We start from the raw sequence: 144,179 nt of genomic DNA on the forward strand, positions 1-144,179 counted from the left end.
TTAACTACATGTACTGTGTTGTGGGAACCCTAAACCCTTACAGTTATCTAACACCAGAAATCAGACATCCTACAGCCAGCTAAAGAGCCCTCCCTGGGGAATAAATACCCCATGAGTGAAGCAAATGCTTGAAGAGGGTGCAACTCCACGCGTTTGTGGGTGGCGTTCCCAGAGTGTTCCATCCCATCTAAGAGTTTCCCGAAGCTAACATGTGCTCCTAGGAAAAGCTGCTGCACAGTGACTTGCAGAAGCTGCTTTTAAGGAGAAAGGGCTTGATCTAGCCGATGCTAAGACATAAGGAACATACACCCAATCAGCCCATACCACCTGCCCCCAAGCAGCTGCTGGAGAGCCTTGTCCTTCCCTACCACAGATGGGTGCCATGTCCATTTTAACCCTTTCAAGACACCTCTTTGCCTCCTTTATCCCTTCTGTGTTAATGGTATTTACCTGTGGAGAGGGGATCCCTGACAGTGAGGGTCATCTCAGAAAGATGAGGCTCCAGCAGTACCCTACGCTTATCACAGCTCACATCACGTGGTCTCTGGACCACCATTTTTAAACACCCAGACTTCTGAAAGTCTTTTTCACCAAAGAAAGACACATTTCCTCCTTTCTGTGCCAGAGAGAGGGCACATCTGGAAGTGTGACGAGTTGGAAAGGTAAGTTATAGCTTCAGTACAGCAAAAGCAGGAGAACAGGACAGAGGCACAAAAGGCTCCCTCTCTTGCATTCCTGAGCTGGTAGGACTCTCCCCACCACAGGGTCTAAGCCACCTTATTTGTCCCTTTCTTGTTGTATCAGCACCTATCTTTTACCAGAGTTTTATGTCTTACCTGCCATTGAGAGTAGTCAGTGTCTGATTTATCTTTCTATCCCCCACCATGTCAAAGAAATGAAAGAGAACACCTTTCTCTTTGGCTGTCTCTCCTTGGGGGATGTCTGGCGAAAAGAAGGCATTCAGCAGAGAGAACAGAAAAAATCAACTCTAGTCAACCATTGGTTATCTATATGAATAGAAGAGGGAAGAAAATGTCAATAAAAATTTTTTTTTACAACAGCCTCATCCCTTCAGTGTGGAATGACAGGAAAAACAAAGAGGCAAATTCATAGTTTGGTAGCTCTGGAGTTTGGTGTGTGAAGACGGGAAGGGCGGCGGTGGGAAATACGGCACGTGAGGAGGCAGGTTCCAGGTCACGGAAAGCCTTTCCTGCCTGTCCTCTATGCTGAATGCTACAGAAGCCACGTGGACACTTTCCCTTTTCGAGTAGCTTGGCAGGCTCGCCTCGGCAGCACAGATACTAAAACCGGAACGATACGGAGAAGATTAGCATGGCCCCTGCACAAGGATGACATGCAAATTCGGGAATAGCTTGGCAGCAAGGCGGAGAATGGGTTTGAGGGAGGCGGACCAGACAGAAGGAACCTGGGTAGAAGGCGGCAGCCCGGAAGCTAGGCGGAGCTGAGGAGGAGATGAATTCAAACTGGCTGCAGGAGGCAGAATCCGCAGGACTGGGTGACTCCAGGGGTCTTGCTTAGGCACTGAGAGGCTCAGAAACACAGGGGGAAAGAGGCTTGTCAGCTCACATCTGGACAGATGGAGAACGCACGGGCGGCATCCCGTGGGCATGTGTACAGGAGGGTCTGGGGGTAGGGGCGGGCAAGTGTGCAGCATCTGCTTCTAGATGGGGGCCAGCAGTGTGCACGGGGAGCTCCTCTGGGCAGCAGGCAGGAGCAACCCTAAGAGCCCTGCCCCTTAGGGTGTTTTCTCCTTCTTTTTCAGGCCTTCCCCCAGGAATTCCCTCTCTAAGGAGTCAAGGTGAATGAAGTGTGTGGCGCCAATGGCCATGACCACCAGAAGTGAAGTGAGTGAACCAGGGATGACCCACAACTCAGCCCCCACCAGAGAGCCAGGCTCTGCCTGAACACGGATCGAGGACCGGTGACAGGTCTGCGTGTGTTCTATAGGAAGCAAGGCCGCACGGCTGGCTGAGAATGATTCGGCAGAAGTTAACTAAGTCAAGGCATTTCGGCCTCAACACAAGCACCCTCCAGCCTCACAGCCTTCCCCTCAAGAGCTCGAGCCGTCTAGCAACGCGCCCACTAGACTGACGCAGAGCCGGCGGCGCACAGCAGGCTCAACGCTAGGCTCTTAAACCCCAGCTCTGCTGTTCCCTCGACGGAGACCCGGGACAAGTCAGTTCACCTCTCTTCGCCTCAGTTTCCTCATCTATACACTAGACATGGTGCTGACGGTGATGATGCTGAGGAAGGCGGTGGTGATGACGGTGGCAGCCGCGGTGACAGTGACAGTACCTGTCCCGCTGGGTCGTTGTGAAGATTAAACAAGTTAAGGGACGTGGGTTGCCAAGAACACCATGTGCAGCACAGAGTAAGTGATATGTAAATGTCAGCTGTCAGTAGCTGAGCGGGGCACGGAATTCCTCCTTCCGACACGATGCCAGTCCACAGAGCAGGAGGCGGACTCAGTGTTGATGGAGAAGTGGTGTCCAACCGTCGGGAATGAGGAAAGGAGGTTTGACCTGGAAGGTACCGAGAAGATCAATCCGCAAGACCCCTCGTTTTGTATATGAGGACACCAGGTGAACGGGCCAGGGAGTGACTGCGCCAGTGTCCTAAAGCGGTGAAACATCATACAAAGGCAGGTACTAAAGATGTATCATCTCTCTCCAGTCCATTTGCTTCCACGATTCTTTGGGGGCTGCAGCGTCCCTTTTCCCCCCTTCACAAGTTCCAGTCCGGCATCTCCTACCACTTCCTCATGTGTAGGGTGGCTAACCCCAAACACCACTTTTCCCCCACACCGGTCCCCTTCTCCACATTTCCTACACCTGGCAGCGGGAGTCCCCGGTCTCCCAGCATTACCTCCTCACCTTGGTCCTCTCCTTCCCCACATCCAGGAGTCAGCATTTCCTTGCGCTCTGTGGCTGGCGGCTCCCCCTCCCGGTTCCCCCTGCACCCCTGCCCCACTTCTCGCCTCTAACTTCACTGGGAGCCACTGAGACCCGGCCCAGCTGCTCTGCTGCCGCCTGTCTGACTCGCCCTGCAGCCAGGCTGTCATCAGACACATCTTATTTAAATACTCTCCTTGTGTTTGTCCCCTGCTCAGAAGCCCTCCTTACCTTCAGAGGGATGACTTCCAAACCCTGCCGCCCAGTCTTCCTCCCCACCTCCCCCCTTCTTATGCTTGGGCCACCAATGAATCTGGACTCTTTGACACCCCCGAGCAGCCCTAAAATGTCCATTCTTGGCCCTGGAATGCGCCGGCTAGCTGGAGGGAGGTCTGTGAGGGTGGAGAAGGAAGCAGCAGGGCTTCCATGCACTAAACACGGGACACAGGAGGGCTGGGGGAGGGGCCCGGGCTGCTCCCTGACACCTACAGCCTTTCCCTTCACTCTCCTCCTCCCTTTCAAGGCTGCCCGTGGCATTGTTTTAATCAGGGTTCACCTGGATGTCCACAAGTTGAGCATGCGTTACCTGGTGTGCTTGCCCAGGCCAAACACCCCCAGGTAGGTGAACCCTTCATCTAACAGGCCCGCAGCTGGAGATGACCCCCTAAGGCTTCACGAGGAGCGCACCACCACAAAAACAGACCAGGTACCTCATGGGCACACAGGACAGCAACACAGTCATTACTGTGAGGGAGGAAGCTGGTCCTCTTTCCTTTGTTTTCCAGAATTTTCTTTCATCCACCAGATCAGCTACTTTAACCTTGGTGGGTTTTAAAAGGAAAGCCTGTGGCTTATGGGAACCAACCCAACTGGCAAGTGTTTCATGGGTGCTGACAGTGGCATCGTGTACAAACAAAATAGACAGCCCCTGGGAGAGCAAGGACACCAACTGCTCTGCCTCTTCTCTAAGAGGAAAGAAGGACAAAATGATGAAAAATCAAGTCATGGGTTATTCAGTACAACCAACAGTAAGACACTTCTCTTAACACTTCTGAGAGCACAGTGCGTTGGAAAGGCAAACAAACCTCTTCCTTCTGATGCCTCTGAAAGCAAGGAGAGCAAGCTTCCCTAAGGGGACAGACACCAGGCTTGAGTCCAGGACTGCCACACAAGTTCTAGAAGGGTCTGGAGCTAACTTAAGTTGAAATAAATATAGATTTGTCCCAAGGCATTTTCAATTATGGGCCTATGTTAATAAGGGTCTACGTCAGTAAGCAGGGTTAACTAGTTGGGATTTATCAAGTCAAGAGAAAAAGGGGGTCTAAAAACCAAACTATTATCTCTAGAATGTGGGATTAGGGTATTCTCTCAATTTCTACTTAATAGGTATTCCCATGGTTTGGGAAGTTTTGGATTTTGGATGTTACCTTATTGCAATTTGCTCTAAATGCTGAGATGCTAATATGAGAATAACAGTTGGTCAAATTTCTAGATAGGATTTCAAATATCCTAAATGGCTCTCTCAATCCTGACATGCCCTGAGGCCCAGCTCTCTTTCATGGTCCCAGATGGAACACTTAGTAACACTTGTATTTCTAAAAACCTCACTGCGAATCTATGACTTAAGCACATCTTAGCCACTTTACCCTAATTTACCTCCCCAAATCTCCTTCCTCATCTACAAACTGGGAATCACAATTACTTTATTGAAGAGGTACAAAAACTAATTTAGACACTGTTAATAGAAGGGGAAATTGCTCTCTCATCAGGCCTAGTGCCCAGGGTGAAGGTCTTAACATGTGTCCCACTTTCACCCTCTCCTCTTCTTCTCTCTACTAGAGGACATCACTTCCCAAAAGCTCTGGGCAAGAACAGAAGGCAGGAGAGGGTAGGACTGCATATTCAGAGAACTGTTTTTCTACTTTAAAAATATTCATTTGAAATTCTGATCCAAAAGTTATATGCCTAAAAAATTCATTACCTCTGTTTTAATTATACAAGAGCCTTACAAGAAAGGAGCTTCCCAAGCATCTAAGAGACCACCACTTAACAGTAGGTTAGCTGCAAAAATTTCAGATTTTCCTCTTGAGTGTAAAATTTAAACGTTCAGATTTGCCAAGGAGAAGCCAATGGGAATAAAGACATTCACAGCAAGCTATTTCATAACCACTAGTTATCATTTACACATCAAATACATACAGCATTGAGACCGAATGTACAGAATTTCCACATTTCTATACAGTAATCAACATAGTGCACAATTCAAATCTATCTTACAATCAAGTGTACAAGTTTAAATATGGCTTTATAAACTACTAACAATAACTGTGCTAAAGTAACTCATAGGTCCAGAAATAAACCCTGGAATGCCACCTCCACATTGAGGCCCTTGTTCGGCAAGATGCTAGTCATTGTGTTTGCAGAACAGATGGTGCAGGTAAATGCTTCCAGGCCGTGTCCACCCATCAGCCCCCAAGCAGCTGAAATGTGGGTTCGAAGGATACCAACATCAGTCCTTCCTACCTCAGATAGCTGAAAATGAATCTGTGCATCTTCCACACATTTGGAGACGTGGGGTTATAAACAAATAGAAGAGACATATATAATCAGTGAGATGCTGGTTACCAGGAATAATCAGAACATGCTTTTCAGATGGGTACAGAAATTCTCAAGCAATACATCCTGTATTTGCGCTATTTGGTTTTTTCCCCCATCCTTTCTTTTCTTATTTTGCTTAAATCCGTGGACTGTGAAATCTTTCAGAAATTTTCAAAACATTCTAGATCAGGTGGTCCCAAAAACAGAATTCAAAATAGCTCTTGTAAAGGCGACATCTCTTTCTTTACTATTCTCTTCCCCAACCAAAAATGCCCATTTTAAGTAAAAATAAATGCACACATACATACATTCCTTGACCTATGATCATGCGCCCATGCCTATTTTACATCCACGTTGCCACAAATGTTACATACACATTCTTGAATCAATTGCAGCCTTCTAGGCGCTACCCCTACTTGCCCTGTTGCCTAAACACTATTGTGTACAGGAGAATAGTCTTTGAAAAGTTCTATGTTTGCCATGGTTTTTAATGTACATATCAGTACAGCAGTGTGAGCAGTGTGTGTGTGTGTTTACAAATAAATATACTGAAGGGCAAGCTCAGAAAGTTTTACTGTGGGGTGAATGAACACAAAGGTTTGGAGACCACTACCTAAATATGGATGATTTTGGGTGTCTCCCTTTAAAGGACATCTATAAAACAAATATACATTACTTTGTACATTTTATATTTATAAAATGGAAACCATATGCCACAAACCCTTTTGAGAAACTAGGAGGAAGTTCCAGAGTCAAAGGAACTGGGTGGGGGCCAGCGCTCTGCTCTCAGCTGCCCCCCCCCCCCACTTCCCGAGCTTGGCTTCGGTTGCGACAGCCCCAGAGCTTGAGCCTGTAAATGAAGGCAATGTGACTTCAGTGACTCCTGCACCCGTGTTTCCTATCAACAACCCTTCCCTACAAATTGCATGTGTTTTGGATTTATGAGCCTGGATTTTGTACGGTGGTACTAACGCCACCACTGAGACAACTTCTGATGTGCCTGACACGTTATAACACAGCCACACCACACGGCTGCCTGAAGCTGTCGCATCTGTCACCCCTTCCTCCTCTCCTCCCACTCTGTGAAATCCTACCGCCACCAAATGAGGGATCCAGACCCTCATCTTCCCAACCATCAGCACCGTGTGAGTTGTCAGACAGTCTGCACGATGCACATCCCTGGGGAAAACACATGTTTACAATAAGCATGATCCCGTGCAACTGATTACTGGAGGTAATCACTTTGACAGGAGGAACACAAACATATCGCCCCTCCTGAACCAGAGAGACCTCAAAAATTTGAGCACTGTTTTTAATCTTATTGCTGCGAGAAAATTCAGATACAATTTGTTTAAAGTAAAAATACGATCTTTTGGACATGGTTTGTGTTTGAATAAGCCAAATGGGATCTCTTATCGAGCAAGAGAGAAGCAAATAGGACACAACACTTCCAATTCTGAACAACTGTTAAAGGGAAAAGTCCACAGACTGCTGTTCTGTTTTATTTTTTAAGAGGAGGGAGATGGTAAATACCCAAAGCATTTCTCTTTCCTAGCCCTCCACTCAACAACTGTATTCTCTCTGCTATCTGTTTAGCCATGGCTAATTAACAGGGCAATTCAGGAGCTGAAACCTATTGTTTTTAAAGTTATAGGTAATTTTTAAAAATACTAAAGGAAGGAAAAGGTTTAACTATCATTGATAAATGAGTTACTCTATTCCAACCACAAAGTAAAAAAAAAAAAAAAAAAAGATGCTTGCCACACGTTAAGGTGAATTAGTTATATTTAGTAATATTACTTTTTATAAAATTAGCCATTATCAGAAATATATATCGCTCTACAATTGGGGGATTGTTTCAAAATATTTAAAGCTGCAATTAGGGACAACAACAATTTTTTTTAAATCCAAGAAGGCCATCAAGTTCATTGCTGACATAATTTAATTGTGTAAGACCACTAAAGTCTCTACCAATCTTTCATTCTAGGTAACTTGTTTCTCGCACTAAAATGATCACGAGTGTTGGTGCTGGCTAGACCACATTCATAAGTTAATTTATTATTGCAATGGGCCCCTCTATTTATCTATAAGTTTTACAGTTTAGGGCAATAATCTTCTTGAAATTTGCGCATCCCACTTTGTCATAATCTAGCCCACAACAGAAGTTTCAGAGAACCTTGTTCTGGGGACAAGTCCTGCCTTAGCAAGAGCCAGAAGGCTTGAGCAGGGTCACACTGTCAGCCCCAAAAGAGCTGAGTCACTTTCCTCTAAGCTATTTTTCAGTTTCCTTTGTAACCATCTCCAAAGACCAAGGCCAATATGTGACTCATTCTAGTTATCTTATCCTAAAGGTTAAGGAACCTTAAGTATCTTTCAGATATTCTTTAAAGTCAGGGGCTAAAAACCCAAGTTTCTGGTAAGGAATTCAAACGAAGAAAACATTCACGATGTGTTTGCATTTACTCCTGGCATTAGCAAGAGCGCTCCAGGCAAGAGGATCCTTTCAAACTTAGCCAAGTTTCATCTGGAAGCAACTGAAAAAAGGTCAAGCACTCCACAATCATACATAATTGATGGCTGGACCTATTAAAGATGGGTTGCCAGAGTTCAGCATTCAGACTTGGAAGTATTTGTCATCAAATGTACTTTCATCGGTTCTTGTTCAACTTAAACAGCACTGCACATAAAGGAGAGCAAAGGATCTTGGATCATAGTCAGGAGCAATAAAAATAACTTCACCCTGCAAGAAAAAAAAAAAAAAAAGACCACAACAACGACAAAGAAGAACCTGAGAAGTTACCTATCGACAAAGGCACCGTCCTTTTATTGAAAATACACTCAACAATTATCCTATGAATGAATAAATGAATAGATGAATACAGGAAAATGTGATCGTGCCGACATTTTTCCTATAAGGAAAAATCCGGCCTCTTCTCTCCTACCTGAAGCCCCCAGCCAGTCAGCCTACCCATGCAGAAGTGGTGGGTTCGAGAGCTAAAATGAAGCTCACCTGGCCCTGAATTGATTTTGATAAACCAACTTTTTGGATGGTTTAAAGATAACCAACGAAAACAATAACAATAAAACCTTGTCAGTTTCCAAAATGCCCAATCTGTTAAAACAAAGCTATTTTCTCAATTAATGTAAGACAGCTCTTCTTCCTTCCTTCTCTGTCACTCAACACACATTCGACATAGAAAATAAGACGCTGCTTTTGCAAGCAAGTCCCATACCAATTTTTCTCCTCTCTGAATAGGTCAAAGGCAAGAAAGAATGAACACTAACAATAGTAACTTTTAAAGACTCTTTATACAGAAGGCTTCTTCAACTGGGGTCCGTGAGCCCCCAAGGAATCCACGGATGATTTCAGGTCTCTAAATCTGAACTTATATGTGAAATTTTGTATATTTGCATACATATATTTTTCTGGTAATAAGGTAGAGGACTTTCATAGGATTATCAGTAGCGGCTCTGACACCAGTTTAAAACAACTACTTTTTAGTGCGTGGCCTGCTTTTGGGCATACCTTTCCTGTGCAGCCATCAGGGAAGGAAATGATGAATACTGTTTCTAGAGGAAAGGGAGATTATAATGAACAGGAACATCTTGCAGAACTGATAAAGCTGAGCCTTGAGAGGTGGGTATGAGTTGGGCCACTGGACAGGATGGGCAGCCATTTTGGGAGAGAGGCTAGCATAAGCAGAGGCAGAGTGGGGACATGAGGCTTGTTTAGGCAATAGTAAGCAGACCAATCTGGATGCACTGGATGGCTCACATGGAGGAGCCCTGGGAGACACCCCAGGAAACACGATGAAGGAAGAAGTGAGAATACCAGGCCCCAGGGAGTGGCCCTCACCCTGAGGCAATATGGCACCCCCTTAGGGCCAGAGCTTTTTAAAAAAAATTAATGGTTATGGGTAGAACAGATCAGGGACCTGAGCAAGCATTTACAACAGGCTATCACAGAGGTCTAGGCAAAAGAGGGTGCTCTAAAATCAGGGCGCCATGTCTGTTCTGTTCACCACTCTATATCCAGTGTGGATCCCGGGGCCAGGCACAGGGTAGGTGCTCAGTAAACATGCAATGAGTGAGCATATGGGCATGGATTCGTAAAAGATACATAACAAAGAATAAGGAGTCTTGGTGACTTGGTATCATTCACAGAGCCTACCAGTACCTTGTAGAGAGTAAATTCTAACGAAAGATCTCTTGAATTGGTCTGGGCCGGGCTGAATAGACATGGAGGACAAGAGTGGAAGACTCCAAGCACTCTTTAAGAGAGGCTGGGAACGTGCTGTTTCCACGAGCATGGAGTGATTTCTCAGGGGACGTGGAAAAGGAAACCAAGTCAAAGTGGTGTAATGGCAAGAACTATCTAAGGCAAGGTGAAAAGACTTCAGTTTGGGTCCTGCCCTGCCAATGAATGCGCGTGTGACACAGAGCCAATAACAACCTCTGAGGCTCTCTTGTAAGGAGCTTTCTACAACTAATTCATGGCCCAGCTACACATTGCTATGATTCTACACTTTCTCTCAAATAATCTAGGCAAGACCCATGAAGCTAAAATCCCTAGCTCTTCCTTTCCTTGAACTCTATTTCGGGAAAACATATCCTAATACCTAATATGACAGTATCCACAGGCAGGGCTCACTGGAGAGCCAGACTGTAGTTGAGGTTCAAGTCCAAGTTGTTCTAAGTCTATGATCAGTCACCTGGGTAGCCCATGGCCTCAGCAGCATCACCTGGGTAGTAGCCCATGGCCTCGGCAACAATTCATTATGTCACAACAACAAAATGGTAAACTCTGACAATATAGTTTACCTCTGCATAAATTTATATTGCCCTTATATCTACTCTGACATATGCAGATTAAATCATACTGCTGCTGTGCCTCAATCCTGATGAGTGGGGATGAGGCGCAAAGGGAGAGGGATAGAGGGGCACAATTTATTTTTACAATGACAGATAAAAAAGAACAGGTGGCTAGCAGGTCTTCTGCCCAACTGAGAACATCTGTTAACATTAAAGATCACACTTTCCCTAAGTTACTTTCCCTAGTAAAAAAGAACTACAACTTGAACAAGTAAGCCAGATAACCAAAATGTCCCCCAATTTCTTGTTATTTTTCTTACAAGTAGCACCTGTTCACCATATTGGAGAACACTTCAAATCTGGGGAGCTTAAGAATGAAAGATAAAATTAAAATTTAAAAAATAAAATCAAAGCCCTCCCAATAAAGACTACCCAGGACATCCACACATCGATTCTGTCTTGGCCATTTTGTTTCCATAACCCACGCTGGAAAGGTAAAACCTGGGGATATTATTCCAGGATTCCAAATCAAGTTACACCTACAAAATGTTGACTACCCAGTCATGAGCTGTCAGCCTAGTACCCAAGACTCCAAGTGGTAATGTCCATTCAAGCCCCTGTGAGAGGTACCTGGATAGAATGACTTACTTTACAATTTCACAATGAACACTGGCTCTCCATGTACTTGCCCTCCAGGCAATGCACAATAAAAAAACATGTGACTTTACACAGTCAAAACTTAATCATTCTTGAAGTAAAGATACAACCTGGTGCTATATAGGAAGAATAAATTGTAGACAAAATTTCAAACACAATTCTTTCCAGGTAAGCGTAGGGACAGGGCAACTCAGTCTTCATGTGGATAGGTCTACAGTCCATCCGTTTATTGCATTCACATTTTCAAGCCTGAAGTTTCCCTAGTCACACAGAACTACCACCAGCTGACCTTGGAACACGCTTATTTGTTAGAGTCAAAAGAGATGAACAGTCCTCCCAAGTGACACTGCAGATAAAACATGCTCATCCATTCATATGTTCTCCACCACATTTTCATTAGGCGCCAAACAGTCCTCTCAAAGATTAATGACAAGTGGGTTTCCTGTGCAGTAAGCATTCCTAACTCAGGGCATCTCCGCATTTCCTCCCAGTTACATATGTCCTACATGGTTGCTTCAATGGTAAACAGCCTCAGCAACTCTCCCCCTTTACCTCTCTGTTGAGTCCACAGCATTGTAGGATTGTTTTTGCAAAAGCCATATTCAAAGAGAGTCTTTTTCAAGCCAGGTGCGTGAACTTCTCAGCACACGTTGCCATCTTTGAAGCAGTGCCTCTTTAGCCCCGCAATGCATGACCATTACCCAGCGAGTCCGTTGTGATCAGAAGCCAGGCAGTTCTGGTCGCAGCTGTAAATCTTATCACTGACCCTCCTAACCCAAATCCACGGCCATCACCCCAGCATCTTCACCCCGTATTTCACTGGAAAATGTTCTAAGACAAGAAAAATGATGTCTTCAGAGACAGAGTGCCTTAGTAAATACAGAAACCCCAAGGGTCCATGTGCTCTACGGGGAAGGAGAGGGAGCACAGGGAGGCTACGGGAGATCCTTAAGGAACATTAAGATTCGTCCTCAGCATTGCCTTCCTCTCACGGGGCAATGGCTGAGAACACCGGAAAAGTTGCATTAGTAAAACTGCATAGAGTCTACACTGCACAAAGTGCTTTGATACCAGAAACGTGATCCTCTTCATACTTCATCTTTTCAATACATCTTGCAAGGTTTGTTTTCAAAAAGACATTACAAGCTGGCAAGCGTCTGCTTAGAAAAATCAGTCAGATCCTTTCCCCTTCACCGCTATGAAACCCATCATGTTCCTGAGCTTTATTCCCTTCAAATAAACCAAACACAGGCAACGTAACCCTCAGGAGTCAACAAAGGACACATTCCAGTGTGCGTTCAGGCAACGAAAGAAAGACTTCTGCAGATACACAGAATTGAAGACTGTTTGTAGCTGTTGATGATCTGTAAAAATATGTTCAAGGTTCTTTCAACAAAAGATTTCGATTCAAGTGAGATCACAGGGAAGAACGAGGACAGAGTCCTAGCTGTGCCTTTGCATGTGTTTCGTCTGCTCGGCTTTCGCGAGTGACCGTGGCTGCTGTTGGCTGGATATGGAATTCCTTTGCCTTCGGATCTTCATACGTAGGAAGCACAATCAAGAATAAAATGTTGTGTTCATGTCACAGCTCTTCCAAGAGGTTTAAAGCGCCGAATGTTACCACATGAATCCTCACAACACCCCTGTGAGGTAGGTAGGTGGAGAGTATTGTTATCCCCACCTGACAGGTGGGGGAAATGAGGCACACAAGAATTAAGGGACTTGCCCGAAATCACACAGCTAGTCACTGGCAGGACCGAGAAGAAAACTTATACTGATTAGCACCTAGCACAGTGCTTTGCACATAGTAGGTGTTCACTGAATATCTATGGATTTTATTTGAATTATCTCAACATATAATATACACACATAAAATACAAGCAGCCACCATAGAACATTTGTCTCCTACATTTCTCCTGATGACTTCTCTCACGACTTCGAACCCACGTGGATGAAGGATGCTCGAGAATCCGTCTCACAACTGAGCTCTCGGGCTGAAGAGGCTCTACGTAAACACGATCCACAGACAACCTATTCTTGCACCTGCTCTACCACACAATGTTAGTTTTCTAATGAAAACAAAAATGCATTTCAGGAACCATGCTGACATTTCTTCTCTTTTTTGCCTGTTTTAAATGGAGCCATCTGAATGGTTCTGTGTCCTGTTTGTACAAAAAGAAATAAGGCTGCTATAGTCCAGTTAGCTTGTGAGAAGTGTGCCAAGCACGAAGATCTCCTCCAGCCGAGATGGATTTCTCCCTGGGAAAGTGGACCAAGCCCAGGGAGTGGCAGCTCCGGCAGAAGAGGGTCAGCGAGGCTGAACATCACTTGCACTGTTCGTGGTCTGTGTAGTCATCCATGTCCACGTCAGAATCGAAGAGCGAGTGTCCAGTGAAATCTGTATCTGGGGTTCTGGAAAAACTGTTCTCTGCTCCCTCATCTTCAAAGGTCTCTGTCCTTGAGTAAAAGCTGAAATCCAGCAGAGGCGTGTGGGTTTTGCTGCCTTCGCTGCTCTCCTCAGACTCGTAGATGGTGTTGTCATCATCATGGTGCCACTCAGGCCAGAATTTCCTCCTTATCCTCTCACAGTACATGGCAAGGTTGATCAGCTCACCTGCGGGGTGGGGAGGGGGTAAGGAAAGCCAGGGTTACTTCTCAAAGGCAGCAGTCTACCAGCTAGCCACTTGGCTTTTTGGAGAATTGGAAAGAATGTGGTGGGGGACACGTTTACAATGTTTTTCCACAGAGGGACCATCAAATGTTTAGGTTTTCATGCACATAAGAAAGGTGAGTGGTTAAAGTTAAATTCGTGAGTGGGCTGAGTGAGATTTAGGAGAGAGTCTTATGGTGACAAGGGGGGTGGGTAGCTTATCGAAAATGGCAACTAAACTGCCATCACTTGGCTGTGTAAAGCATTTTATAATTTTATGTTTGCTTATCAAGAGAACTGGTGCTTCGACTGGTTCACATTTAAATTAATTTATAGCCCATGAAAATACACCAACTGTTAGTTGGGTTAAGTCAGCCAGAAGTAATTATTCGTTCCACAAATATTTGTAGTGTTATTAAGGACTGGGTACTATGCCAAGTAGTTGGAAAAAGTTATGTTAAGATGTAAATTTTGCCCTAAATAATCCTAAATAAAATGGATAACTCAGTATTGTCTATGGATGAGTGTGCCCACAGGCGCATTTAGAACAGGCATTTTTTTTTAATTTTTTTAAATAAAATTGAACAGCTACACCCATAATTACATTCCCACTCAGTCACTGGGTTATTTCTTTTTCATGTGAATCAAAGGAACACTTTTGTTAAGTTGCTAAAATTGTCCAGGCATTCGTCTGAAACATGACACAGAATTTGACATTTATTTCCTAATTCCCAGTGAAAAATGAAGAGCTTGAGTTTTTGCTTTTGATCCACCAGATGGCAACATTGCTTACAAATACATAATTTGTCACTATCCCTTACAGGATTTCATTGCCCTAAGAATATTCTTTGGATGTTTGTTTTTTAAAAGTTATATAAACATCTACTTATTACAGAGGTAATCCATGTCTTATGGCAGAAAATTAGAAAATAATACATATGCAAAAAATAAAAGAATTACCAATAATCACATCCACTGTAATAACATTTTTATGTTGTCCAGAAATGTATATACTCGTATGTACATTTCCATATATTTACACTTGCTATTTAGCATTTACTATATATTCTGTTTCTTATGCTACTTTTTCCCACTTAACAACCTATAATAAATGTCCAGTTTCACACCAGCACCTTGATAACTGCACAATAGTTCATTATTCAGATGTACCATAGTTTCATCTTGTTTTTACCACACCCCCTTTTATGGCCATATAGGTTGTTTCTATATTAATGGGTCTATTGATCATAGTCTTTAACTACTCTTGTTTTATTTTCTATCAAAGGAGATAATACATTCTCATTTTGGAAAATTAGAAGTCTGTATATAAAAATGGCATAAATAGATAAGGAAGAAAACAAAAGGCACCTATAAATCTCATCAACCCAAGGTCATCACAATTAACATTTTGGTGCAATTTATTTCAGCATATTTTCTATTTATTTATGGTCATTATTGCTACTTCCTGTTACTTTGCATAACATTATTATATACATTTTGCCATGAAAATTTTTCAAAACTTGACTGCTGCTCTGCTTCAATAAGCACATTCCCTATAAAACATAAAGAAGCAAATCCCCTACTCCATGGATCCCACAAACCGGTGGCCTAATATTGGTTCCAGGTGACCATTTTCGGTTGCCTCAGATCACAACAGTTCCACTCATACTAAGAGTCCATCCTGATGGCCCCCCACTCAAGGATTTTACATGCATGCCTGAGAGCCAGAAGCCAAGGCGCCAACATCAGTGCTCCTTGAAAAGATGCAGACTAAACCTTCACTTAGATTCTCCCTCAAGGAAGCAGTCAGCAAACACCTCACCAGGTATTGCTGCTGGTCCCAGGAAACCAAGACTTGGACAAAGCTGTGAGGCAGCCCCAAGGTGTGTGGGGAGAGGGAATATGGAAGGGGGTGATCGAAGATGGATTATGGTCACTTCACAGCAGGGTCTGAGGCAGCTGTGTTTGCCTCAATCAAGACCATTCACTGTGAGCTGGTTAGCGAGCAGCTAGATAAAGTCAGAATCTATTCACAGTATTCACAGGATCTACACCATATATGGTTCTAACTGCTTCTGTGGCTGTTTTTTCTACTGCCTGTTTCTTTGCTTTTCTTGCAGAAGAGCTGCCCTGCCTTCATCCTGTGTGACATGAATACCCCTTCAGTGTGCAATAGAAATTGATAATAATAATAATAATAATAATAATAATAGCAAACATGCATATAATCCTTACTGTGTACCAGGCACTGTTTGAAGTGCTTTATTCATCTGTTGAATTAGTCCTTGCAACAATCCTATGAGACAGGAACTATTATTATCCCCATCTGTCACGGGAACACTGAAGCAACAGAGAGGTTAATTAACTTGCCTAAGGTCACATAGCTAGAAAGTGGCAGAGCCAGGATTCAAACACCCACAGTCTCCAGACTCCATGCCCTCCACCACGAATCCATTCTCTCTCTCTCTCTCTCTCTACTGATGAGCTGACAGCCTGGCTTGGTAATTAATAGCTGCATACTCCCTGTCACAGAAGATTTTCTTTCTGGGGTCTCAAGAATTGTGAGGGGACAGGTGCTGCCCTTCAAAGATAATGAGCTGTCAGGAAGAAGTGATCATTCTATCATGTAGTCCAGAAAGGGACTGCTTTTGATAAGCAAAATCTGGGAGCCCACATACCCATCCTCATATCCTGCCACTGATAAAAATGGTGGAATGAAGAATGAAATTTTATGGTTGAGTTCTACCCCTGTCTGGCTTTGCCAATCCCTTCTGTGCCCAGATTCTCCATCAGCTGACCCACTCGGCACACTACCTGCCAAAAGAATAGAAATAAGTTGACAGTAGAAACAGGCTCTGTGTGTGTGTGCATGTGTGTGTGTGTGTGTGTGTGTGTGTGTGTGTGTGTGTGTGATATGCCTGTGTTAACATAAATGCCTATGTTGAATGTGTGAACTTTGTGAAATAATAGAAAAACAGCATTTTTTTTCAAAGTATACACAATAATCAGATAACAATTTCATATATCAAACTGGTAAAAATTAAAATCTGATAACATCCAATGTGGAGGGTCAGGCATTATAACTACATGTCTGGTGGAATTATAAATTGCTATAACATTTTTGGAAAGCAATCCAATATCATCTGTTGAAATTTTAAATGTACATATCTGTGGCCTAGAACTCCACTTTTATTTCTCTATTCTACTAAAATAAAAGCACCAGTATGTAAAGATATATGTATATGGATGTCAATAGCATTGTGTCAGTAAAAAATAAAAGAAAGATGAAAATGGCCTGAATGTCCATCAATAGGGATTATTGAATAAATTATGGTATATCAATTCTATATATTTTGCAGCTGTTACAAAGGCATGATATTCTATTAAGTGAAAAAAGCAAGTTATAAAGTAATGTGTATAATGCAATTCTATTGTTTAGTTTAAAAATAGTAAAAACAAACCAAAACTACTATATACACGTATGTAAATTTGCACAAGAAAGAAAGGCATAGAAAGAGTCATTCCAAATTCTTAATATTGGTTATTCCATGGGGGCAATATCAGACATGGATGAGGGGGAAGTCATAAGTCTTTTAAAATATTCCTATATAATTCAACTTATTATGATAATCATGTATTTTTAAATTTAAAGTTCCAATAAAGTACATTAGTGAAATACTAATGAGTGATTAGTGATATGCTCAGACAGCTTGAGAGGCTGTTTATCAGAAAGCCAAATGGTCCTCGACCCAGAGGTCACCCCCAAAAAGAATAAAGAGCTTTTCTCTTAGAGTTTCTCCAAATGGAAATATCCTCCACTGCTCTTTGAAAGAAAAAGTGACTCACTTCATTTTCCTGTATCACTGCAATTTCTCTAATATTCAAAAACATCTTGTACAATGTGACACTGAAAACGTTGTCAACCAGCCCCAGAACCCAGGAGTCTGTTTCTCCCAGCTGCCAATCGTGCAGAAGGAATGAGAGTGAGGGAGAAGCAAGGAGGGAGCTCGCCAGCATGGCCCAGACCACCTGCCCAGCCCTCGGTCATGAACCAGCCAGGTTTTGGAAAACGTGGGGTCGGCACCCACACACCCTCATCATCTACAGGCAGTTCTTCGGCACCTCCCTGCTGCAGGCCTGTGTGAGGTGCTAACCCCACAGAGAGCCCATGCTTGCTCTCTTCAGCATTCTGCCACACGGCAGGGAGGGCATGGAGCATGTCCTCTTCAGAGAAGGTAGAAACAAACTTGAATGGTGTGATGAGGACACCACCTTCCCTTCATCTCCTTGAAGCTATAGGGTACTCACTCACAGATCCCAAAATACAAATACCCACCAGAGTCACCTGAGCCAGCCCCTCCCCGAGCCCCGAATGACCCACAGCCACCTCTTCCCAAACATTCCAGATGGAGAACAGTAAGTGTGGGGGCGGGGATAGACTCAACGGTTTCTCAAAGATATCCAGCATTTTTTACACTTCTCAAACAATCAGATAATAAGCAAAAAAGACATCCAAGAGAAATAAATAACTGTTGGAATAAAGTTTTTCAGAAGCACACAGAAGGTGTGGTTCTCACAGCTTCCGAAAAAGAGCATCAGGTTGTGTGGCTCTGCCGTGGCACTACCAGGAGGGGGGACCCGCTGCACAACGCCTGCCCTCCTAGCACTTCTGTTCCACTTTTCTGGCCTCTGCCGTTCCCTGCGCCTGTTTCAAAGAGTGCCCGGATCCACACGCAATTCTCCAAGAAGGACACTCTCAACAAAATGTCAAATGAGACTCTACATGACGAACTTGCTGATAGTAACACTGAGATTTTTTTTTAACTGTAAAAATGGCAAAAATTTCAAAATAAATATTCAATCCTAATTGAGGAATAAAATTTGAGGGGCTTTCAGACACTGCTCATAAGCATACGCACTGCTACAAGTCTTTCTAGAAAGCAACTTAGCCATACAGACCAAGAGCTTAGACCTTTTGAGATAGAAATTCCCCAACTAGAAATTTGGCTTAAGGAAATAACCAGAGATAAGCAAGAATATATATTTATACAATATTCACTACAGAACAGTAGTTTAAAAAATTATGTGAAACAAGCCACAAGTCCAGAAAAAGAAGATTAATCATATCAATTACAATGTAGCCATAGGATAGGATATGACCCAACTGCTAAATATGTTGTTTTAAGGCATATTTAATGACAAGGGAAACGGCCATGACACATAGTTAATGAAAACTATACGTTTATAACTGTATCAACATCTTGATCCCAATTTTTGAAAATACACACATACATGTACTTGATGAAAGATGAGAACACAAACCACAATATTAACAGTAGTTCTCTGTGGGTGACAGGGGGCACAAGTATATTTTTTAATTTTTCTATCTTTTCTAAATTCTCTCCAGCAAGGAATAATATTTCATATATCTACATCTATAATACACAAACACCTAAGTATATTTTAAGAATTGCTGAATATTCGAAGTCTGTCATCTTACCTAAATTAAGGAAAATTTCTCACTAGCTCAGATGGCTCCAGTATACTATGTAGCTAGATATCGTACCTACTATCTAGGACCAAAAGCTAATATTATATACATATACACTCACACACTCACACGTGTGGCAAGGCCGACAGTGCTCTGGCTGTTCCAAAGCTAAGGCAGAAAACTGCCTGATCCAAGCATTCCCGCTCCTGGATTTGAGCCAGTTCTAAAGCATACAGGTGCTTTGTTTTTCTGCGTCTCCTTCCTCTTGTTACTTCTTGGGAAAGACTCTACCACAGAAAGAGCAAAGGCAGAGAAAGAAGTAGAGACCAAAGGAGTAGTCTGCCTGTCTATTAGCAGCTACAACCAGAAGGTTTGGAAGGGCATGGAACCAATGACCAAGATGAGATTAGAGACCCTCTGTGGACTCTAATGAATCATGCTACACCAGTCCCCAGGGAGAGCTGGAAGCTGCTAACTTGTTTAAGAACCAAAGTACATGCAACTGTGTGCCAAAGTCCCTCGCAGACGATGGTGTCAGATTCCCCCAAATGTGTGGGACTCAAAATCAATCCTCCAAAAAGGCTGACCCATTTCTTTAAAAAGAACACTAAATGTCTTGAGTCCTTCCAGGAAGTAAAAGTGAAAAGGGCCAAGTCATAAATAATTTAACAAAAGATGCCTCATTCCTGCAAGAAGGGATTCTATAGAACTTGATAGTTCTACTCATAATGGACACCTAAATGCTTCTGACGAATAACAGATGACATCAGCTGTGTGTGTGTGCGTGTGTGTGTTTGTGTGCACGCACACACACATGCTTGGGTACAAATATAAGTGTGTACAAATGAGTGTGTATGGGGTTTGTGTGTATAGAAGTAAGTGAGAAGATGTGGCAGTGTGTGTGCTCATAGGTGTGTAAGAGTGGTGTGCTAGGGAAAGGGAGGGAGGGAGTAGGAAGTAACAGGAATAGAGTGTAGATATAAAACACACTTCAAAATGAACTAAAGGGAACCAATACATTTTAGATGATTAAAATGAAGGGAAACTATTAATTTTAAATGCTACAAACATCACCAATAAGAACAATTTAGGTAATTTCCAACACATTGCAAGACAAGGAACATCTCTATGCTGATCATATAGGAAATTAAATATCAGTCCATACTGTCCCTAGCCTCACTCAGCTGAAGTTCTGGAAGACCTTCAGACAATGCCTGATCCATTCCAATGAAGTTTGGTAACGTGTCTGAAGCCCCATCCCCACCAACAGGAGATCCAGAGAATGATTCCTCCTGTCCTTAGCATGGTCTGAGCCTCTGGGCATGCACATGAATACACATACATACACACACAGTAATACAGCCTTCACCAACCTTCCTATCCACCCACCTGTGACCACCACACATCAGTGTTCACCTGCCTCAGTTTCCTGTATGATTCTGCCTTACTTGGTTCCAACCATCCATCCATCAACATTAAAAACATTCTATATGCTGTTCACTGGTGATCTCATCTACACCCCCAGCCTTCTCAGTTGGGGCTTAAATACCTTGGTCAACTCTGTCACTCCCCTTCCCAAACCCAAATCTTAGACTTTGATCCCAATATCCCCAGGCCCCGGGCACTTGCTTAGGTACTTCCTCAAATTGGAGATGACTCGGGGCACCTTGGTTAAATGTCTGCCTTCAGCTCAGGTCGTGATCCCAGGGTCCTGGGATCAAGCTTTGCATCAGGTTCCCTGCTTAGTGGGGAGTCTACTTCTCCCTCTCCCTCTGCCCCCATGCCCTCACTTCTGCACTCTCTCTGCTCTCTTTCTCTCAAATAAATAAAATCTTTAAAAAAAAAATTGGCGATGACTCTAAACAGTTCCCATTCACCAACACAGGGGAAGCCTCTCCCAGAGGCCAGCTTCCCTGTACATCCCACCCCTTCAGTCTGCCCCCCAACACATGCATACACCAAGATCTGGTCTCTTGACATCAACTCACGTTGAGCTTACCTTCCCCGCCCCCTTGCCAACATGACTTTTACTCTTGGCTTACCACCCCTACCTCCACCCCACACATATAGTCATTCATCCCCTAGGTCTGGTCCCATTCATCCCCACTTCAACCCCTCCAGTCCATAATGTAATTCTGACAGGCCTTACAGCCAAGACCGTACTACAAAGACACAAGATTGTGTTTCTTTGGCCAAAATATACAACAATTACTACTACTAATAGTAACAATACTAACATTGTACATAGTATCAGACTTATAAAACATTTGTTGACACTTCCCCCACTTTTCACAATCTTGAACTTACTAGCTCTACTACTCTCAGTGTATGATCTACAGATACCCACTGGAAAGGAGAAAAGAATGTTTTGAACTCAAATGATGTAGAAACATAGGTACTTATACCCACATGTGAAATATGTGAGACCAGTTCAGACTCAAAAACAGCATCAAGATGGGCAGTGAGGCCATCAGCCCCAGCCCACCCTGTTTGCTGCCGCACTAGATCAGAAAGTGGTGAGGTGTGGCACCAACATCCCAAGGAAATTAAGGAAGACCAGCAAAACAAGGGCATTAGGGGGAATTCAAGCCTTGTATCAACAAGTATTAGTCCACTATGTAAGGAGCTGGTGTAGTACACAGTACAATTTGTGTCAACTTTGTTGAGAACATAGTCTAGGCAAGAGCGCATGTGAGAAGCCTGGTCTCTCCTCAACCCCCACACATCCAGAGCATAATAAACTGACCCCAGCCCTGGCCACCACAGCCTGGTGTCTCCATAAAGCACACTCAAGTTCACAGGCATTGGCCTAGAATTCTCCATTGTGTTATCCCTACCCTTCACCCCACAGTAACTCCTAAGGCTTAAAGAGGTTTGTAGGGCTTGCCTTTGATCAGCCGCTCTGGTCTTGTCCCAGGTAAGGTCCACATTGCCTGTGCCAAGTGTCCAAAGACAGTGGCGTCGAGAGTAGAAAGCTTGGGCCCCATGATGTACTTCTTATCACCTGCAGCAGACAGAGCAGAGAGGTCATTGGGCTGGCCTGCACTGCCCCATGTGGTCACCATGGCATTCAGCACACTCAAATTATAGGTTCATTTAATTGTGTGTCAAAAGCTTTGCAAATTTAAAATGCATGCACCCCCTTTTTCTTAAAAAAAAAAAAAAGAAAAACAAAAGTAAAACAAATTAATTTGTGATGGATCAACCCATACAATAGCAAAACAGGGGAGAAACTGGGAACATATCAAGAAAAGCAGGTAAGGGAGGGTTCACGGGGCAAAAGGAGATCTGATCACCCACAGACTTCTGGGGGCACCTCCTTGTCTCGAATTAAAGTAATTAAAACTTGAGATGCTGAGAACACCTGGAAATTTGCTTAACCCGTCTCAAAAATAACCCACACCAAGCACACTAACCTCAGCACTTATTTTATTAAATTAATACACCACCTCAGGAAAAACTCAAGAAGCCTAAGCTACGTGGCAAGGTTTTCCATGCTGCACCATGGTCTTGGCGATATTCTCACCACTGAGCACCAGCTTCCACAGGAAGCACTATAGCAAGAGAAACTACGAAATTACAGGCCCAGCCCTGCGATCGGGCTCTCGCGCAACGACGTGTCACACTGCTGCTCCCATCTCTCCTTTCCCATCACTACTGAACTACTTCAGTCCTCATCACCTGGACCGTCCTATCTGACCTATTAAAATTGTCCCAAGTCATCTCCCGAGCCACTGTCAGGCGCTGCAGCAAACAGAGGCAACACAGGTGAACTGGATCCACCTCGTTCACGTCCTGGCGACAGCATTATTCACTGTGGGAGCCTGGTCAGTACTTAACCTCTCAGAGCCTCAGTTTGCCCATCTGAAAAATGGGGATGATAGTAACAGTGCTCATTTCTCAGGGCTATCGCGAGGATGAATGGCATCATGCACATGAAGCACTTGGCACCATGTGTCGGTACCTCAAGCATTGGCTTCCATAATAGCAGCCCCTCCGTTTCTCCAGCCCGTTCCATAGCCCACCCGACTTAAATCACTACAGTACTCCTCTCACCATGTCACTCCCCTTCACCAATACCGTCAATGGGCTATGAAATGGGTTATGAAAAAAAGTCCAAACTCGGAATTCAAGGCTCATTATGCTCTACCTCCGACCCATGTTCTGGCTTTCTCTGCCGCTCCTCCCTTACTCTAGCAAACTTGGGGAACACTTCCCATTCCCCTGCATACTTCATGCTTCCCAAGGTCACATCTTTGCCCAGGCTGTGCCCATCCCTTTCCCTGCCCCCCACAACCTGTATGTGCTCCCCACTACTCTCCACCTGGTAAATTCTATCCATCCTTCGAGGTCCAGCACGAGCCTCCTTCTAAAGCTTTCTCTGTCTATCTGGTGGTAATGGGACTCTTCAGTTCAAAGGCCTTGTGCTCAAATGTTGCCGTTACACATAGGACCTTGTAGGACTGTAAGGCCTTTTATGCCTACTAACCGCGATTTCTTGAACCATAAAATGAGAAGAACTGCTGGTTGTTTAGGAATTGCTGGTTGCTGGTTATTGCTGGTGAATAAGTGAGGTGACTCGAGGAGAGTACACGGCAGAGAGGTCTTGCCTCTTCTCGCCCAGTCTCGAGTGCATTTCTTCCATACTGTGCTATGTGCTGGTTGGTTTCTGTTTGTTTGTGCATTTTATCTTTCAATGAAATGGTAAGTTCTTCGAAAGTAAGAATAATTTCTTATTTTTATTAAACAAATTCTAATGCAATGTTTACTACATACATACCAGGCATGGTTCTAAATGCTGTATTCCACAAATATCTACCCATTTCACTGTTTTCAAATGGCAAGCTGACAAAATTAACTATCTGATGACTGCATATAAACAAGCTAAAGGAGAAATGGCTGGAGTTGGGAATGCCAGTTAACAGACCAACAGAGCACAATATGAGCCTATGGATATGTATCAAATCAACATTTTGTAGACCTTACACTTACATAATATTTTATGTCAATTATATTTCAATTTTAAAAATAAGTTGAAAACAACAACAACAACAAAAATGGAGCTGGAGATTATCTTTTAAAAAATCATTTCTACTCTATATTCCACAGGGACCAAGGAATACCCTACAATATGCTGAACCTAACCAAACTGTCTACTCTGGTGAGGACAAGCAAGTTGGCCATACCTGGACAAAAATAACAAAGCAAACCTGGGTAAATCATTTCTTCTCAAGAGGGTCAGTTATTTTCTTAGGGTGCCTATGTGGCTCAGTCGGTTAAGCATACGACTCCTGGTTTCAGCTCAGATCATGGTCTCAAGGTCGTGAGATCGAGCCCCATCTCCAGCGCTGTGCTGAGTGCAGAGTCTGCTCAAGATTCTCTCTTTCTGAGGTGCCTGGGTGGCTCAGTCCATTAAGCATCTGCCTTTGGCTCAGGTCATGATCCCAGGGTCCTGGGATGGACCCCTGCATTGGGCTCCTTGCTCAAAGGGGAGCCTGCTTCTCCCTCTGCCCCTCCCCCTGCTTGTGCTCTCTCTCTGACAAATAAATGTATAAAATCTTTAAAAAGTACATATATAATTATTTGAATCCATACATCAACTAGTGCATAGACTATTCAGCCTGAATTTCTTATTTGGTATCAGAACATTAACACTGAAAGCTCCTGGATTTAGTTAGTAATAGAACCCGACTAAGAAGGCTGGCTCCCAGGTCTTCAGCACTCTGGCCTCGGGCTCCTTACTCTGTAATAGAGCAGTTCATCATCTCAGAGATAAACACCCCCTGGAGGGTTGAGCTGTGATCATTTACCAAAAACAATGCTTTAGAGAGGAAGAAATATGGAATTTAGAAAAAAAGAAAAAAAAGAAGTCTAGGGCTTCTTAAAGGTGCTTCCAAAAAAAAAAAACTGATGGAACTTAGTATTTGTGGAAAATGTTGAATGGTAGATACAAAATCACAAGCGTATACACACACACACACACCAGTTATAAATTTAAAGAATATCAAAATATACTCTTATCAAAAAGTCCTCAAGTACCAAATGGCAGGAAGATTTTTAAAAACTTTTTATTTGAAATGATTTTAGACTTACAGAAAAGTTGCAAAAATAGCAGAGCTCCTGTATACCCCTCAACCGGCTTCTCCCAATATCAACATTTTATACAACCACAGTCCATGTAGCAAACTAAGAAATTAGCATGAATACAATACTATTAACTGCACTATAGACTCCATTCACATTTTATTCATTTTTCAACTAATGCCCTTTTGTGTTGCAGGATCCAATGTAGGATCCCACATTGCTTGTAGGTGTCACGTATCCTTATTCTCTCCTCCAATCTGTAAATTCCTCTGTCTTCCCTTGGCTTGCATAACCCTGACACTTTTAAATACTGGTCAGTTATTTTCTAGGGCGTTCATTAATTTGAGTTTGCCTAAGGTTTTTTATGCGTCCATGTGACTGGGCCCCGGAGTGCTAAGTTATTTGGCCAAACATAACTCCAGGTGTTTTTGTGAGGGTGTTTTGGATGAGGTTACATTTCAGTGGCAGACTGTGCATCACAGATTACCCTCTCTAATGTGGGTGGGCCTCATCCAATTTGTTGAAGGCCTTAATTTAAAAAAAAGTGGGGGGGCTGACTCTCCCCAGAGTAAGGGAGAATTCCTTCTGCCTTCAAAGGGGAATGTGGGCTTTTTCTGGTCTTTGGACTCTCAACGTGAAACATCAGCTCTTTCTGGGTATTGAGCCTGCTGACCATTGGACTGAACCACACCGTCAGCTCTCCCGGGTCTCCAGCCTGCGCACTCACCCTGCAGATCTTGGGACATGCCAGCCTCTATAACTGCAGGAGCCAATTCCTTATATTACATTTTCATACTAAATATATACATCCCGAATATATATGTATGTATTTACATAGATCTTATTGGTCTGTTTCTCTAAGGAAACCTGACTAATACACCTTCTCGGGGCATCCTATCAGAGGGTCCCTAATGTCCATGTGTCTTATCGCTGGGGATGTTAACCTTGAATATGTGGTAAAGGTGGTGCCCGTGAGGTTTCTTCACCGTAATGGCACTACTTTTCCTTTGCAACTAACAGATCTTTTGAAACTGTATGCATATCGTGTTTCTCTGCAAACTCTGGCCCACTGATTTCAGCACCCACTGGTGGATGTTTTCTGAGACAATTATTACTAAGATGTTTGCCTCATCAGGATTTTCTATTTTCCTTCTACATGTATTGATTAGAATTCTACTATTCCCTACATCCCCCATTTACTCATGTATTCAATTATTTATTTATGCAAGTATGTATTCATCAATACTGATTTTACTCTATGGCTTATAATCCAATACTTTCATTATATATTTTATCGCTCAAATTGTTCTAGCTTTGGCCTTTTGGGCATTGGCAGGAAGTAATTTTAAGAGGGAAATTGAATTAAGATTTGACTCTGCTTAGAGACAAAGAGGCCAGGCTAAGGTCTCAAGACTGCAGCACTCCCAGCTTTCACCAAGTAGTTCCAGATCTTGCAGCCAGACGTTGCAAAAGCAAAACACTAAGGGCACTTTTGAAGGGCACTGAAGGAAAAGGCTTGGGGGACAAGGCAAATCAAGCTTCATTTTCAGTAGGTAAACTATCCCCTCTGGCTTCTATAGGGAGGGACAGAAGCAGCTACAAGATACCTGAGCACCCATGACTCCCTGCCAGCCTCCAGGTTGGGAGTGGGGACCAGAACCACTGGTGAGGGCAAATGAAGGTTGCAAATACCAGAAACCCCAGGAGGGGAGGGAGAGCAGACTCCCTGAGGGATGCTCCACCAGAGACCAGTGTCCAAGTAGCCACAACAGCTCCGTGAGGGTGCGGAGCCCTCCTGACCATGAGGGCAAGCCCACAGCACAGGAGAGTGTGAAGTACATCCAGCCAATGAAGGCAGGCGGGCTTCAGGGGCCCAGGCTGATTTCACAGAACTCCATGTCTGAATCTTCAAGTGGCCATTAGGGAGCAGAGACCAGTGAGGAAATGCAAGGACAGTGACCAAACAGCCAGGGGAGAAGAAGAGCCCACGGCAGGGGCAGTAAGAGTTGGCTTCACGGAAAGCTAGGGAATACTAGCTGGTCCTGGGTGTTTCTAGAATCTGATCCTACCTCTCTTGGGTGGTTTGGGCAGCTCTTGTCCATGGCAAAAGTCATGATACAGATGCAGTAACCACTGGGACACCCAAGGAGGACCACAAATTGAGTGGGGAGTGCTAAGTCAAGAATAACAAAAACATTCCAGAGCCCTCAGACTTGAACTGTGATTGGATTTTACAAGATCACTGATCAAAATCTTAACTGACCACATTAATCCAAGGCTGCTTATCCTGATCTCCAAGCCTGATCCGGCTCTTGCCACGCTATCTGCTTCTCCTATCATGGACAGCAACACAGGGCTGACCAGGAGACACCAGGGCACAACACAGAGGAGAGTACATGGAAGAAGATGGAGCATGTCGGCCAGCTTCTTCACCCCCATTAAGGACTGACTGAGGTGATGGGTGGGAGAGGATGGCAAAGGGTGAATATGGAGAGCAAAGCCACATAGCAGTCCAGGGAGAACTAAATCAACATGGAGTCTTAGAAGAATGGTCAGAATCCAAGCCTGATGATTGAGGACAAACTGAGAGAACAAACTGTAAAGTTAGTTGAAGCAAGCCAGGTTTTGGTGAGCAGGGGAACCAAGGGAAGAGGAGAAAAGAAGAGAGCAATAATGGGTCTTAAAAGTCCCACTTAGAGGGTGGGACCATGTAACAGCACAACTAAGAAAGTACTCCCGATCCTAGGATGTTGGCCTTGTGCCTGGCTCTCAGCCTCCTCTCCTTGGGGAGGATGCGTGAGAGCTGACAGCTGCTAACTTTCCCCAATCCCAGGCAGGACGAGCCAAGGTCTAGCTGGCATGAATGCTCTACTTTAGTCAAACATGCTGGGTGTTCATCCCATCCCCCCTGGCCTCAAATAATATGTCCTCTTACCCAACCTAAACCTTCCCATCAGGCTCAGATCAAGTCCTCCTTCCTCCACTCTGCAACGACCAATACACGGTCAGTCCTGGTGTACAAGTTCCTCTCACTGCCACCTCCTCTGCTAAACCCCAAAGGCACAAGCGCTTAGAGCAAGGCTGCTCAGAGAACAGTCTGAGCCCATCAGCATCACAGATTCTCAGGTCCCATCTACTGAATTACAATGTCTGGGAGTGGGACTAGAAAATCTGTGTTTTAACAAGCTTTCAGGTCAGTAAAACTCACCTGCAGAGTCTGCAGTTCTTGGGCCATATTTCAAATAGCACTGTTTGAGGTGCAACTTTACCATCTTTGTTAACTAACTAAATTTAAATAAAAACTTGAAAAAAAAATTAAAAACAAATAGCACTGTTCCAGGTGACTCTTGTCATGCCAGAGTTGGGAAGTATTGGTCTGGACTAGATCAGTGGTCTTAAATTCAAGCACGCATCATAATCACCTGGAGGCCTTTTTAAAAACACTGATTGATGCCCCCACATCCCTGCAGGAATTTCTGATTCAGCAGGTATGGAGTGGGACTCAAGAGTGCATTTCTATGGGGCGCCTGGGTGACTCAGTCAGTAAAGCATCCAACTCTTGATCTCAACTCAGGTCTTGATCTCAGGGTCATGAGTTCAAGCCCTGCACTGGGCTCCATGCTGGGCATGGAGACTACTTAAAAAAAAAAATGCATTTCTAATAGATCCCAGATAATGCTGATGTTGCTGGTCCAGAGACCACCCTTTGAGAACCACCAATCTGGTGCACCATTAGGTTATTCACACGTGCTATCTCATAGTCTGATTTGTGTGTCTGCGCTATCTCCTCAAGTAGTTTTTCAGCTTCTTTGAAGGCAAATAACCCTCAGTTTTACTTTTCTGTCCATCGGGTACCTATCACAGTAGAAATTGTCAATTAGGTGATAATAGCTTTAATTATGTGTGATCTCTGTCCTTTCTTAAAATGGCAAGCTATTGTAAGTATTAGAAGATAGAATAATGTGGGAGTACTCCGCAAACCAGAAGTGCTATTTTAACATTAGAAATGCTCTTCTACTCATCACCAGTAATCAGAACAAGTACTGACCATGGACAGAACCAGTCCAACATCTCTCCCAGGGTAGAAATCCCTTCTCCCACTTCCCTCCACATACTTTCCAGCCCCAACCCTGCTAGAGACCTCTCTATCACTTCTTGAGCAGGACAGACTAGTCTATGGTTAAACAGTTCCTTACACGGAGACAAAATATGACTCCTTAGAACTCCCATCACTGATCCGGGTTCCCTCCTGCGGGATCACACAAAGAATTTATGGCCATATTTACTCTACCTGCTCCTAGGAAAGAAAATCTCCCCTAACATACTTCTAAGTAAAAGCTGACCATGTGCACATATATCACTATGGAATCGTGGGTAGAAAGTTTACTTCAGGGCTTTGGAAATAGCTGCAGAAATGAACCTCTGACTCACATCTGTTCCCTCCTTTACTAATTTTGTTCCTGTTTTCCACTGGTCACTGTCAACTCTGCTTCTGCCATTTCGCTAAATTTCCTGTACATGGCAGAAGAGAAAGGGCTTTGCTAGAAAAAGTAAGTTCAAGAGAGAAATTAAAGAAAACAGTCAAATTTTCAAGTACTCATTTTTCTATTAGTCTAAGAAATAAAGAGTAATTGTGTATTTCAACTATGGGGTTCCTTATACTTGAGCACTGATATGACTTATAAGCAGAGAATTCCAGTGAAGTCAAAGAGGGCATCACCCATGTTTCTAGTCTCCTTCTCTTACCTTTAATTAAATGGGAATTTGAGGAAAATTGGGAAACAAAGATTTTTCAGCACTTTCCCCAAGGATAGCACAAGTCACAGAATCTTACCAGCCAACCTTCAAAGAACACATGTTAAAGTCTTTTTCTGCGTATGAATCTCCAAGAGAGCAAAGCTAGGAAAAGGAAAAGGAAAAATAAAATCTACTTTCTGTTCTCTCTTACACCCCTCATCAGGCTCTTTGTCAGGCCACTTCCTTTACAGAGCTCTTGTTCCTATTCCCAGCATATTCTAAAAATTACTGTGTACGTGATTCTTTCAGTTATGGGGGAGAAAGGGGTTGCTATCTTATGTGAGGTTATTAACCATTGGAAGACACACCAGAAGAAGCACCTAAATTTAATCCTTCCTCAGACTTAATTTTTGGAAAGCAACCAGATACTCCTGCAATTAATTTTCTGTAAGATTTTCTGAAAGAACCCACGGAAAGAATTTTTCTCAGCTTGCATGAACTATCTTAACCTTGTCCCCACTGACCAAAACCAATCACCTCACCTCTTCCTCTTTGCTGATGTCCCAGCTCTTCAGATTCCCTAGGATGAGACAGGAAGTACATCCCTTCCCCACGACAAGGAGTTGCACTTGCTCTTCTATACTTCAGTCCTCTTAATGTGCCTGAGCACCTTCTGACCTCCACACACCCAAAGCCCCCAGAGGCATATACTATAACTTTAGAAAACGGGATGAAGCATTTGCACCTGTGGTGGACGAACTCCACACATGGGAAATCTAGATTAGGAAAGTATTCCTCAGGAGGAGGCAAATGTCTGCTCAGACTCACATTCTAATTTAATATCAACAGCAGCTCCTGGAAGTCGGCACGAACTACAACTAACATCTCTAACAGTGGCGTAATGTTACTGACTCACCAATGATCGGCCTGATTTCTCTCTCCTTGAAGTTGCTGCAATACTGTTGCTTCTGAGTCTGACTACACATTGGACTGAAATCTGTATAAAAGTCACATGGTTCTCCCCAGTCTCCCCTTCCAAAGTACACCTTCTGAGGGTAAAGAATACAGAGCCCTCAACTCAAATGACATCCCAGGAGAGGCTTTCCCCTTAATTTCATTTCAGTCTTGGCTGCCCTGTATTTGGGCAAAGGAACCAGTTGTCCTATCTCTTTATTCAATAAAGACTATCTGGTAGCTCCCACATTCCGGTTTGGTTGATGAGACAACATCTCAGGCAGAACTCAGTGTCACGTCGAAATTTAAGTTCAAATCCTTCTGTAAGGAACTCATCCTTCTAAGAAAGCAGACTAGTAATACAGTCCCATGGGAGGTTTTGTGTTTGGCCATCAGGGCCATGGAAGCAGACTCCATAATCCTGAAGAACTTTTGTTCATTTTATGGATCTCAGGTTTCACGTTAGTTGGGAACCCAGGATCCTCAATCATTTTCAAACATCGGAGCAACACCAAAAACGGGTAAAGATCTTTAACCACCAGAACTGTTTAAGGCCTGCCCAGTGACAGATCTTACTCAAATTCACTCAATAAGCACAGATCCCTTGGGGTGAAATCAAGTTACTACAGAATGGGAATCTTGGGGCGCCTGAGTGGCTCAGTTAAGCATCTGACCCTTGATTTCAGCTCAGGTCATGATCTCAGCGTTGTGAGATTGAGCCTCACACTGCGCTCCACACTGAGTGTGGAGCCTTCTTGAGGGTCTCTCTCTCCCTTTCCCTTTGCCCCTCCACTTCCCCTCTATAAATAAACAAACTAACTAACTAACAGAGGAATCCTATACATTCTCAAATGACATACCCATGACTATGCTAAACATCACATCAGAATTCTGTTGATGCTTAGCGCAGGACTGAGTCTTTATTCTACTTTATAGGAGACTTACCACTCCTAGACTGAATGCTTTTGTCCATGTCTCCTGACCATTAAATGGGTTAAAATGTGCCACATAGCTCTCTCCTCAGAGCAGACTGCTTTCTCAAAGATCACTGAATCCAGAGACAGAAACCTCCCATGTGCCAAGCTCTATTACTTTGGCATAGATACAAATTTCTTCAGAGCCAAGATGAAAATAAGCCTTTAAAAATCAGAATGGGCAATAATAATAGTATCTTGAGAGAGAAAAAGATAAGATTCTACTTCTAGAAGATGTAAAACCTTTCATTTAAATAACTTGAGGCAACTGAGATCCGATGCCTGCCACCCACCACTCTTTCCTCTGCTGACAACCTGGCCTCACTCTTCACAGCTCCGCAGCAGCTGAGTCTCCTACCGGGATTAATAGGATCGGAGCTCTGTAGGTGTGCTTATTATCGCCGAATACCAAATTACCCCCAAAATTTAGCAGCTTAAAACAACAAACATTTATTACGTCACAGTTTCTATGGGTCAAGAATCCTGGCAGCCGCAGCAGGGTGCCTTTGGCTCAGGGTCTCTCACAGGATTTAATCAAGAAGTTATCCAGGGTTGCAATTACCTCAAGGCTTGACTCAGCCAGAGTGTTTCCAAACTCACTCACATGGCTGTCAACAAGCCTCAGGTGCTCGCTGGCTCTTGATCAAAGATATCCATTCCCTGCCACATGGACCTCTCTATAGAGCAGCTCATAAAAGTGCTGGCTTCCATCAAAGCAGGCGAGTGAGAGCAAGAGCAGGAGAGGATGCCCAAGATGGAAGCCACAGTCTTTTTATAACCTCATCTTGGAAAGGATATCCCATTGCTTTTGCCATATTCTGTTTGTTGGAAACAAATCAATAAGTCCAGCTTACACTCAAAGGGAGGGGATTCCACAAGAGGATGAACACCAGGAGGCAGGGAACACTCGGGGCCATCTCAGAGGCTGCCTACTACAGAAGGAATTATTGGAGCTACATTCAAGTGTCTGGAGGGTAAATGTCATGATAACTGTAATTTACTCTAAAATGCACATCAAAAAAACAAAAACAGCTGAAGCAAATATGACAAAATATAAACAACTATGAAATCAAGGCGATGATTATAAAGTTATTCATTGGACTACTACTGTACTTTTCTGTGTGTTTGAAAAATTTCTTAATTAAAAAAATCAAAATTACTTGATCTTTTTCCCTAACAATGGATCAAGGGGGAAAATTGCATCAACTAGGCTAAATCTTATATTATGTTAAATTATAACATTTGGCAGATGTCCCTCGATGTTTAAATGGACAATACTAACCCCCTCATCCAACAGGTGTATGAACTCAGCTACCTGGGGGGGTTATGGGCACCTAGGGGCCCTGACAGTATCATTGGAATGGTTCCTTCAGAGAGGAAGGGGGTGGGGGAATGGGATAGACTGGTGATGGGTAGTAAGAAGGGCACGTATTGCATGGTGCACTGGGTGTTATATACAACTAATGAATCATCGAACCTTGCATCAGAAACCAGGGATGTACTGTATGGTGACTAACATAATGTAATAAAAAACATTTAAAAAAATGGAATGGTTCCTTGTGACTTTGTCTAGATTGTGAACTCAGTGAAGAACAAAATCATACTAGACAAAGAGCCCTGCTCAAGTGCTAACACAGTACCCCCAGTACCTAGCCCAGGGCCCTGCACATAGTAAATACCACTAAATGTATTTTTCAGTGAATAACAACTATTTTATAATACCTTGCCCTTAACTCTTTTGGACGAGAGTCATCCCTCCCATATTTGATGGCACAGAACTCTAGGATCTAGAGCTCTGGAGCTCAACCAAGGTGTTGTATCTGAGCTATTTTGGCCCTGTCCCAGACAGCTACAGCTCACTGCTCCATGGAGGCAAGAGGGCCTTCCAACCAGGCAGCCCAAAAAGTCAGGTCCTTAGGTTCTCATAAGAAAACATCCAAGCCTGGACCACCTGGTTTCTAATGGAGGGAGAACCCTCTTTAACCAACAACATGGGAGAGCTATAGTCAGCAGAGAATTAAATGTAAAATAGCTGACTCAGAACTAGCTGAAATTTGCCCTCAACTTCTCCCCCTAAACTAACTTACATTAAAAGGTGGGTCTCTGAGATGCCTGTGCTATGGTTGTAGGGTAAGTTATCAAAACCTCTAGGCTCTCAAAGCTCCATCCCTATAATAAGTTGTATCAGAAAAAAATATATAGGAACTAAAGTTGTCCCCAGAAAAATGCCTTTGGAACAGTAATTCAGTGCTAAATCTTGAGCTTTTATTAAGGAAAACTTACAAATGTTTACATTCAAAAACACTATAAGGGGCACCTGGCTGGCTCAGCCCATAGAGCATGCAACTCTTGATCTCAGGGTTGTGAGTTCAAGTTTCCCCTTTTATCTCGGTAGCCAAAAGAACTCAAAGATAAATCGTGCCCAATTCCAGGAAAAAACTCATTCCAAGAACGTGATTTTTTTCACTTGGTTTCTGGAAGTTTTATATTACAGTGGACTATGTCCTCTCTTATCTGTGGATTGCCTCAAATTCCTTTCGGAAGTTAGTATTCACTCAGCAGACAGTTATAGAGTGCCTACTATTTACCAGGCCTTCTGTTAGGTACCAGGGTCAGAGGGAAGCCAATTCCTTCAAAATAATAATGTTCCCAAGCAAAGAGGGGGGAAAGTTCAGGTGTCGGGGGGGGAGGGGGGCTTAGACAAGTTCAATATAGTATTTCCATGACGGAAGTCTGCACAAAATGAAACAGGAGAGAAGAGAAAGACCCCATGGGCCTGGAGGAGACTGAGGAGAACATTAAGAAAGTTTCTAAGTAGAAATAAAACTTGAGAATTTGTGGGATGAAGCAAGGCAAGGGAAACAGTCTATGCAAAGGCATGAAACTGCCAAACAGCAGCGTGTGCTTCAGCAATCCCACGGTCATTTGGCGTAGGAGAAATAAATGTGCATGAGAAGGAGACGTGGGAAATGAGGATAGAGATGTAAGCAGAATTCATTGTAAAGAAAAGGAGTTTGGGTTTTAGTCTACAAGATCGGGAGCCTACAGTTCTGATTTGCATTTTAGATTAAACACTAGTAGAATTAAAAACCAAACCTGTTCCATAGATGAGAGAAATCATATGATAATTGTCTTTCTCTGCTTGACTTACTTCACTTAGCATTATCTCCTCCATAAGAACTAGGAAGATCGATAGGGGAAGAAAGGGATAAAGAAAGGGGGGGTAATCAGAAGGGGGAATGAAGCATGAGAGACTATGGACTCTGAGATACAAACTGAGGGCTTCAGAGGGGAGGGGGTGGGGGAATGGGATGGGCTGGTGATGGGTAGTGAGGAGGGCACGTATTGCATGGTGCACTGGGTGTTATACGCAACTAAGGAATCACCGAACTTTACATCAAAAACCAGGAATGTACTGTATGGTGACTAACATAATAAAAAATAATAATAAAAAAATAAAATAAAATAATAAATAAAAACCAAACCTGGAGGTTGGGACATCAGCTAAGAAGCTATGGCAAAATCCAGGCAAGAGACATTGGGTGCCCCTCCTCCAGCTGTGGGGCAGAAAGGACGCAGGAGATGAAGGGACTTGGGGAGCACCCCAGTGATGAGGTATACCCAATCCTTCAGCGAGCACTGACAGAATCTCCAGCTCTAGAGCTGGACGCCTGGGTCCAAGCCCGACCCTGCTGCTTATTAGCTCTGTGATCTTAGGTCAATTAGTTAACCACTACGTACCTCACTTTCCTCACTGACAAACCAGGCACGATACTACTGATAGTAATACACCTATCCTCATCTACATTGGGTGAGAATTAATGAGAATAGTTCCTGCCTCATGTAATTCTTGTCAAAATCATAGGAGCATAGATATTATTACTGTGAGGATACACACACACACACACACATGCATACACATATGTACATGCCATATATTATATATCAGATATATATAATATGTATAATGTTAAATTATATAATCAATGTAGAATATACATTATGTATATTAAGAAAGTAGGGATTACCATATGAGGGTGTTATATATTGTGTTACTATTTGCTTAAGCACATTGGCAATGCTCCCTACATGTCAGCTCTTATCAATATTATTTTGATGATATGCAAGACAGCTCTCGATGCTTGGGATACAGGGACTAACAGAACAGACAAGGTCACTGTTCTCACAGAGTTTATATCACAGGGAGTGACGATAAACAAATCAATCAATAAGTGATAAGGGCATGCAGAGTTAAAGTAAGGTGCTGTGATAGCAGGTGACTGACAGCTACATTACACAGCTATGTTAGTCAGGGACGGCCTCTCTGTGGAGGTGATATTTACCCAGAGATACAAAGGTCAAGGAGGATCTAGCAATACAAAGATCTAGAGGACCTCCTGGAAAAGGAAAAATCTAGAAGGACTTTTTAACATCCAACCTGAATAACTGAATGGATGACGATGAGAGAGGTCATGGGAAGGCGTGTTGGTCTGGTGGGAGGGTGAGTTCTTTCAGGATGCTGAATTTGAGGCGGCTGTGGGACATCTCAGTGAAGACAGAGAAAGGCTGGACTCTGGAGGGTGGGGCATGGAATCCTAGGAACCCTTTCAGGGGCCAAGGGCAGGCTGCCCCAACATGTGCTGCTTTGGCATATTGATTATTTTGTATAAAAGTGACCTAGAGACAGCCTGTGCAAGCACACTCAGCCGCTCCTGTCCCCCTGAAGACAGGAAATAAATCTCCCTTGTGGAAGGTGTCCTCTCTGTACCACGAGCTAAACAGACGGGAAATTTAGAGCCGAGAAGGCTATATAAACAACCCGTGTTACTTTTTACTAATTTACTACCCCAGCCCAAATTCTGTTTAGAATTCCTTACTAACTGAAGCTTCCAAAGTTTTCTTTTTCCTATCAGTTCCTCATAGATGTATTGTCTCTTTGTCTAAAAAATAAAAAAAAACTGCCTGCTTTGAAGAAACAACAATTGTTGGAGAGGATGTGGAGAAAGGGGATCCCTCCTACATTGTTGGTGGGAATGCAAGTTGGTACAGCCACTCTGGAAAACAGTGTGGAGGTCCCTTAAAAAGTTAAAAATTGAGCTACCCTATGATCCAGCCATTGCACTACTGGGTATTTACCCCAAAGATACAGACGTAGTGAAGAGAAGGGCCATATGCACCCCAATGTTCATAGCAGCAATGTCCACAATAGCTAAATCGTGGAAGGAGCCGAGATGCCCTTCAACAGATGACTGGATTAAGAAGTTGTGGTCCGTATATACGATGGAATATTACTCAGCTATCAGAAAGAACGAGTTCTCAACATTTGCTACAACATGGACAGCACTGGAGGAGATAATGCTAAGTGAAATAAGTCAAGCAGAGAAAGACAACTATCATATGATTTCTCTCATCTATGGAACATAAGAACTAGGATGATCAGTAGGGGAAGAAAGGGATAAAGAAAGGGGGGGGTAATCAGAAGGGGGAATGAAACATGAGAGACTATGGACTATGAGAAACAAACTGAGGACTTCAGAGGGGAGGGGGGTGGGGGAATGGGATAGACCGGTGATGGGTAGTAAGGAGGGCACGTATTGCATGGTGCACTGGGTGTTATACACAACTAATGAATCATCGAGCCTTACATCGGAAACCGGGGATGTACTGTATGGTGACTAACATAATATAATAAAAAACCATTAAAAAAAAAAAAAAACTGCCTGCTTTGGTCATTTCTTTAGCTCTCAATTTCATTATTGGGCCTCTCTGCACATGTAATAAAACTTTTCCTTTTCTCCTGTTCATCTTAGCAAATTTAATTTTTAGTCCAGCTAGAAGACCTTAAAGGATAGCAAAGAATTTCTCATTCCCTTCACCATCAGTATTTAAGGAACCTGCAAAGGGTCACACAGATCCGGGAAGTAAGATAAAGGCTAAAAAAGTGTTCAGCAAAGGACTTCTGGCTTCTCCCAGACCACTTAGTTCAAATCTAAGCTCCACCATTTACTAGCTGGGTGTTTCTTGGGAAGGTACCTCTTTGTGTCTAAATTTCTTCATGGAAAAAAGATCTTTGTGAGCACTAATGAGTTGATAAAAACGAAGTGCCTGCATGTGTTGGTAGGTTACAGCCAAGAACAGGGGCACCACCTGAAACAGCAAGAGACTAATGCCTCCTCAGGGGACGCCTGGAAATCTGTGGAGTTGAAAATGGGGGATGAAGCCTCCAGAGAAAGAGAAAGCCTGAATCCTTTGTTCTTTTTTTAAAAGATTTTTTAATTGATTGATTGATTGATTGATTACTTGAGAGAGAGAAAGAGGAGTGCAAATATGAGCACAGGGGAAGAATAAAGGGGGAGAGAGAGAGAATCTCCAGCAGGCTGAGCACGGAGCCCAAGGTGGGGCTGGATCCCAGATCCCTGAGATCATGCCCTGAGCCAAAACCAAGAGTTGGCCACTTAACCAACTGCACCACCCAGGCACCCCAATCCTTTGTTATTCAACACACCCAAGAAACCTCATTTCCTTTAAGCCTCCAGCAGGCGAGAGAGTCTCCTCAGAGACTCTCCCTCAGGCAGACGTTTCCTACTTCCAAAAGATCAAAATAAAAAACGGACATAAAAATAAGGCTCTTAAGTAGATCTGGTGAACCGGCAGGTTGCTATTTACCCTTTCAAGAGCCATCGTGGGGCAGGGGCTGGGAGTCCACGTGCAGCGGCACAAGGAGCAAATGGGAGGTGATTGGGACTGTTGTTGCTTTTCAGATAAGCTGTGTGAAGGGAAGGCAAGACACAGGACAGAACTGGAGTAGTATTTTTAAAGGGAGAGACTTATATCGTAAGTAGGAGGAATCCGTAAAGAAATAAAGGTTGAAGAGAGGAAAGAATTTGAACTCAAACTCCTGAAAAGAGAAGGGAGTGGGCGGGACTCCACAGAGCGAGGCTGAGCAGGCCTCCCGGAGCACTGCTGGATGGGGAAGGTGAGCGAATGGGGGACACTAGGGATGAGAGTAGCTTCCATGACGGATGTCAGGCGAGGTGGAGTGACAGCGAAGTAAAAAGGGGAAGAGGGGCTAACGAAATGGCGGGGTGGGGAGAAGGCAAAGGAGAAAGGAGCCTGAGATTGAGAGGCAGTCAGTGATCAAGTGTGGGAGTGAGGTGGGCTACTCGGGGAGTGCCAGCCTACTGTGAGGTCCTGGTCAGAAGTCAACAGCCCCAGGTGCCCTGAGTCTGGAGCCAGCTTCTGGGAGAGAAAGCAACAGCGGTCCCTGCAGGGTTGGGTTCAAGGCTGGGAGGTCTTGGACAAACGCCCACACGAGCACTGTGGATGACTGCAGCGGGGTCAGGATGGCCGAGGATAACCATGAGTCAGACTGTCCATCTACATACATCTCTAAGATTTCACGTGAGACTGAGAAAATATTTGCCTCAGACAGCACTGAGAGTAGATCTGTGAGATATAAACAGATCAATTACATTTTAAAGGAAACCTCAAATTCAGGTGGAAAATGCACAAAGAATTGGAACAGCTGATTCACATAAACAATTAGGAAAAATAAAAAGGAAAAAATATTTCTTACAGGTGATTAAAGATTCAGAATGCAGACTAACCTGAAGATAAAAGTTTATAAGAATAAAGTGGTAAATGATTATTTATTTTGGTATTCAGAATGGTGACTGGTAGGACTTCAGTGAAACTGATACCTCAGTCTTCTACTGGTCACTTTGTAAATCTGTGCTTCTCTTTTGGGAAACACCATGGCAATGCCCAGGAACAGACCTAACAATGTTCAATCTTTCACCCAGTAATGTCACTCCTATGAGTCTATTTAAAGCAATTCCTCAAAAGCAAAGCACATTTAATTTTAGCATTTGCTTTTAAAAAATGAACAGAATACAAAGATGTGTCCATCAGAAATGATATTTCCTAAAAATATGCTTGTGGAAGATACAGGAAAATAGAAAATCGTGAGTTAGGTGACAGAATGATGAAAGATACCTACATTTTTCCTAATCTTTTAAATGTTGATTAGTCTTTTTAATACAAATTGAAGATTTCAAATAAAAATGTGGTTGGGTTCACAAAGGACTTAATGTATTACGATACATCAGGTCATTACTGTTCTAGAATTCCTCCCTGACTTAGGTAGTCTACTCAGCAAATTTTATCCAGGCAAAAATCAGCCCAAACAGAACACAAATGTGGAAGGGCTTCCGTATCTGGCAACACCAGGAAAGGACGTGTACTGGTGAAGATTTTAAAAGCCTGTTATCCACAGGGTGCTATCTTGAGAATTTTTCGTTCTTTTATTCTAATGACTCAGGAATTGGAACCCTGACATTTTAAACAGAGTCACAGACACTTCTACTTCTCTCAGAGGAAGAAACAGACAGAATGCCCCCAGGATAGAGATCAGGTTGCTTCCCTCAGAATTCAACCAACCAATTTGTTTTGCTAAATAAGTCATGGTGATTTCTAAAAACTCGGTACTCATTAGCATTTAATTTTATTGTGCTAAGAGTCCTTTTTTGTTGTTTTCATGAATAACCAACATATTTGTACCCACTGACATAGCAACAATGAGAATGGAAAAGGAACAAGCCACAGTCTGGGCCCCAACGGCCTCGTTCCAGTGCGGGGGCAAACCCCACATGCAGCCCCTGGCCGGCCATTCCTCCCTCCTCCCCCTGGAAATATAGACTGGGGAGGATGCCTGAAAAGAGGAGTGGATGCCCAGTCGTGGGCTGCAAGCAATGGAGAGTTACTGGATAATACGCATAGCCCTTGCAGAGTAAATTGCTTCCACTCCAGGAGGGGAGTATAGGACTCCAGGAGGAACTTGTAAAAAGCTTAGGCACTCCCTAGAACCTAATCAGTATAGGTAAAACTAGGATTTGTGCTTTCCAAGTCAAATTATTACTGTCCTTGCGTGTGATCTTAACAAGCCACCAATGCAAACATACAGAAGTCGTACTAGAGCCAAGGAGAAGTGTCGGGCTGAGCGGCCGGAGACCCACTCCCTCACCTCTCTGACCCTGGCTGGGCTTTCTCATCTGTAAAATAACTAGCCCTCGGGCATGTTGTCAGATATAACATCTCGAAGATGCTGTTAAAGATTTTAAATGTATCTAAGTGTCTGAAATTTATCCACATGAAAAATCAACCTACTAGGTTTTTGACATGGAAAGAAGGAAAGCCTGTGCTAAGCACGGTGCCCACGGACCCAACCAGCGTTACCCTCGAGACAAAAATCAAGTAGGCTTGGCTTGTTCTGAATTTTCTCCCTTTTGATAGCTGCCCAGACCAAGGCCCAGTGCCCTCTCGGGGCCCCTTCTATGGTCTTTACCCACCCCCTCACCCCACCAGTCTTTACCCACCCCGCCAGTCCCCCTCCAAGCACACAGGCCAGCCCTTCTGACCTACCCGGCTGCCTTATATTGGATTACAGACACATTTGAATCACCTGCTCAGTTTAAAAAATACCTTTCCCCAGACCCCACTCTCAGAGATCTGAATTATTTGGCTGGCATAGGGCCTGTGCAGCTGTGTTTTATAAGCCCCTGAAGTGACCTAATGAGCAATCAGGGCTGAGAACCACCATTATGCTAGGTAGTGCCGATAATTTGGAAAGGGCTTAGAGCCCCCATTAGGAAACACTGCCTTGAGTTTCCAAAACATTGCTCTTAGTGTCTATTATTTTCTTCTTTCATCTGTGTGTTTCTCTTTCTAGCTAGATTGACAGGCAAAATTCCTTCTATGTCTTTATTCCTCTGCCCTGTGTTCAGTTACTCAACACATGCTAAATGTGCTCATATGTAGTTGAAGAAACCTAACACTTCTCGTCATCTTCTAGTTCCTAGTCCTGAAGGCTTCCCCACCCCACCCAGTCACTTTCACTGGGAGGCACTGTGTGTGGCTGCTGTGTCCCCGGTGGCTCCCAGGCTAGGCCTAAACACATGTGAGACAGTGCTGTTTGCATAATACGATTACACAGGGTAGGAAGAGCAGCTATTAAAATAGCCTATTCCCAAGCTTGCTTAAAAACAAAACAAAATCCCCTGTCCAAAAGCCTTCAAGTAAAAATAACTTTAAAAAGAGTGGAACCAACTGTTGTTCATAAAGTAGATTCACTAACAGGAGATGGAAACACATCGGTGAAAGCACGGGGCCTGCAGAAGGCAGGAGTGGCAGCCTGACGTAACTCACGGCCCAAGAGACCAACCAGAACTCGAGTGATCTCTACTTGGGCCTCTGCCTTGTTTTGTAACTTGGAAAGCCATCTCTGCTCTCCTCTCTAGAGAATAAATATAAAACCATGAAACTAGGGGCACCTGGTGGCTCAGTCAGTTAAGTGTCTGCCTTCAGCTCAGGTCATGATCCCAGGTCCTGGGATACAGCCCCGCATCCGGCTCCCTGCTCCGCGGGGCATCTGCTTCTCCCTCTCCCTCTGCCCCTTCCCCCACTTGTGCTCTCTCTCTCACTGTGCCCTCTCTCTCAAATAAATAAATAAATTCTTAAAAAAAAAAAAATCATGAAACCACCATGAAATGGAACTGGAAGGACCCACCAGAGACCATTTCTACTTAAGGATCTCACCACCTGTGTTGATGGCTGATGATGGTTGATGGTGGTCATCAACCTGACCTTGGAGTAATTCCAAAGAACAACCACTCCTACCATATCACAAGACAAGCCCTTCCCATTTAGGACCAGTCTGTTTTAAAGTGCTGCCTTGCCCTGAGTTGTAATCTGTTGTCATTCTCCCACATATGCACTCCACCCTCTCCTCTGTTCCCCTACCTCTTCCCCAAATATGTCCATCATCTGCCACAACACCTAAGTCAGCACCCACTTCCAATACTGGAAAAACGCCAGTATATGACCCAAACATCTTCACTTCTGCAGACCATCCTCCCCCAGGGTCCTCAAATTCCTTGCACGAAATTATTTTGAGACTAACCACCTTCCTAACCACTGTTCTCTGGATACACCCTAGTTTGATGAAGTTCCTTTAAAAGATGGATCCCAGAACTTAACATTGAACTCCTTTGTTCAACAAACACTTGCTAGATGTGTGCCAGGCCCTCAGTCACGCCCTAGAGACAGAAATGAAAACACCTGGCCTGGTGCAGTTAAGCTGAGACAGTCAAACCAAATCATTCAAAGGTTCAAGGAGTGCTCTGAGGAAGCATACACCAAGTGCCGGGGGGCAAGGAACAGGTTTGCCTGACACACTGGGAGAAAGGTTTCCTTAAGAAAACAACTTTCAAGCTGAAACACTACACTGTATTAAACAGGTTAAGTACAGAATCCGACTTTTCTCCCTATTAGGTTGCTTCCTGTTAAGGTTCAAAGCTTTGATTCCTGATTTTCCCACCCAGTTTTTTAGCTATCCTTCCACCTAGGGTCATTCAAAAACCACTAAGCATGACTTTGAAGTTGTCAACTGGTCATTGAGAAAAGTCTAGAGCAGGGTCCCTGGAGTGCTCTCTTTAAGTGATATCAAGCCGTTGGTCAGCACTGTAAAGGTACAGTCACTCAATCAGCCACAAATCCACTAGTTAATCCAGGGGCTTTCAATTTTTTTTTTTTCCTTTGGTAGGGAAAGTTCTCTATCAAACCAAAATGCAACAGATTCCCAATATATAAACAGATAACAAGGGAGCTATTCTAGGTAAAAACAGGGGTGGAGAGAGTCCAACCTGCCAGGGCTCCCTCTCCTCCCCACCAGAGCACTCAAGGAACCCTGGCAACACCATATGCGCCCATGGAAGCCCCCTTTGAAAACCAGCCATCTTGCCCACAAGAATATCATGAGAGATGATATCCAATGATTTGAATAAATCAAGACATGGTCTATCCAATCAGTAAGTCCAACAAGTCAAGAAGACACAGTAGTCACTTTTTGGTATGATTTATTCACAATGAACCAAGATAGTTCTTTATGAAAACTAACCATCTATTTAATAATTCATTCTAGTATTTTATTTCATTATCAGAATCTACTTCTCCCTCCCCTTTTGGAAACAGGGACAATTTCCTATCTCTATCTTCTGATATGTTCCTATTCTTCCCATTTCTGAAGGATTACATTCAAAATTCCAAGATCACATGGAAAATTTTTCATACCCTAGGCCATTGTTTGGACCTAGAGACTTGAGCGCTACTGGTTTATAAGCTTCTTCAAGGTAGAGACCATTCTTATTCATCTTTGTTACCCAATAGCCTAACATTACACTTAGTGTGTGACTAATATGAAAATAATATTCAAATAATTCAGTTGCTTGTTAGTCTTATAGTTGTTTGAAAATACTGAAGTGCTCTCTTGTGACCTTCTCACCTAGTTTTGGATTTCAATTCTTACCTATATAGAAGCAACTTACGAGTCGAGTGTTTTGACCTTCCCCTTGTTGTCATTTAACTTTGTACCCTTAAAAAAACCCTTCAGTTGTCCCAAGCTGTTTTACAAACTAGGACACTCAGTCCACTGGACTCCCAACTCCTGATACCACAGCTCACTGCTTAGCCCTTTAGAACATCCTTTGAAGTAATAATAATTTCTTAAAGGTATGTCTGTGACCAAAGAGAACTGATGATATCATTCTAGAGAAAAATGCAAATTACTCACAAATGACCTACAAGTGGGCACCTAAAGGTATACTAATTTATATGTATTCTGCCTTGGTTAAACCTTCAGACCACCCTGCTGAAAGAAGTGAAAGTTGACAAAAGGAGGGAGAAGGTGGGAAAGACAGCAGCAAGTGCCTAATTTAACTTCCGTTTCCCATTACCATCACAAACAGAAACCAGGGACTCCAGATAGAAAACCCATACTATTAATAACTGTTAAGATTTCAATGTTTCAGTATTATAATCTTTTCTATAGATAAATCTATAGACACTATGCTGTGTTAAACAGGCTAAGTTTTTATTAGCTTCTTTGACAGCCCATCACACTGGTGACATCCAGAGAATGAAATCCACTAAAATCCTGAGTCTCTTTTTCACATGTCTCTCCCCGGACCTGTATTCATGCAATTCAATTTGGGGACCTAAGTACAGAATTTGACATTCCTCCCTATTTCTTCTTGTTAAGGTTCAAAGTTTTGATTCCTCATTATTTTTGAATTATTAAATTTTTTTAAAGATTTTATTTATTTGACAGAGAGAGAGACTGGGAGAGAGGCAACACAAGCAGGGGGAGTGGCAGGGGGAGAAGCAGGCTCCCAGCTGAGGAGGGTGCCCAACGCGGGGCTCGATCCCAGGACCCTGGGATCACAACTCAAGCTGAAGGCAGACACTTAACGACTAAGCCACACTTAACGACTGAGGCGCCCCATGATTTTCTGAATTATTTAATAAGTAAATATGTAAAATGTTATGACTTTTAAAACTGTAGAACTCAACTCCAGAAAGTATGTCCTAGTTTTTATTCCTTTCAGTAGAGTATGTCAGTGCCTCCTTCACACCCCACCAATATATCACATTAAAAAAACAAAACAAACAAACAAACTTTGCCTATCTGATTGACAGACTGGTGCCTCATTTGTTAACTTGCATTACTCTGATTACTAAAGAGGTTGAACATTTTTCATATATTCATCAATCGTGTCATTTTTGCAAATTCTCCTTTTATGTCTTTTGTCCAGTTTTCTCCTTCAAGTATTCACTTTTCTTAATGATTTGTAGAAGTTCTTCAAATAGTAACATTAATTCTTTTGTCACATGTTGCAAACATTTTTCCGGCTTTCCATTTCAATGTTAACTTTATTTATGGTGATTATTGACATCAGGTGGTCTTATTGGTCTCAAGAAATCTAGCAATCCAACTTTTCTTTTGTCACTTCTCCTTTTGGTACCATATTTAGAAAAACTTTCCCAAGTTCAAAAGTATATAAAAGTTTCCCATATTTTATCCTTACACCTTTATGGTTTTATTTTTTACATTTAAATGCTTAACCCATTTGGAATTTATTCAGTTGTATGACATAAAGTCAGGAGGACTGTGTTTTGTTCCAAATGGTTAGCCAGCTGTCCCAACACCATTTACTGAATTAATTTGTCTTTTTTGTACCGATTCAAAAAGGCGCCTTTCCTCCCCCAGAAGCTCATGCTCTCTCTCTCAAATAAATAAATAAAATCTTAAAATGGGGCAGCTGGGTGGCTCAGTTAAGCATCTGCCTTCGGCTCAGGTCATGATCTTGGGGTCCTGGGATTGAGCCCCACATCCAGCTCCCTGATCAAGGGGGACCCTACTTCTCCTTCTCCCTCTGCCCCTCCCCCTGCTCATGCTCACTCTCTCAAATAAAATCTTTAAAAAAAATTTTTTTAAATGAGTTAAAAGAAAGGGTAATTACCACATGCTTTGTCTCCACTCGTGTCTGTCTCACAGGGATCTGAGACTCCGCGTACCCGCACCTGAAATTCATGATCTTCCCCTCTACTCCAGCATTCTCCAACTCTGAATGGCTACTTTGTTTACTAAATGTTGATGTCAAGAACTTAGTTATTCCTTACCCCTGCCTCTCCATCACTGCCTCTCCACACACACATATATCAAGTCACCAAACTGTAGTCAATTCTGTCTCTAGAATATAGTTCTAAACCATCACCGTATGCCCAACTCCATCACTATGACTGTAATCCACGACACCATCTTACCTTTCCTGCACGGCAACAGCCTCCTCACTGGGCCCCCAAATCCACTCTTGGCCCCTCAAGTGCATGAAATATAAATAAGGTCATGCCGCTTCCCTACTTTCAACCTCTGACAGCTTCCACTGTTGTTAGAACAAAGGCCAAGATTACTTAAGTGATATAAAAGACCTGTGTGATCTAGCCCCCCCCCCCTTCTTCTATCTCGGTGCTCACACAGCTGCTAACACGCTAGCCGTCTTTCCATTCCTTGAAGGCTTCCAGCTGCTTTTCATATCAGAGTCTTCACATGTGATGTCCCTTCTATGTTCCAAGCTGGTCTCCCGTCCCACCCCGTTCCTCCTCCTCACACACATGCCGGCCTAACTCCAGCTTATCTTTCAGAGTCCGGAAGTGTCATGTCCTCAGAGAAGGCTTGTACAACCCCTCCGACCACACTAGTGTGTCCCGCAAACGTGCCTCCTTGCACCTAGTACTTCTCCGGGTGGCACTTCTCCCAAGTCTTGCCATTTCATAAATGTTTGCAACAGTATCTCCATCTGGTGGCAGCTCTAGCAGTTCAGGCCTGTGCCCAGCTTGTTCACCAACATCTCTTTTTACCGTTTGTGTAACTGCGGGCAAGTCTCAACCTTTCTGTGCCTCAGTTTCTTCATCTACCAAATGGGTGGTGTTACTTCAACTGAGTACCAGACTCCATCTTCTTTCTTTAATCTCCTATCAAATGATCACAGCTGGGGATCTCTGTGCCAATGCAGGACACAGCTATATTCTTATTTTCTCATATTCATTCTGCCTTATTTCCCTTCCACTTCGAGTTCATACCTGTAGACTCAGGATTTATGGTAGCACAGAAATGTAAAAGAGGCAGAAGGCTGATGAGTTTTATGTCAGTTTTTACGGTCTCAAGTGTGATATTAGGCACATGGCATTATATGGTATAGAAAACAATATTTCTTAAGTAAGGAAAAGACAGGTTGGAAAATTATGCGTATGTGTGCATTTACACAAATGCATCTATACAATTCAAAATTATGCATAAAAATATTGGAAAGATGTGTACCAAAAGGACAACTGTGGTTAGCAAACAGTAAGTTATTAGATTACCGTGACTTAGTTTCCTTCTCTGTGTGCTTCTTTTTTTTTTTTTTTAAGATTTTATTTATTTATTTGACAGAGAGAGAGACAGCCAGTGAGAGAGGGAACACAAGCAGGGGGAGTGGGAGAGGAAGAAGCAGGCTCCCAGTGGAGCAGGGAGCCCGATGCGGGGCTTGATCCCAGGACACTGGGATCATAACCTGAGCCAAAGGCAGATGCTTAATGACTGAGCCACCCAGGCACCCCCTTCTCTGTGTGCCTCTGAACCTCCCCAAGTTTTTACAATTGTCTAATACATTTAAAAATCAGAGAAAAGGTTTTTTTAGACTTTTTTCTCAGAAAACAGTGTTCTCGAAGGAGTTGTGTTACATACAAAACTTGTGACAGTGATAATGATAATAGCTAATACTTTTCAGCATTGTTTATGTGCCAAACGCTGTAGTAAGTACATTACAGAAATGCTCATGGAGTCCTCGCGCTCTATGACGGAGGCATTGTTCTCATCCGCATTTTGTAGATGAAAAAGTTCAGGTTGTTCATGGAAGTCACGCAGCTGCTAAGTGACGGAGCCCAAGAGGCAAACCCCGGGGATCTGACTCCAGAAATCCCTCTCTCATTGGCCACTAGACTTCCTGTCTCCAGCCACAAGGCCTCCCAAAAACCTAACCTTTCTGTTCTTGATTTTTATGTCTTCCAAGCTTTTCTGATTCTCACCATTTGGGGAGGAGATAGAAATAGTATTCGCACTTCTTGCATGAGGTGAAAGTCGGGCATCCACTACAAGTCGTATCTCTGCTTCCAACGCACACACCTGCCCCAAGGGACATGGGAACATACAGAATTGAATGGAGACTAACACTATCCACTGGGCAACCCTCCCCCCATGATCAGCTCTCACAGCACCACGAACCTCTGCTTCCCGCCCTCATCACAGCTGTGTTTCACACTTGCTTGTTACTTGATTGCTTACTACCTGCAGGCACTATTCTGAGCACTTTACAGGTGGTACTTTCCTTTTCACCATTATTGTCCCCATTTTACACATAAGGAAATTTTATTTCTGCAGGACCTGAATATTTCTAATACATCATATTTCTAATGTTTGATTTTTTTATTATTATAAGTGGAAATTTTAAATTATATTTTCTAATCGGTTGAGATATGAAGATTTACATGCCTGTAACTTTGTAAACTTTTCATCATTTTAATTTATCATGATGAATGTACTCTTTAATCCCCATCCCCTATTTCCTCCATCCCCCCACCCACCTTCTCTCTAGTAACCATGAGTTTGTTCCCTATAGTTAAGAGTCTATTTCTTGGTTTGTCTCTCTCTCTCTCTGTTTCCTTTGCTTGTTTGTTTTGTTTCTTAAATTTCACATATGAGTGAGATCCTATGGTATTTGTCTTTCTCTGACTGACTTATTTCACTTTCCATAATACTCTCTAGCTCTATCAATGGTGTTGCAAATGGCAAGATTTCATTCTTTTTTATGGCTGAACATTCCATTATATATATAGATATATATATCTTCTTTATCCATTCATCCATCAGTGGACACTTGGGCTGCTTCCATAATTTAGCTATTGTAAATAATGCTGCAATAAACATAAGGGTGCATGTATCCCTTTGAGTTAGCGTTTTTGTGTTTTTGGGGTAAATACCCAGTACTGCAATTCCTGGATCATAGGGTAGTTCTATTGTGGGATGCCTGGGTGGCTCAGTAGATTAAGCGGCTGCCTTCGGCCCAGGTCAGATCTCTGGGTCCTGAAATCAAGCCCTGCATCGGGCTTTCTACTCAGCAGGGAGTCTGCTTCTCTCTCTCTCCCTTTCCTTCTTAAAATCTTAAAAAGGGGGGGGGGCAGTTCCATTTTTAATTTTTTGAGGAACTTCCATACAGATTTCCACAATGGCTGCACCAATTTGTACTCCTTCCAACAGTACAAGAGGATTCCCCTTTCTCCACATCCTCACCAACATCTGTTGTTTCCTGTGTTGTTGATTTTAGCCATTCTGACAGGTGTGAGGTGATATCTCATTGTGGTTTTGATTTGCATTTCCCTGATGATGAGTGATGTTGAGCATCTTTTCATGTGTCTGTTGGCCATCTGGATGTCTGTAACTTTGCAAAATTACTGAACTCTCTCATTAACTGTAATTTTGATTCTTCATTATTTTAGCTCCATAATCTCCTTTGAGATTTTATTTACTTATTTGACAGAGAGAGAGAGAAAGAGCAAAGCACAGGGAGCAGCAGGCAGAGGGAGAGGGAGAAGCAGGCTCCCGGCAGAGCAGGGAACTCAGTGCAGGGCTTGATTCCAGGACCCTGGGATCATGACCTGAGCCAAAGGCAGACGCTTAACTGACTGAGCCACCCAGGAGTCCCCATTTTAGCTACATAAGCTCTTAATTTCTATAAATAATAATTTTGTCTCCTCCTTTCTAACATGAAGATATCATCTTTCTCCACTAATTTTTATTTTGTTTAAAGTTTTTAATTTGAATTTGAATTTAATCACAATTTTTTAAATTACATCCAAAGATATGTACTGCCTATCTTTAGTCTCTCTTTACCACCTACCCCCTCAGGCCCAAGCCATCCACCATGACACCAACAGAGCCACTTTTCTCAATCATGAATATGCCTCCTTCTCTCTGCTACTCAGAAGTCTGCACCACCTCCATGTTTTCTGTATGATGAAGTTATCTCAGCGTAATTGTTACCTTTTATAATATGGCCCCGAACTACCTTTTAACCTTCATTTCGACCATGATTCCAAAATGCCCCTCACTCCTGACTCCTTTTTTCATGATTTGCCCCGATAGTCCTTCCCTATTTTCTTCCTTGGAACAACTGTTTAATTTCTGGGGGCCTGCTGCCTCTTCTCTGGGCCTCCAGAGCTCTCCCTGCCATTTCACCCCTACACCTGCTGTGTCTCCAGGGCCCCAGCACAGACCTCTGTCATGGGACCTGTCACAACCCAACTTGAACATGGGTACCCAATTAGAGCAAAGGTCATCACACTTCTATGGAGCTTCAGATGGTAAATATTTTAGGCTTTCTGGGCCATATTTGATCTCTGTTGCATTTTTTTCCTTACATTTTAATAATGTAAAAATTATTCTTAGCTCATAGGCCATAAAAAAAAAAAAACAGGCCACCAGCTACAGGCCATAATTTGCCTATTCCTGGTTTATAAGTTGGTCTCTCCCACTGGATAGCAAGCTACCTGAGAGAGGGGACCATCTCTTATTCACTTTTGTATTCCCCAGCTCCTGCCCCGAAGAAGGTGTTCAATCCTTGAAGCCAGTTGAACTGAAACATCAATAATTAATTTATCCTGATGACTCAAATACATCCCTCAACAATTTCTCCAAATCCTGAACTACTTAACAAAAAGTCATTATGCATTTGAGTCTCTCAGGCATCTGGACCTTAAAAATAAGCTATATCTCCAGGTGAGAAAACCTCTGATGTTCAGCCAAAGAGCCTCTCCCTCCCCAAACGCAGCAAAAGTGCTTCTCTTATGAGAGCCTAGACTGTTCCCCAAGCTCACACATGGAATAGAACTCCAGTGAACTCCTGCTTTTCAAATAGCCAAATCAATTTCTCATCTCAGGAAATGATCTAGACTTGATGGTGTTTGGAATACTTGCCAGGTATCCAACCTAGCTGCCGACAATAGAGCTACCTCCCATCTCACCATGATTGAGGAAGAAGCATTCTGGTAAGTCATTAAGTACCAGAGAAATGTAGGCAGTTATTACTGTTCTTATCGCTGTCCCCCTGCTCCCTGGTTCTCCCAACCAGAAGTGCTCCAGAAAAGTGACGATCACCCCTTCCTGGTTAAGGAACCAACACTGTGAAGGTTTTTAGAGAAGAGCAGCACATTACTGCATAATCTCTGGCTTAACTCTGAGGGCTCAGTGCCTGGCTTGCTGGGGCTCCCACAGTGTAGCTGGAAAGGAGGCTGAGAGCAGGTAGTGCCATTACTAAGAAGGAAATGGCCCACGCCATGACTGCTCTGTGAGGCTGTGAGTCAGTACTGTATCCACGGGAACAAGGCAAACTTGAGGCCAATTCCACTCATACCTATGTCAGGCAGGCCCCTGTGGGCCTAGAAAGGCAAAGCACCAGCAAGTCTGACCAGCATCAACCCCCCCCCCCCCACACAAAACAAAGCTGGCTGAGAGCTAGATATGCTGTTGGGCTCTCCCAACAGGTCAGTGTTGGGGGTGGAGGGGGGCAGACTCTAGGTCCAGTAAGCATCTGGAGTACAGAAGAGGGAAGGAGCCAGTCAGAGCCAGTCACCCTGGAGGGGGCAGGGCCTACCTAGCACAGCCCCCAGTTCCTGGAGCCCCACATGGGTTTCAACAAAACAAACCCCCAATCCCACTTCCTGGAGGAGGTGAGGAAGGTAACATGCTCTAGAGTGGAGGTGAGGGTGCCAAAAGAGAGTTAGCGTAAACCTGCCTTCCCCCAGGCAAAATAAGCAGTCCCAAAGGGCCAGGTCACATGACTGGTCACATAGAAGGCTTGGCTCCCTATACGCTAGTCGTCCCCAGGAGAAACCATCGTTTCCCCACAGAAGCCCCTGAACTCCAATGATGTTTATGCACTGACATAGTTAAGACTGGAGCTCCGCCCAGCACAGAGTCAAATCAGCCCAGCCACCTCCAGACAACAAGGGGAGCAAGGCCACCCAACTCTGCTCTCAGTCAGCTGCCCGGGCTCCTCCTGGAGGGGCTTCCCAAGCACAGAGAAACCCACTGTGTGCAGTAAATGCAAAATCAGAAGAGTTACAGTGCGCTCGTAAGAAGCGCACTGAGATCACAAATGGAAACAAAGGCGTGAGAAATGACACGCGGCTGGTGCACGCGGAATGGGTCAGACCCAGCGCTGCCAGCCCTTGCAGCAGCTTGATGGCCACGGAGACCCAGCTGACTCTTCCAGCAGTGTTCACAAGCAGCCCTTCCACCCTGGCCTGTGTGTAAACAGAAGAGCGTCCTTGCTCAGAATCAGCCTTGGCTCACAACACGGTCCCCGCGGCCGGCGGCATTTGCAGCAGGCAGACCGGCCACCGCCCGCCCCGCGTTCTCTGGGCACCAGCCCCGCCGCCCCAGCCTGGCTCGCACTAGTGACGAAGAGGAGGGACGCCTGCTCCTGCAAATTAGGGGGTCGGGTTACACGGTGGGACTGCCACCTACACGTGGAAGCAAAGAAACCAACCAAAATAAAACTTCAAATCATTCAACTAACAGCGCTTTACTAATCATGCAAAAAGTACGGCTATAAAGTAGAGAATAGAAGGTGTGGTACGTTACCCAAAAGCCCTGCCAAGGACCGCATGTCCTTCTCCATCAGCATGTAAATCTCTTCCTCTGAGAAGCGGCCAATGCCGTGGCCGTGCATCTCGCGTTTCACAATTCCTTTCGTTATGTGGCACACGACCCACCTCAGCAGGTTACTGAAGGGACCGCCACCACTAAGAGAGAGCATCTTCCGGGTCTCATTGAGATTGTCCACCCACTGGCAATAAGCTAACGTCCTGGAATTGTGTGGAAACAGGTTACTACTGGGCATCAGACACACGTCAGCTCCAGGAGTGCGTCAGAAGGGGGCACACTCTGGAGGAAATGAGCAGCTTTTACAAAGAGCAGACTCTGCAGGGCACACATTAAACAGCTTCTGGCCCATGCCTAGACTTCGGGTCTGTAAGAGAAACTCAAACAAATCCAGGTAACGAGGCCATGCGACAGTGCCGGCAAACGCCTCCTGGCCCCCGCCCTCAGCTCCACGCCCCGCCCACCTTCCAAGGCCGCGCTTCCGCTTCCGCTTCCGCTTCCTGTCAGGCAACCCCACGGAAAACAGTAGAAACCCACTTCCAAAGGTTTTGAGGCAGGACCTTGCGTACCTAGGGGGACACCCGGAAGCAGGCACAGTGACTGCAGGGCTAGCTTCATTCACTCTTGATCTAAGGAATGGTTACGCAGGTATATGCTCTGTGTTCATGAAGTAAGCTGCATTTTGTTTTGTACAATTCGTGTATGCATTTTAGATTTTACCATATCAAAGAGTTGTTTAAAAAAGAAAACGTTTGCCTTTTTTGACAGAGGATTAGGGAGTAGATATACCTGTCCAAGGTTAGCATAAACAATATAAATCGTAAATATTATGTATATCATTTGCTCTCCAGAAAGTCTGGAGAACTGCTTCAGTCTGTGCTCCAGGACTCTAAAGTGAATACAAAGACCGCAGGAACTCCGTTGAGTCACTTTTCCCATCTGGGTGGTGCGTGTGGCCAGCTCTCCCGTCCAGGTGTTGCCATGGGACACGCAGAGACAGCTGAGCAGTGATTCAGTTCCTGTGGGCTGCTGGCTACAACACTCGGGCCTGGGCTGATTTGGGGCTCTGAACCTTTGCAACTGCAGGAATGTTTCTATGCTAATAGTGTCGGTAGACAGAAATTAAAAGGGTTTCCTACTGAGGGCTGAGAAAAATGTAGCTGTGGGAGTGCCAACAGAAGATATTTTGGTTTTTCCCCATAACAAGCAATAAAAGATGTACTAGCAGTTGTTTCTCCTCCTAGTGTTGACTCATAGAGCAATAATGGCCACTTCGAAAAAAATCAAAAGAGTGAAAAATATTTTTACAGAGAAAACACAAGGAATTATAATAACTTATAGCTATTTCTCACCTCAAATTTTAAAGAAAAAAAGTCCTTGATGTTGATTATTTTATATAGTTCTACTCTTTTCACTGTTTGCTCTATAAAAAAGAAAATAACAGACGATTTTTTCTGAAAGTTTTTAAACATTCCTGATTTTTACTAAAAACTCCTACAACCAATTTCAACGTAACTCTCTGCACCGTACCCATAACTCTTCTTCATTACATTTTTAAAATAATGCCTACAAATCTTGTTAGAAAGGTTTGTGTAGGGATGCCTGGGTGGCTCAACTGGTTAAGTGGCTGCCTTTGGCTCAGGTTATAATCCCAGGGTCCTGGGATCAAGTCCCGCATCAGGCTCCTTGCTCAGCGGGGAGCCTGCTTCCCCCTCTGCTTGCAGCTAGCCCTGCCTGTGATCTCTCTCTGACAAATAAATAAAATCTTAAAAAAAAAAAAAGAAAGTTTTGTGTACTTCTTTTATATAAATCTTTCAAAATAAAGTATTGAGTCAAGAAATGGATTTTGCTGAAAATAGGAAAAAGTATATCGCGACGGTAACTAATACATACGGACAGAGAAGTCAATGGATATTTTGACATAAAAGATCTCTTATTTACTTTAGTAAATTTTTTATAAACATGCAAACTAAATACTTTCCTATTTGTTCTTCTTTTTACACCTGCCGTAATTAAGGTATCAATTTTCACATTCCATTAGAATAATTCAGCACTTTGCTTCAAATTGTACTGGATTGAAAAGCATCATAAAAGAGCTAGACCATCTTTGATTTTTTTTGCAAGTCCGTGAACTGAGAATAAAACTAAATTATCCAAAAATAAGCATGACCAGGTCTTAAGAGCATCCAGGAAGTGTCTAAAGAGTAAAAATGAGGAATGTGGTGGATCTAAACTGACAGATTGGTGTGAAAAAATATATATATTCTTTGTAGACGAATTACACAGGTTTCATCATAAGCCTAAGTGGTTCTGAGGGACGAGCAGAAGCTCACCAGGCAGAGCAGAGGAGGAAGGGTGTGTGTGAGGAGCACCGGCCGGTGGCACAGGATGCCTGGGGAGCACGTAGGGGCAGAGGCTGGAAGGGTGGGCCAGGACCAGATCTGGGTGCGCCTGAGACAAAGGGTGCTGAACTCTATTTTGGAAGCAACATTGAACCACTGAAGGGTTTTAAGCAGACAAGAAACATAAACAGGTTTGTGGCACTGTGAAGGAAGGGCTGGAAATGGAGAATCCCCCAGTAGGAAGACTGGCTAGAAGACTCTGGCAAGACCTAAGAACTAGGGCAATGGGAGGGGTGGGGGGTGGCGGGTACAAGGAATGCAGGGGGGAAACTCTGGGATATGGGAAAAAGAGTCTATTGACCAATGGATTAGGTATAAAGAGAGATTAAGTCTTTTCTCTCAGGCTGATGACTTGAGTGGATGATAATGCCATTAACCATTATGGGCAGGCACACACCAGGTGCGACAGATTTAGATGATGAAAGATGCATCAAGCTGTTGCACTTGAAGGTCCCATGGAACCCCCAAGTGAGAACGTCCAGAAGGTTGAGAAGTCAGGAGATAGGTTTAGACTCAAGACAGAGAACTTGTGGGTGAGGGCACGGCAGCAAGAGTGCTAAAGCTGTCAAGGGAGAGGGTCACCTAAGGAAGTTGCTAGAGTAAGGAGGGGTCTTAGGAAATCCACAGGTCAAGGGCAAGTTAGAAGGTGAGAAGGCCAGGCTGGAAGGGCCAGCTTGGAGAGAAGCAGAGACACCACTTGCTCTGAGATAGAGAGGAGGAGAGGTGAGGGGCTGCAGAGCGGTTCAGAGTTCCTGCCTAGTGACTTCCGTTTCCTCCGCAGAGCAGGAAATGGGGGCCTGTGCACAGGATGAGGATGCACTGATGGACAGAGAACTTGCACGACTAATGGGTTCAAGCAGCAGATGGGGATGGAAGAGGTGGCTGTTCTGGGTCGCACATCTGAGCTGGAGGAAACCCCGCCAATGCAACGGCATAAGGTTCTCTGCCTCCATTAGCAGGCTGAACGGAGGGCACAGAGGGAGGAACAATGGATTGATCTGGAATTTTGCAGCAAGAGGTAACCTAAGAAACTGTCTGGCCTTCCTCTCTTCTCTTTCCCACCCTGCTCTTGACTTCTCTCTTTCACTTCCGTTGCCTAATACTGTAGCCCAGCGTGAGTGAAGAGAAGCAAATGAGCCAGCCAGGCTCTGTAACGGTCAACCCCTATGAAGTGGGAACAAACTTTAAATACCAAAGAAAATGGGTAATTCATGGAATCCTAAATCAATCACTACAGGCAGCAAACCTCATTTACACATGCTTCCAAATCCTTACAACCAAGAATCCACCTCCTTCCATAACCAAGCGTCCGGCAAACTATTAACACTTGACCGAAACTACTCTCATCCAAATCAACAACACCTCCTTGCTGCAAAATCCAAATAATTTTTTTTCCCAGTAGGCTCTATGCTGGGCATGGAGCCCAACTTGGGGCTTGAACTCATGACTTGAGATCAAGACCTGAGCTGAGATCAAGAGTCAGACGCTTAACTGACTGAGCCACCCAGGTGTCCCTAAACATTCTTTCTTTGTGTATTTATCTTTCTTGAACTGTCTGCAACATGTAACACTGTCCATGTCTTTGGTAAAAGAGCTCTCCCTTAGCTTACATCTCTACTGCTTTTCATCGCTATTCTTCCTTCTTCTTACCCCACACTTGCAGTATGATCTAATTCACACCCATCACTTTAAACTGATGACTCCCAAAACCATTCCCAGCCCAGACCTTTGTCCTGACACCCAGGGATCCATGTGAGGGGTCCTCGGGAACTGCAAAAAAAGCATATTTCCAAACTTGGACTCATGATCTTCCTTCCTTTCAAATCTGCTTCCCCTCACCCAAGCCAGAATGAATTCCAGGACTCATTCTTCACTGCTCTCTATCCGTCGCTCCTGACAGCCAGTCACCCTGTGAATTTGCCCTTTTCTCCCACTCAATTAGCATGTAGTTTAGCCTTTCATCATTTCTCAACCCTGAGCACAGTGGCCTCCTAGCAGGTCTCCTGACATCCCCTCAAGGCCCTCCAGAAATCCATTTGTCCCAAGCCAGCCACAAAGAGCTCCTAAAACACAAATCTATTCCTATTAGGCTGCTTCTCGGAGTCATTCATGAACTCCCCCTAGCTCCTGAGCTCGGCGCGACACCCCCTGCTCCCTACGGTCTGACCCACACTCGGCTGGCCACTCTTCAGCCCCATGCCCCCGCATGGCCTCCTATGCACCTGCCACACAGAATTACATGTGCCTCCCCAGGCTCCTCGGTCTTGCCTCAGAACTTTTGCAGATGCTGCCCCCTCTGCCTAGATATCCTAATCTTCCCCAGCCGCCCAGCCCCTTCACCCACCACTGACAGTCCCTCGCTGTGGTTGTGATGCCATCACCTCTGGGAAAGCCTTTCCCTCATCACTCCAGCAGGTGCTGGCTGCCTGTCCTCAGTTCTTCAAACTGTCCCCCAGCACCCACCATTATGTGGCTCCACAATATTTAATGGAATTTAAATGGAATGAAGGAAAAGGAGAAATGCCTTTGAAGAATGAAGAAAGGGCTGACTGTTCTCTCCTGAGATCCGTGTCATTCTCTACTAGGAAGAGGCCCACTGCACAAGGAGTCGTGAATCATGAACTGGCGAGGGCAGGGAGGGCCAGTCTGGAAACCAGATGAGGCTGAACAATTAAGTCATCATTCTGAGAACCTCTTTCAGAAAGCTGATACTCATTTCCTTTAAACAACTGACGTACCTGATCTCTTCTGCAAAATGGGCTCAAGGCTTCTCTTGAAGACTGATTATCTTAGTCAGAACAGAAGAATAAATACTGTTCCACATTTTTAAAGGAGATCAAGAGGACAGGAAAGAAGAGCCGACCCCTGATGTTTCGATGAAGATATCTCTCGTTATAACCTAGCAAGAGGCCTGGCCCAAAGCGGAGATATTAACATGTGGGGAAGTGCAAACCATGGCAGTCTACTGTTTGTGGCCTTCCTGACCATGGGCGCCTTTCTCTGTGTCCTGCTCCATCCTATCATTGTTTGCTTGTCTTCTAAATGCATGGGGGTGCACGAGCGTATGATAAGCTTCTGTGATTTCACCAAGTTGCACAGGCCCTAGACTAATCCCTCCAAACAGGACCTCTCACTACATCTGAAATTTGGGGCAGGGGGAGCAGGGAAGAGGGGAACACATTAATCTAGTTGTCATCAGGGAAAGAGAGACCCCTGGCTTTTAGACAAGATCTTGGGTAAGTCATTTTAGTAAGGATCCTACCTCCCCCATTCAGTGACACTCTACCAAAGGCCAAACTCAAAATTTAAAAATCATGGCCAACCTAGAAGCAAATTTGAATTCCCTGTTCTAACATCTATATTTTAATGGGTCAAAGTGGTATGACTAGATGGCTTGCCCACAGTGCCCTACATGCCTCCCTAAGGGGCTACAAGACTCTTCCCACACTAGTGTGTCATATAGAAGAAGCCATAGTGTCTGTCCCCAAAGCTCCATTTCATTCCGTGAATTTGACCCCGTGTCTCTCGTACTGCCCTTTATACCAACTTGCCTGCGTTGGATCTAACTTAAGCACTCAGTGGAACAAAGAAAACAAAAACCTGTCTTCTTCAAGTTCAATAATAGTTATGCAAGTGGAACATGCTGGTATGGATTTCAAGTTCAAGACAAACCTCCTTCTACTGAGTGTGCTTATTTGAACAAAGCAGAATCAGAACCTTGGGATGACAGGATGGGATTTATGTGACAGTGCCAGCTTTCCATTGTCTTTCCTTTTCAGAAAATCATACCTGGAGTGTTTTTACAGTTTCAGACCAAAATAAACATATCTGAAAACTCCAGATAATTCAAATCGATTAAGTCAAACAATTGATTTTGTCTCCTCCACCACTGTAAACACAGACACAAACTTGGAGCTCACGCATTGTCAGAATTTAACAAGCTCTTGTGAAAAGCTCATCCTTGTAATATTTCTACAAATGGTGGTCCATTCCTCATGCTGGCCTCAGTTTCCATGGGTGCACATTTTGTGTATGGCCTCTGAGACAAGAAAGGAAGGAGCAGGAGAGGAACCTGATGAAAAGGGTCCACAGACTCTCTGTCTCAGGCATTGTCTTATCAGGGGAACAGGGGTCTTTTCTACTTTGGGATTCAGAGCTCTAAGGAAAGCCTGTTCAAGGTCTCCCCAAAGCAAGAACATGGCTAAAAGTTAGGAAACCATATGAAACAGAGGAAGGCTTATTTTTCCTTCTGCTGCTAGGGACCAAAGGGAATTGAAGGAATTAAGAATTTTTCTTTGAAAGTTCACTGGATATTTGTATCTCTATCAAGACCCAACCTCCCACCTTCACTATTTTTTTCTCAAATTAGTCTTTGAGGAGACACACACGAGACACAGTAGCTAACTCCCACCCCCGAAAATGTATTTTGTAATCAAAAACTTGATTAGAGAAACAAAATTATCCTTATTAGAGTCTATATGAGACCTAAGCAAGTCCTCCAAGCACTTGGGTGTTTATGGTCCATAAAATTAAGATTGTTCCCCACCAGGGTACCACCCCCCAACTTTTCACTCACCCCTCCCCACCCTCCCTTCCCCCACCAGGAGCTGCCTCCCATCAAGTATTAGCTGGGGCTGGTGCAGGGAGAGAAGGGGAGGGAAAGAGCAGAAGACAAACTTCTACCAGGGAATACATATATAGAACGTCTGCACACCCAGGGACAGGTGGTACTTGGGAGTCTTGCTGGATCAAAGTCTTTCGAACTGGAACACACATTTTATGAACCACTACAAAAACCAAAGAGTTGTAGCACAAGTACTAAGGGAAATGTAAGGTGACTTTCAGCTTCTTTTCAGGCAGCTCACAAAGCAAGAGCTCTCCGCATTAATGGGCCCATCAGTCAAACCAGGTAGTGCTTTGGAATGCTGCATCCGAAGAAGGCACAGAGGGTCAGGGTGGCCCTGTGCTGGTTCTGCATTTCCCTCAATTGCTGCAAAGTGGGGACCGGAACCTGGCAAGAGGTGAGATGGGCTCTGTGCCACAGGCTTTTCCCTGAGGCCTAGCACATCACGTGCAGTCATCCATCTGGCCCACACCACAACCCCTGCCCTCTAGAAGATGGGAATCCCAACAGTTCTCTGCAGGTATCCCCAAGAAAAGACCCAGGTTCATTCCAGGAACATGGAGTCTGTGATGACTTCCAGGCTAATCTGCACCCCTGCCCCCACTCTCTGCCAGGTTCCCTCCTTGTTCACACCCCCTCACCTCTACAGTGAGAAGGGGAAGAGAAGCGGTGCTTCAGGTCTCCCCTGGAATAAACTGAGCAAGAACTGCAAGCAGAAAGAGGAAAAGAGAAATAGAGAGTCACTTAAAATCCAAGAGAGGGAACAGCAAGTTTTCCATTTAGAAAGAACAAGTTAGTCTCCATTTAGAAAGAAGGTGGTGGGGAAGAACCTTCTACAATCAACCCCACACTGAGTGTGTATCTCTCAGTGGGGGAGGGGAAAGCTACTGGGTGAGCAACTGACCCAGGAGCAAGAGTGAACGCCAGAACAGTGGGTTTAATGATTTTTAATTAAATCTTTGAAACAAGGTAAGTTTAGAGAAATCAGGGAGAAAACTTCTCTTATCTACTGGAGTGTCCAGAAAGGTGCTAAAACTCCAGAAAATGGATGAAAGGCAAAGAAAAAGCCCACATGACAAGGAGTTTGTCAACCAAGTAGACCTGTGGCTGTTTAACTCACAGTCCTAGCCCGCACCACGTCACACGCAGAACACGGGCAACCCCTCCACACAGCTGGTGATGGTTCAGACAAGGGACTTAACCAGGAGTCAGCCAGGTGGGGCAAAGACGCTCAGCAACCTCTAGGACACCTGACTTCTGGAACACAGAGAAGCTCTTGCCGTCTAAGGAAAACTGACGATAATCTTACAAGCTCGAGTAATTCATTTCACTCAAGACTTCTATCCTGACTCAGTCTTCTGTTCCCTTCTCTGAGTGTCTGATGTAACAGTATTTTACTTCAGCGGTTTGTACTGGTGAAGAGCAGAGTCTGTTGAAATATCTTCCTCACCTCAGTGGGCTGCAGTCTAGATCAAAGGCCAGCAAAACACAGCCCAAATGTTAAGAAGTTTCTACATTTTTAAACGGTTGGAGGGGCGCCTGGGTGGCTCTGTCAGTTAAGTGTCCAACTCTTGCTTTTGGCTCAGGTCATGATCTCAGGGTCGTGAGATCCAGCCCCACGTTGGGCTCTGTGCTCAGAGTGGAGTCTGCTTGAGATTCTCTCTCTCTCTCCCTCTGCCCCTCCCCCTGCTCACCTGTGCTCTCCCTCTCAAATAAATAAATAAATAAATAAATTATAAAAATTTAAAAGGTAAAAAATTGTTTAAAATATATTTTTAAATGGCTGGGGGGAAAAATCAGAAGAATAATATTTTGTATTAAATGAAATTCAAATGTCAATGTTTTTATTGTTTGGGTGAAACAGAGTCCTGCTCATCATTCCCGGGTCATCCATGGCTGCTTTTGCACAACAACGGCAGAGTTTAAGGAGCTGCAACAGAGCCATGGCCCACAAAGCCTTAACTATGTGATAGCTGGGCCTCCACAGAAAATGTCTGTCAACCTTTGGTCGAGATTCCTGGAAACTTAATGGTCATGACTTTGACCCCAAAGTCAGTCAGAATGTAGAAAACTTTGAAAAGACTGGGGAGTGTCTGAAAAGTGAAACAGAACTTAGGCTTAGTCCAAAGGCCAGGGACAGGTCCTGGGCACTCACCCAGCATGCCCGGGGGACTCACCAGTAGAAGTGCTCCTCCACCATCTTGGTCACTGCTCTGGAGATGGCTCTTTCGTGAGGGCCAAGGTTTTTGTTTAAATTCACTCCAAGTTTCTCTTCCAGAAAGTCAATTATGAATTCTGTGCCAGAAACTTTTTCATGATTATATTCAATCCAAGGCATTTTCCCTTGAGCAGAAAGTTTTCCACCAAAATAATTCTAAGCAGAGTAAATTTTAAAAAGAGAAAAGCAATGTTTTATTTAAATTCACTCTATGGTTAACAGAAACAAACATTCCAACCTTATATGTGATAGTGACTGCACTGTTGAAGTGAATGAACTCAGCACATAAACTCTTTAAGACTATAAAGTTACTCTTGGAGGAACAGAAAAAAAGGACTGACCTCACATGAAGACATTACTTGCTCCCACAGATTTTGTCATGAGCTCTGGTATATTACAAAAAAGACCAGAGAGGAGAGGTAGTGTTGAAATGATCCTGGTAACAGTTGGTCTAGTTATAATGTAAGAACAAACCATAGATGCAAAACAGTGAAAATAAACCATGATGAGGCTCACATTGGCCAGGATACTACAAGGACCTCATCTGAAACCCACCAGCTAATGCCTGAATAATGCTTAATACCACTACACTGCAAACAAGTGGTCCCAGAAATTATAACACTTAGGTGTAAGAAAGTGCATCCAATAGATTCAAGTCCCATGTGGGTTAAAATGTAGATTCCTGGGCCCCATCCCAGACCTCTGCATCAGAATCCTGGGAATGGTGCCCAGAACTCTGTATCCGTGGTAAGTTCCCCTTTGATTCACACCCGTGCTAGAATCTTACAGTGTCTCAGAGGACATGGTCCCATATGGGGTGGAGCAGGGGTGAGGGAGTCACACACTTTTTGAACACTGGGAATTAGAGTGGGATTTGCTGCCCCCACTCCTTGGCCAGGCACTAGACATTCCCCCTGATGTGACCAGGAGAAATGTCACATACCTCTAAAAGTTGTTAGTACATCAGACATTCTTGTAATTTGTACACTAAAGATGTAAATTTACCCTATAACATAGCACCTGTTTCAGGTTAACTCTTGATACCACCCATATCATCCTAACACATACCCTTCAGGACTCTTGTCATCTGCAGATGGATTCTACCCTGCACACTGAAACTGTCTGCAATGCAAATGAGACACAAGATCTCTGCTGCCCCAAATTATCCAGTGGTTTTTAATGGGTCTATTCTAACCCCTTCCACATAGCAGTCTAGCCCTATACCATCTAGCCACTGCCCACCTGCCCAGCCTCCTTGTTATCAATCCCTCCAGACTTCTGAATTCCAACTGCCCACACCCAAACACATCAAAGTCTTTGCCACCTCTCTGACTTTGTACATGCCTTACCTTTTACAGGAATCCTTTTTCCCAACCTCTGCCAAGTTATATCCACCCTAAAACATTTAGTTCAAATTTCATCTTGTTGGTGAACTATTTCCCCAAGGTGCAACCATCACCTCCTTTCCTCCATGCTTCCACTGTACAGTGTATATTCCCCTCTTCTTATAATACTACTGTTTGTACATCTGCCTTTCCCTCTAGACCACCCCCTCCCTGAGTACTTGGTACATTTTTATCTAGACCCCTTTTGAAAACTGGAGTAACAAAAATTAATAATTGATTCTTATGGAAATGAAAGTTCCAGTAAGTTTTTTTCATCAAAAATTTTATTTTTAGATGCAGAAAAAGTATTTGACAAAACTCAACATCCGTTCATGATAAAAACTCTCAACAAAGTGGGTATAGAGGGAACATTCCACAAGAGAATAAATGCCATATGAAAAACCCACAGCTAACATCATACTCAATGGTGATAAGCTGAAAGCTTTTCCTCTAAAATCAAGAACAAACAAGGATGTCCACTCTTGCCACTTTTATTCCACATAGTACTGGAAGTCCTAGCCACAGCAATCAGACAAGGAAAAGAAATAAAAGGCATCCAAATTGGTAAGAAGAAGTAAAACTGTCATTATTAGTAGATGGCATGATACTATATATAGAAAACCCTAAAGCCTCCACCAAAAATCTATTAGAATAAATGAATTCAGTAAAATTACAGAATACAACATTAATACACAGAAACCTGTTGGATTTCTATACATTAATAATAAACTTGCAGAAAAAAAATATTAGGAAAACAATCCCATTGACAATTGCATCAAAAGAGAAAAAAATACCTAGGAATAAATTTAACCAAGGGGGTGAAAGACTGAACCTCTGAAAACTATAAGACATTGATGAAAGAAACTGAAGACCACACAAATAAATAGAAAGATATACCATGCTCATGGATTGGAAGAAATAATATTATTGAAATGTCCATACTACCCATAGCAATCCCTACCAAAATACTATTAATATTTGTCAAAGAACTAGAATGAATAATCCTAATTTGTACAGAACTATCAAAGACCCTGAATAGCTAAAGCAATCTTGGGAAAGAAGAATGAAGCTGGAGGTATCACACTCCCTGATTTCAAACTATACTACAAAGCTACAGTAATCAAAACAGTATAGGAACTGGCATAAAAATAGACACAGTGATCAATGGAACAGAATAGAGTGACCAAAAATAAACCCATGCTTATATGGTCAGTGAATCTATGAGAAAGGAGGCAAGAATATACAATGGAAAAAAGACAGTATCTTCAATAAATGGTGCTCTCTTACACTACACACAAAACTAAACTCAAAATAGATTAAATACCTAAATGTAAGACCTGAGACCATAAAACTTCTAAAAGAAAACAGACAGTAATCCCTTGGACATAAGCCTTAACAATATTTTTCTGGGGGCGCCTGGGTGGCACAGCGGTTAAGCATCTGCCTTCGGCTCAGGGCATGATCCCGGCATTATGGGATCAAGCCCCACATCAGGTTCCTATGCTATGGGCCTGCTTCTTCCTCTCCCACTCCCCCTGCTTGTGTTCCCTCTCTCGCTGGCTGTCTCTATCTCTGTCAAATAAATAAATAAATAAAATCTTTAAAAAAAAAAAAACAATATTTTTCTGGATCTGTTTTCTCGGGCAAGGGAAACAAAAGCAAAAATAAACAATTGGGACTACACCAAACTAAAAAGCTTTTGCACAGCAAAGGAAACCATCAACAAAACAAAAGGACTACCTACCAAATGGGAAAAAATATTTGCAAATGATATATCCAATAAGGAGTTAATGTCCAAAACACATAAAGAACTCCTACAATTCAACACTTTAAAATAATAATAATTAATAATAATAATAATGAGTTTTAAAAGGTCAATGGACCAGCACAGGCATTTTTCCAAAGAAGACATCCACATGGCCAACAGATGCATGAAAAGATGCTCAATGTCACTAATCATCAGGGAAATGCAAATCAAAACTACAATGAGATATTACTTCATACCAGCCAGAATAGTATCAAAAAGTCAAGAAACAACAAGTGTTGGCAAGAATGTAGGAAAAGGGAAACGCTCATGCACTGTTGGTGGGAATGTTAATTGGTAGACCCACCACGGAAAACAATATGGAGGTTCCTCAAAAAATTAAAAACAAGGGTGCCTGGGTGGCGCAGTCAGTTATGTGTCTGACTCTTGGTTTCAGCTCAGGTAGTGATCTCAGGGTCATGAGATTGAGCCCTGTGTCAGGCTCCGTGCTCTTTGCAGAGTCTGCTTGAGTTTTTCTCTCCCTCTGCCCCTCCCCCATGTGCGTGCTCTCTCTCTCTCTCTCTCTCTCTCCCCCTCTCTCTAATAAATAATAAATAAATCTTTAAAAAAAATAAAAACAGAAACACCATACAATCGAGTGATTCCACCACTAGGTATTTACCCAAAGAAAACAAAACACTCATTTGAAAAGATATATGCACCGTATGTTTACTGCAGCATTATTTGCAATGGCCAAGGTATGGACGCAGCCCAAGTGTCCATCAATAGGTGAAAGCAAAAATAAGATGTGGGATGGACAGACAGATAGATAGACAGAATGGAATATTACTCAGGCATAAAAAAGAATGAAATTTTGCCATTTGCAGCACCATTCATAGAGCCAGAGAGTATTATGGTAAGTGAAACTAACAAAACACTGCATGTCAACTACACGGCAATAAAAATAAAAATAAAAAAGATCAACTGAAAAAAATGTATTTTGCTTCCCAGATAAAAAAGTAGGAGACAACATTTTAGAGACACTGTGATCGTATCTAACTAAAAATTAGATGAATTCAAAAAATATTTAAAAAAGAAACACAAAAATGTTTCAAGTAATTGGCAAGACTATGAGATGCCGATGATCCTTCCATGAACTTTAATTTTTCAGAATTGGTTATATTACTGTTAAAATCAAAACATACTTTTTAATACTTCACTTTACTTAATTTTCCTTAACTTCTTTAAATATAGTCAGGAACTCCTGGCCTGTTTTATTCAAGCAATTGGAGTCTGACTGGCCCACTGAGGGTAGTTTCTGAAAGTAATTTTGAGAAGAAACATGAAGAGGTAAATCGTCTATTTTTTCCAAGCTGAAGCTTCCCCGTCAGTCTGCCGTAGGTGAGACTACTCCACACTTACACTATATTATCAGCACAGCAGTGAAAGCCATAGGCTTCGAGTTTAAAAATCTCATTCCATCATTTATTCAGTGCGACCCTGGTCCTCCCTGGGTCTCCCTTAATCTTTCCTGGGCCTCAGTTCCTCATCTACAGAATGGGGATAACAACAGTTGCAGGAGTAAGTGAGAAAATGCACATGAAGTGTTTGACAAGTGCCTTCGTCAGAAGTATGAACACCACCATCAGCATTCTGAAATGGAGAATGCGAGACCTTAAAAGAAATCCCAAAGTCTTGGGACACTGACTTGGTACACTAGCCATGGTCCCCTCAATTTTCAGCTAAATATATATCCATGACATTCACTGCACCCCTGCAGCCATCTTGAAAGGTCTCCCACTGGCTATATTTGAGATAATTTGAGCAACTTTAGTGGATTATAACACACTGGGGGAAAAAAATCCATGTATCCACTGTTATGACCTAAGAAATACATATGCTGGTCTCTGCCCCCAGTTCCAAACACAGAGCCCCTAAAAGCCTTATAAAAATGCCTAAGTGATACAAGCACTAGAAGCATCTTTTGTCTTAATGAGGGGACTCTGGGTGGGCTCCCTGGATGGCTCCTGGGTGGTAGCTGGTCACCAGAAAGACCAACCCTTGATTAGCAGCCAGGAACTTTCAGCCCCCCCCCCCCATCCTCCAGAGAGAGGAGAGGCGCTGGAAATGCAGTTAATGATTGATCATGCCTATGTGAAGACACCTCCATAAAATCCCAGAAGTATGGGGTTCAGAGAGCTTCCAGATGGCCAAATCCATCCATATGGGGAGGGTGACACACCCCAACTCCACAGGGACAGAAGCTCCTATGCTCGGAGCCTCCCAGGCCTCACCCCCTATGTACCACTTCATCTGGCTGTTCATTTGTACCTTTTAACGTATTCTTTAATAAACCGGTGAACATAAGTGTTTCCCTGAATTCTGCGGAGGGGGAAGGATACAGTCTGTGGGACTGAGCCCTTAACCTGTGGGATATGACACTGTCTCTGGCTAGCGAGCATCAGAATTGAATGAAACTGTAGGACACCCGGATCGTGTCACAGACAGCTGCCTCCTGTGGGGGGAAAAAATCCACACATTTGGTGACCAGAAGTGTCAGAAATGAAGTGTTTTATGTTAGTACCAAAGGCGATTCACAGGAAAGAAACACACAGTAGGGAAAAACTGGGTTTTCTCCCATGTAGACAGGAAAAAAACAGAGTACTTCCCTTTACAACTGTGTATTGTAGTTTTGTAGAAAAAAATGTCCTTCTTTTTTGGAGATGCATACTGAAGTATTAAGGGGTGAAGTGTCATGATTTCTGCAGCTTACTTTCAAATGGTTCATAAAAAAATATTCACAAAGGTTTATATAAAGAGAAATAAGGCAAGAAAGGCAATAATTGGTGAATCTGGGGGAAGGGCATATGGGTATTCCCAGTGCCAGGCTCTCAACTTGTCTGTAGCTTAGAAAATTTCAACACAAAAAGATGGGGGGTGGGAACAGCCAAGATCAGCAAATAAATAGAACACCAAAAGTTAGGGCTGGGGGCGCCTGGGTGGCTCAGTCCGTTAAGCATCTTCCTTCAGCCCAGATCATGATCCCCAGGTCCTGGGATCAAGCCCCACAGAGGGCTCCTGCCTGCCTCTCCCTCTCCCTCTGCCCCCCATTCGTACTTGCTCTCTCTCTCTAGTGCTCTCTCTCTCTCAAATAAATAAAATATTTAAAAGAAAAAAAAAAAGGGGGCTGAAAGCCAGAGCAGAGAGTTGCAAAGGAGCCTTTTTCTTTTTCATATTTAAAAAAAAGTTATTGTGTGAAATACAGGCTCCTTATACAACCAGTTAGAGCAAACGATGTAGGTATCTTTCTGTGTGTCTGGAGAAATGTATGGAAGGATGGCCCGAAGTATTAGTGATGGCAATCTCTACCGAGTAAGATGCCAGGAGATTTTCATTTCCCACTTACACTTCGTATTGTCTGAAATTCTTATAAGGACAAAACATCACCTAAACGTAATCAGAAAGAAAAGGTAAAGCTATTTTCATTTTGAAAAAAAAAAATTAACCATATCTGCAGGACCTCCTTGTACCTTTTCTACAACTTCCTATGAATCTATAATTATTACAAAATGAAGAGTTTTCGAAATTGACCTAGCAATATGTGTATTCTGATTTTAAAAAGATGCAAAGATAGTAACTGTGACCAACAGACCAAGGTTTTTTAAAAAAGCCTTTGAGTTTCTACTAATGGCCATCAAATATTTATTCCAGTCTCTCTTTGGTCAAAAAGTAAAAAGAAAAAAAAAGCTTCAAATATAAAGTCGTGCCCTTAGGAATATACCACTTTAATGTTTTCTTGTTCTAGGCACAGGGAAAGAAGGGGCAGAGCGTAGAGTTCTCTGGATCTCTGACAAAACGCCTCTGCACTCAGAGCGCAGGCGATGCCCGCCCCCCAGCACTTCCCAGGCGCCACATGCAGCAACCCAAACCCTCACCAAGGGCACGCAGGGCCCAAGGCACCCAGCGCAGGCACAGAGCTGCCTTCTAAACCACAGAACCATTTTTCTCTTACCTAAATCTCTGCCCTGAGCTGAACACCCCCTCCATTTATTTTCCACAGAGACCTCACAGAAGAAAAATCACGCCTACATCTTTCTTTAAAAAAATAAAAAATAAAAACACACACACACACACACACACTTAATAAGAAATAGTAATTTTGCAAGGGGGTAAGTGGTCACCTGGAAGGCCTCTGCACTAGCTTCCGGCTTCCTGGGGAGACGTGCGTCCTGCTGCTCGGGTCACGCGAACTGAAAGCAGCGGTTCTGCGACGCGAACAGAGGGCCCGGCTGCAGCAAAGGCAGGGCTGCGGGCCGGCAGTCAGTCTGCAGGCTCGAAGGCAAGAGGGGAAAGGGGAGCACAGCCCGGGCAGCTGGGCCGGCCCCTGCAAACGGGCCGGCGGGATCCCTTCATCAAGGGGCGGGGGCGCGAGAGATCTAGAAAGCGCTCAGACTCCAGAGCACAAAATTCGGTCCGGCGCCCTAACTGCCCCAAAGCTGTCAGGCTAACCAACAGGACTGGGTCAGGAGTGGGGACGCAACAGAGACGGCAGCTGCTGGGCGGCAGCCTCTTCCTCAACGGGAGCCCCTGGGTGACCGTATCTTCCAGCGCTGGCTGCCAACGCCCAGCTCCACGATGGGCTTTCAAACGTGACCCACTGCGTCTAGCTGCTTCAGGCTTTGTCCGTCTTCAGTGCTGTTTTCTCCTCTGTTCCTGACTTAGAAAGTCCTGAATAATCTCCCTGTTCCTCTCTCCAGGCAGCCCTTGCGTTCCAGTCCCCAATCATCAACAACCTCCTTCTGGTCCCCAGAAACACCATGCCCTCCCAGAGCCCTGCGCCCGCAGCCCCGTTAGGTGCCACGCCATCGTACCGCCAGTGGGGCCTCCATAATAGCACCCACCGAGCCAAGGCGAGGCCACTCATCTCATCCCAGCACTGCCTTAGGAGGGCCACTGCCGCCCCATCCCCTCTGCTGCAGAGAAACTGGCTCAGAAAGCACAGGCCGGGGGCGTCGGGAGTTGCAGGGCTGACATCATTACCCGGGCACCCAAAAGCCTGGCCCAGCTGCTCTGTTACCAGCAAGGGAGACCACCTCCTCCCGGAGCTGCTAATTTGTCAGAGCCTACGGGTGAACCCCTGACCAGTCGGAGCCACTTGGAGAAGGGGCAGCAAACCATAGGGACCGTAGTGGCTGGGGTACCTGGGGCTCACCTCTTTTCTTACATCCCCTCAGAGGCACCCAACCTGTAGCCTAAGCTCTGGCCCTTGTCCCGTACAAATCCCCAGGCAGGGGAGCAGACATCTCTGGCAAAAAGGAAATCTCAGACCAAAGTCGACATGGGACTCATACAACCGCTATCACACAAGAGCAACAGACGGAATGTCTACACCATGAAGCAGGATTATGGGGACAGACCCATTTTAATTAGCATAACAGATATCCTGTAAGGTGTAAAAGAAGAAACTACAATACAAACCAAGGGGGAATATTAAGAAGAAAAATATAGAAGTTGAACACAACAGATAAGCAGCACGATGGACACAAGAAGAGAATAGAGAGACACAACGGAATGTCAGAAAGACAAATCCACCCAGAAGGAAGAAGAAAAGAATGAAGGAGTATGTTCAGAGATAGAGAATATAAAAGCAGAGATTTCAGTATCCAGGTAATAAGGGACAAGAAAGAAGAAGGCTAAAACAAAAAAGAAATGGAACTATTTGAAGAAAATTAATAATTCCCCAGAATTAAAAAAAGATTCAAGACTTCATACTACAAGAGTTTAGAAAGGACCCAACAAGTTACATAAAGACCCACACCAAGGCACACCATAGTGAAACTGAAGTACACTGAGATTAAATGCAAATTCTAAAAGCTTCCAGAAAGAGAGAGAAGAAAATCAGGCTAACATCAGATTTTTCAATAGCAATACTGATGAAGAAAAAGAGGGAGTGATATTTTTAAAGCCCTGAAGGAAAAGAACTTTGAACGTAGATGTTTCAAACATGAGGGCATAATAAAGACGCTATCAGGCGTGCAAAGCCACTGGAGGTTTGCTGCATGAAGTCTCAATGCGAAAATATGCATCAAGAAAGTGCTCAAATAAAAGGATAAATAATCCTGGAGGAGAAGATATATGGGAAATAAGGCTAATCAGAAACTTCGTAAGCTTTGTTGCCTAAAAAAAGAACCAGAACAAAAGGAAAGGATTTCCAAAATTCCAGAATTAAAACATTAGACAACAAGAAAAAAAAAAAAAAAAAAACATTAGCCAACAACACACTTGGGATCCGGGCTGGGAAAAGAGAGACCCAAGATTCACGTGAACCTATAAGATCCTGATATTATCAGAGGACCAACACAGCATTTGAGAAATGATAATAGGGATGAATAAACTCAAATTTGGATCGTAAGAGCAACCACCCTAACAACAAAAATAGAATTTGTTTTAAATGATAAGAAAGTTTCTTTTTATCTATCCATTAGAAAGCAGGAAACAAGGAAAAAATTAAAAACCAAGTATAATAAGGAGGAAAAAATATTAAATAAGATGTCAGGAAAAAATAAGTTAAATAAATAAATAGGATGTTAGAGATAACTCATAGTTAAGCAATAATTACAAGCGTAAATGAAAAAACGCACCGAATAAGGACTCTTAGATTGGCTACAGGTAATACATTGCCTATGAGAGACAGATACACAAAAAAATAGAGAAAGAGGATGGAGAAGGGTATCCCAAGCAAATATGGACCACAAGAGAGCTGGAGAATCAATCTCAGTATCTGATAATATAAAATTCCAGAAGTAAAAAAAAGCAGGGACACAGCCGGGTGCTATATGTACCGGGAAAAGAAACAAAAGAGTACAAATGTGATCTTTCACATGATATGTACTAACCATGTGATCTCTTACATAAAGCAAGAACTGACGGCAGGAAGAAAAGATAAATCAACAAATACCCGTGGATATTTGAATCCACTCCTTTCAGAAACTACTAGAACAGGCAAACAAAAAATAAGCAGAGATATACAAGACCTAAATAACCCAGTAAACAAACGCTCAAGCAAGGAAATCTAGACAGCTCTTCGCCCAAACGGAGAATACGGAATGATTTTCAACGTTCATAAAAACCAGCCACACTCTAGGCTAAAGCCTCAGTCAATTTCAAGGAATTAATATCACAGAGACTATCTGTTCTGATCACAAAATTAAAAACAATAACAAAAATCAAAGCTTTAAAAACTTGTATATAGCTAGATACTAGATGAAAAAGAAAAAGAGAAGGGGAAATTAAAACAAACAAACAAGGAACTGAATAACAATGAAAACACAACTCACCAAATTTGTGAGACACAACTCACAGGAAAACATTCCTCTGTTAAGTACACTGCTCTGTTCATTCTTTGATGCCAACACGAGCGAATGTTTCCCTAAAAGTCACCCAAACAGAACATGGAGCACTGTGGAAAAGCTCTCACAAAATCTACAGCTATCTCCCTTGTGGCCTGCTGGGTGCTCTGCCCCCCAGGATTCAAGAGACAAAATATAACGCTTTCTAACAGAAATCTCAAGGGAAAAACCACGCAGAGCAATGGTACACCCACCTTTATGAATAGCTGCCTAGGAGGCCTAGCCCAGCTTAACCTAGGCCAATTCTACGACAGGGAAAAAATACATGACCCTGAAACCTACAAAAGTCCACACCCTCTGGATCCCCCATTAAACTGGATGTAAAAATCAACAGACCCTAGAATCCAGTCTCTCCTCTAAGTATCTGCTAACGACCAGGCACTGCTAATTTCATACCCACTCCCCCAACACCAAGAGGAAACCCTTCCCACCGTGTGAGATGAGGAACTCCCCCTCTGACATTACTGTCGTGAGAATAAGACACGTGTGTACAGAAGTACCTGGTAGGGTAAGTCAGCCATCCTTAAGTAAGTTTCCATTTTCAAACAGAAAGGAGACAAACTGGGGACACCATTGTTAGGTCTTGCAAACTGATGCAAAATAATAGCATCTTTGGAGTCAATCTCTTGCTGTTTCCTGCCAAAACCAAAACAGACATGAACAGCAATCCACGTGTTATACATTCAATTCCCTCTGTTCCCCAGAGGTCCCCGGTGGGTTGTATCTCCTCAATGAAGAAGCAGATCTGTTTGTTGCGGGGGCTCACCCCACCCAGAAGCAGAGTGGAAGCTTAGCCAAAACACCAGAGAACCGCACAAACGATCACGGTGACCCCAAGGGCTTAGAGAGTAACTATGTATCAACCTCCTTGGGATAACTATAGCCTCTGGGGCAGGAAGAGCACTTGTACAGGCCCATCCCTCCTCCAGCTGGCTATGCTTCGCGGCCAGGCACAAGCCGAAAGGATAAAAATGAGAGTGTGTGTGCTTCCTGGGTGTCAGGCATTGTTCTAAGGGCTTCACGGGTATTATTTCATTTAATCTTCACAATAACTTTACAAGGGACCTACTACTGTCATCCATGGGTGATAGATGAGGAAACTGAGGCAGAGAGGATTCCCTTGCCCAAGGTCACCTTGCTAGTATATAGCAGACCCTGGACTGAATCAGACGAGCAGAGTCTATGTTCTTGACCCCTGGACTGCACCATGAAATTGTCCCTAGACCCCAGGAATAACAGCGCAGGTTTACTCTGCTAGGAACCAAGTCTGCAGGGAATCTGAGACCCTGAATATTCTGGTCCTCCTTCCAAACTCCGTGTGCCCTCACCTGGCCTTTCACCTGTGTGATGCCAAGGAAGATGGCTTCCGGGCTCTCTTTCATCTTCTCTAGGTTCCCAGGGTCCCCACTCTCGCCACACAGCATATAACTTAATACCCCTCCCTCTTCCCTTCTGTCTCAGCCACACGTCTAGTTTTCCCTTGGCTACTTTTCTGGGTGGGAGGATTTCCCTTCTGTCTCAGCCACACGTCTAGTTTTCCCTTGGCTACTTTTCTGGGTGGGAGGATTCCCAGCTTTTCAATGGATACCTTATAATTGAGAAAATGCCAGATTCCAAGTATGGAGACCTGGGTTAAATCCAAGCCCTGCTTCCTACCAGCCACATTACCCTAGGCCTCTCTTCCTCTCACCCACAACAAGCGAGGGCAGTACCCATTCTGCGTCAATTAGCATGAGGATTAAATTTTAAAAATCTCACATCACTCCCAGTTTAATCCCACTCCTACTTCCACCCAAGCAAGTGCAAGCTCTTTCTATCCTCCGCCCATGGAGCTCACCTCCTGCAGCGTCTGTGTTCAGTAAAACAAACTCTTTCGGAGAAGTTTACCACCAGAGCGCCCATTCCACTTAGAGTTCAGAATGACTCACTTTGAAAACACTGCTCAAGTCAAAAGAATACAAATATTTGCTGTTTTCCAGCAATATTTGCTATATAAAACAAAGACTTCCATTTAGATGAAATGTTGGGGAGGTCAGATCCTAAAACCAAGACGCCTCTTAGACTGTTCCCAGAGAGCACAAACTAGATTTGGCAATTAACTGACTTTGTCCAGTCAAATAATTCAAGTCACAGAGTGGTATTTTCATGTAAAGTAACCAGGCAAAAATTTAAGAACTGGAAAGAGAGGAGATAAATATAAAATCTGCTCCACTGCCAGAAACATCTAATTCTAACTGTTAACTTGGGCCATGTCATAATAAGAATGGATGTGACAAGCGTATGCCAATGACTTTTAGTACATGATGCATATTCCTCTATTTCATTCTGAAGTAACACCATAGCGTGGATATTGTGATAGTCTGAATTTAGTTTATATTATACAGCAGATAAGGAAAGTGAAGCTCAGAGAGGTTAAATAACTTGTCCCAGGGATATCACTCTAAGATCAGGCCATTAATAGCTCCAGATCCCAAGCTCTAAGCCTTTCAACAACACTGAAATGGGCAATTTCTCAGTTAATTCTATCCAAACAGCCAGTTTGACCCGGGCCATTCAAGTCTCCAACTTTCTGATGAAAGTTATAATAGCTAATGGTGGCCAACTTTTACTGAATGCTCACTGACATGTCAAACCGTTCTAAGCAATTCACATGTGCTAACTCAGTCGACTCCATGAGGAAGGCTACTATGATTACCCCCATTTTATAGACGAGAAAACCAAGTAGCCAAGAAGCTTATTCTCATGTCCAAGGTTCCATGGCTAAAAGCAAAGTGCATGTGAAGCCACTCTGGCTCCAGCGCCCTCCTCCCACACATCAGAAACTACTCTCTAACTTAGGATCAGAGAAGCAGGTGTTTTATAAAATACCTGGACAGCTGTACTTTCCAAAGTGGCTTTATAATGAGGGTTATGTAAGAGAACACCTATGGAGCAACAAGACCAGCCCCTACTCCCATCATGAAGGAGACCACAGACGACCATGCTCCTGTGTGCGGCCGACGAGCTGTTAGTTTATGGAGGTCAGAGGTTGGTTGACTGGGGGCTGCTCAGATTCCCTAAGTTCTCTAGGACAGGCTGGGCCCAAGGGCCCCAAGTGCAAAAGAGCTACCAACACCACAACCATTATTTAGTCATTCAATTTACAAACAACACATTTTCAAATGGATTGGCTTTAAGACAGCTGCTAGGCTGTCACCACTCAGGGGAAGTAAAGGGGAGAGCTGAGGCAATATTGGGTTAAAAATACTGCCGTGGGAAAAGCAGGCATAAAATCCAAAATACCTCCTTTGGTGTTACTCCTTCATGAACCTTCCTAAGTAATTCTCACCAGGCAACTGTCCTTTACACGCTAGAGACTTGGCCACACACTCAGGTTAAGTCTCTCCGGCAGAAAATCCAAGTCAAGTGGTAATGACTTTACCATTGTCCATATCCTCAGACACTGTGATCATTTCAAGGTGTGTTTTCCATCTTGCAGATTCGGGATTGTTTTGTTTTGCCTAAACTATGGAGATAACTGACACTCAGATTTCACCCTAAATGGAAGTCCCCATCAGGTAACCTCTGAATGGCAGTCCCAGACCTTGCTCAGTCTCTCCCCCTGTCTTTCTGTGCCTCTAGAGGCTGTCAGAAACTCAGGTCCCTGCCACAGGCCTGTCTTCCCTGGGCCATGCCCCAGTTCTTTACGTTTCTCTTCTTCTCCCCCCCCCCTCCAGGCTTATTTCGTCATTGGTACTTTCTAGGAGGCGGTGGTGGCGGCGGCGGGAAAAAGTGCAGACTCGGCACACACCTTCCCAGGTCTGGATCCTACTACGCTTGCTGTGTGATCTTGGGCAAGTGGTTTAACCTCCCTCCCTCAGCTGTACCTGCCTTCTCTATGAAAGGGGAATCAAGCATCCAACCACAGCGGAGAGGGATAAACGCAAGTAAAGCACATCTATACGGAGTCCCTACTAAGGGATCAAAAGTGGGCAGCCGTTTCTATTATTTGCATGATAACAGGGTCTTCTACTCCATTATAACATATTTCCTACCCAGGCTTTAGACATCCGTCAAGAAACAAAAGCGAATAAGCCAAGGATTAAAAACATCTCTATCTAAATAAACATTCAAGTAGTCCGCTAAGCGGAGAAGGACACATCTGTGGGCAGAGGGCTCTTCTGTGTCCAGCAACCACACCTGCCAGGGCGTGGCCTGCTCCCAGGATGAGCTCTGCGCTCCTTGCTGTTTCTGCAAGGTCATTTAAGCAAGGTTTAGACTTGGTCCTATGAAGCTGTGCCTTCACTCCCTCCAGAAAGGGTTAAACCGGCGAGAAGCCACATGGTTCTGGATCCTGAAAAGGTTCTGGACTGAAATATAATTAAGAAACAACTGGGTTACCATTTAAAGTACTGCACAAATGTTTTGGTTTTTTCATACAGCTTAAAATCTAACTTGAAATAGAGTTCTAAAACTAGCAAAAATAGGAAATAATCTAGAGAAATTCACTCGAAATTCACTTTAAAAATCTTTATGTGGTTCAACTAGATGATTCGAGGCACCTGCTAAGTGAGAGAATTTAGTGCACATAATAAGCTTAAAATGAAACTTCTCAATTATGGCTAAATAATAGTGAAAGCCAATACATTTCCTCAGATCCTAATGATCTCCCACCCTCTCGGAGATTAGAAATACTCAAAATACCTAAATTAGCCTGTCACAAAGTCCTGGAATCCCCGCAGGCCTGTTAAAGGTCACCTATCACTGTCTTTGTTTATAAGCTATTGTGTAGGACACTGTGAACACATTTGTCACTACTTAAAAAATACTGGCCAACAGGGATATACTGAGCTATTGAAAGCTGCCCGCTTCTGGTCATCTCCCAGGGACAGAGGGCTCCAATGCATGGAAATTTTAACCATAAATTGATGTTATCAGTGAGCCAAAGGACCATCCCAGGAGCCTATGGCATTACCCTATTCAAACAAAGATCTCATGTCCTTCTGGATGTACCAACAGCAGGGGCCTCCATTTTCTGGCATTTCCCAGTCAGTCCTGTAAACATTCTGCGGCAGGCAGCCGATGCAACTGTTTACGGCCCTGGGTGACTCCCGTGTTCTTGTCAAACACGCCCATGTGCTAGTCCTGTCCTCGGATCTCCTACTGTTCACACAACAATGGCACTGAAACCCCAGGATGGTGCTTAGCCTGAAATACCTGAGCAGCCGATCACCAGATTAAGGCTGCATCAAAACCGCACACTACTCTACCTGACCATGCCTCTTAAACAGGGACCCAGAGGTCTCTGGAGCTTTTGCAATTTCAGCCTTTTGATGATATTGAAATTTGGGTAGGGATGGTGGAGAACTAACCCTTAACTAAAAGATAAGGTTAGTGGTTAATATTCCAGCATTATTACCTATAAACAAATAAGGCATTTCGTAAAAGTGTAACTTAGTATCTTCACCAGGCCTCATTCTATTGTTGCAAACACTGCACTTAGCATCTTACTAAGGGCATTTCCTAATAGACTATTTTGTTCCACAACAACCCGGAGAATTTTTGCTCTTAGCACCTTAGGACTGGGAGACAAATGTTTTCCCCTCCCACTACCAGTTTAATTCTCCTGTCAACTGGAAACTGCCCCTCAGGCCAGGTGACCACGGACTGCCTCTAGGGAAAGGTAAGGGCAGGATTCTTGGGCATTTGCGCGGCGTGACCGAGAGGCTGGCACGGTCCCCCCTCGCGCCAGCCCTGCCCTGGCCAGGTGCCCCTCTCGGCGCCCGTGCGCGGGGCCCTCTCTCCGGCTCACCTAATGACCAGGAGTTCGTGGAGCAGATACGCAGCTGCGGCCAGCAAAGCTCCCCCGGTCAAGTAAAGTGTTTTCTTCCACCAGGGATCGGAGCCCAGCCCTGCCATGATCCCACCGTAATCCTGCAAAGGGAAAGCGATGATGTCCCCATAAAAGGAGAAGGGCTCCTCGGACCCGGCCCACCAGCCGAAGAAGGAGACGCTCTGGTTCCAGCTCAGATCCACCACGCACGGCCTGGACGAGGCAAAGCCAACCCCCCAGTGCATGCTGCGCGGCTGGCTGCGGGCGCCCCTCCCAGGGCCCGCGCCGCCCGCATCGGAAGGGGCCGGAGCGGCCCGGCGCGGGCTCAGCGGCGCGCTGGGGGCGCGGGCGGCGCGGGCGGCGGCGACCGAGGCGGCAGCGGCGGCGGCGGCGGCGGAGGAGGAGCAGGAAGGACGCGGGCCGCGGGCGGCGGGCCTGGCCGGCGGGGCCCCAGGGCCCGGGGCGGCAGCAGCGGCCGCCGGCTCCCCCCGCAGCGGCCTCTCCGCGCCGCTCTTTGTGTCGGCGCCTGGAGAAGGCCGCGTGATGTCATTGCTCCCCGGGGCAGGGAAACAGAGGCGGGATAAAGTCACCTACCCCGCGCCCTGCCCCCGCCCCGCATCTCCGCGGTCCAGGGGCCTCCGCCCCGGCCGGAGCTGCAGGGCTGGGCGCGCCCGGCGGGCTCCGCGCCTCCGGGCGACACGCCCGGGAACGGCTCAGCGCGCTAGGGCTAGGGCTGCGGAGGTGCCTGAAAATGCGGCTCCACCGGGAGGAAGCGGCAGTCAGGGCCCGGATCTCCGTCCCCCCCAAGCCCCGGCCCGCCCTCCGCTGTCGCTCCAGCCCCTCCCGCAGGCCCGAGAGCGCGGAGCGCGCGGGACTCACCTGGGGCCACGCGGAGTGGCAGGCAGGAAACGCCACCCGGCGGGGGCTGGGAACGAGGGCCCGGATTAAGGTCGGGAATTAGATTGTTCGGGCCATCAGGAAAGTGTATTTGCATAATTTATAAAAACACTCTTATTACAGTGCACAGTTACCTGGGTCTTGGCCGGGTGCTCACGGAGAGATGGTTGGTTTGACAAATAACAACAAAAATGTACTCTAGAGAGATTTCCCCTCCGATTGACCCCGCTCAAGGCTTTCCCCTTTGAAATAATTATCAGGAAACTCGTAGATGTGGGGTGTTCGGGTTTGTTTTCCTTTTCTTTTTGGTGCAGAAAATCTGCCAAACGTGCGTGTGTGTGTGTGTGCGTGTGTGTGTTCAATTTTTTTTTTCCTTTAACTTCATTTCTAATTTCATTTTGAAAAGTTAGTAAGTCCAAACAATAGGGCCAGGGCACCTGGGGGGCTCAATCCGTTAAGCTCCTGCCTTCTGCTCAGGTCATGATCCCAGGGTCTGGCTTCCCGTTAAGCAGGGAGTCTACTTCTCTCTCTCTCTCTCTCTCTCTGCCCCTCCCCACCGTTCATTCTCTCTCTCTCTCTCTCAAATAAATAAAAATTTAAAATTTAAAAATTAAGAAAAAAACCAATAGGGCCATGTTTCATAGTTTTATGATACACACACACATTTTAGCAAGAGCATCAATAGCTTAAAATTGTTTGGAGGAACTGAAAAAAAAATCAAGTAAGGGATTTATCTATCACTCCAAAGGTGAAAGATAGATATAGGAACCCTCCAGCCTTTTGTGTGAGGGGGGCGACACTGGGGTAACGGGGGACTCCCTTTCTATTCTACCACACCAGGCCCTTAGAACAGCAGTGAATGCTGTCACGCTCCTAAAATATGGGCTTTTTGCCAGTGTGAAGGAGCTACGGAAGGTGCTAACCATGCACCAGCTCTTGCAGAGTCCCATACACCACTGCGTCGGGACGCGTGATCTGCCTGGAAGAAGTAGTGTGTGCGCTTGGAAGCGAAATTCTCATGAGCAGGTTTCGAGGAACCCAAGGGTCTGCTGGAGTGACGGAGGTGGTCACCAGATTCTTCCAGGGAGAGGGACCAGAAGGCTTCAGGGCCTTGTTCTCAGGAAGCAGAGTGGGCAAGTTTGGAATCAGAGCAGAAATGCTGTGTGCCAGTGTGCCTGGCTGGCTCTGTGGGCAGAGCATAGGGCTCTTGATCTCCAGATGGTGAGTTCGATCTCCACGTTGGGTGTAGCAGTTGCTTAAATAAACTTTATTTTTTAAATTTTTTAAATAAATAAATGTAAAAAGAAAGAAAGAAAGAAATGCTCTGTGCAGAGATGAGACAAGGAGCTCTGCACCAGCGATTCTTCCTTCTTCTTCTACGCCCTTCCCACATAGCACTAAGCCTTTGCTCTCATTCAATGTTGAGACAATATTTAAAGAGTGACTGTTATTTGGTACTGAATTATTTGCCTGAGTGCCCAGGTTCAGTCATGGGGCTAAGCATAAATTACCTGCAGTGAAACAATATGGAAGGCAAAAGGGAGAATCAATACTGGCAAACTCGATGTCCAGGAAACAAGTTAGAAACCAGATGAATTTAATGTTTTGATCCCAGAGAGCCACTTGCTGCATTTTAGGCTCACAGCTCTTCTGGGAGGCAGCCCTGCCCCACCCACTCCCGTGGCCAACTGCTGCTTCCTGGTCCTATCAGATCATCTTCAAGCATTACCTGGTCTTTAGTTCAAATGTGGTTTAGATCTTCAGAGATGCCCTGAAGTGAATGTCTTTTAGGTGCACATGTAAATAAAATAAAATTTCACGAGAAAAGTTAAAATGTCATTTTAATCTGATGCGGATTAAAATTTAACTTTTAGACTATGATGATGTGGCATAGAAGAAAGATTATGAAAACTCAGCTTGTATAAAAGTGAAAGGAGGCACAGTAATCTCTGAGGAGTCAGTAGACGTAAGAGGTGGACAAAAGTTTGGTATGAGAATGTCGGAACAAAGCTATGGGGAACAAGGAAACAGCTACAGCTGTGAAGGGACACCAGCCAGGCGAGATTAGGCGAGCCCTACGTGGCCAAGCTGCTGCACAAAGGGATGCAATCCAGCCACAAAGAGAAGGAGAGTATGGCTCGGAGGCAGGGGCTCAGCTCTAGAGGAGTGGTGGTGGTGTAACTCACAGCCAGAGGGGAACTGAACGGAACTGGGTCAACAACTGAGTCTTCCACGAATGCCTCCTCACAATCCCCTGTGTAGAGCAGATCCCAGGCTGAGCCCCCAGTGGCTGTGCGGGACCCCTGCCCTGCAGGGTGAAGGTGTAGGGAGCTAAGTATGTCTGCCCTCCAGCTCCCCTCCCAGCGCTCCTTCAGCTACTGAAATGGTATGAAGACTACAGACGCCAGATGGGCATCTTCACTCCACCTCTTCGACCACCACCACCAATTCTGACAGCCTTGATGTCATACCCATGGACATTAGCTCCAACCTAGAGGGATCTTGTCATTTTTCTTTTCCAAGGACTTTGTCTTATTAACTCTAATTGAGGTTTTACAAGTCAAGAAAAGGGAAGGGACTAACAGTTATTGTACACCAGACCTGCCTGTCTGGTGATCTTTTTTTCAGTAACTTTTCAAAACAACCCGTAATAGATAAGTATTGCCATCCCCATTGACAAATGAGGAAAGTGAAGCTAAGGAAGGTAAATTAACAAGTTCAATTCCTAGAGCTAAGTAATGATATAGCCAGGGTTCAAATCCACTGTGTCTTAAACCAGCAGCCCTTTGAGCTTTGCACCATCTACATAATCTCTCCTATACCAAAACTAGAGCGCTGTCCATGGTATTCTGTCTTTGCACCATTCTATTCTGAACTATGTCTAACTCCCATAACTATAAAGCCTCAAATACCTACCAGTTATACTGTCACCTTTAGAAAAAGGTGGATTCAGACAGTTCCTTATGCTAATACTGCTATGCCTATTTATGCCTGGCTATGATGATATAACAAGGGACAAGTAAATTGGTGCTTCCCAAACTTGTACATGTATCAGCGGCAGCTCTGCCATAATGATCAAATAAGGGACAATTAGGTCAGTTCTACTTAAATATTGGTGTGCGTATGAATCACTTGGGATCTTTCTAACACACAAATTCTAACTCAGTAGTTCTGGTGTGAAGTTCGAAATTCTGTATTTCTAACAAGCTTCCTGGTAAGATTAAACCATACTTTGATTAAAAGTGGTCTGGACAGGGGCATCTAGGTGGCTCAGTTGGTTAAGCATCTGCCTTTGGCTCGGGTCATGATCCCCGGGGGCCTGGGATCCAGCCGGGCATTGGGCCCCCTGCTCAGCAGGGAGCCTGCTTCTTCCTCTCCCTCTACCATTCCCTCCCCGCTTGTGCTCTCTGGCTCTTTCTATCTCTGTGTCAGATAAATAAATAAAGTCTTTAAAAAAAGGGGGGGTCTAGACCAACTGAACTCTACAACTGAAACTAATGATACACTATATGTTAATTAATTGAATTTAAATAAAATAATAAAAAATAAAAAAATAAAAGTGGTCTAGACCGGGGCGCCTGGGTGGCACAGTGGTTAAGCGTCTGCCTTTGGCTCAGGGCGTGATCCCGGCGTTATGGGATGGAGCCCCACATCAGGCTCCTCCGCTATGAGCTTGCTTCTTCCTCTCCCACTCCCCCTGCTTGTGTTCCCTCTCTCGCTGGCTGTCTCTATCTCTGTAGAATAAATAAATAAAAAATCTTAAAAAAAAAAAAAAGTGGTCTAGACCACCAGCTTATGAAAAGGATCAAAGACTCTGCCCAAAAGGACCCCCCACACACAAACACACTGCATGTTGGATAGTTCTTAACCAGCCCAATCAAGTCACAGTTCTTGATGAGTTTGAACACCAGACATACAGATAAATGGGTTGGTGCAGCAGAATCGGACATGGAGAGAAAATGAATCAAGACTCAAGAGGAGCAATTAGAAGAGACAGGAATGCATGTCCCTTTTGAGAGATCCTAGTCTAAGTGCTAGGAGCTGACAGAGGAAACCATGGGGCAGGAGAGTGGGGGAGGGGAGTGGGGGGGAGAAGACAGAGGATCCTGGGAGATGAGTGTTAGCATAGCAACTTTCCAAGTGCCAACACAAAGAGCATAAACAAATGAATACAATTCTTTTGTAAATTTCATTGATACTTGAAAAAATTTATACTGTACTTCATGTTTCAAAATAGAGTTTAAAAGATTTAAGGCCTTGCTACTGTGGTAATAATAAGTGGATTTGATGTTGGTACTATTGCTGGTTTTATATAATAAAATTTAAGATGCCATTTTATTAAAATATCTCTAAATATTAAAAATTAAAATGTTATTCAAAGAATAAACAATTTAATTGATAATGTTACCCTGGATTTTATTGTAAAGCTTCTGCTTTCTTGGCTTGACTTGTGGAGAATAGATCTAATACTACCCTACTCAGGCATCCCGAATCCTCACAACATTAGAGTTGGCAGCTAGTATATCGCCATAAGGTGACTTTGACTATCTATTTTCTGATTGGCTGGCCTTGTGCACCTTTTCCAACTACTAGAAAACATATCCTGCAAAATGGAGTTGGTGCTGAGAAAATATATGCAAATAATAATCAGGCTCGGATGAGTGAGGGGAAGTTGAGAAGGTGGGTCATAAGAAGGGTTTGGGAGACTTTGAGCCTGAGCAGTGCATGAGTTTGCTAGGCCTGCCATAGCAAAATACCATAGCCTGGATGGCTTAAACAACAGAAATTTATTTCTTCACAGTTCCAAAGGCTAGAAGTCCATGATCAAGGTTTTAGCAGGGTTGATTACTTCTGATGGCCATCTTCTCTCTGTATCCAGAGATGGTCTTTCCTCTGTATGTCTGTGTCCTAATGTCCTCTTCTTTTTTTTTTCCTATATATATATGTCTTTTTCTTATAAGAACACCATTCATATTGGATTAGGTTCACCCTAATGATCTCATTTTATTTTAATTGCCTCTTTGAAGGCCTATCGCCAAATACAGTCACAGTTTGAAATACTTCAATATATGGATTTTAGGGGGACAACAATTCATCCCCTATCAGACAGCTGGTAGAAGGCCCAAATGGAGATGTCTCCAAGTGTGAGGTTTAAAGAAGAGATTTGGGCCCGGGATTGAGATGGCTGGGGGTCATTAAAGACAAGGGAGTAGGCATGAGAATGTGAGAGTCAGTGCTTTGTGAGAGGGGAGTGGGCCAAGGACAGAACCCTGAGAACACCACATCTAGAGGGTGGCCAAAGGAAGAGAGGCCCACCTGGGAAATTGAGAAGGAGAGGGAGCCAGGAGGGAAGCCAGATGGGTGTTGAGGTAACAGAAACCAAGATGTCTCAAGAAAGTGTGAAGTGGGATCAGTAGTGTGACATGCTCTCAAAAAGCAGAGTAAAATAAATTTAGCTGGCCTTACTGACCTTGGTGGCTGAGCACATTCAAGTGTCAAGGGGACGGAAGCTAGGCTTGAAAAATGAAGGGAAGGATGGTAAGTGTTGATAACACCCGCCATGAATTTGGCTGTGAAAAGGAAACCAAAGGTGACAGATAGTTGGAGGGGGAAATATAAATAGTTGCTCATTCTTTAAAAAAGAGATTGCGTAATTTATTTTTAATATAAATATATGAAGACAGTACAAAATTCAATGGCTACAAAGAAGAATGCAATGAAAAGTAGATCTCTGTGCCCGATACTCTCCCCTTGCCTCCAGATGTGCTCTGACTCCTCTCCACCCTGCTCCTGGCCCCAGAGGCTGGACTGCATGAAGGACATTAGTGATTTCCTTGCACTGTGGCTTCTGATTGTATGCACTGGAACGTCCCTCATGCAGTTTGCCCCATGACAGAGGTTGGAGGACAGGAGGAGAATAAGGAAGGGATGACTAAGCCATAGGGTCTTCTCCTCCAGTCACCTGGGCCATGGCTCCCATCAGACAGCTCTCTCCACATTGCCACCTTCCGTGGGTTTCAGGAACCAAGGCCATACACCCCTCCTTCAGCAGGAGGGGTGGCAATGACTTCTGCTGCTGCCATTTTGCAAACAGTCTTTTTTTGCTCCTCTTCAAAATACCCACTGTAAGTGTGCCTTCAATTTCTTTCTGGGACTCTAAGAGACTCCTAGCTTTGTTCTTGTTACCCAGTTCTCCTCCCCAGAGACAAATACAGCCATCAGCTTCTGTGTTTATTCCCAGAGATATTCTATGCATTATAAAATCATTTTCTATATATACATGTACCTGTATATATACATATGTATATATTGTTTTAAATTATTTCTACACAAAATTGCATCATTAACTGCTTGTCCTGCACATTACGTTCTTTTCTTTCTTATCTTAAATATAGAACTTCTAAGCTTCCTGATTTTTTTATAGCTGCATAGAAAATAGTGGTTACACACACACACACACACACACACACACACACACACATATATTTCTTGAAGTGGAATTTCTGGGTCAAAGGAGCCATGCGTTGTGGTATATATATTATGATATATATTGCCCTTCGTAGCGGGCAATTTACATTCTCAATAGTTTTGAAAGTGTCTGTTTCCTCATACATACCCTTACCACACATATTCTTAACTGTTTAATCTTTCCTAATTTGGTGAGAAAAGTGTCTCACTATAGTTTTAAATTTGTGCTTCTCTTGTTATGTGTGAACTTGGGTGCATTTCTTTAAAATGCATTTGTATTGACTTTTTTGTGAACTGTTCATTTTTTACTGGGTACAAGTACTTTTTAGTGATTTATATGAGCTTCTAATTGAGAAAAACAACTCTTTGTCTGTGAATTGATTTGCAAATATTTTCCCCAGCTTGTTATTTTTCTATTTTTTCCTTCTATGGTTTCTTGGTTTCCTATCATAGTTTTAGAGAGCCTTCCTCTTCTGAGTAGGGTGTTTCAAGCCACCATTTCAGATTTTCTTAGGTCACCTCAAGTGCTAGGTATGTCCATAAAGATAGAAACCTCTAGAGACAAGGTCCCATTGCTGACGATACAGGACACAAACCATCCACGTAGACATTAGAGTTTCTCAGAAAGATGGGAGAACATGAGAAGGGGAAGAACAAAAGAGATGCTGTGACTGAGGGGAGTGATGAGAAGTAGAGGGTTGGCAATAGAGAAGGAGAGGACAGGACAGCCAGACTTGAGGCTTGGAGACACAATAGCTTTTACACAAGAGTATGCCTATGAGTAAAGAGGACACAAACCCCACCTCTCAATTCTGAGAATTTGAAACTTCCTCTCAAAATGGCTCCAGATGAAATCATATCCTCAGAGAGCAGCCAGTTAAGGTAGCAGGTAAAAAAATTTCAATGAAGACTTGAGAAGTAGTGTCATTGGGGCTTCTAGAGGTTGCAGCAGGAAATGTAGAAGAAGGGAGCAGTGGGAAGTAGAGTCATGTAAGAAGAACTCAAGAAGGAATCTCAAGGAAGGATTGTAGAACAGAATCAGTATGGGGTGTCCAAATCTTGCTCAGTGACTATGGTTAGCAGGGATCCTTACTGGGCTACAAGAACGTCAGAAACACTGGGCCCTGGCAGGTCCCTGAAGTGCCAGTCATCTGGCCTGAATTGATCGATTTCAAAGGAAGATGTCATCTCAGGAGCACAGAGAGATCTGCCTGTAGAAGAGTTAAGTTTCAGCCTCCTTTGACTGGTTCTCAGGGAAAGTTCTGGGTGCAAACTGCCAGGTCTGCAGGTGGTCAAGTAAATAAGCAAAGGCGGTAAAGGCAAAGGCCTGGTCACTATGAGGTGGGTCTGGGGGCCACCTCATGGTACGTGTGAGGGAGGGGGTACCTAAGGGCAGGGAGGTAAACTGCTTGGATATCCCACTAGATTAAAGCCATTCCCTTAAGCTCTTTGATAACATAGTTGAATATTTATCATCCATCCATCCATCCATCCACCCATCATCCATCCATCATTCACCAGGCCATCTACTTATTAATCTATTTATCTCTATTTAAAAGTAGCATTATGAGTTGAAATTCTTTCTTTTAAAGATTTTATTTATTTATTTGGGAGAGAGAGAAAGAGCAGGGAGGAGGGGCAGAAGGAGAGGGAGAAAGAATCTCAAGCAGACTCTGAGCTGAGTGCAGAGCCTGACATGGGGTTCAATCCCACGGCCCAGAGATCAAAACCAGATGCTTAACTGACTGTGACACCCAGGCACCCCTATGAGTTGAAATTCTTTAAACATTGAATAAATCTGATTATTAATTAATTCAGGCTGGCCTTCCACCATGCCATCCTGATAAAACTAAGTCTAAGAACAGAATCCCAGAACATCTCTCCAACTCAATATAAAAAAGAATGACCAAAAATGGGACACCTGGCTGGTTCAGTCAGTAGAGCCTGTGACTCTTGATATAGGGATTATGAGTTCAAGCCCCATGTTGGGTGTAGAACCTACTTAAAAAAAAAATGACCTAAAAGAGGCAATTTAAATATCCCAATTTTTGCCTTTCACAACTTTGGACAGCCTTCATGTTCACTTTTACAAACCACAGAGTGACCATATTTTTCTTTTCCTGACATACTCTGCCAAGTGAAGACTATATTTCCCACTGCAGTATTTTAGTACAGTAATTTTTAACCTTTTTGTGTGGTCATAAATCCTTTTGAGACTCTAATGAGAGCTATGGGACGTTCTCAGCAAAAAAAAATACATGCGCACACACACTTTTATTTCTTTTAAGGTAAAAGAAAAAAGGTTCCATGCCCAAATGGAGCTTGAACTCATGACCCCAAGATCAAGAGTTGAATGCTCTACCAACTAAGCCAGCCAGGTGCCCCAACAATTTTGTTCCCTATTTCAAGGGATTTCTGGAACCTCAGAAGCCTGTCTGTAGATCCCAGAAAATAAATGGAGATCTCACATGATGTCCGTGAGTTCTATGTCCATTAGATTCCGTCTGTCAACAAGTAACAAAAATTCAAGGGGTGCCTGGCTGAATCAGTTGATAGAGTGTGGGACTCTTAGTCTCAGGGTCATGAGTTCAAGCTCCACATTGGGTGCGGAGCCTACTTAAAAAAAATAAATAAAGAGAAAAAAGAAACAAAAATTCAGATTGAGCAAAATGGAAACATTTGGTGTCCATATTTACTTTGTAACTCTCCCTCCCCACCCCATTCTCAGCTCTGCCACATCATCTTGAGAACATATTGTTTTCTTTGGGTCCAACTGGTGCCTTTCAGCTCCTAAACAGTGGCTCATTTATAAGTGCTCATCCTTTTCTTGCTGGAATACAAGAGGTTTATTGAAATCACAATAGAATACTTTGCTTGATTTCTATGCAAACCTTCAGTGTCAGGACTTTTTATTTATTTATTTATTTTTGGATACAGAGAAGACTAGCATGCCGTTTGCATCTCATTAGTAGTAATCAATGAAGAAGCTTCTAAGAAAGTCACACTGTAAGTTAATAAAAGCGACTATGCGTTGGTTATACTAACACTTTCTTGCATTTGGTCTTGTTTCCAACTTTATTCTTACATAGATATTCTCTCAAGATTCTTAGATTTTTCAGGCCTATCTCTGTAAGCTTATAAAGATAAAAATACGTTTTATGGAATTACAGGGGCCTCGCCAGTCCAAGTTTGAAAAATATTTCCAGGAAGCATAACTTGCCCCTGTGCCTGATTACCAAGCAATCTCTCTAAATCTCTATTTGATTCGTCTCAATGCTGTGTGGTCCTGGTCGACCACAGCACAGAAGCCCTCGGGAGTGTCCCTAGTAGACATCATAAATACACTTCAAACAGTGTCCAACATTTTGACTTTTTTGCTTGACTGAGATACTTTTGATGTGTAGTATTTTGATTCTTTTCCTCAATTTATCATTAATGCAATAGCAAAACCTATGACTATACTATAGAAAGTAAGGATATCATTTTATTCTGGGTCTTTAAAGCATTTAATCAAATTGCAATTAGCAGCATGTAGTTGTTTTAGCCATAGAAAAGTAACGACACTCTAAGAGAATGGAGGCGAACAGCCCAGACTGTCAACTTGTGACGCTCTGTTGGGTTTAAATACTCTGAAGACGTTCCCTTGCATACAGACAATTCAGAGATGTGCTAAGATGTGTGTGGTCAGGCTACTACCCTGACCATATGATGGCACAGACACCGGGTACAAGTAAAAAGCAGTGAATTGCACAGGCTCACAAATCAGACTGCCTGGGTTCAGATCCTGGTTGAGTCTTAATAGTTGTGTGATGCTGAACACATTAAGCAGCCCTGTGGAGTGGAGTGGACAGTCGTCCCCACCTCCCGGGGCTGCCGTGAGGTTTAAATGAGATAAGGCGTGCAGAGCCCTTCGCACAGGGTCTGGCAAAAGATTAGACAGTAAGTGGCCAATATTACTTACAAAATCTTTGTAAAAAACAGTATAAGACAGAATTTACATTAACTGATGCAGTACTTCTTTTCTAGGCCAATTCAGTATCACAATATCACTAACATTTTCTCTTTTTAGTCTGAGACTTTCAGACTTAACAGAAAAATTGATGGACTAGTACAATGAAAGCATGTGCACCCTTCACCAAAATTCACCAAGTAGTAACATTACTGCATATACTTTCTCTGTGTTTATACACAAGCACACACACTCTCCCAGAAACCTAAATAAATACAGCTGTTTCCAAAGCCCTAAAAAGTATTTAATCTACCTTTATCTAACTGTTCTCATTTTCCCCTTATCCTTTTCTAACAGTATGGCCTGTTTTCATTTTTAAACCCTTTGAATGTGAGTTGCAGATATCTTGTTTTTCAGTACTTACATTCCCAACTCTATGCAGTTCCTAAGAATAAGGACATTGTCTTTCATAAACACAGTGTTATCACACATAAGAAAGTTTATAATAATTCCACAAAGTTATCTCAGATCTAGTCTATGCTCAAATTTATGCAATGGTCTCAAAAATATTTTACAGCTGTTTTGTGGCTGTTCTACCCAGAAACCGATCCAAGTTCTTGCATTGCATTGATCCACATCCCAGTTTGGGTCAGGTAACTTGTGTATGTCTCACATTTGAGATTTGTCCAACTTTTCCCTTGTAGAAAGTTTCTTTTAGCTAGTTCCTCTTTCCCCCAGAGTCCTGACCTCCTATACCTCAAGTGGGCCACTCTTGTAAGGGTCCCTACATCACTGCTTTCCTTTCTGTGTGATCTTCCATTCAATACATGTTTGTTTAGGTTATTTATCCCCATCCACTAAAGGGTAATAATGACTCTACGTCTGGATGTTGTGGTTAGACAAACTATAATAAGTTAAGATTTGATTTGGCTGTGATAGAAAACCCAAACAGCAACAGCTTAAGCAAGCTGATAGTCATTCTTTCTCTTTCTCTCTCTCCCTCTCTCCTTCCCTACATCTCTCTCTCTCTCCTTCTCCCTCTCCTTCTTTTCTGTCAAAGTCTGGAGGTAGACAGCCTCCTGTAACGTACTAAGCACGTATCAGGTTCCTGTCTTGTTGCTCCAGCTCTAAGTCTGAGCTGACTGTTCCCACTCAAGCTATCATGTCCCCCTTTCAGCCAGCAGGAGGGAGGAAAGGGAAGGAAAAGGGCACGCTCCCTACTGACACTTCCTGAAAGGTACACATACCATTTCCACTCACATCTCATTGGCCATAATTAAGTTATATGGCCACATCTAGCTTCAAGGAAGGTCAAGAAATGTAGCTAAAATAAGAGGTTCTGTTGCTACAGAAGGGAAGAAGAGATTAGGGGACATCTACCAGCCTTAGCCAAGTCTATTATCAGGCAGGTGGTCAAAAGGGTCACTGAGAAGTCATTATTGGGGAACAAAAAAAAAATGGAGGCTCTTCAGGCATTGGAAATGGCATGGCTTACTGTTTAAAAAGATGAAAATGGACCTATTCTTAGAAAAAGGGGAATTGAGAATAAAGACAAGCAGATTAAATACTTTACAGAACTTCAAGAAAAACTGAATTTATTTCTTTGGGTTTTTATGAAGATAGCAGTCCCATAGTGAAATATATGTAAGTGGCCTATCATTTTAAAATAACCTATAATAACATATTGGATTATCCAAATTACTTGACTTTATTGAAACGCCACTGAAATATATTACCAGCATTTCATTCACTCATTTTCCCATTCAACAAACAAATATCAAGTGCCAGGCACTGACCTTGGTCGGGGGATATAATTGTGAAAAAAAGTGAAAACAGAACAATGGTCCAGCCCACATAGTGTTTGTATGAGACGGATTCTAACCAACTATTCACACAAATAAATCTAAACCTGTAATTGTGATAAGTGATGGGGGAAATATGGTATAAAGTTAAAAGTGGTATTTGCCCTAGGCAAGGTAGTCAAAGAAACCTTCCCAGAGGAGGTGATGCTTGGGCTGAGGTCTGAAGGAGAAGTACAGGGAACTAAGTGGGGGGGAGGGAGGATGCTGGCTAATAGGGGGTTTGAATATTCTTGAGTGGAGGAGAACTGTGCAAGCTCCGATAGCAGAATATAACAATACAAGACTTGAGACAAAAGCATGAAAAGGTACTATGGTTTGCTACCTTTCTGGTAAGCAAGACAGTAAATAAGAAACTACGCATGTATCTGTTTATTTGTGCAAAATGCACATGCGCACACATATGTGAGAAACCAGAAAAAGAATGAGATTGGTTACCTACAGCAAGTAAGGAGGAATGGAGTGGAAAGAATAGGATGTAAGGGATATGGGAGTGGAAGAGACATGGGGCAGTGACAGGTCTCGGAGTATAACTTTTTGTATACTTCTGACTTTCAGAACCCTGTTAGTGGTACATACCCAAAAGTAAATAAATTTAAATCAGCCAGGTTGTTGAGAAGGGAGAATTCAAAAAGAAATACAAACAGTAACATATGAACCTAACTGAATACAAATGAATTACAAATTACAAACTAATTACAATGAACAACACAACCAGATTGACGTGGATGAGGAAGAAAAGAATTAACTCAATATAACTTCGGAACACAGTATTTTAACTATATATACTAAAGTTAAATTAAATTTGCTTAGCAATTGTGAAACTATGAGTATTCTAGGATTGAGCAAATAAGTAAAATAAAGAAAGCAGGAATGGTGGGATAAACCCTGTGATGTTGGACTCAATCAGAGGTATCAGTATGAATTCACTCACACACATGGGGTGGGGAGAAACAAGTATAGACGTGTGCAGGTGTGTGCATTCATATGCCTCCTAGCTCTGTCTGCAGAGAGGGCCTAGAAGCACTGTCAGCCCAGCAGGAGAAGGATACTCAGTGCTCAGCTCTTGGTTTCTAAATATTATTCTCTAATAAAAGGAAATGGGGTTCCTTGAATTCCTGGGCTGGATCAAGACGAATACAAGTTGAGCCTGGAGTACCATGTGATGCCAGAAAGTAAGAAAGTGCCTGAAAAATTATAGGGACATGAAAGAACATGGGAAGGGTTCCCAATGGCCAAATCTGGGACAACCTGACTAATGAAAATGATAGCAGTGGGTTATAACCCATAGAAGATAACATCCGTGAGTCCATTCTAATAAAAATAAGTAATTAAATAAAGGAATAAATGGGGGAGAAGGGACAGTTCTTCCTTTCAGAATTCCATTAATAGTGTAGAAAGAAAGATGCGAATTACTGCTAGACAAACACCACAGTGATAATTGTTTCAAGCAATAACCATCACCAGATGATAAAACTAGTGGGCAAGAGCATGAAAAAAACCAGCATTTACATATTCTCATAGTAGCTTACTATATGGTAGTTATTCATTATAAAGGGAAAAATACAGTAACTTACAGTGAAGAAATCTGGTAGACACCACCTTAGGCACGTGATCAAACTTAGCAACCCCAGTAACAAGCCGTATTGACATCACGAGTCTCCTGACAGGATGCACTGAGAAGGGCACAACATCACTTCTGTGGTGCTCTTGCCAAAATTGCATTACCTGGATTTAATTGTGAAGAAAAATAAGAAAAAAAAATACAAGTTGAGGTACATTTAAAACAAATGTCCAGTGCTCTGTCACTGTCAAAGTCATGAATGACAAAGACAGAATGAGGAACTGTCCCAAATTAAAGGAGGCTAAGACATGACAATTTGACGCCATGTGGGATCTTGTTTCCCCCTAAAAAAGACACTAGTGGGATAATTAATAAACTAAGTAAGGTTTGTACATTAGATAATTGTGGTGTATCAAAGTGAATTTTCTGCATTTTATCATTGTATTGTGGTTAAAGATAACATTTGGGAAGCTGAATGAAGGGTATATGGGAACCCTTTGAGTTACCTTTGGCCCTTTTTTTGTAAATCTGAAATTATTTTATAATTATTTTTAAATGTAAAGTTTAAAATAATGCAAAAGAACTCTAATGAACTCTTCTGTTATTAAAATCCAGCATACTTGGAGCACCTGGGTGCCTCAGTCAGTTACGTATCCGACTCTTGATTTCTGCTCAGCTCATGATCTCAGGGTCCTGGGATCCAGGTCCCCATCAGTCTCTGCACTCATCGCTGAGTCTACTTGTCCCTCTCCCTCTGTTTCTCACCCCACTTGTGCTCTCTGTACATATATCTCTAAAATAAATAAATAAAAATCTTTAAAAAATAATCCAGCATACTTGTCAAAAATACATGATGAGGCTTGAGAAGTAGGCAGGCCAGATAATGTCAGGACTTGGTAGCCATGTTAAGGGACTTAGGTCTTTTACCTTCAGAGTAATGAGAAACCATTGAAGGGTTTTAAGAAGAGGTTGGGAGTGGGTCAGTTTATCAGTGAGGGCCCCAATGGAAGCATATGGCTCACTTGAAATAAGATAATTTGAGGAAGATTATTTAGAGGAGACTATAAAAGTATGGGTATAGGGAACCATTCAATTAAAGCCAACAGGTGGGTGGGTAGAGCAAGAAAAGGGAACTCAGGCTGACAAGGAGAGGTTAGTCAAAAAAGGATAAAGTCGTGGAAATAGAGAACGGTTAAAGGAGGGAGGTAATTAACAATGTCAAAGAGTGAGATAAGAGCCTTTGGGTAGAGTCATGTGGTCTCAATGAAACAATAATGGAGCAGGGCCTACGAGAGTGAGCGGAGAAGTGAGAGAATGACAAAATAGATACAACCCTTTTGATATGTTTGGCTGTGGTGCAGAGGGGAAACATAGGACACATGTCGTTCTGTAAGCTTTCCAATTATCCATTGTGAAATCATCTGGAACAGTGGGAACACCTTTAACAAATTCTCCAAAGCAACACAACTACAAAGAATGGCTCTTTGTTGAGTCTTAAGCTTATCTACAGAATGACACTGTTAACAATCATAATCAAATAAAATGTTCAACTTTAGTACCCAAAAGACACCCCTGTTTTCCAAATTCAAACATGTTCATCAAAAAATAGAAAGTTTCCTGAGATCACAAGTTGCAATGATATTGACATTTTCATTTGAGAGCACTCAGGCATGATTTACAGGGAAGTCAATGTGATAGCATTTCTAGTGCCTCAAGTATACGTCTAGACATAAAATAAAATTTTTTTTTTTAAGATTTTATTGATTTGACAGAGAGAGAGAGAGAGAGCACAGGCAGGTGAACAGCCAGCAGAGGGAGAAGGAGAAGCAGGCTCCACGACTAGCAGGGAGCCTGACTCGGGGCTTGATCCCAAGGGTCCTGGGATCATGACCTGAGCTGAAGGCAGATGCCCAACTGACCAGGTGCCCCATAAAATAAAAGACTTAAAGACAATTCTTTTGTGATGTTTTGTCTTCAGGAAAAATATAGAACACACAAATATAACAATGTTTTATGTATCTGCATGGCACTTATTTTCCCCAGAACACGGCAACTTTGGGAAAAAATGGATGCTTTTGTAACAACTGCAGTTGCTTTTTATTCTAGTCTCTTAAACAGGCTAGTTTCTAGAATCCTGCTTCCAGAAGGCTCCTCCAGGCTCCCAGGCAGTTTTGCATGTACGTGCTAGGTGCTGGATCCCACTGTTCCTTGCAGAAGTTTTGGGAAAAGCTACACACCTTGATCTCTCTCTTGTCACCATCTGCCTTGCTGTGTGACCCTTCCTACCACCATTCATAGCTACTTCTAAGGGCTGAAAGTTTTGCTCTCCTAGTGCTTTTAGCCCTTTGAGCCAACCTTAAATGGTCCAGCAGTTTTTATAATTACAGCCCAATTGAGCAATCTGACTCCCTTCATGAGCACAAGGTGGTCAAGGTCATTGCCCAGCTTCCCATGGTTGTTCCCCTCACCCCAAATTAATATTGCCTGCAAATTCACCTTCTTGCTTTCTGAGCCTTGTTCTTTTTCGTTCTAAGTCATGTTTACAGTCTCTTTTGCTGGATCATTAGGCATAAAGTCTCCATCATCATTTCTTGCAGGGCACTCTCATGAACCCAGAGTTCCTGAGGGAAGGCTTGCAGGTGAAACTCCCCAGCATAGCCCTAATTGCTAGATTACTGCTTTTCAAAAGTTGGTAGTGCTCAGAATTAATAATTTTCAGCTGAACAATCCTCAATCTACAAATACACACTTAAAAGATTTTGTACTATCTTCTTGAACCTATTTCTCCCGAAATTTGGTTGAAATTGGCCTGAAAGATCAAATTAGATTATACATGGAAGCATGAAATTTTCATCTTTCATCGCATTGGAAGTCAAGTGAAACAGAAGTAGCTATTACTGAATCACCCTGAATTTTCAGCACTTAACGAATATATTTTTAACAACTGAAAGTTAGTGTTTTTCTCTCTAAGATAAATACACTTGTTTGGGGGACACTTGTTTTTAATCAATTCCATTACATTGTTCTTAGATTACTCTTTCATACCGACACTTTTTTTTTCTAACAGATAGAATGAGGAAGCTTTGTGTTGGTAATAAAACTACTAGAATTTGGACTAAGAATCTAACTTTTTAAATGGAGGCCAATGGAAGCTCCTAAATTTTAGTACCCTAATTACACAATAACAACTGAAGTTAAAATTCCTGTTTTAATTCTTTAAATTTCAGGTTCCTCCCCTGAAATGCTGCTGAGAATGAGCACATGATAAGCTAAGGTGGCTGGGAACTGTTGGCCTGAGGAGCTAATTCTAATAGACACTGACAAAGGAATACAGGAAACATGAGTATAAAAGTGAAAAATGATAGGAAGTAAAAAGCCGACCCTCCACCTGGGTCACAACGCATTCAATCCATGTTTGTCACACTGGGTCAGTGGCCTCTGTGAATGTCTTTATATAGAGCATCTGGACTTTCAGAAAAAGCCAGAGACTCACATACTTCAAGAAGCATAAAAATACATTTTAAGTCAGTCCCCTCAATTATAAAAATGTTAGCCAAAGAAGAAAATTTCCATACTGAATTTTTAATTGAGTTTTAAAAAGTCCTTTCTACCTAAAAAAAAAAAAAAAAAAAAAAAAAAGTCACAATAAAACATTTATGGAACTGTATAGAAGTATGTCCAACATTATCCGAACTTCTTGATTTTAATGTTTGAATCCAAATGTGACATATATTTAACAATCCATTTGCTTTCCAACAAACTAAAATTTAAAGGAAAAAATACATTTTGTCTTCCCAAATATAAGTGGCATAAAACTATATTTGGTTTTCATAAGTTAGAAGCATAACTGCCTTTAGCTAAAACCCAATAAAGAACATAGATAATGCAGATTCCTTTAAATTAAAACACATTTCGGCATATACGTATGTGCATACATGCTGGAGGAATATATATAATCTGTAAAGTGAAGTCAAATATGCAGACCCTATTTATAAAACAAAGGCTGAGGAATTTAAATGCCTAGATTACACAATACCTTGCCAAAACTTTTTATCCACAGAATAATCCCTTGAAAGTGGCTACTAGATGAAACAACAAAAACTTTTATCCAACGTTTTAGCCCCTTTTGTTGACTTTCTTTTCTTCTTGATCCACTCACAAAAGACAAAGTGTATATTTTTTACATATGTAAACATCAGACTTCCAAGCCATATTATACAGTCCTTAGAAACAATTCATTTCTTCAGCTCTTCCTGCACACCTGGGTTGGTGGAGTCTTTATCTCTGAGCTCTTCTGTTTCTCCCTTGAAAACAAACTCAGCAGGCACTGGGTGTTCCTGTCCCGTGGATTTCACAGCATGAGCGGCATAGTTGAGGCTGGTATTTTCACTCCAATGCCAGTAACCTGATAAGGGGTTGTAGAGCATTCCTGCCACAGTTTGAACTGACAGACCGTCTGAAAAAAACAATCAAAAAGAGTAGATTTAAAAGTAATTACTTTCCAAATGCCAAGACTCTAATGCTACTCTATATTAAAAAAGGATTCCTGACTCGATGGGAAAAAATACTGTGTAACCAAGTCCAAATCATTCTTTACTATAGCACAGAACAGGAACTCTAAAGCAGATTGCTTAGGTTCAAATCCCAGCCTGGCACCTATTAGGTGGTGACCAATGCCAAATCACTTAACCTTTCTGAATCCCAATATTCTCAAACGTACAGAACATATAGTCCTAGAGTTCTTAGAATTAGATGAGATATGCAAATAAAGTAGCACAATGCTCGGAATTTGGTAAGTACTTAATAAATGTAAGCTTTTATCAGAAAATATCTGTCAATAAGTGATTGTTCCTATAAAGCATCTTACAATACTTTTTCCTACTCTGTTTTCAGCAATATTACTTGCAGAAATCTTTAGAACTTCCTCCATTGCCTTGGATTGATACTATTCCAATATTCCAAATCAAGTTTACTGGTACACTGTTATGTGAACAGGAAGACTGAGACATACATGAGTTAAGCAGTCAGCAGGAACACCAAACACCAACGAAATGTTATTACTTGACAGGAATTCACCATACGACTCAAGATCTCACAGTGTGTAAAAGCACAGCTAGGCACTGCAGGGATTACAAAAAGGGAATACAAAAAGGAGACTTGCCTCCACGGAGATGACAGGCCAGAAAGGGGCTTAAAAACACCAAAAGAACCATAACACAAGGCATGCTATAAGTAGCATAAAATACATAAAAAGTGACAGGAAGTTCAAAGTGTACCTGAATATGGAGGAATCAGAAAAATAGTGAGATAAGCTGATACACGTAGGGCCTCAACAGGAACTGAGGATGTGTAAGTAATAGACATTTGCACCTCATCCTTTAACAAATGAGGACTAAGCAGCCAAAAAGTATTCACTGATCATCTGTGATTTGCTTGGCCCTAGGTTAGGTGCCACAGGTGAGAAAGAAGTGGTATCTAATACCTACTTCTAACTTCAAGAGTTTATGATCTAGTTGAAACCAACATCCAGAGAATAAGGGCCCATTTAGTTAAGCGCAGGTTGTGTGATTAATAATTACAGGTACATTACAAGTTCAGTAAGGCCGTGAAAACTGGAAACATTCTTAATACTTACTTGACTCCAGAATGCTCTCTAGCTTTTCGGGTGAAACAAATTTCTCCCATGTATGAGTACCTTTCGGTACAATACCTGCAATTTGCTCTGAAAAGACAATTCCCAAGGCATAAGACAGCTGTGTTTTGTTGATTGTAGTAATGAATAAAGAACCACCAGGCTAAAAAAAATATGCGACACAGAAGTACCATTTTAGATGTCAGGAGTATCAGTTAGGTAAAGGCTTGGCTTCCCCCACCCTCCTCCTTCCTTCCAAATAATTTAAGTGCAATTAAGATATAAGAATATAAATAAAGTATAATTTACCAAAATAGTTTTTTCTTTTGGGAAATTCATTATTAAAGGCAGTCTACTACAGATGTACTCACTGGGTTTATGCAACGGTGCTCAAAACTCTTAAAATCATACTACTGTGACATGTTACATACTTGCTTTTGAACATATCAAATACTTTAATAATAAAAATATAGAAATGAGATCCAGCTACTCTTCCTTGTTACATGTCCACATTTACAGTCTGACATGTGTCAATACTGCTTTCTCTTTGGGTGCAGAGTCTGTCTAACTCGTTTCGTGCAGCCTCCAGCGCCACATCTTATGTAGGTGAGTAATGCCAGTAAGTGTTCTCTGACAAAAACATTAATGGCTGAGGTTTGAATGTTTTTTATTTTGTTTTGATTTCATTAGTATAAAGAATATGAAGAGATCAAGATAAGCACGTAGATGAATACAAACCATTTATGGGACTATTTAGTCTGCCATTTCTTTTTTTAAGATTTATTTATTTGAGAGCACACATGCAAGAATGCTAGCACAAGTGAGGGGAAGAGTAAAGGGGAAGAGAGAGGGAGAGAATTTTCCAGCAGACTCCCCACTTAGTGAGGACCCAGTCATGGGGCTTGATCTCATGACCCTGAGATCATGACCCAAGCCGAAACCAAGAGTCGGACACTCAACCAACTGACCCACCTGGGCGCTCCTAGTCTGCCATTTTTTAGTGGCTGTATTTATGGTGTTTCCTATATTTACTCCCACAAACGCCAAAGATTAATGTCTCCTCCCTCTTCTAGATATTCTCATCAGCCTAATGGGGATAAAATGCCAGATTCCTTCTAATAATTACCTGTGTGTGTGTATGTGTGTAGGGAGAGAGAGAATATATCTCCAATACCACCCCAAACCCAAAAAGAAATACTGCAATATGCCCTTAAATTAAAAACTGAAATACAAGATATTATTTCGTGACATACTATAACTTTTCTAAAACTCTAGTATTCTAAAATATCTTATTAAGAATCACTTACATGTCAATTACATCTCAATAGAGCTAGGGGAAAAAAATCACTTACAAATACCTAATCTACGTCCTATAAAATCTTACTCTAAAGGAAACAGTGGTGAGCAATGGTCCTTTCCTCAATAGGCTTTCCATTAATGCAAAAATTAGTTTTAAATTCCATAATCCCAGCATTCCTAATATGTGTGAAAGAACCTCCATTCATACATTCTGACACACAACACCAAAAGCAGTAATTAGGGAGTTTTGCTTGGAAAATAGAAGATAAGCCTAATAAAACTCACTTGAGAGGATACCAAGAAACTGTTACAGACTGAAGGAGACATGGCAACTAAATGCAACGTAGAATCCAGGGATGGATCCTGAACAGAAAAATGGCATTAGTGGAAACACTAATGAAATTTAACAGGGTCTGTAGTGTAGTTAATAGTATAATGTCAACATTAATTTCTCACTTTTGAGAAATGTCCAATGGATTACATACAGGGCTAGGACTATGGTGAGGTTAAGTGAGGTGCCTAAGGAACAAAACTGAAGGAAGCACTCACTCTCTGGAGTGTGCAAATGCAGCGTTGGCACCTACGCCCAAATGTCTCCTTCAGTTTTGTGCACTACATGCCTCACTTGCCTCACCCTAGTTCCTATCCTTATTATGTGAAATATTAACAATAGGAGAAACTAGGGGAAGGATAGATGGGAACATTCTGTCCTATCTTTGTAATCTTCTCTAAAACTAAACTTATGTAAAAAGAAAAAGTATTTCTAAAAAGCTCCACTTACGTAAGGACTAAGCATTTCATTCCTTCAGCTCTTGACTTTAGGGTGTTACCTCTGCATTAACAACAGTCAATATAGTAATAATAATAATAATAATAATAATAACAACAACAACAACAACAACACTACTTTTGGGGGATTTATTGAAAAAAAATTTGGAACCACTTTTAGAGGACTAAGTCTGTGGCAAATTATGTAAGCATAATAATATAATGGGAAGAACCAGACTTGGAATCCAAAGATATGACCTTAAGCCCCACTTAAGTGCCTAGTCAACTCTGACATAAAGACCAAGTGACCTCCAGATTCTTGGGGGAAGATGGTGGAGTTGGAGCTCACCTCCTCCCATGGACGCCAAGGCAACAACTACATATAACTGTTGGCTGAATGAAGACTGGCAGAACAGCTCTTCCACAGCTAAAGACATAAAGAAAAAGCCACATGGAAAAAGGTAGGAGGGGCTGAGATGTGACAGGTTACTGGCACAGTAACCTATAATTGGGAAGGATATCACAGGTGCAGAGGTCCACCCTGAGAAGCCAGGGGATCAAGCCCCACCTTGGGCACCCCTGGTCCCAGGGACCTGCACTGGGAAGATGAGCCCCCAAAACTTCAGAAAAAAAAAAAAAAAACTTACACTAAATGGAGATAAGCAATCTACCTGATAAAGAGCTCAAGTAATGGTAATAAAGATGCTCACCAGATTTGAGAAGAGTGGATGAACTCAGTGAGAGTTCTAATCAAAAAAGAGATGGAAAATAGAAAAAAGAACCAATTAGAGATGAAGAATACAATAACTGAAATGAAAACTACACAAGAGGGAATCAACAGCAGATTAGAAGATGCAGAAGAATAGGTCAGCAATCTGGAAGACAGGGTGGTAGTAGAAAGCACAAAAGCAGGAACGGAAGGAAGGAAGGAAGGAAGGAAGGAAGGAAGGAAGGAAGGAAGGAAGGAAGGAAGAAAGGAAGGAAGGAAGGAAGGAAGGAAGAAAGGAAGAAAGGAAGAAAGGAAGAAAGGAAGAAAGGAAAAGAGAAAAAACTGAGGCTAGGTTAAGGGACCTCTGGGACAACCTCAAGCATAATAGCATTTGCATTAGATCTCAGAAGGAGAGGAAGGAGAGAAGGGTAGAAAACTTATTGGAAAAAATTATAGCTGAAAACATCTCTAATCTGAGGAAGAAAACAAACATCCAGGTTCAGAAGGCACAGACAGCCCCAAACAAGATAAATCCCTGGAAATACACACCAAGATACATAATAAAAAGTCAAAAATTAAGGATACAGAATCTTAAAAGTATCAAAAGCAAAGCAAGTAGTTACATGCAAGGGAAACGGCATAAGGCTATCAACTAATTTTTCAGCAGAAACTTTGCAGGCCAGATAGAAGTAGCATGATATATTCAAAGAGCTGAAAAGAAAAAACCTACAACCAAGAATACTCTACCTGGAAAGGTTAACATTCAGAACTGAAGCACTGATAAAGAGTTTCCCAGAAAAACAAAAGTTAAAAGAAGTTCATCATCACTAAACTAGCCCTACAAGAAATGTTAAGGGGACGTCTAAGCAGAAAAGGCCATAATTAAAAGTAAGAAGAGTATAAAAGAAAAAATTTCACTGGTAAAAGCAAACATATAGTAAAGGTAGTATGTCAATCATTTATAAAAGCTAGTATGAAAGTTAAAAGACAAAAGTAGTAAAATCAATTATATCCACAAAAATTAGTTAAGAGATACACAAAATAAAAATATGTAAAATATGGTGTCAAATAGATAAAAACATAGAGGGGGTAGTAAAAATATAGTGCTTTTACAATGTGTTTGAACTTAAATGACCATCAACTTAAAACAGACTGCTATACAAGTAGGATATTATATGTGAACCTCATGGTAACCACAAACCAAAACCCTATAATAGACACACAAAAAATAAAGAGAAAGAAATCCAAACCTAACACTAAAGAAAGTCATCAATCACAAGGAAAGAGAGCCAGAGAAGAAGAAAAGAACAGAGAACTACAAAGACAACCAGAAAACAAGCAACAAGATGCCATACCTATTAGTAATTACTTCAAATGTAAATGGACTAAATGTTCCAGTCAAAAGACATGGAGTGACTCAATGGATAACAAAAAAAACAAAAAACAAAAAACAAAAAAACCCATCTTTATGTTGCCTGTAAGAGACTGGCTTCAGACCTAAAGATTCATACAGGCTGAAAGTGAAGGGGTGGAAAAAGCTAGTCCATGCAAATGGAAGCAAAGAAAAAAAAAGCTTTAAATACATCGGACAAAACAGACTTCAGAACAGACTATAATAAGAGACAAAGAAGGATATTAATAATGATAAAGGAATCAATCCAACAAGAAAATATAACAATTGTAAATTTACATGCAACAAACATGAAAGCACCTAAACACATAAAGCAAATATTAACGGAGAAATTGCCAGTAATACAATAATAGTAGGAGACTTTAACACCCATCCCACTTACATCAATAGATAGATCATCCAGACAGGAAATCAATAAGGAAACAGTTGCTTTGACTGACACATTAGACCAGATATACTTAACAGGGAGATAAAGAACATTTATATAAAAACAGCAGAATACACATTCTTTTCAAGTGCACATGGAACATTCTCCAGGATGGACCTCCTTAGGCCACAAAACAAGAATCAATAATTTTTTTCTAAGATTCTATTTATTTATCTGAGAGGGAGAGAGCATGAGCGCAAAAGCAGGGGAGGAGGGGCGCCTGGGTGGCGCAGTCGTTAAGCGTCTGCCTTCGGCTCAGGGCGTGATCCCGGCATTGTGGGATCGAGCCCCACATCAGGTTCCTCCACTGTGAGCCTGCTTCTTCCTCTCCCACTCCCCCTGCTTGTGTTCCCTCTCTCGCTGGCTGTCTCTATCTCTGTCAAACAAATAAATAAAATCTTAAAAAAAAAAAAAAAAAGCAGGGGAGGAGAAGGGGTAGTGGGTGAGGGAGAAGTAGACTCCCTACTGAGTGGGGAACCCCACAAGGGGCTTGATCCCAGCACCCTGAGATCATGACCTTGGCCAAAAGTAGACACTTGATTAAGCCACCCTGGTGCCCCAAGAATCAATAAATTTAAGAATATTGAAATCACAGCAAACATCTTTTCTGACTACAACAGAATGAAACTAAAAATCAATCACAAGAAAAAAAACTGAAAAAAATACAAACATGTAGAGGCTAAAAAACATGCAACTGAACAACCAATGGGTCAATGAAGAAGTCAGAGCAAATTAAAAAATACCTGGAGACATATGAAAATGGAAACACAATGGTTCAAAATCTTTGAGATGCAGCAAAAGCTAGTTCTAAGAGGGAAGTTTGTAACAATGGCTTACCTCAAAGAAACAAGAACAATTTCCAATAAGACAACCTAACTGTATACCTAAAGGAAACACAAAGAGTAAACAAAGCCCAAAGTTAATAGAAGGAAGAAAATAATAAAGATCAGACCAGAAATAAATTGAACAGAGACTAAAAAACAATAGAAAAGATCAATGAAACTTACAGCTGGTTCTTTGAAAAGACAAACAAAATTGGTAAACCTCTACCCAGACTCATCAAGAAAAAAAAAAAAAAGAAGGCCCAAATAAATGAAAGAGGAAAAGTTATAACCAGCACCACAGAAATACAAAGGATTACAAGAGACCACTATGAAAAATTAAATGCCAAAAAATTATACAACCTAGTAGAAATGGATAAATACCTAGAAGCACACAATCTTCTAAGATTGAATCAGGAAAAAATAGAAAATCTGAATGTTACCAACTACTATTAACAACTGAATCAATTACTAGTTACTAGTAACTAGTAATCAAAAAACTCTCAACAAACAAAAGTCCCAGATCAGATGGCTTCACAGGTGAATTCTACCAAATATTTAAAAAGTTAAAACCTATCGTTTTCAAATATTCTAAAAGTAAAAGAGGACTAAATGCTTCCAAATTCCTTGAAAAAGGGCAGCATTACCTAGATACCAAAACCAGACAAAAACACTGCAAGAAAAGAAAATTACAGACCAATATCCCAATAACTAAATTCAATAATACATTAAAAGGATCATTCACCAGGATCAAGTGGCATTTATTTCAGGGATGCAAGAATAGTTCAGTACCTGCAAATGAACAAATGAGATACAAGACATTAACGAAACGAAGGACGAAAATCATATGACCATCTCAATAGATGCAGGAAAAGCATTTGACAAAATTCAACATTTGTTCATGATAAAAACTCTCAACAGTGGGTATAGAGGGAACATACCTCAACAGAATAAAGACCATATATGAAAAACCCACAACTAACATCATACTCAATGGTGAAAAGCTAAAAGCTTTTCCTCTAAGATCAGGAACAAAATAAATTCAATAAAGGTGCAGAATAAAAAATTAATATCCAGAAATCTGTTGCATTTCTATACATTAATAATGAACTAGCAGAAAGAGAAATTAAGAAAGTAATGGCATTTACAATCACATCAACAAGAAGAATTAAATACCTAGGAATAAAACTAACCAAGGAGGTGGAAGATCTAAACTCTGAAAACAAGATAAACCATGCTTATGGATGGGAAGAATATTGTTAAAATGTCTACACTACCCAAAGCAACCTACAGAGTCAATGCAATCTCTACCAAATTGCAATAGTATTCGTTACAGAACTACAAGAAATACTTCTAAAATTTGTATGAAACCCCAAAAGACCCCAAATCGTGAGAAAGAATCAAGTTGGAAGTATCACAATCCAAGATTTCAAATTATACTACAAACTACAGTAATTAAAACAGTATGGTACTTGCACAAAAACAGATCAATAGAACAGAATGGAGAGCCCAAAAATAAACCCACACTTATATGGTCAATTAATCTATGACAAAGGAGGCAAGAATATACGATGGAAAATGGGAAAACTAGACAGCTACATGTAAAAGAATGAAACTGGACCACTTTCTTACACCATATATAAAAATACTCAAAATGGATTAAAGACCTAAATCTAAGACCTGAAACTATAAAAATCCTAAAAGAAAACATAGGCATCAATCCCTTGGGCATCAGCCTTAGCAGTAGTTCTCTGGATCTGTTTCCTCAGATAAGAGAAATGAATGCAAAAATAAACAACTATGACTACATCAAACCAAAAACGTTTTGTATAGCAAAGGAAACCATCAACAAAACAAAAAGGCAACATACTAAATAGGAAAAAATATTTGCAAATGATGTAATTGATAAGGAGTTAATCTGCAAAATACATACGGAACTCCTACAACTCAACACCAAAAAAACCCCAATCTGATTAAAAAATGGACAGAGGATCCGGATAGACATTGTCCAAAGAAGACATACAGATAACCACCAGACACGTGAAAAAGTGCTCAACATCACTGATCATCAGAGAAATGCAAATCAAAACCATAATGAGGTACCACCTCACACCTGTCAGAATGGCTAGTATCAAAAAGACAAAGAAATAACAAGTGTTGGTGAGGATGTGCAGGAAAAGGAACCCTTGTGCACTGTTAGTGAGAATGTTAATTGGTGCAGCCACTATGGAAAACAGTACGGAGGTTCCCCAAAAAATTAAAATAGAAATACCACAGAATGCAGTAATTCCACTTCTGGGTATCTACCTGAAGAAAACAAACATTAATTTGAAAAGATATATGGACCTCGCTGAGGGGTGGTGTAAAAAAAAAAGATATATGCACCTCTATGTTTACTGCAGCATTATCTACAATAGCCAAGACACGCAAGTAACCTAGGTGTCCATCGATACATGAACAAAGAAGACATGCTATACACACACACACACACACACACACACACACAATGGATTATTAGCTATAAAAAAAAAGAATGAGATCTTGACATTTGCAACAAGATGGATGGACCTAGAGGGTATTATGTTAAGTGAAATAAGTCAGACAGAAAAAGACACATACCATATGCTTTCACTTCCACATGAAATCTAAAAAATAAAACAAATGAACAAACAAAAACTAGAAACATACTCATAAATACAGAGAACAAACTGGGATTGCTATTAGAGAGGAGGGTAGGAGATGGGCAAAATAGGTAAAGGGGATTAAAAGGTATAAATTTCCAGTTATGCAACAAGTAAATCATGAAGATGAAAAATACAGCACAGGGAATGTAGTCAGTAATATTGTAATAACTTTTTATGGTGACAGATGGGATGTACACTTATTGTGGTGAGCATTTCATAATTCTGTAATTGTCAAATTACTATGTTATACACCTGAAACTCATAAAATATTGTGTATCAACTATACCTCAATTAAAAAAAAAAACAAAAAAGGGGTGCCTGCATGGCGCAGTCAGTTAAGAGTCCAACTCTTGGTTTCAGCTCAGGTCGTGATCTCAGGCTTGTGAAATCAAGCCCCATGTGGGGCTCCCTGCTCAGCGAGGAGTCTGCTTAAGATTTTCTCTCCCTCTCCCTCTACCCACCCCCTCTAAAATAAATAAATAAATCTTAAAACAAAGCAAAAAAAAAAAACCAAAAAACAGAAAACACCAAAAAACAAAAGGCCAAGTGACCTTTGACATCTCTCAAATTCTGACCTTTTTTTTTTTTTTTTAAAGATTTTATTTATTTATTCGACAGAGATAGAGACAGCCAGCGAGAGAGGGAACACAAGCAGGGGGAATGGGAGAGGAAGAAGCAGGCTCATAGTGGACGAGCCTGACGTGGGGCTCGATCCCAGAACGCCGGGATCACGCCCTGAGCCGAAGGCAGACGCTTAACCGCTGTGCCACCCAGGCGCCCCTCAAATTCTGATCTTTGGTCCAAGTTGGTCACAACAGTACCTGCTTACCTTCCTCATCTGGTTGTAGGGAAAATCAATGAGATCATATATATGAAGTATTCCTTTATAAGCTGAAAACTGTTATATATATCATATACAGGGTTACTTAAGAAATGCTATCTAAGTCAATTTATACAAATTAATAATGGTTTTTATTGTTTTTTTAAGTATCAATCCTAGTCAATTTCTTAGTAATTGTCATTCGATATCTATTAGGTATTTAATCCAGACTATCTCAATGGGAAAAAACCACTTTAAATTTATTGTTTGTAATTATGTTCAGCACCAATACTTTTCAGAATTCTTGTATATCAAGATACATATCTGGAAAACCCCAGTATTGAGTGCAAGCTGAGAAGCAGAAATAATCCCCAGCAGAGATGCTATCCCCTAATCCTAGCTTCCTGGTTTCAAGTATTATGAAACACTTATTACTATGGGTACATACACACACTCAAAAGAAAAAACAAACAAGTAAACTGGGTAAGTCTTACTTTTAACACTTGACAGCAGCACTGTATAAATGTTTCTAGATCAATCACATGCTCTACAACTTCAGAAGCTACAACAGCATCACATGTTTCTGCCGTCTCTTCCACAATCTCTTCCAGGGAACATGCTCTGTACTCTATCCTCTTATCTAGGACTGGATCAAATGATTTATGGTGCTGTGCTATCTTAATGTTCTCATCCACAGGATCGATTCCAATAACTGAAGCTCCAAGCCGCCCTAGAGGCTAATAGGATAAAAAAACTGTTATCCTCAAGAAGAAAATAGAATACCTGTTAGTAATAAAGAGCTTATCAAAAAGGAAACAAAATTAATCATGAGAGGATAATTATTGGAGATCGTTTATGGGTACACGGAAGTTAATTATACCATTTTCTCTAATTTGTACACATTTGACAATTCCCATAATAAAAAGCTTAAGAGTGAATAATAATCACAACAACAAAAAACTTATGAAGAACTATTTGAGAATAGTGGAGGAGAGGAGTTCTATAATTTATAGGTACATTTACACACACATAATAGAGTATTAATATATTTAAAGTGCATGAAAGTTATTGTGTTGATAGAAGACTGCAACATAGAGCTGCAGGGCATAAATACACTATAAGTTGAGGCAAATATTTTTTACACAGGCTGAATGAGTATTCTTCCAAGTACCCCAAAGCACCCAAGAAGGGGAGAGCATCACGAGCAGGAAGTAGTACTCTGCTAGGTTTTGATATTGAAGCAAGTGCAAAAGAATGGCTTATCGTTGCATTTAAACCAGTGGAAATTGCCCAATCTCTTAGAAAAGACAACGAAATTTTCAGTATTTGGAAGACCAGTGCCCAATTTTGTGCAAAAACAAACAACAAACAAAAAACACCAAAAAAAAAAAAAAATCCTCTCTATAATTTTCTGAAATTTTTATATATTTTTTAAGAAAGCAAAAAGCGTATATTAGTTTTATGATGGTAAAAATATTAAGAACATTATGCATTTCTTTTTTTTTAAATAAACAATACTATTTGTTAAAAGGATATGAATCATAAGCCTACTTTTTCTCAAATTTTTTCCCAGTTAAAAATGGCGGGAAAGTTGTAAACCACTTACTTCACTTAATAATCCACCACCACAGCCAACATCAAGAATCTTCATCCCAGACAAAGGTTTTCCTGACTGGTGATGAGCAACTGTTTTTAAAAGATTGTCTCTTTTTTAAAAGTCCAAAACATACAAAAACAAATTATTAATTTTGTCAATAAAATCTTAAATGTGTACAATTTTCAAGGATATATTAAGCTCTCATTTTAAATGGATTGTTGATATTTGGGGGTAAACAGACCTTTTATTTTCAGTATTAAAAGACTTTTTAATAATCAAAAGCAGGAAGGAGGTTTAAAGTAAAGCTCTTGAAATAAACTAGTAATAATTATGAGTTAACTATTACTTTAGTATAATCTAAAGAAAAACTTTAAAAACAATCTAGTTTAGATTCACCTAATTTTATTTGTTTGAGAGATCATGTCAGCTGAAGCATCTATTAGCTACATTGTCAGTACTTGCTAGACCCATTTCATGTCAGCAACAAATAGGTTATTTTATAGGGCTTAGAAACAGCATACTGGAGATCTGTATTTTCAGATTTTGCCTAGATTCCCTTCTAAATTGATTCTCTTTTGATCTTCTAAGTTAGTGGTGTTTTCATGATAATGTAAATAGGCATCCAAATCAAGTTAACCTCATTCTAAGATAATCACAGTAATACTTTACCACATACACAAACATAAGCACACACATATACACCTATATATATATATATAACAGTACTGTAAACTAAACTTTCAAGTTGGACTGTATATGAATTTTAGTTATACTCATATTAAGATAAATGTTATATTGGGGCACTTGGTGGCTCAGTCAGTTAAGCAACTGCCTTCGGCTCAGGTCATGATCCCAGGGGTCCTGCAATTGAGCCCTGCATCAGGGAGTCTGCTTCTCCCTTTCCCTCTCCCCCTGCTCATGCTCTCTCTCACTCTCTCTCTCTCAAATAAATAAAATCTTAATATATATATACATATATATGTATATATATTACATATACATATATATGTATATATATTACATATACATATATATGTATATAAAATAAAATGAATGTTATATATAATAAGGATACCTTAGGATATCTTTTTTTTTAAGCAGGTTCCACGCCCAACGTGGAGCTTGAATTTACGACCCTGAGATTAAGAGTTGCGTGCTCTAGTGACTCAACCAGCCAGGTACCCCTTTATCAAGACTGCCTAAAGGTGAAAGTCAGTATAAAATGACCTTGATGTCATAGGATCCTAGTTCCTTTTCATAAGGATTGAATTCTAATTACCCTGAAATTGTCCAAAAATGCTTCAAGTTAATTAATAAAAGCAGCATAGATTTGGGGTAACGTTATTTAAAAATTAATGGCTCAAACAATGGACATTGAAAAGGATCTAATTTCTTTTTTTTTTTTTTTTAATTTTTATCTTAAGGAGGCTTCACACCCAATATGGGGCTTGAACTCATGACCCTGAGATTAAGAGTCACATGCTCTACTGACTGAGCCAGCCAGCTGCCCCAGAATCTCTCTAATTTCTAAAGCAAACTTAAAATGCAGCATTTTGAACTTAGGTATAAACCAAGAGAAAAATAAACTCAAAAGGAGATAAATTATTGAAAAGAGTTGCATTTTAAAAGACTTAGAGTTTCTGGAATGTTACCTAATAAATGTTACCTAATAAATGGTACCCTCAGGTCATTCATAGAATGAAGAGGTGCATATACTCCTTGTTCATCCCACCACCTGTGAGCCAGGGCCAGGAATGTTTTTATCTCACTGTTGTCTACAGTGGTTTGAGAAGTACTGTACAGTCTTCTCCAAGGGTACCTAAGAGGCAAAAACAGATATTTTTAAAAAATATAACATAGGATCTATTTATGTAGAAAGACATTCTAACTTATAATTTTATTATAATTAAGATATTCTAACTTATAGGGCACGTATTGCGTGGTGCACTGGGTGTTGTATGCAAATAATAAATCAGGGAACACTACATCAAAAACTGGGGATGTACTGTATGGTGACTAATACAACAAAATAAAAATCATAAAAAAAAGATATTCTAACTTATATTCACAGATGGAACAGAGTTCCATTAGCAAAGTTAATTTGGTTTCAAAGTAAATTACAACAGAAATGGAATGTTACAAAACTTAGCCTTCAAGGTCACATCTAACAGTAATGATGATAACAAAATAATAGGAATAGTAGTAGAAGTAGAAATAGTAATAGTAACCATTATTATCACTAAATGCAGGTACTATTTAAGAACTCCATATATGTCATATGTCATCTTATTTAATTATTCTGGCAACTCTGTAAGGTAGGTTCTATCATTTTCCCTATTACATGGGTAAGAAAAGTGAGGCTTAGAGAGATTAAATAAATGGTAGAGCCAGGATTTGAACCCAAGTGCCCCCATCTTCTCTTCATTTCTGCTACTATCATCCTAATCTAAGCTACCATCATCTCTTGCTTTAACTATTTATTGCCCTAGCCTTCTAATTAGTCTGCCCGCTTCCTACCACATTTCCCTTCAATCTGTTCCCTATAATGCATCCAGGGTTTTCCAAAATATAAATATGATCATGCTATTTTCCCACTTAAAATACTTCCATGGTTTCCCAGTGATATTCAGAAAAAAACCCAAAATCCTTAGCATGACATACAATGCTCTGAATTATTTGGTCCCCAATTTCTTCCCTCCCCAAATGCACTTTCTACTACTCTCCTCAACCTCCCCATTCTGGCCTCCTGGGCCTTCTTTCATTTCCTTGCACTGACCCCACTTGCTCCTTTCTCAGATACTTTGTATAGGTTGTTCCCTCCACCTGGACCATTCTTCTCACATTCCCTTCCCTCCTCTGCGTACCTAATTAATTCCTTTTCATTCTTCAGATCTTAGTTTAAATGGAATGCCATCTAAGAAGTCTTCCCTGACTCTAAAGACTGGGTTATAGTCCCCTATTTTAACTCCCATTTAACTTTGTATTTCTTCATGGAGCTATGTGACAATTTGATCATGTCTCCCCACTAAACACTATGAGGGCAAGGTATGGACTGTCTCATTTACCATTTTATTCCTAGTGACTAGCACAGGTCCTGGAACACAGTTAGTACTCAGGAAACATATGTCAATGAATAACCTAATAAAGAAGGCCCAGAAAAGTATATAATTCACCTAATTTTTTTTAAATCAAATGGGATCAAACAGGGACCAAACAGATCAGACACTATACCAAATTCCATGTTAAAGTACATGATAGGAAAATCCTCCACAAGTTCTTGGGTAAAAAAAGAATAAGGTTGTTACACTAGAATAGGTAATACCATTCAAATTTTTACTGTGTTTTTCTTAGCTACAGATAGTACATTCTACATTGATGACTTATTATCCTTTTAAGAGTTAAATATCATTCTTCTTTACTATTATCTCATGAATATTACCATCTTTTTCTGTGCTTCAGGCAAACGCTCAATAATCAATGACTAACATACAACAGGTAGCCATACGTGGTTGCCCAGCTGACTACCAACAATGTCACACACATCAAGTTTTAAAGGAGCTAGCTTATTTACAAGAAGTAGAGCGTGCACTTGGAAAACAGAGTTCATACCTTAACTCTACGCAATATTTTTCACAAGGTTAGAAATTGGTTCATAAAATACAAATACAGAAAGACGTTACTTTGATTCAATCTTACCACCTAGAATTGTATAGTTATCTACCTAATCATATTTATGTTGTACCCAAATCATATGATTTTAAGCACTGCATTAGTTGTGTCTTGTCACAAGTGAGGAAGTAAAAAGTATTTCTCCGGGTAATAAAGTCTTACATTAAAAATAAAAGCTACCTTTGAATATAGATGAAGGGTATGCACGAGATGTACACTGCATTACAACTTTTCTATAGGTTTGAAACTTTTCAAATGTAAAAGTCGTGGGAAGAATAAAGACATTTAGATAAATAAAAGATACCTTAATCAAACCACATAAACTACTTCATACTAGCAGTGTTTATTAAATATAATCCATACTAAACTATTATTGTACATAATTATGTAAATATTTGCCACGGTAACAAATAAACTTACCTGTAAATTTTCATTCTATTCAAGCAGGCAAAAGTCATTCTACAGGATTTGAACCACATGATTCTGTATTCACTGAAAACCCATGGTTTAGTTTGTGGAGTCCAACTGACCTGATTCTCTGAATAAATTGAAAACAAAATTATTAAGTAATCTCTATGCCCAACACAGGGTTCAAATTCATGACCCCAAAATCAAAAGTCACATGCTCTAACCAACTGAGCTAGCCAGGCGCCTCTGAAAATAAAAATTAAATGTCTAGAGAAAGCTTTACACAGTGTAAATCCCTGATATGCATGTAATTCAAGTAACTATTTTACATGACAATCTCATATTATAATTGATAAACAAAAGGGTTTTCCCCTTACTTTTGGATTTTATTCTAAAATATAAAATAAAGGTCTTGCATTCTGCCACCTAACTCTAATCAGAAATTTCTGAAATTGGCAAAAATAAGTAACATATATGTAAAAGTTTTTCATACCATTAGTTTCTGTACCAATATTATGCTGCATAATTATAAAAAAATGATATTCAAAATAAAACTATGTGACCTTTTCAACTAGGATAATATTAATTCTGAGATTACTTGTCAAAACTAGTTCAAATTCTGTCACGTTAGCTACATGAATGGATTTATACATAGGCTCAAATCCCTCCACAAAAGAAAAACCTGTATGTATATGTGTGTGTATATATACATACCATCCTAAAATAATCCCTCATCCAGTCTATATGTTCAAACTTAACATAGAGATCTGCTTTATGAGCTAGTTACTCTGCTGCACAACATTCAATTGTTCAATAAACATTTAGACAAAGTAGACCTTAGAGCAAAGAAAATTACTAGGGACATTATAAAGTTCACCCAACTGATTTTTTTGACACTGGTGAAAAGCAGTTCAATGGAGGAAAAACAGTCTTTTCAATAAATGATGTTGAAACAATTGGATACCATAGACCAAAAAAGAACACTTAAACCTAAATCACATCTTATACAAAAATGAACTTACAATAAATCACTGATCTAAATGCAAAACCACAACACTTTTGGAAGAAACTATCACAGATCTTCACGACTTAGTGTTAGGCACAGAGTTCTTCTTACACCTGACACCAAAAGCACAATCCAAAATAGAAAACATTGATTAAATTGGACTTAAAATTGAAAACTTTTGCCCTGAAAAAGACCCTGTTAAGAAAAAGAAAAGATGAATCACAGACGGGGAGGAAATATCTGCAAAACACATACCCCACAAAGGACTTATATCTAGAATATATGAGGATATTCTTTAAGCTCAACAGTAAAACCGAACTCCCATAAAACCACCAACAACAAACCAAGCAACCCAATTATACAATGGGTCTGGGTAGAACAGACAATCCATCGAAGAGGATATACAGATGCAAATAAGCACATGAAGAGATGTGAAATATCAATAACTATTAGAGGAATGCAAATGAAAGCCAGCGCATGCCTATCAAGCTGGCTAAAATTTAACCACACCTGGTATAACCAACGGTGCACTGGGATACGAAAGCAACTAGCTCTCCTGTACATTACTAGCGAAAATGAAAGTGATACAGACACTATGGGAAGCAGTTAGCAGTTTCTATTAAAGTTAAACACACACATCATTCAAAACAACAATTGCATCCTTGGACACTTATCCCGGAGAAGTGAAAACTTACGTCCACACAAAAACCTGTACATAAATGTCAACAGTAGCTTTATTCGTAATAGCCAAAAACCGGAAACACCAAAATATCCTATAATAGGTGAATGGTTAAACAAACTGTGAAATACTAATCAGAAATCAAAAGGGATGACTACTGATACAAGAACTTGGATAGATTTCAAGGGTATTTTATGCTGGGGGGGACAATTTTGAAAGATACATACTGTACAATTCCATTTATATAATACTCATGCAATAGTAAAATTATAGAAATGGAGAACAGATCAATGATTTCCAAGAGTTAAGGTCAGGGTAGGGTCTGACTACAAAGGAGTAGTACCAGGAAATTTCTTTGTGATTATGAATAGTTCCATATCCTGATTGTAGTAGTTATTACACAAATCTATGTATGTGGTAACACACACACACACACACACACACACACGCACACGCACACTCTAAGTGCATGTAAAGGTGGTAAAATGCAAATAAGTTCTGTGGTTTAGTAATAGTATCATAATAATGTCAATTTTCTGGCTTTTATAATGTATTAGGGTTAGGTAAGATATTATTGCTGAAGAATAGGATGAAGGGCTCATGGAAATTCTCTGTATTATTTTTGCAACTTCTCTTAAGTCTTAAATTATTTCAAAATTTAAAAATTATTTAATTTTTTTAAATTAAAAAACACAAAAGGTTACACTACAAAGTACCCCTTCTACCTTGCTTTTTCTACCTATCAAGCTATCTTGGAGAGTTCTGTATAACCAAGCATAAAGAACTTCCTTCCTTTTTTTTTTTTTAGAGCTGCATAGTAATTCATTATATGGCTATCTCATAGTTTATTTAAGCAGTCTCCTATTAATGGACATTTATTTAGGTTGTTCACAAGTTTGTGCTATTCCAAAAACGTAAGATTAAATTCCATAGGTAATTTCGCATATTTTAGAGAGTCCTTGTAGGTGAAATCCCAAGAATTACTATGTTAAATGGCATGTGCATTTATAAATTTGTGATTGCCACTCACAGATGTTGGACCAGTTCCCAACCCCATGGGTAAAACCAGTTTCTAGTGCTGGCCTCCCCACACCAATAAATCACTGATAGTCACTTATGCAATGTATTATCAAATTTTTTATCTTTGATAATCCAATAGGTGAACATGGTATCCCAATGTTATCTCAATTTATCATAAATAAGGTTAAGTGTCCTTTCTTAACTTGAGGGTGCTATGATCTGAATGTTTGTGTCCTCCCCAAATTTATTCGTTGAAATCCTAACCCCTACAGTGATGATATTAGAAGGTGGGGCCTTTGGGAGGTGATAAGGTAATGAGGGTAGAGCCCTCATGACTGGTTTAGTGCCTTTATAAAAGACGCCAGAGAGCAAGTTTGCCTCTTCTACCATGTGAGGACACAGCAAGAAGGCTCCATCTATGAACCAGGAAATGGGCTTTTATCAGACACCGAATCTTGGACTTCCCAGTCTCTAGAACTGTGAGAAATAAATTTCTGTTGTTTATAAACCACCCAGTCTGTAATGAATCATCGAGCCTTACATCGAAAACCGGGGATGTACTGTATGGTGACTAACATAATAAAAAATCATTATAAAAAATAAATAAATAAATAAACCACCCAGTCTGTGGTATTTTGTTATAGTATTCAAATGGACTAGGACAAATGGTCATTTATATTTCATGGCTTGTCTTTTCATAGTCTCTGAATATTTTTCCCTTGAGCTTCCTATGTTTTTTAAATTCTGTTTTTTAGTAGGATCTTCACAGTCTGGCCCAAGGCCATTTCACCATTCACACACACACACACACACACACACACACACACACACACACAAGTTTGTGCTTTTAGGCCTTTGCTCATGTTTCTCTCTTTTCCACCATTTCTATCTATACTACCTTTAAGACCTACTATCTTCTTTGTGACTTTAAGCAGATAAATGAAATGTTATTAGAGAATTATGTAAACTGTGATACACAGATAAAAATACATGTTATTATTGTGAAACTGCACATCGGAGAGTTTAACACAGTCCCTGCTCTGTACTCAGTGATGACTCCTACCTCCCCTTCTCCTCCCTTATTTCTGTAAAATTAGCCTCTCAGTTATCAGTATTGTCAGAATTCTCAAGAGCTTTAAAAACCACCACACAACTAACATTAACTAATTGAGTCTGTATTAGTAAATAGAATGCTACCGATTCCTACTCTACTTTGAATGTGTGATCATTTTGGTATTTGAGATTTTAAAGAAATGGAGGAAAACTTCCTTTAATTCATTCAAAACATCATTTATCCAGAGCCTATAATGCACCATGCTGACAGTGAACAAAACCTCTACCCTGCCAACACCTTAGTTCCAGCAAACATCATATATTGTCTGGATTCCTCTTAAGGCCTCCCTGAGCCTAGTCTTGCCTGCCACCATCCCCTTTCTACACAGCTGCCAAGTGTTCATTCTTAAATACAAGAGTGATTATATTGCTCCTTCGGTAACTTCCCACTGTCCTCAAGGTAAAGTCAATCTCAGGAGGTATACATAGCCTTTCATAGACTTGTCATGGCCTAAAAAGTCTGTCTCATCCCTTGCCAGTCTCCGCCCTCACCTCCAGCCCTCCTCTTCAAGGAACACTTTGCACTTCCCCAGAAATCTCACAGATACTCACGTTAGTCCTTTGGCCACTCCAACGACTTCCAAAACTGCCCAACTCCCTCAAGACAGCTTCCTAAATAACTTGTTCAAAAACCTTCCCTGATCCCAAATATGTATTAGATGCTCCTTCTATACTCAGTCCCAAAATCTGAAAATATTTATATTGCATTTTCTTCTAAATTTCTGATTATAAAAGACATGTTTACTGAAAAAATAAATTCCAAAAATATGTAATGATAAAATGATGGATCACCACCTCCACCACATACAATCACTGCTAAAATTTCGATTTATCTCTATTCTCTCTACACAGCTCCATTTATATATCTAAGATCATAATACATACTGATTTGTAACTTTCTTTTTTTTTTTTTTTTAAAGATTTTATTTATTTATTTGACACAGAGACAGCCAGCGAGAGAGGGAACACAGGCAGGGGAGGGGGAGAGGAAGAAGCAGGCTCCCAGTGGAGGAGCCTGATGCAGGGCTCGATCCCAGAACGCCGGGATCACGCCCCGAGCCGAAGGCAGACGCTTAACGACTGAGCCACCCAGGCGCCCCTGTAACTTACTTTCTTAACGCTATATCCGAATCATTTTTCCAGGCACACATTGATCGAAGTCATCATTTTTATTGGCTGCACTATTTTTCATTGTATTAGAGCACCAACTTATCAACTCTATTCATAGGCTTATAAGTTTCCCGTTTGAACCATTATATCCTAATTTCAGTTCTAACATTTTTTAAAGAGACCTCTGAGATGTCATTCATTTAAAAATTCCCAGTGCCTGGAGCACCTGGGTGGCTCAGTTGGTTGGGTGTCCAGCTCTTGGTTTAGACTCAGGTCATAATCTCCAGGTCCTGGGATCAAGCCCGGCCTCCCAAAGGCCTCAGCCGGGAGTCCGCTTGAGATTCTCTCTCCTTCTGCACCCCTGCCTTACAGGCTGGCTCTCACTCTCTAAAAATAAATAAATCTTAAAAACAAACAAACTCCCAGTATCTGGCACACAGTATTTGTTAAATGAGTTTCATATAAAGGGTAAACTTAACTTTCGGGTTAATATTGGGAGTTAAATAATCAAACTGTCGTCTACAAGCATCAGGTTCAGTGCGTTATTTTCTTGCTCTTATTTGCCAATAGGGTTTGTTGAATTAACCAAAAAAAATTAGTATGGCTTCCTTAAATTCTTTCCGAAAAAAGGCAAGATATGTGCAAACAAAACACAAATATAACGCTATCAAGAACTATGAGACAGAAGCTGGTGTCTTTTCTCACTGAGGCAAAGTTAGAAAGCACATGACCTTGAGAGTCCGGCAGGCACAGAGTGGTCGCCGGCTCCGCAAGCAAGGGCTCAACCAAAAAGAGACACAGGTCGCTGGATGCATGGCGGCGGCCGAGAAGCTGCTCGCTCCTCGGCCAGGACAACTAGTCCTCAGTTATTTTTCCCAGTCTCCGGGAAGGGGAGAGCGAGAGCCCAGGCCGGGAGTTAAACGTACAGCGAGGGACCGGACCGAAGGTAATCTCGCGCTGACCCAGTGCGGAGCTCAGAGACAGCCCGCAGCCCTCTCCCGCGCCTGCGCAGAACAGATGCCCGCACGGTGGGCTGCGTGAGGGACCTTAACGGTGCTGACGTAGTTAAGCGACACTCACCTGCCGAACTGGTTAAGCGAGCACCCTCAGCCTGTGTGCTCCAACACCTAGATCTAAGCACTCCTAAAAACCGATTCCCAAAGGAGCTCAGCTTGCGGCCTCCCCACATCGTGAAAGGATCCACCTCCTTTCCGGTCCCTCCAGCAAAAGATCCCCAACAGAAAGGTTCCGAGATCCACTCTCACACGGTCTGGAACCAGCCTCACCATGGTTGCATTAATGGATGTTACAGACGTAGCACTATAGTTACTCTTCACGCTCAACATCCGTCAAATTGCGCGTGCAACTGTGTTTAAGAGAACTTCAAAAGTCTCTATTATGCCTATTTCTGTATGACCACCTCAAACCTTATGGCCAAAACAGTCATGGATTCTGCTACTTCGTACTATTTAAACTAGCTTTTATTCTCGCGTAGCTCGTTATTTCATATTTAACAGAGGAGGTCTCCCAAAGACATTTGTACTCCTGTAAGCCACTGACCCTTAGAATCACAAATGCATGGAAGCACTTCTTTCCTAAAGGTAGAATTTTTTCCCCTTTCAAGGCACTCGAATGTCAGAGGGCTATAAGTCTAAACTGAAAATTTAGTTTCTCCAAGCGACCCGGTAATATTTTGGACAGGACATACATTATGTAGTACGACTCAAGCTAGGCAAACTTCATTGAAAACTAAAATGGCGATCAGTTAACACTTTACTTCTAAATGTACAGAAGCCTTTCCTTGAATAAGAGCAATGATACATTTCCAAGATTAAAGGCAAAAAATCATTATACATTTTCAACAGGCAGGGTCAAATTGGTAAAGCGTTCTTTGAATTAGTGAAATTTAATCCTCAGTAAGTCTTTCACTTAGGGCTTCTTAGTAAAATATTGACCTCCTCCTAAGAGTGGCTGCAGATTTTTTTTATGTCCTCTTCGGAGTTGTCTCTCAGGACACATGACCATCTCTCCAAATGAAGGCACAAAGCTCTGGCACAAAAGAACATTTAGCATGTGTTATATATTTGTTGGAAAGACAAATCCAAGGAAAAAGCAGAGTGCAAGTATGATTAAATAAAGATTTAAAAGCTTTATTTAAATGTACTTTCTGTGAATGTACCCCTTTCACGGTGCTTCAGGGTCTTCCCATTCCCTTTTCAGTTCAACAAAGGCCATCAGTGATTTGCCTTAATACTGACAGGAAACAAAAGCCTCTTAATATCCATGAATTGGCCCAGATAAGCAAAACTAGCTCATTATACTCTTCTTTACATTATCAACAAAGGTTTTCCCAATGACACTTAAACCTGAGTTGTGTTAAGACTAGCAGTTGTAGGGGCGCCTGGGTGGCACAGCGGTTAAGCGTCTGCCTTCGGCTCAGGGTGTGATCCCGGTGTTATGGGATCGAGCCCCACATCAGGCTCCTCCACTATGAGCCTGCTTCTTCCTCTCCCATTCCCCCTGCTTGTGTTCCCTCTCTCGCTGGCTGTCTCTATCTGTCAAATAAATAAATAAAATCTTAAAAAAAAAAAAAAAAAAGACTAGCAGTTGTAATGTGGTTATATGGCCATTGTTGGGAGATATTTCCTAAACCATTGCTATGGTCTCACACTCGTGCTATAAATCAGTGTCTACAATTTATTTTACTATAAAACTAAACATCTATTTAGTATTGTGAAATTCAATATTTATAAAAAAGTTTTTTTCATTCAAATTAAGGGTAAACTGCTCCCTTACAGCTAACAGTTTTATCCCTTTGAAATGATATACACCTTCTCAGAGTTTAACTGGTAAATGATCATATTTACAGAATTCCACATAAATTGGTAACTTAGGATAATTTCATCTTAACTTACACTACCATAAATCAGATTGTAGCAGATTTAATCTTTTGTGTATTTAGAAGAAAACTCTACAGATGATACCTGATAAACCTTTGTGGTACATAATGTAACTCACCACACGAGTTATGTTAAGGGCTAATAAAAAGCCTATTTTCTTTAGTGTTAGACGTAACAGCCAAATTTTACTTAAAACTGATAAACTTAAGGGCTAGAAGTATTCAAGACCTTAGAAATAACTGAATTCCACCCTTCCACAGCTGAAGAAATTGAGACTCACGGTGTTTACGTGATTTGCCCAAAATAAATTACACAGCAGAGTCAGGACAATCCAATGGATCTAATAATATTTCCATTAAACCATGATTAGTACATTTTAGAAACTTCAATAAATGAAAATAGACTTTAATGTATATGAGAAGAAAAACTCCATTTAAATGTAAAGATTTCCATAAGACAGTATTACAGGAACTTGAACCTTATACAATTCCTACATAAAAATTCCCACATAAAATAAAAAAATCTCACCTACTAATTACACTTCATGTGTTTCTTTGAAGAAACAATAACTTAGACACTAAAAAAATAGACCGTGTTTGGGAAGTTCACCTATTGTGTATTATACCATTAGAAACAGAGGCTAGAAAAAGACATTTTACAATGGCAGAAAACATATACACTGAGATTCCACACCACTCTTTATTTGTATTTTGGGGCCTTCATGAAACAAATCTTAGAAATACCTCTTCCAAATTACATTTTATTCTCTTAATGGTGTGGTTTACCCCCATTGCACAAAAACAAGTTATGATTAATACACTAGAAATATTTTAAAAGAGAAACCCAAGACAGTTTTATTAACCAATTCAGACCAATGATTGTCTCAAAAATTCAATCTACTGATTTTCTGGTGGTGTCATTTTAGAAGATTTCATAACCAAATTATGTATGTAGTTAACTTATGTGTGTTAGCATTCACATCCCAAATCATGGAAGCCCTATTTTATAAAATCTCACCACTAAGGTAAACATACTTCATTACATGTCAGTAAAATGATGAATTCTCTAAATTATCCATAAAACCTAAAAAACCCAAATATCTAACACTGATGTAATCTACTAATAATCACATATATCATGACTGTGTTTTAAAAAATATCTACAGATTTAAATGATAAGAAGCTTGCATATTATGGCAGAGTAAATAAAACTGTCAGATATTATTTTTGGCTCTAGTCATTGTCTTGCCCAAAAATGTGCATATCATAGCCAACAGAACTTTTCTGTAGAATTTTATTTTGAAAATATTATTTCACCTGAAGATTGATCTAAAAAACATTTTAAGATATGAAAATGTTATACAACTTATCTCTTACAAATTAATCTGATAATTCTGCAATTAGGTACATTGTGTTAGCTCACCTACATAAAAAATATTGCACATTTTCATTTTGTCTCCACATGTGACTGATGTCTAAACTATATAGAATTCCAAACTATTTAAAAGTTATTCTGTGAATATCAACTTTATAAATATCAGAACTAAATGCACTGTAAAACAACCATTTTGGTAAACATGCATTTATTCACAGTTGATTTATTTCCTCTAGATAAAGGCATAACTGCTCAAAATTATTTAAGAACCTATGCAGAGGTACAAGAGCACACTTAACAAATCTATTTCTACCTTCATTTTGAAGAAACACTGATCTTGGCAAAAATCTGGCTTATTTTAAAATGAACTATTGCTGGTAAGAAGGCATACTTTAAAACTTTTCCGTGACCTGCACCTGCTCTTTTCCTTTTTAAATTAAAATTTAAAAGCATTTGTTTTCAGAGATTTATCTGACTATTGTGGCATAAGTGAATAATCACATAAAAACAGACCCTGAAAGCAGTTGAGCATTTATATGCCTACAGAGCCTCATTTTACTTGTAAGTTATGACTGCCTTAAATAGCTAGACCACTCACTGATCATAATTGTAAGAAAGTGACAAAACCATACCATTTTAATGTCATGAAATTGACAAAAACCTGCATAATATAGCATTCCTCCACTGAGTTGAGGTCATATTATACTTAAAAAATATAAATAAATATACTGAATTGTGAGTCTTATTTCTGTAATACCCCCAGTGTTTGAAATATGTTTTTAAAACAGAAGTGGATAACTGCAGAATATAGTTCCAGACTTGACTATTAGTGTCAAATGCAACTGTTCCTTATAAATGACTCTAATGGTGCACTGGCTTGATTGATTCCAGCAACTTCATTGTACAGAAATAAACCATACTTTATACACAGAGTATATTACTTAAAAATCCTCAAATAGGAAGAAATGTTTAGAAAGCTGTCAAATGTTTCCAAATGAAAAGTAAAGGTCTATTTTTGGCCCATTTCCACACCCTTAAAGTTGGAATTTGACAAAAATCCATGGGTACAATTTACAAACTATGACAAACTATTAAGTTAAAACCATTTTCTTTGGGGAAGATGGGAGGAAGTACCTTTAAAACCTGTTATACAAAATTCCAGCTGCCTTTTTATAAAAGTACGTTCCTTAGATTAAAATCATAAAATTAAGGTGCAAGAGGTTAACAAAAATGAACTGAAGAGCTTTATTGACATCACAGTACATTCAAGAATAATTTTAAGAACATTACAGCTGAAAGAGAATGGCATGTTTATAGTCTTATTAAGCACTATTTTTTGAAAAAAATGTAATACAAAGAAATCCTATTAAGTAACTTGGAGCAGCATTTGGAAAAAGTACACCTATTTACAGATTAAAAAAAAAAAAGATTCTGGTTTCACCTACACAGCCACAATGTGCCTCTATAATGAGACAAGCCCTTAAAACTCATGGAATTTTTTAAACATCATGGCATTCTTGCCACATCATTCCTCAGCGTTTACGACGGGGAGGGGTTGTTGATCTGAAAAAAAAAGGGAAAAGACAAATTTAAAAATAAAAATGTATTTTAAACTAAAGAATCTGCAATTTTTAAATAAATATTATTATATAGGATTTCTAAAATTACGTAAGACTATGATCATTTATCAAGTACCAAACTGAGTTTTTACTAAAGAGAGAGAGAGAAAGGACACTTTCAACTTTGAATAAATTCAGTCAAATTTTTTTTAAAAATCAGACAAAATACTTTAAAAAGTATACTACCTTGATCGGGACTTAGACTTGTGTTTGCGGCTTGCCTTCTTACCAGACCTTTGAGATTTCTCCATGGATCGCGATCGACTATGTTTAGGCTTCTTAGCCTTCTTTTCTTTGCTACTTCCTGGAGATTCAGAACTGCTCCTTCCACTAGAATCAGAGCCTGAATGTTTTTTGCTATCTTTGGTAGTACTTTTCTTACTATCCTGTCTAGAATCATGTCTGATAATTTTAACAGATATAGAACCACTCCTAGAGAATGTTCTTTCACTTTCTCGTTTCCTTTTTAACCTATCATCCTGACTACTGAACTTAAAATCTTTTTCTTCCCTTTTTTGTTTCTCTTTTCTTTTATCCTGTTCACGTTCCCTTTCTTTGTCTTTCTTTTTCCTATCTTTATCTATACTTCGGCTCCTCTCCTTTTTTCTCTCTTGTTCTTTAGCCTCACCTTTATGCTTATGACTGCTCCCACTAAGATTTCCACGTTGATCATCAATTTTACGCCTATCTCGACTCCTACTGCGACTGGACCGATTGGTTCGCCTATCCCTTGAGCGACTTCTACTTCTACGTCTCTCTCGAGAAGGACTCCGATTTCTTCGTCTTTCTCTTTCAATGCTATTTCTATTAGATCTCCTCCTATCTCTAATCTTTACTCTAGCCCTATTGCTCTCTATTTTAATTCTGCGAGAGTAACTTCTACTTCTACTCCGTCTAGCTTTAATTGTTGGAGATCTACTCCTACTATGTCTTTTTTTCCTTTTAGGAGAAGAAGATCGAGAAGAAGTACGACTACTACCTGAGCTAGAACTGTATGAAGAGCTAGAGACAGTACTACTAGTACTACTAGTTCTGCTATTGCTACTGGAACTACCACTACTAGAACTTCCTGATCTACTCCTTCCTTGTTTCTCTTTTTCTTTATGCTCTTTTTTTGGTTCTAAAACTGACGTAGTTTCATTTGGAGTTCTTTTCTTTTCATTAACCACATCACCGTCTGCTTCTCTTGCTTCTAGTAGTGATAAACTATTTTGCTCTTTATGGATAAATTCATTCATCTCTTTTGTAACCCTTTCTGTTTGCTGCTTTTCTTCTGAAAGAGAAAAAGACAAAAATACTATGAAAAGTCAAATGTATAATGAAAAAAACTTCCAAACTACCAAATTTCAAGCTATTAGATGATTACAGTAAAACAGCATTCTTCAACAGAAATAGGATACAAGCCACGTAAGTTCAAAATTGTCTAGTGACTACACTAAAAAAATAAAAAGAGATGAACTTAATTTCAATAGTTTGTTAACCCAATAAATCAAAAATATTATCATTTGAACATGTAATAAATCTAGAAGAATACTAAGATATTCTGCTTTTTTTGGCACATAAAATCTTTCAAATCTATTATGTATTTCATGCATGCTTACAGCACATTTCAATTTAGGGTTAGCTACATTTCAAATGTTCAATAGCTACATGTAGTTAGCCATGCTCCTGGACAATAAAGCAACAGAGTACCAAAGTGTAAAGGCACATTTGAAGCAATTTGAAAAGATTTCCTTTTTCTCCAATAAGGCAATTTAAAGGTAAGTAACTAACTTATAGAGAATTTTCAACGGCTAAATCCTACTAATTACCTTCCCAATTGTCCAAGTATGATTTTTCCAAAAACTTCAAAATATTCTTTCATATTCCTAATATCATTATATAAACCATAAAGAACTACAATCATATATAGTATTTTACATAAAAAAGCTTCTATAAAGTCCTCTATTTCCTTAAATATACTAGCTATACATTAAATATCCTAGCTACAAATTACTTTTCAATAATTTTACAAATATATTTTCACCATTTCAAAAGCCTTCTTTTTCATTTTGAGAACTTTAGAAATAAAAATACACCAAATATCTTAACTTACAGCCACTGAAATTAATGTCTTACAAAACAAGACAAAGTTCACCTTTCATAAACTACATATTTTGAATACTATAATAAATTTTGAAAAAAAAACTGCAAAAAAGCCAAAACCCTTAGTTTCTGTTACATCATATATTACCCACATTCTAACCTTAATTCTATCCTTGATATTGTTAGGTTGGTTAAAAAAATAAAAAGAAACACAAACAAAACTAGACAAAAATTAAGGGAGTCTAAAAGATATACCTTCCATCTGTTTATCATGTAACAGCTGCTGTTCTTTTTCTTTTCTCCAGAAAGCTTCCTGTTTTTGCCGGATTCGGTGCCGTAATTCCTCATCATCAGTGTCAGATGACTCAGAGCCTCTGTCACTCCTCTCATCTTCACTGTCTCCCGATCCATAACCACCCAGTCCACCTGTGTGCATAAAGCCCAGTCTATCATATGGAAAAATTATTCTATACACTAAAAAAATTTTAAGGTCCGAGAAGAAAGCTAATTTCTTTTTTCATTGCCTTTTCTTGGAAGAATATGCTTATTCGGGGTGGGGAGGAGCATAAATTCCAATTCTTAAGGAGTTCATAGATCTCTCCTGAAAATTAACAGAATCTCATTCTTTCTGGAATATTTCATATATTTCTCACCACAAAGGATTGCAATAATGGTTTTGTATTACTGTCCACACTAACCAACAAACCATTTAACAGGGCAATAACAAAGTCTCACTAAAGCATAGTCAATTCAACTACTGATGATCCTCCTGAAAATAGTTCTAAAATTAATTCTTTCATTGTTCAAAGCTCAGAAATCCCAGGTTGTATGCAAAGTATTTTTTCCCTAAAAAAATTAGAATACTGTAATTGTCACTGATCAGAAACAGTATGGTCCTAAAACTACTCCCCACCCTGAAATAACCTAAATAGTAATCATCACAAAATCATATGGGCATTTGGTTCTACCCATTTCTGTTGGTCCCCACAAAGACTAACTTGGTATGATGTGGAAAAGGCACGTTCAAGCTTTTATATACTTGAGAATATATCATGCAAAGAGCAAATTATGAACACATCACTACCATTATACTATGATACTGTAAGATCAACGCTTTTCCTTTATGTTAAAACTCAACTTACTATAACACAATCTAAATAAAGGTGCTTAAAAGCATTAGTGGACAGGTTCCTCCCTAAAGCATGTATGCAATAATTTTGAAAGTGAGCTTAAATATTATCACGGCTAAATTATGAACTATTACAACTTGCCCCAATAAACTATGAATTAGTTACATTTATGATTTATAATAATCCCTCTGTGAATGCTTTAGTCAAAAAAATAGGCAAACCTTTTAGAGACTGATATAACCCTAAGACCTGGGTTATACACTGAGTAGGAATAGTACAGTTTCAAAACAGAACACGTAGAGAGACAAGGTAAGTGTGATTTTCCCTTTAAGGCCCTCTCACAAATAAGGAAAACACTTACCGAGTCCAGTGAGGGAAGCCAGTGCACTGGACTGTGCCAGCTGTTTTGCAGGAGCTTTGTATCACATCAACAACAGGAACAACATGTTAACACAAATAGCCACGATTTCATAGTCATGAGAGTCTATGGTATTGTTAAATCTACTACTATTGCTGCTTTTTGGGGAGAGAAGAAACATTAAAAACATAACATTCACTTTAAACCAGTAGCATGTCTGGCCTTGAAATTATAATTCTGAAGTGAGCTGAAATTGGTTTATAATGATGAAAAATGTTGACCAGTACATCAGTATTTTATTTTTGAGGTATGGTCCATAATTTAATTTTGCTTTCAATATATTTTGTGTTACTAAAAATAAGGGGGGTGGGGATGGGTGAATTTCTTGCTTCTGTAAGAACTACAAGTGGTAAATTGTGAAAACTGAGGGTTCATAATTCAATTCATTAGTGAAACTAAACTGCATTAGAAGTTATACACCAATACCATGGTATCTATAAAAAAACAAAATCAGGTGAAATAAATTGAACATCACGAATTTTCCACTATACATTTTATAGAACAACAGCATAATCGCTCATTTGTGCTCAGGCAAGTTGGGTAAAAGAAAAATATTTGTATTGTTTTAATATGGTGTCTACAAACCTAACCTTTCCCAGAGAGTTAAAACATGCAAGAAGAAAATATTCAAATATCTGCTAGAATTCAGCAAGGACAACCAAAAAAAGTCCAAAATAGCCACCAAAACCAAAATACTCCCAGAAAAACAAAACCAAGAACACCCACAATATACCTTTCGTTGCCTTCCGATGTGCATCTTTGGCTACGTAATAAATTTCTTCATCTGTGACATCTAGTAGAATTTCGGTCAGAAGCATTTTTGTCAGCAACATCTATGGAAGGGCATTTTATGTGTTTATATACATTTATGTATATTATTTCTAATTTAACTATTATAGTTACTAATAAAGTTTGATATTTTCAAAAAATTAATGGGCAAAGCCATTTTATAAAACATTTTTAAAGTAGAGATCATTATCAACCATTCCAAGGAACTAAGTATCTTGAAAATTATTTTAAAATACTAAAACTAGGTGCCTGGGCAGCTCAGTTGGTTAAGCATCCGACTCTTGATTTCAGCTCAGGTCGTGATCTCAGGGTCACGAGATCAAGCCCCATGTTGGGCTTCGTGCTGGGTGTGGACCACGCTTAAGATTCTCTCCCCCGCCTCCCCTCTTTCCCATTCTTAATAAATAAATAATGAATAAAAATAATAACACCACATTTTTAAAAATCCTGTACATGGTAAGAAATTTAACATTCTACCATTTGATACTCTTTCTCTTCTTCAGTCATCTCTGGTTCACTCTGTTCTTCCTGAGGAACTGGAGATGGACTTCTGGTGACTTTTCCACTACTAGCAGCCTCAACATTTTCAGTGTCTTCATCTTCCTCATCACTATCCTAAAACCAAGTAATACTATGGGTAGGCCAAATTCAGGCTTATAATGTAAAATCATTATCTTATACACTCTTATTTTAAAACCACAAATTAAAAAGTCTATGAAACAGATATATAAAAATGAAATTTCTCTCTAAATTACACTACAGATTTCGTTTAGTAGTATAAAGTGTTACCTGAAAGGAAATGTAAGATTACAAGATAGCTTATGAGAATCAATTATTTTAATGACTTTTCAATTTTTTTTCCTTAGTCAATTTTGACTTTATTTTATAAATAACCAGGAATATATCATGCCTAGACTGACTTAATTAATATCCATTATATATGATGGTCCCGAAATGAGTGGCTTATAAAACTTTGGAAAAGTGGACCACATTTATATTATTCAGTGTGACTTTTATAACTATAAATTTAAGCTATTTGCCCAAAATCACGTGACTTAAAATTAAAAATCTGAAATCAGTTTTCAGATCTCAGCTGGCCCTGAAACTCTGTGAAATTTCTTTCTTTTTTGCTATGAAATGGACAGGTAAGAAATGAAATGCACTTCAGATGGAGAAAATGCCAGCAGTTTGTTTCTGGCTATAGGTTTTCAGTATCCAGATAGCACACCTTAAAAAGGGGACTCTTCTTTAGGAAAAAGTGTCCTACAGTTCCCTTAAAAATCCTACAAAGTAAAAGAGAAGGTGATCATTGAAATACTAGTTTGGAAAGACTATGCGAACCAGGGGAAGACTACATGTAACACAAGTCCAACGTCATTTGGGAGGAGAGGGAAGATAATCTCCAAACAATTTTTTTGACACTTAAACCTATTAAATCTGGAAATCCACTATTTCATCTAAAGAGTTAAAAATTACCAAAAAAAAAAAAAGGTAAACTAATACATAAATAAATGATAAAAATAATAACAACACATTTTAATAGTGGCATTCTTTTGGTTCTTATCTTCATTAACACCCACAACAAAAACACATCTTTGGCATGGTTCTTTTGTCAAAAGATAAAAGTAACTTACACGGCATTTGTAAAATTTAAGCTAAACCAATGTCTGCTTAAATCTAGTTACCCTGCTAGTTACCCTCCTTGAGATTTATTTCTGAAGCACAAAATGGCCTAGGGAAGCTGCTATTTCCAAAGCTGCATACCAGCCAGTGTTGTGGCTATCACGTCATCTGAGAGCACATTATTGCTAAATAAAAAAATTCCTAAGCACTCACGCCATCTAAATGATGAAGCTTTAAAGATTTAACTGTTACTTATGGTGCTCATGTCAAAAACTATGAAAGTTATTACATCCTCTGGTATAAACACATATTTAAACGTTCAAGAAAGGCAGATTTACTTCTCCTTTGCCATTTTAATTGACTTTTGTTTTATCATTGGCCACTAGGGAATCAGCTGTACTGAAACAAAAAAACAGATTCGTTTCTCAAGGTTAGACCTATCTAGCGTCCCAAAAAATAATTTTTCTCTGGAAAGAAATGTTTCATAAACTTACTGCCCCTTTTTTCCTTACTCTACCCTCAGTAACAACATACATAAAAACATAATCCTCAAAATACTTACTAAAAGTAATCTCAAGAACATTATACTAATACTTCTCTATAGGCTAAATTAGTTATTTATTTCAATACTTTTCACATAAAACACATGGACATGTTTTCATGTTAAGTGATTCTAACACTTACAAATTTACTTCTCTGAGGTAAACGAGGGCCATCTCCTCCTTCAGCATCTTCTGTGGCCTTCTTTTCTTTTTTGGACAACTGTGAACGTTGTTGTTCCATCCTTTCTTTCTCCAACTTCTTCTGCTTTTCACGTTCCATTTTTTCAAGACCTTCTCTAATCCAAGCTGGAAGAGTCCTGCGTTTCACTGCATCTGTTTCAGATGAAAAGAAGTATTTCTAAGTTAGTTAAGTAAAAATCATAAATGCATGAGTTCCTTATTCTTGAATTTCTACAAACTTTGTGAGTGAATTAAATAAAAGAATTCTGGTGCCACTTGAGTGCTTATAACTATCATTCTCCAGTAAGACAGTGGTAAAGCAACCCATTAACCATTATGCTTCTCTTTAAGATCATTTTTAAAGACAGCAGTAAATAGTGTGCTAATGCTTATAAGAAGCCACGCACTATGAAAGCACATTAAACCATCACCTCGCTTAATTCTTAAAAAAAAAAAAAATCACTATTACTCAATCTCTTTTACAAATAAGAAAATTGGGGCTCATAAAGATTAAGTGATATGCTCAAAACTAAAGAGACAGCAGTAGTGATGTGGGCTAATTCCAAGCCAAACTCTTACATTACACTGCTTCCTAAAATATAAAAACAGAACAGAGTCAAACAAAAGCACAAGTCTATTTTCACACTGAGAATTCATCTGAACGAGTATGATTCCGTAAATTAAAAAAGAAGTTAGAATCTTCTTAAAATGTCTACTTTGTAATAAAAAGTTAAGAGTTGAACATTCTGGCCTATTAAGTGTTCAATTTGGATTTCTAGATATAAAGTAGTGTAAGTTTATACCTTGTCATTAGACCTCAGTTAGTTATAATAGGTTAAAAATCTAAATCTTCTGCCAAAATATTTCTGGAAAGTGAAATAATAAAAGGAAAATTTACCTGACATTGGTGTATCAGATGAATGAGAGTGAAAAGAGACCAGAGACAGAGAACAACTAAGAGGTTTTAAAACTATTCATAAACTGGTATAATGTATCAAACTGTCAACACTGAAAAATATCAAGACACTATGGCCATGATAAATTTACAATCCATCACAAAATCTGGAGTTAAGGTAACAATTTCTTTTAAAGAAAATTATTCAGAACTTTTTGTATTTTATACCAGTATTCCTTTTGTAATTTTAAGGATTATGACTATAAAATGATAGGGTTTTAAACTATCAATTCCTAACATATCACAAGTGTCAGAACAATTTAAGAAAACAAAACATCCTTTTTACATGATCAAGAAATCATGCCAATTGTGGTTCACTAAACTTAAATAGCTACCAATTTGTGGAGGCTCCTGCTTCACAGGAAGTGCAATAGGTGATCGCTGCCGATCCCTGAATGATGATGGCCTTTCTCTTCGATTCTGGGGAGGTGCTGGAGGTCCTGGAGGTCCTGGTTGCCAATAAGGAGGATGAAATCCACCTTGCGGTGGACCAAAAGCAGCCCCATGCTGAAAGAGTATTGCAGTTTATTTTTCTTCACATTAATACAATATACTCTCTGGGACACACGTGTGTTATGAACTGGGACAGTAGAAATCCATGTGTGCAGCAAATCCAAGAATTCCATGGTTCTAATATCCACCGATATTTCTGTAGCCCCAAGAACCTAGGCTTACTATTCTTAAGAAAGATAAAGATTTTCTGCCTACATAAATGCAAAGAGCCATCTAAAATTCAGCTAATACACTATTTTCAAGAAGTATAGAAAAGGATGTATATATATACATATATGTGACCTTTCTCGTTTTGAATCCATTTATAAACTAGTCCTTCCACTACCAAGAAATCAAATGTCAATTTTTCTGTAACTAGAAAATACAAGAAAAAAATTTTTAAATCAATCTCAAGTTATTTCTGAGGGGAAGTTGTTTCTATAAACTTGCAAGAAGTATCTATTTTAAACAAAATAAAAGTTATTGAATCATTAAATATTTTTTGTAATTTTGCTATTTTCAGAGGCTTTTTCTAAGCCCATTGCCAACAGAGATCTCTGGCTTGTTAGCACAGGGATCTATCAAGAAAATAGGGTATGAGTAGAAGCTCCCTGCCACTACATTTCTTCAAAACCAAACCAAAAACTGTCACATCTGTATACCAAGTATGAGTATACCACAAGTATCTGAATATGTATGAATAAAGATGACTCTCAAGGTGAATATTGGTTACATTTATGTCCATTATTAATCTAATTAGTGAAATAATGTATGAGTTTTTTCAAAATTTTAAATTATGATAGTTTATAAGTTTATAAGGTAACAACTGCAATCAGTTATTTCAAAATGACACCTAGCACTATCATTTAAGGGTGGACCCTTGGCGGAGTAGAGAAAATAAAGCCCCACATAATGATACTATTCCCCATAGAGTTCTATGTCCCTAGGAATGAATTAGATGCTACAAAGGAAATTATGTACAATTCCATTAACATGTCATGTCAGAATGGAAAAAAAATGACATCACTAGAAAAAGTCATTAATTCTACAAAGCAGAAAGAACTGCATTTAGGAAGATGATCTGTTCATGTGTTTTATTCATGTCTTATCCATAATCTATTATTGACAAATAATGTATTCAACTACTGTGCATTTTCTAAACTTTATTCAACAATTAAGTATACCATTTTGAAATTATTAGAAAACAAAACATCATATAGCTATTGCACTTACACATTTTTCATTTTATCCAACCTTTTCCCTAACGATCCTTTATATCATTCTCCTAAGCAAATCAAAAACCAGAAAGTAAGAATCTAGTAATTTTAATACTCAAAAATTGATACGTTTTCTGAGACATAATATGCCCTTATCTGTACAAGACTGAAAAGCGAAACACAGATCTTAGGTACTCTTGATGAGACACTTCCAAAGAATGGATTACGTGCACATCTACAATATTAAAGCAACAAAATATCTTTCACCTGATAGTCAAACTGGTTCACTGGCCCCACTGCAAAATTATCGGGTGGTCCACCAAAGTTGTGATTGTTCTGGTTAAATATATGCCTGTTGTCAGGGGCAAATTCCCCACTGTCCTGACTGTTGCTGTCTTCGGAAGGAGGAACAATGTCCATTGGGCCTGGTGTTGGTGGCATCCATGGCTGATCTGGAGGGGGGTGTGGGGGCTGCTGATGCATTCCCCATTCTATTTAGGATTTAGGCATAAAAACATTCAACAGGGGGTTATAACAAAATCAACACAAATTTTTAAGATCTCAAGAAAGATTTTTCAGCAAAGAAACAGATTTAAAAATCTATGACTTCTTGGTCAAATTCCTCTTGTATATCTTAAAAATAAACAATTAATTAAACTAATAAATTACTCAAATGAGCTAACTCCATGCTAATTCATATCCTAAACATATAGAAATCAAATGCCCGAAATTTTTTAATAAATGTAACAAAATCCAAAGCAATTTTTTTGTTGAATTTTTCTATTTCTATTCAATAACAACACCATAAAAAATTAACACCTTGAGATTTTATATATAATTTCTTTCTTTCATGAACACATTTATCCTCACAACATCCCTGTGAGGTAGGGAGAAATCAGGTTTTATTTTGCCAATTTAAGGAGGGGAAACTGAGGCACACAGGGGTTAAATCACTTGCCCAGGTCACAAAGAAAGCCAGTAGAATAAAGTTGGGGAGTGGGAATGCCAGGGTGAGTCATTTGGGAACCAAAACATTTTCAAACTTGGGGAAATTTGGTGTAGCTTCAAGAAAACTAGAAATAAACTACCTCAGAGTATCAAAGATTAGAATATTCATTATTCTTTTAAAGTGATGTTAAGAGGATTACCTCTTGAGTTTTCCACTCTTACATTGAGAAACAATAATAAGTATCAATAGGGAAAGGGAGATTAAAACTTCACCATCAGCATACTCAAATGTAAGATTCCTCTATAAATATTTTGAAGTGACTACTAAAAATAATTAATAACACAAGACATGGAAAACTGAACTAGCATCAAAAAATCTAAATCATACTATAAAGCAAAAAAGCAAACAAACAAACAAAAAAATAAAACAGATAAAAACTTATGGAAGATCTTCACTATCTGAAAAAAAAAAGGGAAGAAAATGATGGGTGGATGGTAGGGGCAGAGTGTATTTGACAGACTAATTTGTCACATAGTGACACAATATTTCTTTAATTAGAGGCTAGACATGTTTTGCTCTGCCAGTGCTGCTTCTGAAAAGGCCAGAGGTTGCAACAGAGAGACATAGAATGCTCTCTTCCCTAGATGCCAAGTGAGGTTTCCAGTGTTCCCAGCCCCTGTCAGCCTAGGAATGAAGAACCAAGAAAAGAATCAAACTGAGTGCCACAATGCTAGCAGATTGAGTACAGAATAAGTTTAACCACAAAATTTCAAGGTCAAATCTAAATAAAACTGCCTACTCTTTAAGGAGCATTAATTTCAAGAAGTCATAAAACTAAGCAAATTAAACAGTTTAATTTAATCCACATTTTATTTTAAAAATAGTCCTAAAATCTGGATAACATTAAACAACAAACCTGGTTGCCACATTCTGTTAAAGTTTGAATCCCCTTGAAAATTCCCATGATTGTTTGGACCAGATTCCATTGCAGACATATCTTGTCCATTTGGCATCATTCCTGGTGGTTGTTCTACCATACTTTGCTGCCCTGAAGCTTCTCTTTGGGCAATCCAAGCTTGAGCCAACGCAGCCCAGTCAATCTGGCCTAATATAATTTAACATACCAGAATTTAGCATTCAGAATTTAAGAGTTAGAAGAACAGTGCCTCTATCTAAAACAACCATCTCAGTTATTCCTTACTAGAGATTTTAAATATTACAGAATGTTAAAGCTGAAAGGATGCTTAGAAAATAACCCATATGCAGGCTACAAAATAATTTAACTGTAAGACTTTCAGAAAACAACTTCACAAAAACACTCTTAACTGATTTCTAATATTAACTCATAAGAAAATGTATCCCCTGTACCTTAGTTTAGTCTTTTTAAAGTCTTTTTCTTTTTTTAACTACTATAAAAACAAATGATCAAATTCACTTACTTCTTCTTCAAACAGGTCCTACCCAGGCCTACACTGGATCCTAAGACTTCAGAGAAATATAGTTATCTATCCCTGTTCCTCCTCACCATCACCCTTCTTTACTAAGGCTCCCTTCCCTAGTCAAAATACATCTCCTTAACAACTTCTTAGTCATTCTTTACTCAAAATGTATTGCTTTGCTATCTTAAAAGGTCCTCTTTCTTCTCTAATACCTATAGATAACATTTTAAGATCTAACAGTATTAATGAAGGAAACAAAGTAGAATAAGATGTTTTTTCACATCTCAGTGAAGATTAAATAGGTATTCTCATACATTTTGGTGGAAACATAAACTGGCATAACCCAGGTGGAGCTGAATTTAGGCAATGTGTATCTAAAATTTCAAATGTGCAACAGTAATGTAACAAACCTAGTTCTTGGATTTGTTTTTCCTCAGCAAATAATGGACAAGTAACAATGCAATGACATGTATACAAAATTATGGTAATTATTTCAAAAAGTAAAAAGCTACACCCAGTCATCCAAAAGTGATTTATTAAATTACAGTATAGTCCTATAACAGAATGCTATGTAGGTATTAAAAAAAGAAATAGAATCAGATTAACCCAAAAAAAGCAGGGCAGTGGAAAGGGTCACATTAATGAAACAAAACTGGCCATGAGTTAGTAACTACTAAAGCTAAGTAATAAATGGGGGCTCCTTGTATTCTACATCCATACATGCTTGAAATATTCCATAATACAAAGAAATTTTTAAATGATATATATAGCATACCATCAGTTGAATATGAACTACACAGAATCATAAGATTCGGAATTAACAACAGAAGTATGCTTTACTTAAGCAACATATTTAAGGAAGATTTTCCTCTTTCCTTAGAAAAACAAGAACTAAATCAGTTTTGAAAATGTAAAATATTCATAAAGCTTTCTACTCTTTGGGGAAGTCCTCCAAAGAGAAATCCATTCCCTGATATGTATCTTATAGCTATATTATTTACGAGAAAAGATTAAATTTTGTTCATAAAATGCTCCAATAAATCAATCCCAATTCCATTTCCCTTAATTCTATTACCTATCTCCCACTCATCTCTACCTATCTCCCCTTCCCCAACTTCCAAATTCAATTTATTTCCTTACTTGGATCCTGCTGGTGCTGGAACGACTGCATCCACTGTTGCTGGTTCAAGGGCCATTGCTGCCAAGGCTGTCCTCCTTGATCCCACATCCTGACTTTTAAAATATATTTGACTTTCTACCTTTAACAAAATAAACAGTTTAAAAATGAATGAGAGTTCTTTAATTTTAAAAGCTCACACATCAAAAATTATTATCAGATGATACAGTTATGTGATCAGAGCTCTAAAATTCTGGTCAACGGGTTGCCAGAGGCAACTGGAATTTTTACGTTGGCAAGCAAGAGTATAAAATCTCATGTTAATGATGGTGTCAGAGCTTGATGGCAAACGTAGCTTTAATCAATTTAGCTCAAAAAGATGGGGGAAAATCTATTTTTTTCCAATACAGATCTCTGGAAATGTAGTTATTTTAAAGATTTTAAGAAAAAAAGTGATTTAATCTCTCCCTAACCAAGACTCCCTAAAAAGGGTAACGTTTCAAACAACAGCTCTGAGGAAGGAAAACTCTTCCTTATAAATAATTACAGCTAACGAATGCAGAAGTAGAATAGAATTAGAAAATCACGTATTACCAAATCTAATGAAACAACTGATTCAGGAAGTCTCCTCCTGAGATACAATATTATGTCCCCAGAATCACTATGAATATTTTCACCAAAAATGTTTAACTGAATCCATTTGAGCTTTTGGATCTCACTTCCAGGATAAAGAAATTACAAGGAACAAAAGAATGACGCAAACACTAACAAAAGAAACAATCGGACAAATCCAGAAGGTGAGACAGTCTACAAGACCAAGTTTCTTAACATGTAAATAGCATGGACAACAAAGGGAAAGAGAATATATGTTAATAAATATTCAATCTAGGTGATGGGTGTGGGGGAGGGGTTTCATCACATGAGTCTACTTTTCTCTAAACTACTCTGAAAACTTTAATAAAAAGTTTAAAATTCCTACAAGTCTAGTATATTTGTACTTTATCCAACACTGATATACAACCCTGTTCAAGAACCAATGACACACATGACAAGTAGGATATGTTTCTTCATTTTTGTACCCGAAGGCTCAGTATAGAGCAGGCATTAAATAAATTTTTACTAAACGAATCTTTTTAGACTGACCCTTTCCTCTATTCTAAATACAAGACAAAAGCAAGCCTTAGCATTGCAGAATCACAAAAAATAAAAAAGCCAGATTAACAAGAAGTAAGAAACATCCGCCCAAATAGGACAACTGGCTGTTACAAGAGTTTGCAGCTCTAGTCTTTGCAGCATTCACAGAATGTTACGAGTTCTATCAATGGCAGATCCTGACCCTTCAGCTGAAGAACACTGTAAATTAAGATGCCTTCCTTTGTTACCTTGACTTTCTTATAGTCAAGTGCACTTGACTTCTAGTTACACTAATACAGTCTATTGTAAGGGCACCATTGGAATATGGCAAAACAGAAACTAAATAAATAGCACCATATCTAAGACCAACAACTGGACTGGGAATCAGTTCCAAAGTACATATGCTTCTTTTTTTAATCTCTCTTCAGATTTTCTTTCTTCTCTTTTTCCCTCTCTTCTTTTTCAACTATACCTTTAAACACTTTAAAAGCTAAACGACTTACTAGAACCCTTTATAACTTTAATTAAAAGGTAACAAATAAGTAAAGAGGGAACACCCAAAAGAAATACCAATTGCTATTTTGACTGACCTCAGAGGTTCACCTTCTGTTTAAAATTTAGGTTGATTCAGACTACAGCTTGGAAGCATAGCAGCAAGATTACTTATGCCCTGAGGGGGGGAAAGAAAAAGAGTATATGTTTACTCTTAGATTATGAAGAGTTACTAGAATAAAAATAAATTCTAGAGATGCAACATAAAAGTGTGATATCTCCAAATTAATTTGGAGTCTCTTCTTTCATTAACTTTATAATGAAAACTATTTACCATTATAAAGTTAAGGGAAATAGGTATATCACAAATGAGAAAGCAAAACTTTTAAACATTTTTTTCCTCTCGAATTATCTTTTTATTTACTGGAACAATTCATTAATACAAAATAATGTCCAACAATTTAGACATTGTCATATATGCTGAGAAAAAAGGAACAACAAACATTTGAAAAGATCTCATCCACCTGGTATTAACATAAATGGCAAAAATAAGTAATAAAATGCTTTTAGATTTTTCTATAAAATGCTAAGTTTAAAAATTAACACCAGCAAGGTAAAAATTTGTCCGTCAAACATTTGCATTTTATTCCCATTAGATCAACAGCTTTTAAAAGCTGATAGACAAATCTATTCATCTTTTTATCTTCCAGCTTCTTGCACACAGCAGTCACTAAATACCAAACTGAATAAATGAACTGTCTCTGGCTCCTTCTATTTACTTTTGAAGGTTAATGATAAGGAAACTGTTGCATTTATGAGAACCAAAAAAGCTGGTGTAACCATGGTTTGCTCTGTCTTCCAAAGCTCTAATGGTATATCAGAACTCAATGCATGGATTTTTTTGTCATAGGTTATAAATTCATACAATGTAGGCATTATAACTAGCTCTATAAAGTGTGTCCTAGAGTTGCAAATAGATGTGCATTCAGCAAAACCACTTTAATGATGAAAATGATGTGTACAGACTCCCTACCATCATTTCCGATACAGATTTACTTCTCTAAAAATCACTCCAAAGTTACTTTCACTTACTCATGTTTAATGGTGGTCATGAACAACTTTTGCAGTTCTCCTTTTTAGTTTGTGACCATCACTTGTAACCCAGACATCAGAGCACAAGCTCTGGGGTTCATGATGCCTACCTATTCACTAGCTGTATGAACATGGGCAAATTAACCATTCTCTAATTCTCTAATTATCAGTTTTTTCATCTGTAAAATGGAGGACATGGTAAATGTCTACTTCATAGAGTTCTTGTGAGGATTAAATGAGAAACATACGAAATCTCAGCAAAAGAGACTTCAAAAAGTAGTGCTTAATATCACTATAAAGACTTTCTCAGTATCGTTTTTTATAGCAGTCTTCAAGTTTAAAAATGGGCTGGGGGGTAGGGGGGCAGTGGGGTTGATAATCAAGCCAAGACATTTCTACTCAACTCTTTTTTCTTTAAAAGCAATCTGAAATCGCTTCTCAGCCTTTTGGCTAAGATCAAGTGTTGTATCTGTTCTTATCAGTTTAATATCTGATTCGTCCTCTATCTGAGGACAATATATTAAATGGATTTTTGGAATTAGGAGATGGAATAGGAGCTTGCTTCATCCACTCCACGCATCAACCTGGTATTGCGGTACTTCCAGGAATGGTCCACCCCCCTCAGGGGAAATAAATGTTGTTTGAAAAGAAGGAAAAAAAAAAAAAAAAAAGCAATCTGAAACTTAACCAGATTTCATTTTATCTTTGGAAAAATATTTTCCTGTCCCTACATCTCACAATATCATAAATTAAAACTTTTATTATTTAAAAAAAAAAACTTCAAAAGTTTTCTTAAGTACGAAAAATTTTTACTTGCATATTTTCAAGAGTTTGATATATATTACTTGTAGCCATTTTTGTTTGTTGAAAACAGTCACTTCTACTTTTACTATGTTTTCCAAGGCTTCTTACCCCAAGTTTTTATGAAAGCTACTATTCATATACAGTGTTTAATGCACTTAGGCTGAGAAAAATATGAAAACAGATGTGAAATTGTGAGAAGCAGAACAGAATTAAATACGGCAAAGAAGGTGACAGTAAAAGTCAAAGAAGTTAGGAGGTATTTAATAAAATGCTTCAATTAAGTCTGTAGTTGAGAAACTTGACTTGGCTACAGAGGATGAGTGTTGAACGAGGGAGTAGGTAAAATACCCAAGTCTTTTGGAAAGACAATTTAGCGGTACAGTATTTTATCAAAACTGTAAATGCACATCCGTCTGACCTAGCAATTTCACTTAAAGAACTTGAACCATAGAGGAGTACACTCACTCTGTTACCCAAAACCTGCAGCATGTTTGTAACAGAGAACATCTCCTTTTAGGGTCACTCAAAGGCAGCGATAAAAGTGAATCATACAGTCGATTGTTATTCAGCCACTTACAATGAATAAGATGGACTTTTATATGCTGACATATATTGATAAATAAACTCTCTTAAGAAGTGAAAAAATTGCATGATACAATATGAATAATGATCCCACTTGAGGTTTTTTCTTATTAAGAAAGCAATCTAGGGAACCTGGGGGCTCAGTCGATTGGGCGTCTGCCTTCAGCTCAGGTCATGGTCGTGGGACCCTGGCATTGAGCCCCACATCAGACTCCCTGCTCAGCGGAGAGCCCGCTTCTCCCTCCCCCTCTCCCTCTGCCGCTCCCCCTGCTTGTGCTCTTTCGCGCTCTGTCAAATAAATAAATAAAATCTTAAAAAAAAAAAAAAAAGAATGCAATTTAGGGGTGCCTGGGTGGTGCAGTCAGTTAAGCGTCTGCCTTCGGCTCACATCATGATCTCAAGGTCCTGGAATCAAGCCCGACATCAGGCTTCCTGCTCATCGGAGAGACTCCCTCTCCCTCGCCCTGCTTGTTCTCTAATAAATAAATAAATAAATAAATAAATTCTTCAAAAAAAAAAAAAAGAATGCAATTTAGGGGTGCCTAGGTGGTGCAGTTAGATGTCTGACTCTTAGTTTCTGCTGAGGTCATGATCTCGGGGTCCTAGGATCGAGCCCAGTGTGAGGCTCCACGCTCAGTGCAGAGTCTGCTTAAGATTCACTCTCCATTTGCCCCTCCCCGCCCCCCCACTCTCTCTAATAAATAAATCTTAAAAAAAAAAAAAGAATGCAATTTAGTATAGAAAATTCCTAAATTACAAAAAACTCTTAAAAACTGGTAAGCTCTAGAAAGTGCAAACAGAAATCAGGAAATGTTATTTTATATCTCTGTGTTCTTTGAATGATTTTGCTATGAGTATTTTTTTTTTAAGATTTATTTGAGAGTGAGAGTGAGCAGGGGGGAGGAGCAGAGGGAGCAGGACAAGCAGACTCTGCATTGAGGGCAGAGCCCGAGGTGGGGCTCAATCCCACACCCCTGAGACCATGACTTGAGCCAAAACCAAGAGTTAGATGCTTAACCGACTAAACCACCCAGATGCCCCATGACTGTGTATTTTTATTTTTTTAATATTTATTTCTTGAAAGATTTGTGTTTACTTGTCAGACAGTGTGAGCAAGGAGAGAGAGAAGGAGTGCACAAGCAGGGGGAGCGGCAGACAAAAGGAGAAGCAGGATCCCCACTGAGCAGGGAGCCCAATGTGGGACTCGATCCCAGGACCCTGGGATCATGACCTGAGCCAAAGGCAGACACTTAACTAACTGACCACCCAGGCATCCCAAGTGTATTTTTAAAAATAAATCTGTAGATTTTTTAAAGAGACAAAGAATCAAAGGAAGCTGATCAGCACAGTTCAAAGTGACTGATATAGGCAATAAACATCACACAAGTAATATAACCATGAAACTCTGGACAAATTAGCTGTCTCATTTTCTTATGAAGGATTTTGAGTAAATTTCTATAATCTAGTCCCAAAAGGGTATCTCTGGTCATGAGAATAAAATGCAGAATTACGCTGAATTTTGTAAAGGGAGAGATTTTAAGAAAAGACTTAGTATACTCAAATACTTAACATCAACTTTTATATGTGTTTCAGCACTTAGCACAATGTTTGAAAAAGGATTTCATTAATTATTTCTTGATTAAAGAACATGACTGATTATAAGTGATTTGATAGCAAGGATTTAGAAACCCCACTTTCTTCATCTTCACCATATACTCTTCTTTACTTACTAATAAACAAAACAACTGCAAAATCTGGAAAACAGGAATATGAAAGCACATATGGCAATAATAAAAAAATTATCTTGTAATTTCAGTATTTTTCAATGAAATGACATAGCCCTGTATCTCATTGGTTTAATAATGACTTGGAAAATATTGATAACTGTTAAAGATGAGTGATAAGTACATTAGGGTTCACTACGCTCTTCTTTTGCACCATTTGAAAATTTCCATAATGATAATAAAGATGATGCAGTGTACAGTTACAGAGACTTACAATGAATGTTCATTTTTTTCTTTCCTCAAATAAGATCTTCTTGAGGGCAGAGTCTTATAATTATTTGAATTCTCCATGGTGTTTTGTCCATATTAAGTGGTGAAATACTTTACTCTTCACTTAAATTTATTAACAAGTTAAGTACACTAATATTCAATGAAGAAAATAAAATTATGTTACTACTACTCTGGTTTTATAACATCAAAAATCAATTCCAATTTATCTGTCCTTCCTTTAGCCTTAATTTTAATGATCTTAGGCTCAACTTCTCAAATTTGGAAATTCTGATTATAGATCAGCCAGACTGCAAGCCTTTCCCTTTATGGTATTTAATTAACCTCTATTTCCTTGGAAACAATTGGGATTTAGGAAAAACAGAAAGACCAATAACTATGGTTTGCATCAGATCATCCAAGTTATCACATATGGCTGGAAAAATCCAGTTTATGACTATGACCAGTGTTATGGATTGAACAGTGTCGCCTTAAAAAAATATGTTTAAGTCCTATCCACACTCCCATAAACTATGAATGTGACCTTATCTGGAAATAGGGTCTCTGCAGATGTATTCAAGATTTGAGGTCATACTGGATTAATGCAGGTTCTAAACCAATGATTGGTGTTTTTATCAGAGACACAGACACACAGGGAGGACACCATTATGACCACAGAAGCAGAGACTGGAGTGATGTGTCAACAGCCAAGGAAAACCAAGGATTGCTGGGAACCACCAGAAGCTAGGAAGAGACAAAGAAGGATCTTCCCCTAAAACAGGGGTGGG

At 40.7% G+C, this 144,179-nt stretch overlaps 3 protein-coding genes and 2 non-coding genes across 16 annotated transcripts in view; 2 read left to right on the plus strand and 3 right to left on the minus strand.

The window, feature by feature from the left end:
- Window positions 1-1,277: 1,277 nt before the first annotated feature.
- Window positions 1,278-1,384, plus strand: LOC123798609 (U6 spliceosomal RNA). The gene has a single exon (XR_006781374.2). It is a non-coding gene; the product is annotated as a U6 spliceosomal RNA (small nuclear RNA).
- Window positions 1,385-5,068: 3,684 nt separating this feature from the next.
- Window positions 5,069-93,432, minus strand: FAXC (failed axon connections homolog, metaxin like GST domain containing). 4 transcript variants are annotated; one of them, XM_087865334.1, is made up of 9 exons: window positions 93,308-93,432; window positions 79,152-88,752; window positions 78,537-78,658; window positions 73,246-73,381; window positions 62,167-62,363; window positions 53,428-53,532; window positions 52,943-53,166; window positions 22,008-22,124; window positions 5,069-13,593 (listed from the first exon to the last, which is right to left on the minus strand). In XM_087865334.1, the coding sequence occupies exons 3-9, from the start codon at window positions 78,641-78,643 to the stop codon at window positions 13,304-13,306; spliced, it is 1,176 nt and encodes a 391-aa protein (XP_087721460.1). In that variant the 5' UTR covers window positions 78,644-78,658; window positions 79,152-88,752; window positions 93,308-93,432; the 3' UTR covers window positions 5,069-13,303. The 4 variants fall into 4 exon arrangements, with proteins under 4 accessions (XP_087721460.1, XP_087721461.1, XP_045662972.1 ...); XM_087865335.1 differs by lacking the exon at window positions 79,152-88,752 and having other exon boundaries at window positions 93,308-93,365; XM_045807016.2 differs by lacking the exons at window positions 79,152-88,752; window positions 93,308-93,432 and having other exon boundaries at window positions 78,537-79,144.
- On the minus strand, window positions 89,458-119,814 carry COQ3 (coenzyme Q3, methyltransferase). 4 transcript variants are annotated; one of them, XM_087865336.1, is made up of 9 exons: window positions 119,548-119,814; window positions 113,552-113,669; window positions 111,129-111,281; window positions 109,472-109,571; window positions 108,360-108,602; window positions 100,511-100,588; window positions 98,930-99,089; window positions 97,556-97,750; window positions 89,458-93,458 (listed from the first exon to the last, which is right to left on the minus strand). In XM_087865336.1, the coding sequence occupies exons 1-9, from the start codon at window positions 119,654-119,656 to the stop codon at window positions 93,424-93,426; spliced, it is 1,191 nt and encodes a 396-aa protein (XP_087721462.1). In that variant the 5' UTR covers window positions 119,657-119,814; the 3' UTR covers window positions 89,458-93,423. The 4 variants fall into 4 exon arrangements, with proteins under 4 accessions (XP_087721462.1, XP_087721463.1, XP_045662975.1 ...); XM_087865337.1 differs by lacking the exon at window positions 119,548-119,814 and adding an exon at window positions 119,199-119,506; XM_045807019.2 differs by lacking the exon at window positions 100,511-100,588 and having other exon boundaries at window positions 119,548-119,775.
- Window positions 119,815-123,962: 4,148 nt separating this feature from the next.
- Window positions 123,963-144,179, minus strand: part of PNISR (PNN interacting serine and arginine rich protein) — a 23,516-nt gene continuing 3,299 nt past the window's right edge. For 2 of the 6 annotated variants that reach the window (XM_045807012.2, XM_045807011.2), the window contains 12 exons: window positions 139,021-139,100; window positions 137,320-137,434; window positions 135,657-135,845; window positions 134,059-134,282; window positions 132,418-132,589; window positions 131,090-131,280; window positions 129,260-129,397; window positions 128,727-128,826; window positions 127,937-127,990; window positions 126,701-126,871; window positions 124,547-125,633; window positions 123,963-124,304 (listed from right to left, as the gene is read on the minus strand). In XM_045807012.2, the coding sequence (XP_045662968.1) occupies window positions 124,274-124,304; window positions 124,547-125,633; window positions 126,701-126,871; window positions 127,937-127,990; window positions 128,727-128,826; window positions 129,260-129,397; window positions 131,090-131,280; window positions 132,418-132,589; window positions 134,059-134,282; window positions 135,657-135,845; window positions 137,320-137,407 (2,445 nt within the window). In that variant the 5' untranslated portion in view covers window positions 137,408-137,434; window positions 139,021-139,100 and the 3' untranslated portion in view covers window positions 123,963-124,273. Of the gene's footprint in view, window positions 124,305-124,546; window positions 125,634-126,700; window positions 126,872-127,936; window positions 127,991-128,726; window positions 128,827-129,259; window positions 129,398-131,089; window positions 131,281-132,417; window positions 132,590-134,058; window positions 134,283-135,656; window positions 135,846-137,319; window positions 137,439-139,020; window positions 139,101-144,179 lie in introns of all 6 variants that reach the window. The other 4 variants (XM_045807009.2, XM_045807010.2, XM_045807008.2 and 1 more) reach the window with 3 other exon arrangements.
- On the plus strand, window positions 140,445-140,635 carry LOC123798613 (U2 spliceosomal RNA). The gene has a single exon (XR_006781378.2). It is a non-coding gene; the product is annotated as a U2 spliceosomal RNA (small nuclear RNA).

This window comes from Ursus americanus, chromosome 11 (genome assembly GCF_024610735.1).
Source record: "Ursus americanus isolate L20-20 chromosome 11, mUrsAme1.1.p, whole genome shotgun sequence".
Taxonomy (NCBI): Eukaryota; Metazoa; Chordata; class Mammalia; order Carnivora; family Ursidae; genus Ursus; species Ursus americanus.

Excerpts from the sequence above, each read along its gene's own strand:
- COQ3 (XM_087865336.1), bottom strand. The coding sequence starts at position 119,656 with ATGTGGGGAGGCCGCAAGCTGAGCTCCTTTGGGAATCGGTTTTTAGGA. Across the intron at positions 109,572-111,128 it reads CTGAGGGTACCATTTATTAG|AGACAATCTTTTAAAAACAG; the intron begins GTAACATTTATT and ends CTTTTAAAAAAG. Across the intron at positions 108,603-109,471 it reads GTGGTGGATTATTAAGTGAA|CCTCTAGGGCGGCTTGGAGC; the intron begins GTAAGTGGTTTA and ends TTATCCTATTAG.
- FAXC (XM_045807016.2), bottom strand. The coding sequence starts at position 78,802 with ATGCACTGGGGGGTTGGCTTTGCCTCGTCCAGGCCGTGCGTGGTGGAT. Across the intron at positions 62,364-73,245 it reads TGGCTGACTTACCCTACCAG|AATTATTTTGGTGGAAAACT; the intron begins GTACTTCTGTAC and ends TACTCTGCTTAG. Across the intron at positions 53,167-53,427 it reads CGGAAGCGCGGCCTTGGAAG|GACGTTAGCTTATTGCCAGT; the intron begins GTGGGCGGGGCG and ends ACACAATTCCAG.